A 144,179-nucleotide genomic window follows, 5' to 3' on the forward strand; every position below is an offset into this window, starting at 1 on the left:
ATGTTAGTGTCAGGTCTAGGTATCTTGGTTCATGGTGAAATAATCTGACATAGGACTGGAACTTGGAGGTGTTTCAGGCTGTCATCTGTGGTTGTATAGTTTGTGCACTGTGCAACCAAACATTGCACCCTGGGTTAGGGTGCTGGGTGGTTACCACACTTTCTCTAATAGCAATAACAGGGGAGGGATCTAACAGATGCTCCTCAGGACTCTATTGAGTCAAACCCTGAGCAGCATTTGATAGAGCTGATCACTCTCCACCTCTTAAGACACGTTCTTCCTTTCACTGTCCCCTTCCTAGATCCTCCTCATCTTTTAACCACTAAGCAGTGGAGGACGCCAAGGTTTGGTTTTGGGCTTCTCATCTCCATATGTACTCATTGCCTTGGTAACCTCACCAGACCCTAGGACTTTAAATAGTCTCTGAGCCAATGATTTTAAAATTTTCATCTCCAGCCCTATCATCTCTTCTGAACTACAAACTGTATCTCAATGCCTGCTTGCATCTCTGCATAGATTCCTTAGTAAGTTCAAAACTGCCTTCATGGGCCTTCATCCTGCTAACATGCTCTTTGTTCAGTCTTTTCTGTTTCAGGAAATGGCAGCTCTGTTGTTCTAGTTTCTCAGGCCACACTTGGCATCACCCTTGACCCCTTTCTTTCTCGCCATCCCACTTCCCCTCCTTAAACAAATCCTTTGGGCTCTATTTTCAAAGTATATGCAGAATCAGACAATTTTTCACTACTTCTACCACATCTTTATTTTGGTGTCTGTGTGCCCAGCTAAAACTTGGAGGCACTATTATCATGGAACAAAAAGAAAAAATAGATTGGGCAACAACCGGAAGTCTCCGATACAGTCTGCCTGTTTGACCGTGCAGTATCTGTACATATTTTTCTTCCCTTGTGCAGAGTATATCCCCAAGGTAGAGAGCCCCAAGTCCCATCCAGCCTCAAAGTTAGGATCTTTGGGTGATACAAACTCCCTTCCATGATCTCAGATGTGGCTCTTCATGGCCTAGCAATCCATAAATGAAAACACAAGCTCCCTGCCACCAAATAGCACAATATAAAACGGTGGAGTAGAAACAGGGTAACTGGAAGAGAGAAGAATGGGAAACACGTCATAGGCACTGGCCCATAGCAATTATATAGGGAGGAGTGGTGCCGATTATTTTCCACGGCAGTAGTATATAGGCTTCTAGACTAGATCATCCGGAGCGCCTGGTTCTGCTTTCTGGGAAGAACTCCCTTATCATTTGTCCTCTGTCACCCCTGACTCTGTCCTTGACTAGAATCTTCCAGGTTAAATCAGAGATCTTTAAAGAGAATGCATTTCTTGGGGGCTCCATAGTTTACAAAGATTGCTGTGCAAATTTGAGGGCCAGGGTAGCTCCAAGGGGTTAAACCATCAACAGGCTTTTACAGACTAGGCTTAGGGTTTCTTTGACTAGAAAATTCTCAGGCTAACAGTAAATTTCCAGGTAGTTTCATGTGCAAGTATGCATAGCCAAGTTCTTGGCTAGATGTAATTTTAAAGTTGAAGACACTAGTTTTTTTTAACCTCCTAGACCCTGTGCTGTACTCTTCTCTCTTTCAATTTAATGTTGCCTGTCTTGAGACTGAATGAAACAATGGCTTTGGGAGGGAAGGCAACGGTTAATCTGGTCTCTAACAATAGGACTTTAGGACCTTTATGTCACCTTTATATGCCAGAGCATCAGCGATCTCTTGTTAAGGCTACAGCTTTAAGCCTGTTTATTATTGTTTCAGTTTAGGATGTAAAAGCAGTTGGCTTTTCTGTCCGGCAAGGCTCCAAATTGCAGGCAGAAAGAACATCCATTATAGGGCTTCTAACTTTCCATCTCAGCTTGCAGACTGGTTAGCTCCAGGCTGAGCTTACCTCTTTCATAATCAAGAAGCACAGATTGCAACATTCTGATTTTGTTCTTGCCATTTCTCTGAATGCCGCAGCCTCAGTCAACACATGCTCTCCTAAAGTATAGTAGGGGAGAGTATAATCATATATTCTGCCACTTTAAACAAGGATACAGCTCTCCAGTAGCCTGCACGGAACCAGGGCCATGCAGCTCCCAACTGTCAGGCAGAAAATTGTGTATCAGTTAAGATTAGGTTCAGCTGAGAATAATAGAAATTCCTGTCCCCTTGCTCCTACCTCCCCCTCTCCCTCCATACCAGTGACTTAAATAAGATAGAAACCTATTTCTCTCTCCTGTGAAAGTTTGGAGATTCGCCGTTCAGAGTTGTGACAGCTCTGGCCACAAAGCCCTCGGAGACCCAGCCTCTTTCCTGCTCACTGATACACTGTCCCTAGGGACAGACCCTGACCTTGTGTGCTCGAGCCATCACACTGACATCCCAAGGAGCTAGATAGAGAGAGGAACAAGGGGGGAAGAGGCAAAGGGTGCATGCCAGCTGAAGTTCCTATGTGTTACATGACATTTCCATTTATATTTTGTAGCCAGAATTTAATCATATAGCCTTGCTAGCTCCAAGGGATGCTGAGCAAGGAGAGGAGAATGGATATTGAAAGACACTTGTACTGCAGAGGCCTATTCAATCAACACCAATTAGCTTATATTCTTTCTATAGCAGCTCATCTCTTATTGCAATATTAGGGTGACTTTCCCCTCCTCCCAGCTTTATTGAGGTATGATTGACAAATAAAAACAATATATTTAAGGTGTACAGCTTGGTGTTTTGATGTGTTACACCTTATATAATGATTCTAAGGTGACTTTTCAGATGCAAATCAATGACATTATAAGATACAGTGGAAGTTAAGATAGCTGGGAATCCAGATTCCAAAGCTCCATGGTCAGGGCTTTTAGTGTTCACATTACAAAATAGGAAAAAAAAAATTTCATGACTAGTTTTCTCATTTTTCAGCTACTTTCCTTGGTAGGAATTCCACCCCAAACAACCCCTCATGAAATGATTTGCTCCAAATGATGTTGTTAATATGAGAACTAGGGCTAGCACTTGTTTTTTTTGGTACCTAAACTAACTTTCTTCCCACTGTTTCATTATGTGAACACCACATTTATGTATGGAGAGACACAGACTTGAAGGACTGCCTTTTCAAACTGGTAGATGAATCATGGAACATTATTCTACAAGGAATTAATGGATATGCCAGGGAAAAGGAAGTACTGTGCTCAAATTTGGGGAAAATTAGTTGCACAAAGAAAACTGGGATTCTTCACTCCAGGACTTCTCGAGTCTTCAAAATGTGCATTGTGAATCTTTGACATATTGATATTTTGGGAAATGCTCAGATATTTAAGATGCAACTACTTCATAATGCTGAATGCTTTGGAGGTTGCAATGAATAAAACAGCCCCTTAGTCCGATAACACAAAATCTAATTGGAGAAAAAATCCATGAATATATGAAAAATGAAATTAAATTACATAAGTTCAAGTAACATTTAACAATTGCCTAGTTAATGCCTACTATATGACACTTACTAACTTACTATTCCAGGCCCTGGCGATAAAACTGAACAACACACATGAGATCCTTTTCCTTACAGAGTTTACTTTTCGATGAATAATATAGCAATTCAAGACAATCCTCATTTTTGGCCAACACTTGTGAAATGAATAGTGTCATTTTCAATCAGTGGACCATACATCCCAGGGACTGCAGAATTATATAAGATTTATGAGTGACTTTATATGCATACCAAACATTATCTGCAGACTGAATAAATAAACCGAAGTATAAGTGTTGTGTTGGAGTCTGTATCATGTTTTAATTTTAAAGAGATGTTACTTGGGTAGTTGAAGGGCACTGTTATAGATGGAAGGAGCTATAGATTCATTGAAGAGGGGATTGATATAATAATGGCATTTTGTTTGGAGGTTAGAACTCGTGGTTGGTTTATTTTTGCTATAGGGTTATGTAGGAAAAAATGAATAGACTTTCATTTCATGCTTCACTGGCACAGCAGGCCACAGTGGTCTCTTTTCCTCTCTGTTAAGGTCATAGGTCTAATAGTAGCTTTATTGCAGTTGGCCCCACAGCTCATTTCTTTATAAGCAGTTGTAGAATAATCTATGAAAGAAAATGATCAAAAGTCAGCCTTTCTTCACCCGAAAGTAGAGCATTGGGTGCTCTGCCCTGAACATCCACCATGATGCAGACTCCTGATAAAGGCTCATGAGCCAACCTGAGGGAATGCAAGGATGATGCAAGATGTTGGCATCATCAGGGGGAGATTGACAGCGATGACGTGGTATCCACTCTGATGCTGGCATCATGCAGATACTCATACCAGTACTAACTTGGGTGACAGCTGCAGACCAGGTCTTAAGCAGTGGGATGAGGGGCACAGTCTGCTGGTTACTGTCCAACTTCTATCCCATATCTACTCCATTTCAAGAAGAAATGCTTGACAATGGCTCTACCTGAGGGATTTTGGTTTTGTGGCATGTTAGCTTTTGTTTTGGGAAGGCTGATATACAAAGGTGAATCATATCCTTAGTGAATCATGAGTGCTTTACTATCAAACAATAGTATTTATTGAGCATGTGACATGTGCCTAGATAGAGGGGAGATGCTGGGAGGGACTCATGTGTATTAGGGAGCATGCATTCTCAAAAATAGACTGCAGAGTCAAGCCTAAGGCAGGGACCAATGGCAGAGTATATGGGTCAGTGTATAGCCATGTGATAACGTATGGCAGCAGGAGTTCAAAGAAGGAGGACATTAGTAGAGTGAGAGATTCAGGGTTAGTGAAAGAAGTAGAAATGAAAGATAGATCGGATTCAGCCATATCATCTATTTCCTTTTCTACTGTTTGATTCAGTGAATTTCTATTCCTTTGACTACACATTCCTTATAGCTAGAGAGGGCCATGAAAATACTCTTCACTGGTATTGACGGTAGTCAGCTCATTTTTGTGGTCAAGATTCTGCTCTACTATTCAGGATACTTGAAGTCAGAAAGGTCAGAACACAGATCAGTCACTTCTGATGGTTCCTTGTGGCGGTGAAAGGACATCTGCAGTCCGATGACTGGGCATGAGGGGACTTCATTCATAGTGCCCTGGATACTCCTTAGTTATCTTTATGAGGAGGTTGGAGAGTATGTATTGATGTTGCACACTACGTATCATAGTACAATGCAAATGTGGGATCCGTTTGCAGGGGCATTGCTAGCAGAAGGCCATGCTCCATTGCCCCTCTAATGTCACAGGGCTCAGATGTCTTTCAGAATTACCGTGAGGCTGCTATGCAGACACCAGGCTCCATGTGTGGAGGCAGAGAGGGGGAGCTCCATCATTTTGTGGCGCCCTGGGTTCAATAACGGAAGCCTACCAATGATCTGTGAGAGTAACAAGGATTCTGAAATAGGACCATTTAGGGAAAGAACAGGGATGGAGAGTCACTGATGACCACCACAACTGTCCCCTCAGCTGTTACAGTCAAAGTTTTTTACCAGTTGGTAAACCCTATACACTGCTACCTATAAATATTTTTGTAAGTTTCTTATGATTTTTTTACGGCAAATGTGCATTCAGTAATCCCGACAATTTCTTTTGTTTTCATCAAGTCTTGAAGCTAAAGATACTCCCTTCTGGCAATTTGATAGCTGGCAAGACTCTGATCCCCATTGAAGGCAAAACCAGATAGTCAGTACCCCCAAATATTTCTATTTGGATATATTACATATTTCACATCTCTAGCCAGGAAGATATAATTCCCAGCTTATGATAGAAATTCTTGCTCAGCTGATGATGTAAAAACTTTGAAACAAGAGGCAGCGCAAAATTTTAAAAGTTTATTCTATTATAGTGCTTTCAAAAGTTATCTCAGAAAGGAAATGAATGAAGGGAGATTTTATGATTCATTTAATAAAACAGAGTTGATGAAAATTGCTCTAAAATAATAGAGTCTTCAGAAAGCGTGGCTGCAAAGCTAGGAAGCTGCAGACCAAATGTTTAGTGGCAGTGAGTTACCAGTGAGTATCGGGAAAGGACTGCAGACTGATTTGAAATGCTGCCATCATTTTTAGAAATTCCATTGGTTTATGATGGAAACTGCTAATATGAGCTGGAACATTCTGAATAATGAATACTACATAAGGGATGGGGGAAATATTGCAAAGAAAGCTGTTAGAACAAAAGAAATTAAGCAATATTGAGTCCCTTGGCTGAGATTGTTGTGTCTGGGGAAAAAATATCATCCCAGACTAAAAAGAATGCCATCCTTGTAACAGACACTGACTTATTTTAATTTTTAAAAGTTAATTTTTTCCACACTGGGGTAGATTTTAATGAGGTTTACTTAGGCTGTAAAGTAAAACAAACAAACGAATAAAGACAACACATTCTCCCTTTGCCTATTCTCAACAGATACACTTTATATTATTTCATAATTGACAGTATTAATAACAACATGTCTTATTAAATGGAGCTAATATTTTGTCATAATGACTTCTTATACATGCAACTCTTGCTTTGGCCACACTCTTGATTTTTATTGTCTTGAGTTGGACATGGAAAATAGGTTTCATTTTTTGGATTGGCACCGATGGATTCAAGTGAGTTGACTATGCTGTGTGTTGAGAAGTGTTCTGAGGCTCCTTCAGGGCTAAGCAGGGAAGAAGAGCATGATTAATTTGTGATATCTGTTATGGATTTGGAGGGAATAGTGGTAAGGGTGGGTGCCATGTTTTTACTAGTCTTAGAATTTAATGTCCTCAGCCAGAAACTCAGAAATGATCTCTACTAGATTCTTCAGTACTCTGACAATGCAATATTTGTTGAATTAAGTAGATACTAACTTTCCCATGGAATCAGTGAAGATATTAGCCAGGTGTAGATTGTTCAGACTACTTAAAGAAACATATCTCTTTTCAATATCTTTGGAACTTAAAGCCTAAGCACTGACTCCTTAATAATGTAATACGAGAATTGAGGAAAGACTTTTAGTAAAATTGGCTCTGTGTGTTTAAGGCACTCCCTTTTTTCTCCAATGAAGGATAACATATTTAAAAGGAAAAATTAAAATTATCCATATGCTAAAGAACAGAGTAAATATCTCATGGACAAAATCTGAATCAGAAACACTAAATGGTAGCGAGGCTGAAACCCTGGGCTGACTGGAATCAGGACTGGATGCATGCTTGGTGGCTGGAAGTTTGGTCCCTCTGGGCTGGTGGTATTAAAATTTTCCCACAAAGTGGGAAAAGAGTCAGGCTAAACATTTGAAACCAGGGCCCTGGTAGTACTTTCACTTCTTGTTAAATCTGGAAGAAAAAACCCTGCTGCTGATCAGTGCCTTAGGCTGAAACCAATGCCTAGAAAGTGACTCAGATCCAGACTCTTCACCAAGAACTGAATCAAGGTGCTCTCCAGATGCATATCTGCCATCTTCTTAATACCACTCTAGGTTATAACTCTTATCTGTCAATACTCTTAATTCCGATCTGGGAGTAAGTAACCATGAAACCTCTGGACAGGAAGGGGTGGAGAAGAGGAAAAGGAAAAAAAAAAGCAACTTCTGTACAAAAATAAGCTGGCAAATAAAATCCCAAAGGAAGAGATGAGAAAGGCAGCCAATAATATAATCAATGATGAGAGATGAAAAAGAGGAACTCAACTCACTTGAAATGGAAATAATAAAGCAGCTTTAGAAGCCAGCTTTAACAAACACTTCAGTAGTTTAGTAGTATGTCAAGGACCCTCAAGGAGATGCATGGAGACATAATAACATTTACTTTAAAAAAGAGAGAGACAAATTCTTAAATAAAACATGGAGATATGAAATGATATCAGGTAGATATAAAAATAAAGCAATACAAATATTGGAAATAAAAGTAGCCACTGACCTAATGAAAGAGAGCATTATCAAACTGTAATATAGAAGAATTCACCCAGAAAGCACATTCTGAAGATATGAAAAGACAGTTAAGAGATATGGAAGATAGGTTGACAGGTTCCGGTCTGTATCTAACAAAGAGGGAAAGAGGACATAAAAGCAATATTTGAAAGCTAATGGCTGAGATTTTTCCAGAACTGAAGAAAAGACAAAGGTTCCCAGATCAAATAAATAAAAAAATCCACATCTACCCATATTATTGCTGAATAAAGAATTAAAAAAATCTTAAAAAACAAAATTTAATTACAAGAGAGCAAAGTCAGCTTTCTTACAACTGAATGACAATTAGACCAATGGCAAAGATCTGATCAGTAACAAGACACTGAATTAAACTGAAAAAACTATCTCTGGATGTCAGGGAAAAATAATTGTCAATTTAGAATTGTACACCCTAAGTTATTACACAAAATAAAACTTCATGGTATACAAGTACTAAGAGATGAATCTAAACTAAAGAAGTATTAAAAGAACCAAAAGTAAAAGTAAAAGTAAACCCAGAGGAAGGTGTAGAGGCAAGAAACTAAGAAACTGCAGTGAACAAAAAAAAAGATAAAATGTCAGTAAATTTTAAGTATGGACTGTAAGAATAATTAATTTTGGTCTGTACACATAAAGAACATAGAAAATAAAGTGTATATAGACATACTGAGATGGGATATATTTAAAGGAATAGTTCAAGAATCTTAAAATCTTTATCTTGTTGAGGAGGAAGATAGAGATGTTAAATAACCTTAATTTTTAATTTTTTTGTTTTTTTTTTGAGATGTTAAATAACCTTAGAATCTAGAAGATGAACCAAAACCATTTGGTATCTAGGAATAACTTTAACAAAACAGGTGCAAGAACTTTTTGCTTTTTAAGGACATCAAATAGTATTTAATTAAATGGAGAATTAAAAAATGTTCATGGAGGAGATGACTATATGTCAATATCAAGATATATCAATATCTTAATATCAATTCTCTCTCAATCTATGAATTAAATGTATTTCTAGTGAAATAAAAATTAGGATTTTGGGGGGACTTTGATAAATTAATTTTAAAATTCATATGAATGACTAAAATGTATGGAATAACCTGATAATTTTGAAGAAGAGCAGTACATTTCTCCTACCAGATATCTAAACTTATTATGAAGTTGTATGTACTTAGTGTGGTATTGACCTATGGAAAGGCAAATAGACCAATAAAGTAAGTAGAGAAACCCTAAATACCTAACATATTTTTTTTAAAGATTTTATTTATTTATTTGACAGAGAGACACAGCCAGAGAGGGAACACAAGCAGGGGGAGTGGGAGAGGGAGAAGCAGGCTTCCTGTGGAGCAGGGAGCCCGATGTGGGGCTCGACCCCAGGACCCTGGGATCATGACCTGAGCCAAAGGCAGACGCTTAATGACTGAGCCACCCAGGTGCCCCAATACCTAACATATTTTAAAAAGACAACTTGGTGTGTAATAGAGGTGGTGTTACGTGGCGCTGAGAAAAGGATAGGTTATTCAGTAAATGGTGCTGGTTATGCACATGGGAAAAAAGTTAAACTAATTTCTTATTTAATCACTTATAAAAAATAATCCAGATGGGTTAATGACTTGTATGTTAAAAATGGAATTTTAAAACTTTAGAAGAAAATAGAGGAGACTGTCTTATAACCTTAGGAATAGAAAAGCCTCTCAACATGCCAAAAGCCAAACTACAAGGGAAAACATTGCTAAATTTGGTTCCATCGAAAACACTTTTTTGTATAGAAAATGACAAATAAACTGAAAATACAAGTCACAGACTATGAAAAGACATACATACTGACAAAAGATTAGTTCTAGAATATGTAAATAACTTATAGAAATCAATGAGTGAAGAACAAAGATTTCAATATAAAAATAGACAAAGAATATGAATAGATGGTTCACAAAGAGTAAACCTGAATGGACCATAAACAAATGAAAAAGTGCTCAATCCCAGTAGTGAACAAAAATATACAAACCAAAGCAAAATGAAGCATCATTTCATAGGATTGGCAAACATTTTTTTAATAGATTTCATTTATTTATTTGAGAAAGAGAGAGGGAGAGAGTGAGCACAAATGGGGGAGGGGCAAAGGGAGAAGCCGACTCCCCACTAAGCATGGAGCCCCACGTGGGGCTCGATCTCAGGACCCTGGGATCCTGACCTGAGCTGCAGGTAGAAACTGACTGAGCCACCCAGGCACCACAGGAATGGCAAACATTTTAAAAGTCTGGCAATACCAAGTGTTGGAAAGGATATGGAATAGTGGTGACTCCCATACTAGTGGGAGTATAAATTGATACAACTACTTCCATGGTTAATCTGGCAATAGCTACTTAAGGTTAAGGCATGCCTACTCATATATGCAGTTTTATACCTATATCCTAGAGAAACTTTTGCAAATGTATTTAAAAAGCCATGTATGATCATTTAAATTAAAGCCCTGTTTGTAATCAGGGCATGTTGTAATAACCAAAATATTCATCAATGAGACATGGAAAAATAAAACATGGTATAAGAATACATGGGAATACTACAATATAGGTGGATGAACTGGGACCACATTTATCAATAAATGCTTAAAACTGTTCAGTGAAAAAGCAAGTTGCTGAATGTTTTATGCAGTATGATAGCATTTCTTTAAACTTGAAACACCCATGACTATACAATTGTGATTACTTCTGGGTAGGAAGAAAGGAAATGGGATGGGGGAGTTGTTAATAGAGGGCTTCAACAATTTCTGCAATTTTTTTTTTTTTAAGATTTTATTTATTTGACACACAGAGAGAGACGGCTAGAGAGGGAACACAAGCGGGGGAGTGGGAGAGGGAGAAGCAGGCTTCCCGGCTGAGCAGGGAGCCCGATGTGGGGCTCGATCCCAGAACCCTGGGATCATGACCTGAGCCGAAGGCAGACACTTAACGACTGAGTCACCCAGGCGCCCCTGCAATATTTTGTTTTTAAAAACAAAATAAAACGGAGACAAAGCAATATTTGAAGCACATTGGAAAAATGTCAACATGTGTTCATGTGGGTTCTTGTGTGTTCATTATTCTCTATACTTTTCCATATGTTTGAATTATTTCAGACTTAAAAATTATTGGTAGAGAATAAAAACCAAATCTCAGAATTCACATATTAGCTATGAAATTGAACTTGGTGGGCATCTGCTCTCCAGGATACAGGGACTGTCACGAATCTATTATCTTTTTTAAATGAAAAGAATTAGCCCAGGGCAGATATTGGCAAATTACCTGGGGCCATTGGGGACATATTATCCTTTACTCTACCACCTCTTCAATGCAGATAAAGGTAACTCTCAACTGTATTTGTAGCCCCAGAAAAATACATCACAAAACTTGCAGTTTGTGTGTGTGTGTGTGTGTGTGTGTGTGCTTTTATCCTTGACACTTCATGACTATTCATATATTTTTTTGCATCAGTATCCATCCCATCAAGTTATACACATTTTCCTTATATTTTTTGTCACTTTCTAAAAAAATATTTCATGTTCTTTGGTACTTGGAATCTGTGACTAAAGATAATTTTTGCCATTTGGGGGACAATATTTGCTAACATATTTTGCTTATGATTAGTATTAATATTAACTTTCCCACACACATTCCTAGATATATGTATATAAAGGGTATTTTAAACATTTTTGGAAGCATGCTTTTCTCATATTCTAAGAGTACAAGGTCTGTTAAAAGTATTTTTTAAAAATATTTTTGGAAGGAATAATACATCATTTTTTACATTTTTAATAAACATTAAGTGGATGAATAAAATCAACTTCCTTTCTTTAATATACCTCAACATGTAGAGTACACTTCAGAAGTTAGTATTAAGTTGTGTAAGTGTCTCAGAAACTTGGAGAAATCAGAATTACCACCCACACAGGTTGTAGAAGTTGCATGTGACTTGCTTCCCAACCCAGTAGGTGGCGCTGCTGAGAGCCAACTCTCAGTACCGCTCCTGCTGAACAGGGCTACATGTAATTTCAAGAAAATCTTGTCTTTGCTGAGTGAATCGTATTGGGATGTAAATGTTCAAAATAGAAACTACAGAGATACAAGAATTTCATCTTAATATTTCAGGGATGAAGCTGTGGGAAGCAAGTCACATGCAGCCTCTACAACCTGTGTGTGTAATGTAATAATTACTATGTGTGTATAGAGCTTTCATATACTTTGTCTCACACGATTCTTATCAGAAGCCTTGATGAAAGTAAGTGTGTGGAGGAACTGGATTCATGTCCAGGATTTCTGACTCCAAATGTGTGCTCTTTCTTTCACTGCGGCTACACTTCCTGGTTCCAGTGTAAACAAAACAAAACACAAAAATCTCCATTCTCTAGAAATTTATGTCCATAGAATTGAGACAAATATGTTTCAGAGTGTTATGCTCATGTCTATCTAAGGAAGAAAGCAACTGCTTTTTAATATGAGTATTGGTTTATTCAAGTCACAGGAATGAATTTAGTGATAGCTGTCTTATTATCCCAAAATACTACCCAAATATTATCCCAAAGTAACACTTTATCTTCTTTTGTACCGTCTTCCAACTTAAAAGGCATTTTGCATAGCATATAATTTATAATTCATCTTCACAACTTTTGAAGTATATGGGATATCATAAATGTATAAAGGAAGAAGCCAACTTCCAGGAAATTCAAACTTCAATTCAGAATATCTTATTTTAAGGTGACTGTGTTTACAAATGTCATGACTCTTCATTTAGAAATTGCCTCTACTTCCCTTTCAAGTATTTTTCATTGGCCAATGTTATTTTAATCCTTTACAGCATAATAGTAGTAGTGAGGGAAAAGGTGTATCATTGAAACCCTTGGAACAGTTGGGTGTGTAGTAGTTAGGAGGATTAGAGTTAATATGATCATATAATAATTATATATTTGAAAGTGAAATATGTAGTCATATTTGGAAAATGAAGTGAGTGCCCATTATTTTTGTAGCATAAGCCACGGAAAGGACGTTTGGCAGAGTTTTTAGGGTGGGATATGGCTAAAAAGGGCGGAGAAATACCCATGTAATGAGAGCCACAAGGGTTGTGAAATCAGAGATTTAGGTCTGAATCCCAGCTCCACAGCATAGTGGCTGTGTACCAGAAGCAAGTTGCTCAGTTTCTGAGCCTCAGTTTCCCCACTGGAAAATTGAGAGAGTAATAATTGTTTTATAGATTTGGTGTGAGGATTTATCAAGTAACATATACAATAGATTGTCTAGAACAGTGTTTGATCCATGGAAGCTATTAAAAAACAAATTTTCTTTCCTTTTTCCTTTTGAAGTTCACTCACTCAAATAACTGTTTAGTTGCTTTGACTTGTCGCATCGACTTTGTAGCCCATCAGACACAGTTAGGCAAACACAGACTGATTAAAATAAAGGTGATTTTGGAAGAAGGGAGTCATCATAACACTTTTTTTTTTTTCTTCCGAACTGGGAGAGGGAAGTGTTTCATCTTGCCTGGTTTGGATTGGGGTGGCTTCCCTCCCTGCCAAGTCCTTAGTGTGCAGATCGAAAATGCCAGGTGTTGGGCAGGAGCCAAGTGGTGAGAGGCCAGTAAATGAGAGCCCTCAGGAAGTGCTTGACCTCTTCCAGCCCGCTGAGGGGCATTTAGCACCCATCTGTCTTCTCTCAGCGATGGGAAAAATGCACTCCAAATTTGAGACTGGGTGTGGGTCGGCCGGTAATCCCCGGCTCTTGTGACAGCTTTAACGACAACAGTCTTTGAAGGTCATCCTTGTCGCAAGTGCAATATTTAGAAGTTCCCAGGGCAAAGCTGGTTTCGCCAATGGATAGAATCAGGTTCTTTCTTTTACAGGGCTACTTACCAGATGACTGAGAGGCTCCCTTAGTTGAATATCATACATTTTCAGAAATCCCTTTTTTAGAGATTCACTCCTTTCTGCTAAAAATGATGGGGTGGGAACTGTAGGTTAGGTCTCTCAACGTCTGTTTCGCTCTTTCTTGTGGGCCTTGTGTCCTGCAGAGGCTGGAAAACTATAAACTTTCTTTCCCAGGCTTCCTTGCAGTAGGGATTTGGATATGATTTGGGTTCCACCAACTGGGTGCTGTCAGAGGAGACTGAAAGTCGGACATCAGCTCGGAGGGGAGAGTGGTGGTGTTTCAGGAGGTGTCTGTTTTGCTCCCAGGAGTCCAGCAGGCATGGCATTTCTTCAGAGCCAACCATTCTAAAGGGGCCTCCTGATTCTCAGATGGCCACCTGCAGGTGTGACCTGGGAGCCAGCAGCTGGAACAGCATCTTCCTAATTGCAGGTTGCGGGCTGTGCTGGAGGTGGTCGTTACCCCGGTGGGCAGGTTGGCAGTGGTGTTTTGGGAGTCAGGCCCAGCCTCGTCCCTGCTCCTTCAGGCCTTCCGATAATTTTGTAAGCCCCCTATCACTTGTATAAAAATTCCTTCTCCCAAACATGACCTTTTACGTGACTTGTATTATTTACTACTGAATTCAGCAGTCGGATCCCAAAAAATTTTTAAATCTTTTTGCTCACTGGATTGTATCTTTCACCATTGCTGTGATCTGTGGCAGTAACTGTTATGGGGTGAGAAGAGGGAAACGGGTGACATCGTGAAGAGGTGGTGAGCTCTGGAACCAGAAAGCCTGGTTTTCACAAGTGTGCTGCCATTTTCTAGTTGTGGGTCTTTGAGTGAATTTCCTTCTCTCTGTGCTGAAGTCTCTTCTTATACAATGGGAACAATACTAAGTACCTTTTGGGGATGCTATGAGAATGAAATAATATAAAAATACATGAAAAGCATCTTCTATACAGCAGACACTCAATACATATTGGATATAATTATAAATAACTATCTGTAATGTATGTGGATACATAAGGTGACGGTATGAAAGACTGCCAGAATGAGAGTGTATGAGTGTGTGTGTGTGTGTGTGTGTGTATGTGAGGAGAGAGGCAGCAATGGTAAGGGGGGGCATGAGTACTTAGAAGAGGCATCAGGAAAGGAATAAAACATTTTGAAAGGGCTGTTGAGAGGCCATCACTGTCCGACTTTATTGCATCACAGACGTGCTCACAAACCATTTTCTTACTAAGATGACGTACTTCTCGTATCAGAAATGCTCCCTAATACATCAGATATAATTCACTGGTTTTCACAGAGCTGTGAGAGTAGGGACCCTATTCAGGTCAGGGCTCCAATCTCTATTTGCTCTGTGACCACAGGCCCAGGTTCAGTAACGAACCTTCCTTTGCTGCAGTTTGTTCATCAGTAAAATGGGGATTAAAAATAGGACCTATCTCATTGAATTTTTTTCGTTTTAAGTGGTTTGATACATGCAAATTATTTAGAAAAGTGCCTGGCACAGAGTGAGTGCTCAATAAAGTTACTGTTGTTCTTATTGATTAATTATAATTTACTCTCATGGAGTCGGCCTGTAAACACGTGCAGATGCATAACTTTATATGTTTGTACATATGTGCTTGTGATATGAACATGTGTATGTATATGCATGCTTATTGTGAACATAGATATTTCAACATATACACGTGCTCCTGTGTGGTGCATGTATACTCTTATGTATGGATGTGTATGTGTTAGGTATATATGTGCTGTATGAGATGTATGTGCTTGTATTTACATGTATGCATTAGGGTTTATATATGGGTGTATTTGTTGGAGGTACTTGCATGTATGTGTGCCTGGGTATGTGTGTATGTGTTGAGTGTATGTGTATGGATATGCGTATGTGTCTATGTTGGGTATGTGCATACATATATTCGCATGTGTATGTACAAGAGTTGCTGTGTCTGGTTGTCTAGGATGTTTGGTATATAACATAAATAATGCCTTTTACATCATAGCCCGTATCAGTGACCAACCCTACGAGGCGGCACCGTGTGTGACTTACAGAGGGAGGAGACACAGTAAAGGTTCCATGAGAGGGCGCCATTTCCCCCTTGTTGAAATGAGAGTCCTAGGTTTTCTCTCCCTTTCCCCACTCTGCTGGGAAGAAAGAAAAAAATGAGGTAACACTATCTATTCTGTGCAATATATATTGGCCTAAACTACTTTATGCCTGGTTGGTTTTAATGGGTTTTACATTTATTGTTTGTCATCGTTTGAATCCAGCACAGCTGGTTTGGCACTCTAGAGAACATTACCACTTTGGAAAGCACACACCAGCCCTAAAGTAATCTTGGGCTAAGCCATTCCAGAAATCTTGGCAAGAGCATTTCCTGGCAGTTCAGGAAAGTTATAGGCCTTTGGGATGTAGGACCAAATATTACCCAGAACTCTACTTCTCATTTGCTGAATTCGGTTTTCATAAAATCATAGAATTTTAGACCTGACTGCCACTTCGGGCAAAGATTTAGGGGTTTGAAATCCTTTATCTGCTTCCACAGTCATTGTGTGTGGTCCAGTCCTGTCAGCAACATCTTTCCTGGTTGAGAACCATTTATTTAGAGCAGTGACTTTTTAAATGAATGAGTGCCCCCAATGCTTAAGGTAAAGGAATTTTCCCAAAGTCAAACAGCCACATGGGAATAGAGGTAGACCTTGAGTCTAGAGATCTTAGTCCTGGTTGAAACTTCATATTTATCTTGGTTTTTATTTTTGGTTTGATTATCACTACATTTTCAGGCATAGAATCTGGTCTGGTGCTCATGGAAGCATTCTTTCAAGGGCAGGTGGGATAAATACTAAAAAGTTAAAGTCCTTATCCTTGTATTCTAGGTTCCCTACCCAATAGATGATGAGAGTGTACAGACCCAGGAGGAATGGAATGAATTTTTCCAGCCCTCATATTCCCTGTCCTGCTATCTCCTCAGCTTTGGAGATCATTCTTGCAGTTAAGTTCTGATGCTAAAGGGAAGAAGCCTCTATAAAAACCATGTGCTTGCTGAGTGGGGTCTAAATGGTCCCTACATAACCTTTCTCAGCTTCTGAATAAAGTATCCCGGAAGACATTGAAAAATAATGGGGACTATGACTGACAGTTAATCCATTGCCAGAACTTGAGAGAACTTTTCACAAACTACGTGGCTGAAGAACTGAGTTGAAAAACACAATCAGCAGCTGCCTGTGCTTAGAAATGAACTAAGGCTACCTTCCTAAAAGTAAGTACAAAATACCCTTTGTGACCACTTCATGTGGGCTACCCATGTGCGAAATATGAGATTGGTATCAACCAGAAAACTGTCCATCCATCTCCATTACTGCATGGCTGACGGGCTAGTAATTTAATGTTGTCACAATACAATCTCCTTTCTTGCTTTCAGTGTAATACTGCCACTCAGAGGCTGGGAGCTCTGTGGGCAGGGAGTGGTGGTGGTGGGGGACTTGTGGGGTTCATGATATCCTTGTTGGTACTGACCCCATGAGTAATGGGCTGAAGGCAGATGCAGAAAGGTTTTTATTTACTCCATTTGTTCAGTACGTCAGAGAAGTAGCCAGTCAGACTTGGGGACAATGTGAAGAAGCCTGGCAGAGCTCCTCTAGAAGAAAGGCCATTCAAGACTGGAAACTGGTTTGAATTATGCACAGCAACCTGTGGATTTGAGAAGTGATTTTATTTTATTTTATTTTTAAAGATTTTATTTATTTATTAGAGAGAGAGAGCACGCAAGAGAGAGAGGGAGCACCAACAGGGGGGAGGGGCAGAGGGAGAGGGAGAAGCAGTCTCCCTTGGGGCGCCTGGGTGGCTCAGTCGGTTAAGTGTCTTGCCTTCGGCTCAGGTCATGATCTCAGGGTCCTGGGATCGAGTTCCACATTGGACTCCCTGCTCAGTGGGAGTCTGCTTCTCCTTCTTCTTCCTCTTCTCCTGCTCCTGTGCTCTCTCTCTCTCTCTCTCTCTCTCTCTCAAATAAATAAATAAAAATCTTAAACAAAAAAAAGCAGCCTCCCCACTGAGCAGGGAGCCCAATATGGGGCTCGATCCCAGGACCCTGGGATCATGACCTAAGCCAAAGGCAGATGCTTAACCGACTGAGTCACCCAGGCGCCCTGAGAAGTCATTTTAAATAAGGTCTGAATGGAACAGAGAGTTGGGTCAAGGAGAACTCAAACTCCTATCTCTTGGCAAATGCAGGCCTGGATAGATAGGTCCTTATTTGAGTTTTAATATAAATTTAAAAAAACGTCACGAGAATGTTTCCTATGAGATAGAACTTTCTGCAAAATAAGTGAGAAGCTATATCATCTGAAAATTCAGAGGAAGAACAAACTTATTAAAATTATTTACTGTAAGGACCACAAAGGAAAATTTAATAACTATTTACCTCAATAAAAAGCTAGAAAACATGATAGCTATGAAGCAGAAGCAGAAAACTATAAAGAAAGAACAACCAGACATATAACCAGGACAACCGATGTAATAAGAAAAGATAAAAAAATTAAGAATGAAGTAGAATTTAAATTCTCATTAGAGGCAATAATGAGAAGAATGGACATTACTGAACATCAAATCAATGATGTGGAAGGCAGAATAGCTTTCTCAGAATTCAGAGGAAAAGGACAAAGAGATAATAAAGATGACAGATAAGATACCTATGCATATCAGATTACATATGTACTTCAACATCCATATATACGTGTATGTATGTGTATGTACAGATATATGTAGATGGACAGGTAAATATATATATTGATATAGTGGAGAAGAGAGAGCCAAATTAATCATTTTATATGTACCCGAGGATGTACTGGAACATTCCAAATTGAAGCAATAACTAACAATATATTTAAACTTAAAGAAAACTTTGAGTTGAAAAAAATTTGAATAGGCTGATTGAAAACCCTCTATATTGTCAGCAAAATCACTGAAAAGTGACCTCAGGGTGAAATTTTGAATTGCAAAGCTACAGGAATAAAGTTTGCCTATGTGCAAAAAGTAAAAGGAGAGATTGCATAAAACAGAAGGAGTCAGCATAGTCTCTGACTTCTCGGCTATAATAAGTGTCAGAAAACAATGGCACTCAAGTGTCCAAAATCTTGAGGGAAGACTGCAGCTCAGTCATTCTCTGATTATTTCCTTTCCCTTTACCAAGAGGCAGTCCTTACTCCCCACCTTGTTCTGGAGGTCTTTGTCCACATGGCTGCTATCCTAGAGCGGATTGAGTCTGGGACATCATTGTTTGCAGTTGTGCCCAGCACAGAACCCTACACGTGGGCTCTCTAGAGAGGTTTGGTTGGATGGAAATAGGAAGGGATAATGGCCATGGGTCAGGCGCAGAGCCCTCAGATTTGGATAGCTGTGGGAACTCTGCTTATTCGATTGTTCTGGGAAACAAATTAGGTAATGGAGATGAAGGTATTTTGTAGACCACCTCCCACTCTACAAGAATAAAGAGCTATTTTTGATTCCGTTGATTTATTATTACTCTAGAGTAGATGTTATCAGGACTAAAAAATGGGATAAAATCCACTGTTGGCCCCAAAGGGAGACTTTTTCTCCTTTTCTATTCTCCTCCTTAGGTGAGTCTCCAAGTATTGTTCTATCAAAGTCTGCATTAAGAAAAGAATTAGACATAGACCACTCATATCATAATGTTAATTTAAACACTGCATTTTACATATGATTTTGCATTTTACATATGATCTCTGATTGAAGAACAAAAAGCTTTGTCTACTTTAAAATAAATATTGGTGAGGCGCATTGGTGAGCATTGGTGAGGAGTGGGCCATGAAGCCCACCCCATCTGGACGGAGCTGTCATCTCCTGCCGGCCACTGAACACAGGCGTCATTTACATCAGTGGCCTCTCCACCACTAAGGGGCCTTTTTCCTGGTCAGTGATTCCCCATTCTTCTACAGTTCCACCATCTTCACTCATTTCATTTCAAAATTCCCTAGAAGATGGTGTTTTGTTGATGTTGAAAATTTTTGAGAATGGTTTTTTTTTTAAAGATTTTATTTATTTGAGAGAGAGAAAGAGAGAGAGAGAGCAAGAACGCAGGTGCACGCGCACAAACAGTGGGAGGGGCAGGCAGAGGGAGAAGCAGACTCCCTGCTGAGCAGGAAGCCTAATTCGGGGCTGATCTCAGGACCATGGGATTATGACCTGAGCTGAAGGTGGATGCTTAACTGACTGAGCCACCCAGGCGCCCCAAGAATAATTGTTTCTGAGGAAATTGAAGGCAATGTGGAATTTTGCCAAACAAGTTCTACCCTACCGGATATTTTTAGCAACAACCCCACCCCGTCCTCCCTAGTCCAGCAATCTCCAGAGTTTTGGGAGGACTAGAGAACAGAACAGCCTTTTCCAGAGAATTGGGTCCTAGAATATAATTAGGAAGCAGATGACAGTGATAAGTGAGGGAAGGACAGATTATCACTGCCCTTTCAGGCTCTATGGGGTGAAAAGAAACTTTTGGAGTGGTTATTGTTGTGGACATATTGGTTGCCACTAATCAATCTAGGTGCCTGTGATAATTTTCTTAGGATAAATTCCACGATGGGAGGCATTGTAGGGCACGTACAGGAGTATACTTCATAATCTCTGACTTTAAGGAGTTTATAATTTAGTGGTAGAGATGAGATGTGTATGCAAAAAATTAGATGATAACACAGCAAGTAAGCCCTTAAGGAGTGGGAGGGACAAGTGCTGGGAAGAGAGAACTCACTGCGGATGGGGTGGCCAGAAGTAGATGGTTGAAGTATATGAAGTTGAAGTTCAGCTACTTTCCAGTGTCTGGAATCCTTCAGTGACCCATCAGCTCACATGGCCTGGATGGCCAGAACTTGGTAGTGGGGGTGAGGGCTTGATATTTATTTGGAAGGATGATGAAGGGTAAATATTATTCAAACAGGAGGAGAAGGAGGGGGTGCTGGGAAGAGACCATTTCAACTGGGCAAAACAAGGCCCACGTGTTGCTAACTCCTGACATGATTAACTAACCCCGTGTTACCTCGGGGCTTGCCCTGGGAGACTGAAGGTGGTGTGGAGCACAGAAGTTTCTAAGTGGTAGGAATTGCTGGCCCAGCCTAGTAGCCCACGTGTGAGAGAGATGAGACCAGCTGCCACTCTTCCCAGCTTACACATGAGGACACTGAGCAATCGGTGGAGAAGGAGGAACCAAGGCCTTGGTGATTTCTACTTCCACGATGTTCTCGACCACCTTCGCCCGTGGACCGTGTTGCTTCCTTCTCTATATTAGGGTGTTTGTAATGCAGCAGACCAAGTGATAATCTGGAAGAAGGAGAAAACCCAATTCCCTCCAGCCGTGCAAGCTGGCTTATGGCCCCAGTTGGACATGCTGGAGATCAGGAACCAGGCTGCTCGTAGATGTGCGGCCCCCGGAGAGGTGAGCACATTCGGTGTTATTGTGTGATTCATTTCCTCCCCCCAGCTGGCGCGTTGGAGCAGGTTCTGCAGCTTTCAGCCAGACAACTGTGGTGCTCCACGAGGGGCCTGGCTCTCCTGTACTGATGTGCAGGTTTTCCCTGCCGGCCTCATGCAGGCCGGGAGCTTGCAATCACAGTGCTCCAGGGTTATAAAGTGCCTGTCATGCCTTCTGTTATGAGCCGGCTTCTTGGAGAGACCACAGTGTACCTCCCTCCATCAGCACTGAGAGCACAGGGACACCATTCGTTCCAGAGCAGCTTGCTTCTACATGATGCAAATTGATTAAAGGTCCATTTAGTCACAGGTGGAAGGGGGGAAAAAGGCCACTGAAGGATTCCAAATACTGGAAAGTAGCTGAACTTCAGTGACCAAAGAGTATCTGGAGTATGGGGGAAAAGTCTCCTTTGTGATTCAGCTGACAGGACTCAATCTGGCTAATTAGCCTCCTTCAAAGCTGGGGGGGGGCAGTGCTGTTCTTAGGAAGCATGTGGGTAATCACTGTTAATGGCCTTCTCAGTCTGGAACGAACGTCATCTGGGTGTTAGGATCTCCATTTCCCCCTTCTCTTTTTCTCCTTTGATTTGCATGGTTTTGATTACCAGTGAGGTTGAGAATTTGTATTCACTTCTATTTTTTATTGTAAGAATTCTTATTTATTACAAAAAATAATAAAAAAAATCGTATTATTTTAGTGAGGAAGGGGAGGGAGAGGCAAAAGGAGAGGGAGAGAGAATCTTAAGCAGGACACAACCCTGAGATCATGACCTGAGCTGAAATCAGGAGCCAGACACTTAACTGACTGAGCTGCCCAGGCGCCCCAATTGTAAGAATTCTTAACATGGCATCTACTCACCTAGCAAATTTTTATGTGCACAATACGGTATTGACTACAGGCACCATGTTGAACAGCAGATCTCTAGAACTTATTCATTTTGTGTAACTGAAACTTTATACCTACTGAGCAGCAGCTCCCCATTTCTCCCTTCCCCAGCCCCTGGCAACCAGCATTCTACTGCTTCTATGGGTTTAACTTTTTTAGATAACAGGTTTTTAAGTAAATAGAACATCCGCAGCCAGCAGGTTTATATTTAGACATGAAGCTGAGTGTACTTTTTTCTTTTTTCTTGTAAAAACACATAACCTAGAACTTTATCATTGTAACCATTTTTAAGTGTACAGCTCAGTAGTGGTAATTATGTTCACATTGTTGTGAAACAGATCTCCAGAACTTTTTCATCTTGAAAACCTGAAACTTACCCATTACACATCTCCCCTTGTCCTCCCTCCCACTGGCCCCTGGCAGTCACCATCCAGCTTTGTTTCTGTGAATTGGACTACTTGAGATACCTCCTAGGTGGAGTGCTGTATTTGTCTTTTTGGTGCCTGGCTTATTTCACTTAACATAATGTCCTCAAGGCTCCTCCTGTGACAGTTTTCTCTTTCCTTTTTAAAGCTGAATATTCCCTTCTATGTGTATACCATATTCTGTTTATCCATTCATCTGCTGATCGACATTTGGGTTGCTTCTACTTCTTGGCTGTTGGGAATAGTGCTGTCAACATGGGTGTGCAAATATCGCTTTGAGCCCCTGCTTTCAGTGCTTTTGGGTATACAGTCAGAAGTGGGATTGTTCAGTAACAAAGGCGGGTGAGGAAGTAGAGAAATTGTGACCCTTGTGCACTGTTGGTAGGAATAAAAAATGGTGCAGCCACTCTGGAAAACGATATGGAGTTTCTAAAACAACAAAACCCAGAACTATCCTAGGATCTGAATTTTAACATGGCAGCAGGTGAACAAATCCACGTGTTTTCTTACCAATTCTTTGCTGAGCTAGATGCTTTGGTGATTAATAAACATAAAGCCTAATATATTTGTGCAAGCATAAGTAAGTCAGAAAGGTCTCAAGATAATGGAGATTAATGCTTGCTACCAGGAGGAACAGAATTGCAACACTGCAAATAAAGAGCAAACCTTATTCTCTGCATAGACTATAAGGGGATAAGCCACAGGTATGCTCAAAGAAACCACTCTAAGTTTATTATAATACTTAAAAGGGTTCTAAATTGTAAATAACCAAGTTATCAAACCATGGAGGAGGTATTGGAAGATGTTCACAAAAATATGAACAGTGGTCAAGACTCCTGTGTTACATAATGTGCATTGCATTCTGCGTGAAACACAGCCCCAGAGTTGTGCAGTGCAGTGGCCCTAAGTGGTTATTTCTGGGTTGTGGGATCGCAGGTGTCCTCTCTTCTGTAGTGCTTTGGTTTGTTTTAAAACAAAACTTATGACTTCAATTTTTTTCTTTTAATAAAAAGCCTATAAAGTGGCAGATGAAGGGAGTTTGCACTGAACCCAGGACCACTTCAGGCCTTGGGAACAGCCTCCTAAAACTTGCACCATGCCGTGAGGTAAACAGAGGTGCTCAAATGAAGGGGAGCATTAGGATCACCAGGAGGGCAGACTGGCCCCGGCCCCAGCGTTTCTTATTTAGTGGGTCTCCAGTGGGGCCCGAGGCCGCAAGCTTCTAACAAGCTACTCCTGCCGCTGGCCCCAGGGCAGCATTTTGAGCACCACTAAAGAGAGTGTTTTGGTGGAGAAAGGCCCAGGTATGCTCTGAGCTGGTTTTGAATTTTTGTGGTGACAGTTGTGTTTGAAGTCTCGGTTTGGAGCTCCAGCCTTCCACAGGATCTTCTTACCCCTCCCAGCCGCCAGGAGCCCTTCACCATCCAAGGTAAAGTCACATAAGGTAGAGACTTCACTTGCAACTTCTTTTCCAGGCCCAGGACTAGAGAAATGAAATAGACCCTTAAAAGCTCCTTATGACTGACTTGCTTTGTGTCTCGGTCGTCTTCTTTACCACAGCGGTAATACAAGAATTCTTTGTTGCAGGTGCGTCACGAGAACAGTACTATATCTGAGACACTATAAGACTTGTTTGGAAAAACATAACACAGTTTCTGGTCTGTTAAAAAGGAGAAAAATCTGTGCCTTTATGTATATTGCCAGATTTATTGAGTTACATAAATTGCTTAATCCCCGAAAGAGTTCAAGTGAGGCTTTATGAGCACAAGTGGAGTGCTGTTTTACTAAACTCATGGCATATGATTTAAGACTTGTCTAGAAAGATTTGCATACGTCATGAACTTTGTTAATGTAACACGGCTGGCCAGCATAATCTACTTTTTGACAAAAACCTTCATGAAGACTTCGGAATGTGTTCCAAAGGGGAGAGTTGTTTGTTCTTTGGAGATCGTAAAATAAAGGACACCTAGCAATCGAGCTCCGGTGACTGGAAGACCATAATGATGACACTCCTATTTGTTTGCTTTTCTTTCCTAAAACACTTGACTGTTTCAAAATGCTTTCAAATTGCCTCCCTCTCCCTTACCCAACGAGATAGGCTAGGTTGTGTTATTCGTGCCTACTTTTATAGACCAAGGAATCAAATTGAAGTGGTGTGACTTGCCTTGGGTGGTGAGCTGTGATTTAAACCCATGTGTCTCCACTCCAGGGTTTTTTCTCCCAACATGTGCTGCTTATTAACCTCTTGGTCACTTTTTTTTTTTTTTTTTTAAAGTCTCCTAAGGGTGTAGGAAAGGTGTTACCCTCCTTAAAGCTCTACCACAGTTTCTTCAGAGCTGTGCTGGTAGCATTACAGACAGCATTTCTTGTGATATTCTTTTCTTAAATTTATGACTAAGAATTTGTTTTTTTTCTTGAAAGACAAAGTTGGCAACATCACAGAATTGTGTAATAGGGCATAATTGTATAATTATAGAAACAACCATCAAATGAACTCATTTTTAGCATTAGACGAGAAACAGCCTAACGCTTTCTAATTCTGATGGGAAGGGATTTTACATTTAGAAAACCGTTCTTTTAATTTCACTCTTTGGCACTCTCCTCTGCATCTTAAGAGCCTGGGTGATTTCCTGGCAAGAGTTCTGCTAAGCCACGGCCGATGTTGAGCTGGGAGATGGAGGGGTGGGGCGGCAGCCTAGGTCTGTTGAGATTCCGCTTAGTCATACTTTAGGAAAGCGTCTCAACCTTGAGGAGTCACAAAAACCAAAGGAAGCAGTTTGGTGGGGGGATTAGTTGCTTGTCAAGATCACTTTGATAGAAGGGGCCTTGACGTCTCTGCAAAATATGCATGCTGGGTGCGTCTCTGGAGAGAAACCTTTCACGGTGGAGACTTTTACCTTTCTGAGTTTTGAGGAAAAACTGGAGAAATAGAAAGGCTTTCACCTCAGGATCCCCATAGGTCTGATGTTCAAATGCCAGGAATTGCGTCCTGAAGCTAAGGTCAGAAAGGTCTGTGGTGAGCTGCAAACCCGTCAGCCTGTGATGGGGTCAGCCCCCCAGCCAGAGTCCTGCATGCACAAAAGAACCCAAAATAGTGTCCCCAAATTCTCTGAAGCTTGAGGCTCAGGCAGTGGCTGAGGCCTTTTTCAAATGAAAACAAACGTGGACTTAGGTAGGGAGAAACTTGATTCAAAGAGACCACTGTAGTAAGGGGCACACTCAGACCTTAGGATCTACAAGTGTCTCAAAAGCAAACAAGGGAAAAGGCTTTTCTTTCATAGGGAGGGGAAGCAGGACTAAGAGGAACTTCTGTGGGGAAATTGGGCAAACAGGGTGGAAAGCTGGCAGGATGGGGTGGTTTGACAGGAACATTGTCATTGTGGTTGGCCTATCCCCAGGGGTGAGCTGTTATGAGCTCCATGTTCTACATTTTAGTGCTCACTCAGGCTTGGGGCGACTCAAAGTTCAGGGGCTTGTGGGGAAGGAGGGAAGCCTGGTTGAAGTTTGGGCTAAGTCCGTAGGTAATTAGTAGGCAATCGTGAACACTTGGCCAACCTCGAGCTCTCTGGGCAGTGGTGGTCAACTTGGCACTCATTCCTGAATGTGGGCCCCAAGACTGGCCTGCACCTGGTGGCTTATCAGAAACCCATTCCATAAAACCACCCTTGGGCTTCTGTTTGCAAGCTTGGATATGCCTCAGAATCAGAAGCTTGTTAAAATACAATTTATGTCCTAAACAATGGGTGTAATCAGAAGACCTGGTTTAGAGCAGTAGGTCTGCTACTTGTCAGCTGGAGGAATCCATTATACTTAGCCTCAGTCTCCTCATCTGCAAAAGGGGACTCCTACCTACTTCAGGTAGTCATCATGAGGACTGTATGCTAATGTGAAGGTTCCCATAGGAAAACTTCAAGTACTAAGTTATTACCATAGATTTCATTGCTTGGGTTTTTGTTCCTATTTAGAGAAGTTTCCCATATCTCTCAGTAGGTCCAAGCCCATGTGTCAACTGTGAGCAACTCTTCACTTAACCCAACATGCTCTAGAGAGATTTCTTATGTGTACTGCAATAGGTGAGAAATTAGGAGTAGGGGGGCTTCTGCGTGGCTCATGTCAATTAAGTAGCAGACTCTTGATTTCGGTTCAGGTCATGATCTCAGGGTGGTGGGATCGAGCCCTGTATCAGGCTCTGTGCTCAGCAGGGAGTTTGCTTAAGATTCTCTGCCTCTGTGTCTTCCCCTGCTTGTGTGTGCTCTCTCTAAAATAAAATCTTAAAATGGGAGTAGGGCTTGGACAGATTTCTGAGACTTTGATTCTATAGTCGTTCCAGGATTGGAATCCATCTTGAATCTGTCCAGTGTCCTAGAAACTGTGCTCTTTGGTAGGATCATAAATCCAGAGCTCACCTGGATAGAATGGTGTACTGAGAACTATAATTTCTCCTGGGCATGGAGCATGGGTTGGGCAGTATAACCTTGACAGTAGGATGATAGAACTAATGCCCTTTAGGCAGTATTTTTGCTGTTTTTAGTTTTCATGTTTTAGACCATGAAATGGTTTCAAAACAGGGAAGAGAAAAAGGCTTGATATTGTGGCAGGAATTTTGCAGATTGAGGACCTGACCACAGCACTTTCTACCACTGTTTTTTTTTAATACTTATAGTCAGGACTTTCTTGGGACTCATGTTCCCATTGTGTGTGAAAGCACAACACTCAGGAAGTCACAGGTGCAAATACAGTATTTCTCCCCCTTACCTGGGGTTTCATTTTCTGCAGTTTCAGTTACCTGTGGTCTGGAAGCAGATGATACTCCTGAGATATTGTCAGAAAGTCCATAGTAGCCTAACGTTACATCACAATGCCTATGTCATTCACCTCCTCATGTAGACCTTCTATCATTGTACATCCTCACAAAGAGTGAGTACAGTGCAGTAAGATTTTGAGATCACATTCACAGGACTCTTATCCCAGATTATTCTTACAACTGTTCTCCTTTAGTTAATCTTACTGTGCCTAATTTATAAACTAAACTTTCATAGGTATATATGTATTATGTTAAAAACCAAGGCAGGAAGTTAGCAAAAGAAAAAGAATGGTTACATCTTCTAGTTTGGGGTCGAAAGGAGTAGTGGGGATTTTTATCAAGCAGATTCTCTCCCTAGTGCTGATCAGGAAACATCAGACTATTAAAAGGTCACATTTCTCCTGGTGATGGGTATTAAGGAGGGCATGTATTGCAATGAGCACTGGGTGTTATACGGAAATAATGAATCATGGAACGCTACATCAAAAACTAATGTACTGTATGGTGACTAACCTAACATAATAAAAGTTTAAAAAAATCACATTCCTGAGGTAAGTTGAAACTAAGTCTTGGTTTGCTGTTGGGCGGGGGCAGATGACTCCATTTTTGGGGTTTTAACAATAGAGAAAATCTAGAACATACAGGGTTTGGTACTCCCCGTGGTTTCAGGTATTCCCTGGGAGTCTGGGAATGTAGCCCCTGTGGATAAGGTATGAGAGATGCTACTGTACTTTCCTAACCTTGACAGTGTGTCTAATGTGTGTCCTTTCCTCCTCTTTTCCTTTCCCACCCTCCAAACCTTGTGTGTGTGTGTGTGTGTCAGCTCTGTGCTAGATAAATGCTATATTAGATGCTGGAGTATAAAGATGAATAAAACCTAATTCCTGCTTCCTTGGAGCTTAATATCTGGCCACTGTTCTCAGTGGGTTTGGAGTGGGAAATGATTAGTTTGGCCTCCCTGCTGAAGGAAAATTTGTCCCAGATGAAAATAGCTAAGGACTAGAAGTCCTGTGTGGGGTACAGAGCTCTTTACTAAGAATCCAGGTACCTGAGTCCTACCACTTAGTAAATGGGTGACTTGGAATTATACCTTTGAAATTTATATCTTGGTGTCTGAGGAAAATCTGAGATGAGTAGGGAACATCTATTACAGGCTCAGATGAGGCAATCTCTCTCTCTCTCTCTATATATATATAATTGCTGAGGATTATGAGGTGCTTTATAAGAATATTGAGATTCCTGGCAGCAGTATTCCTACTAGCCAAAAAGCCGAAACAACCCAAATGTCCATCAACCAGGTGGATAAACAAAATGTGATATCGGCATACAATGGAAATTATTCAGCCATGAAAAAGAATGCACTGATACATGCTATAATATGGATGCATCTCAAAAATCTTATGCTGAAGAAGCCAGAGACCAAAGGACACATGTTGAATGGCTTCTTTTATAGGAAACTGAGAGCTAAATGAAAAGATGGCAGACCTGGTGGTTGCAAGGGGTGGGGGAGGGGAGGGGCTACTCAGTGGGTATAGAGTTTCCTTTCAGAGTGATGATGGTGTCGAGGAACTAGAGGTGGTGATTGCATAACATTGTGAATGTTCCACAGGTCACTGAATTGTGTAGATTCATTTTATGAATTTTACCTCCATATAAAACAACAGAAACAATGAAGGCACTGGGACTGTTTGGGATCACGTGACAACATAACTTATCCTCTTCATGAGGAAAGCTCTGGGCAAAAGTTATGGAAGTTCCTTGTCTACTTAAGAATTCAGTTTCATCGGAGTGGCTTGTGTTCTAGTCGAAGGAAAAAGTGTTCCCCTTGCCCCAGACTCTTAGAACCAGTCTCCATTTCAGGGAATGGCTTCCCTTAAAGAGTCTCAAACTCTTTTGCTAGTAAGGTTAACCATCTTCTCAGGAGTTTGGGAGTTAACATGATCAAGGTTTTTTACTTCTGACATTTTAGCCTCCCCCACTACCCACCCCTGGTGGTTTGTCAGGTGAATTATTCCCTGCTAAGGTGAAAATAGCCTCTTTAATTTCTTCCCGTGATATGTGAGTATCCCTATTTCATTACTCTGCTTTGTTAATCAGGAAGTCCGTCTCTGAGGAGTAAATCTAATTTAATGGACTCTCAACCCAAGACTTAGCTAAGGTTAAAAAAAAAAAATTGGCATAAGGGTCCAGTAAATGATGACTAATTATCTCTGAATACATACACATGCTCCCAGAGTCCTCGAGAGTCTAAGGTTTCATCTGGAATCCAGATACTTATTAGGGAAACCCATGTCCCTGCTGGATCCTCATAACCAAACCTTATTTTTAACATTTTGGTTGGAATTCATCTAGTCATTGTATATATGGTTTATTTTCTGCTCTCTAGGTGGCTGGTTATATGTTGCTGGAATCTTCTCCTGAAGTGCTCCTTAAAAACTAATGTTTTATTTCTGTGGTTTTGTTTTGTCTTTTTAAAGTGTCTTACTTAAAAAAAAAAAAAAATCCAGTATCTATTGGAGTTCTGGTTAGTGATAGAATGCATGGGTTAGGACGAATCCTACCAGAGAGGCTTCTAGTTACTTCCAAAGCAACAGAAATGGGAGACATGCTGAATTGTTCCCTATGTAACTTCAATCCCGGAGTCTCCTATGGCCCGGGAGGTGTTGATGTTGCATTAAAGAAACAGCAGTCTAACTTCAGGAGATGTGAAGAACATCTTTTAACCATGTTTTGTTAGAAGGGCAGTGTAGGTATCTTGTGCAGCATTCCACTCAGAAGGCTTTCCAAAAAATTAAACTTCACATTCTTCCTTTCTTCATGGTTTTTACTTCATGGCAACTGCGGAAACTGCTCCTCTCTGGCACTGTCCCCAGTCCTTTCCTTGAGCTTCTCCTGTGCTGTGACCTCCCACTGCTGCCCTTCTTCTCCAAAGCCTCTGTTCTCTATGAAGACTCTCTCTCCCAGAGGGCAGTTCCCTGGCAAGTGGAAAGGGTGTGCCTTTTTCCTGTCCCTGTCCCCAGGCTGGCTTCCCCCAGAGTTTAGACCTGGTTAGGCTGCTGCCTCTTCCCCAAAGCACACATTTACGATGGGACCTGAAGCTGCTGGGGCAGTAGAGCTACTTGTTTCTATTTCTACCCTCTTACTTAAATAGCAGCTGAAAATTTGTTAGGGAGAATCATGAAGAGGCCAAAGCCCTGCACTGGAAGTTTGGAGTCATGGTAAGTGGGGCAGCCCACGTCAAGAGTAGAGGTTCGGGAGTCCAGTGGATTGGATTTGGTTCCTTCATTTATTAGCTGTGTCACCTTTGCAAAGTTCACCCCCCTTAAGCACCACAGTACCCATCAAAATGGGTCTAGTCCTAGGGTGTTTCTCGTAAGAGTGCTCCAGATCTCAGAGCAGAGGGCCCTGTCTTCTGAGCTGATCCGACTTGCTTACTCTGGAGTCTTCATAGAGTCTTAACCTCTGAGAAAATGCCTCAAGGGTTCCCCTCCTTAGGTGTTACAGGCTCAGTTTGGGCTGCAGAAAGCCTAGTCACCCAAGTAGTTTCTGCGCTCTCCTGCTTCGCTGTTTGGGCTTGGTGGGCTGGAGTTTTTCGTTCCATCCCTGGTAGTAAAACCTGCTGCAATGTAAGTGATCTGCCATTTACTTAGTAACTTTAGAACATCTCTTGATTAGTTTTCTCTTTAGTGTTTATAAGACCATCAAATGAAAAATGATATCATTGTCAGCTAGGAAGCAGATGAGCCAATGCATTAAGCATCATTCTGCAGCCAGTTTAGGAGGGTGGCAAGCCCAAGGAATAAAGAATGCAGTGGTGGCACTAAGGAGGAAAGGGAAACATGCTGAATCATTGGAGCCTGTTCCAGGGAAGGAGCTCTGGATGCCAGACTGGGCCTGAGTGGGAGAAGGGCTTGCATCTGACCTTGGATGACAAGTGTAGCCAAGACTAGCTGCAGAACTTGGAAGGCCCAGAGCAACATGAATGCAACATTCCCCCACCCCCAACCCTCCACTTCTTTTAAACAAAGAACTTTAAGACCACAACAACAGAGCATGAAACCAAGCTTGGGATCCTGCAGAGCATGGGGTCCTGTATAACTACACAAGTTGTACACCCACAAAGCTTGTCTTGAGGGTAGCTAAGGTGACTCCCCCATGTGCTCTCACTGTGGCACTTCCTGTACTGTGTTTTGATGATAGCCGTGCTTGTCTGTAAGGTCCAAGAGGATGGAGGGAGCAAGGGTGTGTTGGTAAGGAAGCTAGTACATAGAGTGGAGGGAGGCAGGAGGACTCTGATTTAGGTTACTTGGCTTTATCACCATCCTCTCCTCCCCTCCTGGAGATCTAACATATGAGCGAGGGGTAGGAGTGTAGGTTCTCTGATAGTGAATCTTGTTTAAGCTCCCAGAACTTCATTTCCTTCAAAGTCCAGGAAATCATTTAATCATAATAAGTTCTATAAAAGGATAGTGCTCTCAAGGCTGAAGAGATGATGAAATGAAATCCAAAGAAATAAAAAAAAATGCATCTTTGTCTATTGAAAGCAGAAAGGTAAAATAGTCAGTTCATAAATAGATTTGATTTTAAACAAAGCATTTCTTAATATCTTAAAAGCAGATGTCTTCCAGGGAAATAAGGTGTTGTTGAAGGATGACGTGGGTGTTGGTATGGTCAGATCGATTGGTTAGCAAGACTTAACCTGAGAAATCCTTTTCATGATCGCTGAAGAAAATGCTGTTCTGGCTTCATTAACTCAGTTTAGTCTGGAAGAGCATTTACTTGAATGAAGTTTTATCTATAGTGAAGAGAATATTTAGGAATCTATATCTTTACAATCCTTACAGATACTTTCACAGTGAATATCCTGTAAATCCTCTTTACTAGAAAAGAATGTGCTGAGTTTAGCTAGTTCATGACCACACATGATGAACATCCACTTGAGTTTGATGGTTTTGATTTTTGAGCTTCTGTCTGTGGGGCCCTGATTCATGCCGAACACAATGAAGAAGAGAATCCAGTGTGGTCAAGGAATCCTACAATTTGAAGTGTTCTTCTGAACTTCCATACTTTGGAAGACCTAATTCACCTTGCCCTCTAACATTTCCTAAAGTATATCTGAGAAAGAATGTAACTAATGTTAAGTGGTCTATTGCTGACAACCTACTTCTAGAGGAGGTCAGAAAACTGGGCTTTTAAAATGTCCCAAGGAATCAAGGTATTTTAAAAAAATCTTTCAGGACGCCTTTAGTAGTAAAACATGCACTAAGAATATGTCCGATTATGACCCAAATCATAAAACTGAGTTTTTCCTCTGATGTAAAGGATGCTCAGTGTGCCAAGAGTGACCATAATCAGCTATATTTATTCTCTAACATAGAATAAAATTGAATGAGGACAAGCTGAATTATGGACCATGCCATGAAGTCTTCTGAGGATTTGCTAGGGATAGTGAAAGGCAAAGGACATAGAGAAAGCGTTTGAAATACAGATGCATTAAAATGTGCTGAGAAATATTGCCTTCTATCTAATGGTCCTAGCAAGTCCTTCCCAGTGTCACTGAGAGCCTGAAGTTTAGGCAGCATGTTCTAAGGAAAAACCAAAATGAGGGCTTTCTATATTCAAGATGGAAGCTCCGTTTTCCCAGACTTTGGGAAGGTGATAGGAGAGAGGATTTCTCCATTTCTGTTGATGAACCAGCTTCATTATGCCCTACCAACAGGGGGCAATACACTGTGGATGTTTATTATTCAAGAAAAGGGATTTTGTAGAGAATGTCAAAATTGTTAGATGCAGAGAATGACAGAAGCAAAATGTGTTTATTTTAAGTTGGACTTTTCTGTGTTTGACCAGTGTTCTAAAGGGATTTGGCATTTGTTTTCTTTTTACAGTGATGAAGTATCTACTTTCTAGGGTAGAACTGAAATCTTTAATTTTGTGGGTGAGGAAATATTCTTTTTGCTTAATATAATATATACTAAAAGATACAGTAGGGTTGAAGCTAGTGGAATTAATCTTAGCCTCATATAAATGAGGTTATAATCAAAGAAAGGTAGAACACATAGATTAGGATGGCCACTGTACCTTCTTCAGGCTGACTATGCCTCATTAAGAGCATGCCAAGCATGGTGAAATAGAGAAATAGGTGAACAGAGTTCTACTGGCAGTGATGCAACTGAATATCCCCATCATTATCATCATCACAGCCATCTTTGGGGTTCACTAGTCAGTCAATGAGCTAAGCAATTTATGTACATTCTCGAAGTCCTAATAACTCTGAGGAAGGTGGTATTATCACTGTACTGTAAATGAGATATTAAGAATTAGTGAGGCTAAATAACTTTAGGCCGCATGGCAAATATAAGTAGGAGCCAGCTTTTAATTCATGTTCCCAAATTTTTACTACCTCTATTGTCTTGAGGGATTCTGAGAATTCAGGATCAAAGCATATTCTTGGCCAACTAGAATAAAAGCCATACTTAAGATTAGCTGTAAAATGGAGTACCTATTAGTGGTTTTTGCCTCGAGCATCTACTTCCCTGTATGAAAAATATATCCTGATAGTCCACTGGGGGAATCCTGTCTCCCCCCAGCTCTTAGTCTGTGTGTTTCAAAAGAAATTGATTTAGAAATGGAGCATAGGCCAGTCAAAACCTCCTATTCCCCTAGCCAGCGTGGTTGGATTAGAGACAGACATCTGAGCCAGGTCCAGCCAGTAGGAGTTAATGAGACTCAGTTTGGGGCATTGGTTTGCTATCATTGAAGCAGGTTCCCTCTTTTCTGCTGAACTTAAGATTAGAAGGATGTAGACTAGAAAGAGTGCTGTCTTTTGCAGTCCCAGGGTAAAAGCCTATTTGGAGATTGAACCAAATACAGAAAAAGGCAGAGAGATGGAAGGAGAGAAACTGAGTCCTGGTCGTATCTCTTGAATTCTGCTCAAAGCTGTACCTGAAACCAGTACGCTGGACTTTCTAGTTATCTTGGGTTAGGTCTTCACTTACAGAAAGAGTTCTAAGGTTCTCGAGGTAATTGGATAGGTGATAATCTGTCTCTCTGCCATCATCCTTTTTCTCTGGATGCAGGTACCCACACTCAGTCCCATCTGCTCTAGTAGCTTCACTTTGTCCTCTGTAGGAATCTCTGCCAAAGTACTAGTAGGCCTTTATCTACTATTCTTAATGTGGGTCTGTTATTTCCTTTCTCATTTTTCTTTTTGGTTAGGCAGGTTTCAGAGGAGACCCTATTTGTTCTTGGAAATGTATCCTATCTACATCTCTTTTTCAAGATTGTATTCAACTTCATGTAGTGGGTGAAGGTTCTCCTAAGCAAAATGAAGCAAAATGACTGCAGGAAAGTGGTTCTTATTCTAAAAGGATCCAGAATTCTTGGAGGGCCATAGACAGAGAGATGTGTTTATTGTTTCATTCAACAAATATTGACTGTGCATCTATGTTGTGCCAGGTGCTATTCTAGGTACTTCCATCATGGAGCTTATATTTTAATGGGGGAGATGATGAATAAATTTGTATTTGGTGACAAGATTGTCCCAGATGGAAGAAACAGCAGTTACAAATTTGTACTTGTTTATAATATTCATTTTCAAGGCCAAGTTCAACTTAATGTAGTCACTGAAAGCAGCTTGCTGTAGAAAGATGTGTAAGAAGCAGTAGACCACTGTTGATCAGGCTGTGAAGTAATTCTTGAGTCTACCAACTTATTAAAGTTGATCAAGGGAAGCAGCATGTTGTGTGGAAGAATAGTTTAAAGGAGTTGGGAAAGCCTGGATGCGGGCCCAGTTAGACCATTAACCATAAGAATAGTAGACTCCATTTAACTTCAAATCAGTTTTATAGTCTATGAAATGAAGATGGTGATCTGCTTTGCCAACCTTTATAGTTCTGAGGATCAAAATGAGACCCCCATATATTTGGGAAGTATTGCTGCTACCTGAATGTTTTGATATGTCAAAACTTTATATATATATCTTAATAAACACAATACCTATATAATAAAACATTGGGAGGGGAGGGAACAAGAGATGGAGAAACAGATTGGTTCCTGATCACCTTCTGTTTCAGTTTCCAGTCCCTCCTGTGGCCCAACTACTCTTCTTGCCCTTGTGGTTTTAGAAGACCACATCCTTGCAGTGAAACTTCCCCTTTAAGTTAGAGCAGATTTCATTTCCTTGTTTAAAGTCTCGGGAAGAGTGAATCCTATCCTGTGGATAGGAGTTGTATTAAATTCTAGATCTCCCACCATATTTAGGAATCACTCCATATTCTCCTTGACATATAGTGACTTGGCTTCTGATTGAAGACTTCCAGTGATGGAAAGCTCACCATTACCTGAGAAGGTCTATTGTCAAATGACTATCTTTAGTTGTCTGAACTTATTATATTCATCTAAAGCTATTTCCCTATATTTTATACCCTCTGCTTATGGTCTGACATGCAGAGTAGTACAAGCTAATGCCTTTGGGATGTTTCTTCAACTCTTAGTGAAAGTTACTGTGATTCTCCTTTCTCTTGGGAGAAAAACAAAAAAATACATATTTTACGTAAAATAGTCTGGAATGGGGCAACCAGGTTGATAAGGAATCCGGATTTTTCCTTTAATTGTTCTTGGATTGGCTTTATATCCTACCTGGTTGCCCCATTCTAGATAACTTTCATACATCAACCAATGTCCTTCTAAAATCTGGTCTCTAGAATTTAGCAGTGTTCCAGATGTGATGGAACCAGTAGAACTGTTGAATTTCATAATTCAAACAATATTCCTATCATTTAGCCACTATAAGACTACCTAATCTTATCACGTCTTTATAATAATCTATGATCCTTGGTTCTCCTTGAGCAACATTTTGACTGGAGTGGTAGAATCCACCAAAGAAGGATTCATTTTTAACAGTATTGATTGGTATGCAGAAAACATACTTAAATATAATTGGCAGCGATGTTTATATGAACTATCTTTCAGTAGGTGTCAAATCAGTATTCTGTCATTCTTACTAAAGTTTATATGTAACTTTGGATAGATAACTAAGGAAATTAACTTTGGAGGTATCCAGTAGTTCTTCCAGTCTTTGGCCTTGGTCCATCTAGCTCTTGGTTTTCCCTTTTCTGATGTACTATGTTTTATGACTGTCTTGTTAAAAATATTATCTTGATTTTTGTCATTGGTCTGGCAGGATTGGGGCATTGAGGGGTTTCTTGCATCCTCACTTTTAAAATTTTTTATTTTTTCAGCAAGGAAAAATCCAAATTAAAATTTACTTTCAAGGTCCTTTATAACGTGCTCTTTTTCAATTTTTCCTGCAGTGGCTCTCCTTCACCCTCAGGCCTGAATCATTCAATCCTGTGTCCCCTGGATTTTCTCACCTTTGCCTTTTGTTTGGCACAATGAAATGCCTTTCCCTTTTTTTATTCTGCCTGTCATAATCCTATTCATCTTTGAAAACATTCTAATCTCTCTCTGGTACCTTCCAAGGTCTTTCCTGCTCACAGTAATTCCTGACTTTATATTCTAATAACATTTAGTTTATCTTATGCAGAGAACAAGTAATCCTATTCATAAAATTTTTTTATGATAGTATATTGAACTTTTACTAAACTCTTATGTTCCATTTTCTTGCTCTAATAAAGATGAAAATTTTAAATGTTCCAGTTAAAATTAAAACTATTTTTTAAAATGAAGACCGAAATCTTGTGGGATTGGATGTTTTTGAGAGCCCTTAAAGTGCTTTACGCTTGGGTGCTTGGGAAGAAGTTGTCCATGGTTTATCATTTACAGCCCCTAATCCAGGCATCTTTTTTTTTTTATTCAAAATTTTTAAGTTTTATTATGTTATGTCACCATACAATACATCATTAGTTTTTGATGTGGTGATCCAGGATCCAGGCATCATTTAAGGAGAAAAATAAACACATTGAAAGTTTGGATTTAGTATGTTTTCAGGTACAGAATGTAGAGAGAATATTTTCATTCTCAGATCTCTTAATAAAGCTTTCTGAAAGGAAAACAAAACCTAGTAATAAGGGGCGCCTGGGTGGCTCAGTCGGTTAAGCGGCTGCCTTCGGCTCAGGTCTGGATCCCAGGGTCCTGGGATCGAGCCCTGCATCGGGCTCCCTGCTTGGCGGAGAGCCTGCTTCTCCCTCTACCTCTGTCTGCCGTTCTGCCTACCTGTGCTCTCTATCTCTGTTAAATAAATAAATAAATCTTTAAAAAAAAACAACAACCTAGTAATAAAAATAGTAACATACTACAATCGCCAACATTTCTTAATTTCTTGTGATCTGGAAAATATTATCCTCATGCCTTAATTCATGGCCATACATATTAGGAAAACTTGCCTCAACTCTGGATTCCCAACACAGATGACATTAAAGTGCCACATATCTATGATCTATTACTTTCCTCTGCTTGTTCCCATGTTCAGGTTTTAAATCCACAGATCTTAATTCCTCTTATTTTAATACCTATTTTACAAATCTAAAGACTTAGTCTTTATTATAGATCATGATGCAGGTTGACTGAACTAATTCTAATGCCAAAACTCAAAAATTTTAAAATTTTATGTTCAGGTTATTGGCCTTTGGGGCATGCTACTAAATGTCCTAAATATCAAGGATTTGCAAAAATTAAACTTTTTTGGGTGTACCTAAACACTTATTTATTTTTACTATTGAAGTGTAGTTGACACACAATGCTAGTTTCAGGTGTACAGCATAATGATTTGACAAATCTATACATAATGCTATGCTCACCACAAGTATAGTTACCATCTGTCTCCATACAACACTATTATAATGCTATTGACTATATTCCATATGCTGTGCCTTTTTATTCCCATGACTACTTCTATAACTGGAAGCCTGTGCTTTCCACCCTCCTTCACCCATTTTGCCCATTCCCCACCCCCCCATCTTTTCCTCTGGCAACTATCAGTTCTCTGTATTTATGGGTCTGTTTCTGTCTTTTTTTTTTCCTAAACACTTTTTTTCCATCAAGTAAGTCCATGATCTGTGAAGATCTTTCTAGAAAATTTCCTTTTCTCTCAGGATTGCAGAAGAAGGAAAAACTAGAGTTGATTTTCTACTAGAGTTCTCATTGGCTGGAGAAGAACTGACCTATGTTTTGATACAGACTGCTTTTCTGAACTCCTTTGCCCCTATTTCCATAGAAATTTGGGCTGGGCCTGGACTTATCACTACTAATTCCTAAATTCTAGGTACTCACATGTTAGGGTTTGAGGTCAACATGTTTTAGTAGAATGTCTTTGACAAACATTTATAGACTGAAAACAATTTCTGTATTTAAGGAACGGTCACTGGAATGGAAGGAAATTTGGCTTCACTAGTTGGCTGTAGTTGGAAGTCTGCCATTAGTAGGCTAATTGACCATTGCTTTGGTATCTGATGGAGGCCAACAGTGGAGTGAACAAGTTACCCTTCCCTAGTGGCTCTCCAGGCATCTCCTAGATGCTCAGGGACTACATTTGTTCTAGAATAGTCTTAGGTATTAAGTTCTTCTCTGACATGGGTCCTAGGATCCTAGGGAAAATGGGCTATCCTGCTAGATGGCTGTGTTTGAAGCTATGTCCTTGGCCTGGCCTCTTAGGGCTGCTTACTTTGAGGTGCACTGGCTGGCTAATGCTACCTATGACTCAGCAACTAGTTTTTATGTGTTCTTATGCTTTAAGAACATATTAATATAAGTACTTGTAGTTTATCAAATGCTTCCTTATTAACATTTTATGTCTTCACTTATAAGCTAGATAAGGAAAGAATTCCATGCCCCACATCATGATTAAGGAAAGTCACTTGGTCAAGGTCACATAAGTGGCAGAGCTGCTTGTAGAACTGGGTTTCTCAACCTCACTATTGGAATTTTGGGGTAGAGAAATCTTTGTGGTGGTGGACTATCTTGTCCATTGTAGGATATTTAACAGTATCCTTGGCCTCTACCTGCTAGGTACCAGTTAACTGCCCCCCGTCCCAAGTTGTGACCATCAAAAATGTCTCTAGATGTCTTCTGGGGACAAAATTGCCCCCAGTTGATCTAGAATAGGATTTCCCACTTTAGGTCACTTTTTTTTTTTATGCTGCAGGAGAAGTCCCATATTGCTTAGTTCTCACATAATGCAACATTCACAAAATTCGAGCCTTTTATGAGGAGGGACCTTTATGTGTAATGAGAGGTTTCCATATTCTAGTGAGAAAAAAGATACTTCCACACTTTAAGTGAATCCTTTCTTGCTCTCCAGAAGAATTAACCATAATTACTCATTTTCTATGAAAGCATAAAGTAGAACCCCAAGCTGCTTTCTACAGCCTACCAATTGGTCGTGGAATGTTCAATTTAATTCCCACTTAATTGCATGTGCAGGGAATGTTTCATTGTACAATGTGTTCTCCCATGTGAAGTGCCATGCTTGCCTTAAAGAGGTTAACAAACCACCAATTCAATAGAATATCCAAGGATCTAAGAAGTTTGGCCTAGATACCAGGGAATATTTTAGGGTGTATTTGATGTTCAAGAGATAAATAAGATGTGGCTCAATAGATTTTTAAATACTTCTTGAACATCCATTATATGCAAGACCCTGAGCCAGGAACCAAAATGAATTACAAGGCCTCTGCTCTTCAGGGACTAGAATCTTCCCCAGACATCCATGAGCTGCTATTACATTGTGTGAGGATGGGAGGATCTGCTAGAAGCAGGAGTGTGACATGGACTTGGTGAGTTGTGTTTAAAAAAAAAAAAATAGTGCTTAGGGATTTCCAAATAATTTAAAAATATGAAAGAAATTAAATCATAATCCCATAAAATTAGGAAATGATTTTGATGTTTTGGATAATGTAATTCAAGCATTTGACTGCAACTCTTGAGTCCCACCTATTTGTTTTCCTCAGCTTTATTAAGATATAACCCATAACCTAGTGTTAAGTTTAAGGTATATAATACATTGATTTGTTACACTTGCAAAGTGATTGCCAACAGCATTCCCAGCACCTGCACCAAATCCTACAATTAGCATTTCTTTGTCACAGGTGTTTTTCTTAAAGCTGCATCTTTATCAAGTGTGGCAAATCTTCTACCTAATGCCTTAGTGATAAGATTTACAACTGGCTTGAGGTTTTTTTTTCCATTATCTTCTTTAGAATATTTTTTTGGGGGGGGGTGGCAGAGGGACGCCTACAAACAGCCAGATCTTTTGGGACAGAAAGACTAGCCAGAACTAAACTCTTAATAAAGTCAGTGATTTTTATTTATTTATTTTTATGAGGTGTGAAGACTTTTTCTGGGAGCTGTGCCCATAAGGAAGATGGAAGGAAATCCTGTTTGAAAGCATATTATCAAGTACATTTGGTCTCCCACATATAAGTGAAGTTTATATAGAAAAGGGAATAACCTAAAGAAAAGATTGGCTAAGGGTAGGTTTTTATTCAAGACATTTTGTTCCCAGTGAGTTTTACAATTTCTCTTCAATTTTATAAGAGAAACGTGGGCTGTGACAGGGCGCCTGGGTGGCTCAGTTGGTTAAGCGACTGCCTTCGGCTCAGGTCATGATCCTGGAGTCCCTGGATCGAGTCCCGCATCGGGCTCCCTGCTCGGCGGGGAGTCTGCTTCTCCCTCTGACCCTCCCCCCTCTCATGTGCTCTCTCTCATTCTCTCTCTCAAATAAATAAATAAAAATCTTTAAAAAAAAAAAAAAAAAAAAGAGAAACGTGGGCTGTGACAAAGTTACACATTTGGTTGGAGTTAGCTTTATTATGTTGGGTTGTATGCTCATCTCTTATAAAACTGGGATATAGTAAAGGGGTGTCGTGGGACCTCCCCTATGAGAAGGGGTTGGGGGAATTAGCATTTCTTAAGCATTTCCTGTGTTTTAGATGAGTTAACATGTGTTAAGTAACTTATAGAGGCATGGCCACCTTCCGAGCCAGGTGGTGGTAGCATTATTTTATAGGAGAGCACTCAGAAGCCATGTAATATGTGACTGGATCAGAGCCTGGCTGTTTCATGATAAACCCTGCTCTATAACGGTTGAGTTCTCAACCTCCGTTTTATGTGCCCTGATGATCTTCTCTTGTAAATGTTAGAACATGTGTCTAGGAGATGCCTACTTATTTAGATCCATTCCTTCTATCCCCTTCTTTTCCTGCTTCCAGAATAGTCAGGGGTCTCCAATGGGCCACTCTCAAGATCACAGTATGTGGAGAGGGATAGCAAATTTGGAATCAGGTGGTGGTATTTTCAAATGTCAGGTCTGCCACTTAGTAGCTCTGTGACCTAGGACAAGTTTCCTTTCAGCTTCAGGCTTTTTTTTTTTTAACTGTGAAATCTAAGCAATAATGTGTATCTTCCAGGTTGTATGGATTAACTGGGGTGTGTAAAGCACATGGCTGCAGTGCTTGACCTCCAGTAAACACCGCATTGATGGGAACTGTCCATCTCTCTAGATGTTAGGGAGGGAGAAGGAAGGTGTTCTTCTGTCTCTCCATCCCTCTCCAGAATAATATCCCCACTTTCTCCACTCTCTGGAATAATCTACTTAACTATTTCTGACAAATTCTTACCTTTTGGCAAATCTAATTGCATCTGGTATCATTCGAAGTCTTCTATGACCCACAACTTGAAAGAGACTATGGGAAGAAAACTACTTGAGAACAAACTATAATCAATGAAAAATAGGTTAATCTGTCTAGTGGGCAGAAGAGGATAGGCCATTACCCTTGGTAGTTAACTTGGTTTATAGTGAGCTATTCTGAAAAGTCACTGCTGTGGGTGACCAATGGGTCCCCACTGGGTCATGAGTGTCAGCCAATATCAAAGAGCTCCTGATTTGTTTTCCTTAAAGGTTTCAGTGCCTCCCTGAGAAAAACATAAACATTAATAAACTTGGGCCTTGGTCAATGTGTGAGGAATATATAGTAAATGTCACCATTTCCACTCTGGGAGGAAAAACTCAAGATGAGGTCTCTCAAGGTCACTCAATGTTAGTGCCATCTGTCATTCTTCCTACCCCCCCCCCCCCCCCCGAGAGGATTGGCCCTCTCCTAAACAGCAGCTCTACAAACATCTGGAGTGAAAGCAGTGCCAAGATGAAAGCAGGCCAGCAGGTCTCTCATCCTCCAAATGCAGTGTGCTTTTTAATTTAACCCCATGGGCCTTCCCAGCATTGGGGTTGTGATGGAGGCCTAGGTCTCAGTGAATAAAGAAAGAACAGCTAGAGGCTTATAGCCATGGGAAGGAGGATGTTAACTGGGCCAGGAAGTTTTTTCTAGTTTAGTCTAATATTATTTTTAAAGATTTTATTAGAGGGAGAGAGCACAAGTGGGGGCAGGGACAGAGGAAGAGGGTGAGGGAGAAGCAGACTCCCCACTGAGTGTGGGGGCAGGATGTGAGGGCTCAATCCCAGGACCCTGAGATCATGTGAGCTGAAGTCTGATGCTTAACCAACTGAGACACCCAGGTGCCCCTGAAGTATTTAATATTTAAAATGTATTCTCTAAGTACTGTTCCACAAGAGGAGAGATGAAAGATTGCTGGAGGAATCTGGGTGAAACCATAGGAGAACATAGGCTCTGCTCCAAGTGGCCAGGATGCAGGCCTGGGTCCCACCCCTTACTAATTGAGGGTTCTGAGACAAGTGACTTTAGCTTTCTAGACTCCATTTATTCATCTGTAAGATACGGCTATACTCGGTCCCCTATTTCTATCCCTCAAAGTCTTGCGCATTCTTAAAGTTTGGTTCAGATGCCATCCCTCCATGAGGCCTTGTCCTGAGTCTCCTTCCTTGGCACTCTGCCTATGATTTATCCGTGCTGTCCTCTCTTCTAGCACTTCCCCCACATCATAATGATAAATGTCTTAATTCTGTAAGAGGGAATAAGACTTCTGAGAATAAGAGACTCTTTGCCCAATGCCTTAAGTAGAATGACTTCAAAAGCTGATAATTGAATGTATGAAAGCTAAAACAAAAACTGAGAAGTTAGTATGGACCAGGCACTAGGTGAAATGCTTTACATGGGTTATCTCATTTAAACCTCACCAAACTCTGAAGGAGACACATGGTTTTTCCTATTTTAGTGAGTGAACTTCATTTTATGGAGGTTTGGTCATGTGTTTAAGTACAAAGATTCAGACCGAACCAGTCTTAACCAATCTGGCGAATATTAGGAAATAAGGGTTAACATGTATACAGCCATTTTCTGGATTAAGCACTGCTCTAGTGCTTAATCAGATCAACTCATTTAACCCTCATAATAATCCCATGAGGCAATAGTATTGTACCCATTTCATGGAAGAGAAGATGAAGGTACTAAGAGTTTAAATCTTTTTAGGACCTCATAGTGAGAAAGTAGTATAGTTGGGATTCAAATTTAGGCAAATTATTTTTGATTTTCAGTTAAATTATTTACATCTGGATAAGTGCTGCTTTGGGTGGCTTCTCAGGGGAAAAAAAGATACTGAGGCTTATTGAGGTTATATGGGACAGCCTCCTTATTTACTGTGGTGTTTGAAAAATTAGTTGCCCTCTAGTTTTTAATTTCCTAATTCAGGAAATCCAAAACAGTATGAAAATAGCCTAATGCATAAGTCTTAAGCAGTGTTAAAGCTTTTGTGAAAGATGGGAAGAATATGAAAAAACCCAAAATCTTCTAAGTAAGAGCCTGTCTGGATTTGTGTCCACAAATCTGAGAAATTCTTGGTTCTACTCTCCTTCTTCCAGGGCAATTGTCAAATGGTTAAGAGAAACTCTGATGAAATAGCAAATCAGCAATTGCTGCTTAATATCCTACTTTAACCTTCTCTGGGTTTCAGTCTCCCTGATAGAAATCAAAATAACTCTCAAATACGTAGGTGACTCCATTCCCATGCTTAATTTGGGGGCTGTGGATTGGGCAGAGTAGAGTTACCAATCTTGATGACTGACCCTCCACAACCCTTCAGTTCAGGTTTCCTTGTCTGTGATAGGATTAAGAAGGTGGCTTCCCTCTTTTCCCTTCTGGTAAGACAGAGTACTGGGTTCAGGTCAGATATTTACATTTATCCTATGGTAATTGTCACTGAAATGAAGGCTATGAAGAGCTTGTGGTTTTAGGAGAGTAGAAGAGATGGCCATTTGACCTGGTAAGGGAAGTCCAGAGAGATTTCCAGCCGCCTTATCCACTCTCTTCCTTGGACTCCATCCACTTTTCTTGATCTGCCCTCCCTCTTCAAATGGGCATTCTTTTTGGATTCTTTTTTCAGGACAGTGACCCCAAACCATCTGCATTATTTCAATCATTAAAGCTTATAGTCCCCATCTCTATTCCCATTTCAGACTCCCAAACACCACAGGAAGAAAATTCCAGTTCCTGCTTGGGGAAAGGGACACTGGTCCCCTCCATCCTCACTATGCTTTCTATCACAATATTTGGCAGGGGTCCCCAATAGGGATGCTATTATTTTCATATACTGGATTAGCTACACAGATACCTTCACGTGCTTATCTATGGAAATTTTAGTTAATTCAATGCAAAACACTAACGAGCTATTTGGTTTACATCAATTCAGTAAGATTTTATTGAATAGACTGAACCAGCAGGATTTTTAAGTTACTTAAATTCCAGTTAACATACAGTGTAATATTTCAGGTGTACAATATAGTGCAAATCAGATTTGAGAACGTTGGAACCCAGCAAGTAATATTTAGGTATGAGGCTGAATACACTTTATATTGTGTTGTAAAACACAAAAATTTACTATCTTAACTATTTTAAAGTGTACAGTTCAGTAGGGTTAAGTATATTAATGTTTTTAGGAAACAGATCTCCAGAACTTTTTTAATCTTGCAAAACTGAAATTCTGTACTCACTAAACAACTCTTCCCCCTTCCTCCAGCCCCTGACAACCACCATTCTACTTTGTTTCTATGAATTTGATGACTTTTGATACCTCCTAAGTGGAATCATGCAGTCTTCTTGTGATTGGCTTCACTTAGCACAATGTCCTGAAGGTTCATCCATGTGGTAGCATCTGACAGGATTTTCCTTCCTTTTTAAGGCTGAATAATACTCTTTTCTATGTGTATATCATATTTAGTTAATCCATTCATCTGTTGGATGTTGGGGTTGCTTCCACCTCTTGGCTGTTGTGTATATTGCTATGAACAGGGGTGTACAAGGATCTCTTTGAGACTTTGCTTTCAATTCTTTGGGATACAGACTCAGAAGTGGGATTGCTAGACCATATGGTAGTTCTATTTTTTTTTTTTAAATTTTATTCTGTTAGTCAACATACCCATTTTTTAATTCCTCTAGAACTTTTCATACCGTTCTCCATAGTGGTTGTGCCATTTTACATTCCCATTAACTGTGCAAGAGTTCCCTTTTCTCCCTATCATGAACACTTTTTTTTTTTTTTTTTTGGATGGTAATTATCCTAATAGGCATGAAGTGACCTTTCTTCTTTTTTTTTTTTTATGCCTTGAAGAATGGAAGCAGACTTGTGGGGAATTTCAACTTCATTATTAAAAGCATTATTACTGCTATTCTGGGAGATACGTAGCAGAGGCAAGATCTTTTCTTCCCTCCAGAAGCCGATGAAAAAATGATCTAGAAATCCTCACTACCTCCATAAACTGCATTTACCCTTTTGCTTGCATAGGATATAAAAATTCTGTGAATAAATAGAAGTTTCTAGAACTGGTATGTTTAAGCAGAGTGAGTCCTAAGAGTGTCCTTTTCTAATAAGTCAGGGTTAGGAAATGTGGATAGTGAAAGCTTTTGGGAAAATACGTGAAAAGCCTATGAATTGGTGGGGGGTGAGGTAGAAGTGGCTGGCTAGAATAGGAGCCAGGATGAGGAAGAAATTCTGTGAGGTATGCCCTGTGAGAAACCTTTCAGGTGAGAGTGAAAATATCAAATCATCACAGAAAAGCAAATTTGTCGGGAGGGGAAGGTGTAGAGAAACTAGTTTGAGGAGCTGAATAAAAAAAGGAAATAGATTGAAGTCATGAGGTGAAGGGCTTTGGGAACCCACTGCCTTGTCCATGTCTCCAGTTCCGCAGGATCTGGCTATAGGCCTTAAGGAGTTTGTGGAGGGGGAAAAAATACCCTTTGGCCTAACGTTGAGGTTTGATGAAGGAAGTCGTAGGTGGTTCATTGAATATGTGCTTTATTTGTGAGAGATGGTCAGGGCCTTGTCTATGCACCTTACTATAGGAGAGGAAGGGACAGGATGTGTAGGGTGATGTGTCTTCATGTTCTTTTACTTTCTACTTTTGATCTTCACAGTGCCCTTTACTTTGGCTCTCTCATATTTTGTCCTTTGTTATTTGTAGGGTTTCTGTCACAGGAGATAGTTTTAGAACATCAGCATTTGTTCTGCCATTTTTTGGTAGGAGTTCAAGGTGAAACATTTTATTTCTGATGTTAACATTGTAAATTTCCATGGCATGCCTTGTAACTTTTTATTCTATATAATTTTTAGATGGTTATATATACCTGTTCTCTTTCACAAATGACATCTTCCATTCTCTTAGACTTGGCCTCTGGGAAGAACAGAAATCTGATTTTGGTTTAATGACACAGTTTCTTCAGTTTTAGTTCTGCAGCCAAGAGTTTTCTTCCACTGCTCATCTCTTAAGTCCTTTCCATTTGACTGGCTGTATGACAGTACAGTTTGATTTCTATTTCTCATGGAAGGCTGACAATGATCCTTAGCCAGATTCAATGGCCCATTTTATCCCTATCATTGTTTAAGATGTTAGAATTTAATCAAAGCTGCACTTAAGGAGAATTGTTAATATTCTGTACTCAATCTCCTGCTATTGGGTTTGTGGAGGAATTGCTAAATCCTGTTTTCTATTTATAACCAGTTGGAAAAAAAATAAGTTTAAAAATGAAAAGTGGTCCATTTCTGATAGTTGATTCTAGAACATGGCCCATAGCTAGTTGGATTTCTTAATTTATTCCCTACTGTGCCAGTTGACATATATCTGACTGCTCACAGGCTATCTTTCTCTCTCTCTCAGGTACTTCGCTCACACCAAGAACTTGTTTCCCTTCCTTGATTAACAGGAACTGCCTCTACATTTTCTTCTGCCCCAGGTGGTACCTGCCTTCCTCTTCTCCAGGGCAAAAATTGAAGGGCTGCAAGGAAACAGTTACCAAGGACAAATATGCTAGGAGATATTTAAACCTATTCCTGTTGTACATACAGGCAAATGACATTTGGTCAAAATTCTGTCTCTTTCTTGCCTGCCACTTCTAACTCTATGCTTGCTTTCACGGAACAGCTAGTACCCACTTTTCACAAATGACTTCCTTTACCCTCTTAGGGTTGGCTTTTGCGTGGAAGAAGGGAAGCCATCAGCCCATGAGATCTTCAGAGGGTCCATGGCAGTGTCACACCCTGAGTCACAGGCTAAGCTTCCAAGGTGGTCAGATGCTTGTCATAAACAGGATGAATTCCTACAGTCAGTGAGGCTAGAAGTGTAGGTTTTTGAGAACCAATTGCAAGATCTTGGTAAGTTCTATTCCATACATGGAGGCAGAAAACGAAACAAACTTAGAAAAAAAGTCCATTTTTATCTCAAGCATAGCTTGTTCACACCCTCCTAATAACACTCCTCAGGTTTGATGATATTTATTTTCTCTCAGAAAATCAAAACTATGACTATTAAGCAAGTATCACTAAGATCTGTTAGCTCCTTTTTCCAGAAAAAGGAAATTTATGTATAACAACACTTGGAACAAGTCCCTTTAGGCATTTATGTGAGAATCTCTCTAGAAACTGTGCTAACTGCTGTCCAGGGCTGAAGTCAAGAGCCCAGTCTGCCTTAGGGCAGGAGGTAGAGTCAGGATTAGTGGAGTCCTGACTATCCTTCTGAAACCATTATACGCCCTAGTTGGTAAAACCCATCTGACTATGCATGCACTGCATTTTCTCTCTGGCATTCCTGTGTGTACACAGACATAGTGTTGAGCATGGGGTGGCAATCCTGAATACAGCCTGGTGATGAGGGCACAGCAGGGAAGGGGGGTGGGAAGGGAACTCTAGAAGAGGGATTATAGACTCCGATGCCCGTGGTGCCAGGCAGGAAACCTAAGTAATCAGCTGTTTAAAAATAAAACCCAACAATAGCCCAAGATGGTGATAAAAGGCAAGCTCCGTGGTGGGGACTGTGATGAACTGGAGAGTACAATTCCTGTCTGGGGAGGCATCCTCTGTTCAGCTCAGGCAGGATGTTGGCTCTAGGGCTGCTGGGCTTTCTGAAATCTCCCAGTTTTTAAAGGAGAGAAAATAATTCAAAGATTTAAAAACACTGGACAAGCAAAAAGAAACATGTCTGCAGGCAAATTTGACTGATTTGGATTATTATAAAAAGACCCAATGTCCTAAAGTGGGGAAAGGACTTCAGCACATGTAGGATGAATACATGAGAAGCCTGGGGCTTTCTCTTTGTATTTATCTTCCCTTCACCACCACCTCCTCCCACCCACCCATCCACAGTTTTCTCCAACTCAGGTTATCCTCAAAGATGAGAAGATATGAAAGGGATGAGTGTATTAGGCTCATGTTTTATGGAGAAAGATTTGAAACCTGTGGTATTTGTATCTTAATTGGCTGTCTGCCTTATTTTCACTCCTTCAAAGGAGATAGACTTGTTCTTTGTCTCTGTCCATATGTGCATATGCATTTGGACACACAGAGATCTAATTCACACACCATAAACTTGTTTTATGAAATGGCAACCAATTCCATTTCTTTAGAAGATCCGTGAGTTGTTTGTATATGCTGGAGGTGGTAAGTGGTGCCCTGCTGACGAAAGGGATGCAGCAGTTGTCTTGTCACCCAGGGCTAGATAAAATGTAGATTTTTATATTTATGGGAAGGCATGCTTCTGTTTTCACATCCCACAAACCCTGTGCTCCCCTCCCCGCCCCCCCCCCCGCCCCACATAGTGGTCCTGCCTGCAAGAACCCTGGGTCCACATGGATTTGTGACCCCTGACTTAAACATACTTTAGGTTCAATGGTGGTAGAAACCAGTTCCCCACTATATCCTATTACCCCCACCATAAATAGACAAAATAAGGTTTACTCTAAAGATTCATTCTTATTTAACATGAAATGAAATGTAGCAAGTTACTAGGTGTATTTGAGATGCTTTTTTGTTTTATTACCTTCTCAATGCTGCCAACCCCCTATTCACTTGGAGAACACTAATCATTTAGGATCATTTTAATCTTGGGTAAATCCCAAAGATGGGAAACTCTGATTACAGGCTATATCTATCCTTAATAAATGCTCAGGGTTGGGGTGCTTTAAGAAGCTTTAAGAAACTTCTCTAGTTCCCTAGAAGCCCTGTCCACTCTGATATCCTATTATAGCCAACTGCTTCAGACACATGCTCTCAGCCTGCTGCCTGTAAACACCTGGGCAGGTGCTCTCTGCCGTCTACAAACATGGAGATTCTGGCTAGCTCTAGTCCGATGCTTCCCCATTATCATCATCATGAGTAGTTAGGATCTTGACCATGGATTATTAGGATTGACCACTCAGGGTGCCTGGGTGGCTCAGTCAGTTAAGCGGCTGCCTTTGGCTCAGGTCCTGATCCCAGGGTCCTGGGATTGAGCCCTGTATCCGGCTCCCTACTCAGCGGGAATCTGCCTCATCCTCTCCCTCTGCTGTTCTCTCTCTCTCAAATAAAATCTTAAAAAAAAAAAAATTGACCACTCAGACTTGGAACCTCTCTAGGCTACATCTTCCAGGTTCCCTGAATACCAGGGAGTCCTTTGTACTAAAATCTAAAGAAGCCTGAGCGGCTTCCAAAGGAGGTCTGTGCCTACATTCTATTCCTCATCCTTCCAAAAAAGTGTTATATCTCACCACAGTGTGTTTACCTGTCTGTTGCAGGGGTAATACTTTCAAACTTACTAGTTTGCTTTCCTCTTTTCCCTTCCTGAAATATAAGCACTCTTGCTACACCTCCTTTGTCAGTTGTTTTGTGGGGGGAGCATTGGGAGGGGGAAGTTCGGGGGAACAGAATACATTACAAAGGGCATGCTAAGGGAAAGAGCAAGGACCCTCTGATTTTGATAACCAAAATCCGATTAGTCAGCAAGATAATAGGTGCATAAGCTATGATAAGGGTCTTTGAGGAAGGATGTTCCAGTTCCCTTAAGAATATCAACAAATGAGGCTGATGGATCAACAAATAAGCCAATAAGCCAAATCTTCCTAGGTGTGAGGAAGACGCCTTGTCTGTGAATACCAGCCCAGTCCCTCTGAGGGAGAGAGGGAGGGTGTAGGCGAACAAAGAAATCACTGCCTCTGCTGTGAGCAGAGAATAGAGATGAGGAAGGGAGATGGCAGGACCGATGTTGCCCATTTGTCCTTCAGGTTTAGGCTTGAGAAATCAGTGTGTTGGGGAAATGAGGCTGGTGCCGGACAGAGAAGGGGGTGACCTGCTCCTTGTTTCTCCGGATCAGCACTGCAGGAAAGCGTACTGAGTGGTCAGCCTAGGGGAGGCAGCGGTGGATCTTCCCTGAGTTGTACCAGTTTCTGTCAGGAAGTCACTGAATTGAGAGCCCGAGGGCCTGTTCAGGGGGCCGATAGAGCCGTGTGCAGTGTGATCCTCGACCGATGGATGACGTAACTTGTGGGCCTGCAGCCTGTTGAAGGCCAACTACAGCGGGTCAGCACCGGAGCACATCTGAGTCAGAAGAATGAGCTGAATTCAGCCATCTTCAGGGAAGGCCAGCAGAGCCTTGGGGCACCCAGGCCAACTAGGGCTATTGTTCCAGAGGCCCAGTACAAGATAGGGGGACTCCCGGTGTCACCAAGGATTCTCACACCTGACTCCTCCATACATCTGCATGCCAGGACAGAGAAAGAGGCAGGGCAGATAGAAGGGAACCTGGAACTCTGAGCAACCTTTCTTAGAGACATGAAATACTATTTTAAAGGACTGTTTAAATTATTGAGTCAGATTATATCTAAAGTGGATTGAGAAGTTAAGGACTTGAAAGAAAGAGTACATTAATCAGACTAATGATTTATCCATCCTGCACATCTGAGTTGTGAGTTAAATTTTTTTGACCCTGTTACATGTATCCACAGATGGAAAAGTCTGGTGCTTCCTCTAAGAAGTGAGCAAAACTTTTAGTTAGGAGAAATTATATGAATGTTTCAAGCCAGGAGACTTGTCATTTAGAAAATTCTACTTAGTACACAAAATGGTACAAGCTGGCCACAAAATATTGCAGCCCTTCTTAAGGCCAGCCAGCAAGTCTTTGCTCACTTCCTACCTTCTAATTCTTCAGTTTATAAAACCCCTTCAAATGGGAAATCTCACTTTATCCCCTCTTTGGTAGGGGTCCTGTGAGCTAGATGGGAATGCTTTAGCAAGGGAGAAGGTAAGGCAGTACTAAAGTCACTATCCCAATGTACCAAATTTTGCAGCTGGGCCTTAGCCTCATTTCTGATTTCAGGTCTGCCTTTAGCCCAGCGGCCTCTTACCAGTTGCCTCTCCCCAACTTCCCATCTAAGTGACACACAGAGATGGAAAGGTGTCAGAACAATGTGTTCAGGATTTTGTTAGTGGTAAACAGGGTTGTGAAATGTGGTGGTCGGCTTCCGTGAAGAGGTTGAGCCAAGGAAGGACAGTTGACCAGAGAATGCCCTGAGGCTTCTTTCTCTCAGCCTGAATGGTATATCCTGGTAAGTTGATGGTCCTGCAAAAGATGGTTCCTGTTAATCCAAAAATACCACTCTTTTTCATATATTAATCTTTTAAAATTCCCGTCTTAGCATCCTTAGGTTGCTGAGGCCTGAGGAGTGCTCCTGCATCGAGGTCATGTGTGGCTCAGTAGAACAGAGATGTGGCAGGGACCATGTGTTCCATGCTTTTGGGTCCTGACCTACAGGAACTGTGAGAACGTGTCCAGCATGGAACTGGGAGATGTGCAAATGGAAAAAGTAGTGTTTGTGGGAGTTGACTCAATCCAATGGGCAGGACCTGTGTAGGCCCCTTAGAGGATGTATTAAGGAAGTGTTCAGGAGAAGAATTAAATGCACAGGCTGAGATGCAAAATGCCAAATTTATCCTTGCCAATAAGTATAGGTAGGTGGATGAGTGGTGATTCCAGGAAGAAGACCTAACCTGTGCAAAAGACAAGTGAAGTGAGCAGGGATAGGGGCTGGGGGGCGGAGGTAAGTTTCATATGACTACAAATAAGCTAGTTTGGACCACAGATTGTAAGAAGTTGAGGATGATGTTTCTGGAGATAATGATGGGCCAGATGAAAAGATCCTTGATGACTGGTTAACCATTAAAGACTTTATAATGGCAAGAATCCACCCTTGCATAAAATGTGCTAGGTCCAAAGTGTTGTATAGGTTCTTCAAAGCACAAATAGTAAAGGTATCTAAGTTTTTCTGTAACTTAGGTTAAAAAAAAACAAACAAAACTGCTTGAATCATTATACAGGGGTTGATTAATTTTGTTATAAATACCACACAAACCACGAAAATTATAGGGGCATTAATTTATGAACATAGATGCAAAAATCTTAATATATTGCATAGACAAATTTGATAGCTTTTTTTATGCATCCTGAGTAAGTATAGTTTATATCAAGGAGTGATTCAATGTCAGAAAATGTAGTTTACTATGCTTACGGAAAAAAGGATTTTTGAGAATGTTTATTTGCTTTTTCTTTTTTTTTTCCTGGATAGGCTTGAAAGTTGAGCTTTAATTTCTGTCCTGCTAGTTACTCCTGAGTTGAAAGCCATATTTGTACCTATTTCCTTTACCCCTTTATAAAGTGCATCTGTCCTTCTCAAGTAAGGAGAGGGCAGGAGCACACTCTGACCTTCCTGCTGTCTCTTCCTGCCTCACCTCCATTTCTGAATTCTTTTCTTAGTATCTTAAGGTTTTGTTCCCCCCTTCCAGAGGGAGGGTGTATTTTCTTGTTTTTCTGTTGTCCTTTTCTGTCCTCCCCGACTCTACCTCCCTCCTTGTGTTCCTTCCTCCACCTTCTGTTCTTCTTTATTTAAACCACATTTATAAATTTATTTCTGCTTACTTCCCATATCGCCTCCTGTATTCATTTCTCCTCTTCCTGTAGAATATCTTTCAAACAGCTTCAGTGTTGGTATATTTTCTCACCTCTCATAAATCTGAAAAAGCTTTTCTTTTAGCTAGCATAGTAGGATATAATATTCTAGGGTTAATGATCTCTTCAGCAATTTGAAGATGTTAACACATTGTATTCGTGTATCCAATGCAGCTAAGAAATCGGGTATCAATTTCAGGTTTTCCTGAAGACTGCTTTCCCCTTCCCTTTCAGAAGTCTTTGTGTTAAAAATTTTCTTGGTCTCAGAATGACTTTTTGTCAAGCCCGTTTACATTCTAAATTCTGTGATCCCAGGTCTGTCTGTGGTTCTGGGAAAGTCTTCATCTATCATTTCTTCAAATAATTTCTCCCCTTTCTCTTTGGATGATTCTACTTCTTTATATCTTTATATTTTTTTACGTGTACTTTTTTTTGTACCTATATCCTTCTTCGTGTTTTCTGGACAATCTCCTCAACCCAGTCTTTCAGCTCACTAATTTGCTATTTAACTTTGTCCACTCTGATGTTAATTCCTTCAACTGAGTTTTCATTTCAACTCAGTATCTTCCTTATATAGTTTTTCAAAACTTTAAAATCCTTTATCTTGTCCCAGCTTTCAGGTCTTTATTGTGCTTATTTTATCTTCTTACAGTCCTGTATACTTTTATACTTGTTTTAAATTTCTGTTCCATTGGTTTTCCTCATATATAGGTTATTCTATCAGTTGTGCTTGTGCTTCATAGATAGTCCGGTTTGACCAGATCGCCTTGCCTTAGCTGCTCAGGGCTTTGGCACCCCAGGCTCAGCACAGCATCTTCTCACTCTGCTTGGGCTCATTAGCCCTTCCATTAGCACTAAAAGAAAGGTCAGGACTGAATGTTTGTGTCCTCTCCAAATTCATGTTGGAGGCTTAATCCCAAATGTGGTGATACTTGGAGGTGTGGGGCCTTTGGGAGGTAATTAGGTTTAGAGGATGTCATGAAGGTAGACCACCTCCCTTGATGAGATGAGTGTCCTTATAAGAATAGAGGAAAAAGCTGGAATGATCTCCCTCCTGCTAACTCCCCCTCCCTCCCCCTGCCATGTGAGGTTACAGCAAGCAGGCAGCCATTGTGACCTAGGAAGAGGGTTCTTAACAGATCTCGACCATGCTGGGAATTCGACCTTCCATTCTCTAGAACTGTGAGAATAGTCTGTTGTTTAAGCCACCCAGTCTAGAAAGTCAAATGGAGTCTTTGTGTTCTTGGTAGGTAATTCCCTTGAGAAGATATTTACCTGCTGGACACATGGTCTGGCAGGAATGATTGGAACATGACTAATTTAGTATGAAGTTTTTTTTTTTTTACTTCAGAGAATATTTTTAAAAACATTGCTTTAATTCCCATAAGAGTCATTTGTAGGGTGGAACATACAGCACTTGGGACCATTAAGGAAAATATGTAAAACCATCAAGTAAGCCAAAGCTAATATTTTTGAAAAGATGAAAAAGACTAATCTGTCTGAAGCAGAAAGAAATTTATGGATATTAAAATGTAAATTCATGAAAAATCTCTATCTACTGCTCCAGCTCTTGATCAAATAGCTTGAAGAAAAACACATCATTTTTCATTCTGTCGCTGTTTTCACTTCATAGCCTGTCAGTCTCCTCAACCAAACTGAGACAAATTCTCCTGAAAACCATTAGGAACCCAAAGTCAACATTCAGTGCCATCATTATCCACTTTGTCATTCTCTGATAATTAAGTTAGATACATTTTCAAATAAGCCATGGATTATCATTTTAGTGTGAACTCTCCTCAATTGCTGCAAAAAGGTGGGGGGAGGAGTCAGCACGTGGGTTTGCTACGGCAACCAGTCAATACTCTATCAGCTCTTTACTGCTCATTTTAATGTCACCCTTGCCTTTTTTCCTCCTAAAAATTTCCTTCCAATTTATACTTCTAAATCTCCCATTGTTCTTTCCCTGTAGATTTTTCTAATACCCCATCAGCTGTATATTTACTTCGTTAATTTTAGGAAACATTATTTAAAATACTGTGCTTAGGTTGAGCAAAGAGAAGTGAATAATGGTTTTTATACTAAGTAACGTTGTGTGTAAAATAGGGTTCATTTCTGTGCTGCTAAAAAAAAAAAAAGACTAATGAAAGTAGGAATTAGATGCTCAGTGGTATCTACATTAAAATCTGGAAAGGTCAGAACTGCATACTCAATCATGAAAATAAATATCTACAATTTGAATTTGAGTGGTAACTTAAAAATGTTGACTTGTTTGCATGTTTTGCTTCCCTAATAGAAGGTGAATGAGATCAGAAACCTTGTCTTCGTATCTTGGAATGTAGGGGAGTTCCTGATACCTAGCAGTAATTTTCAGTAATTTTTAAATGAACAGAAGGATAAGAACATGGACATAGCCATCATACTGTAGCTTAGTTATGATCTGCATAGACTGCTTGTGATATCATTGGGTAAGGTAAGAGAATAGACCTTAAAGTCAGATACCCTTAAATCTTGAGATTTTAATGTACTAGGTATATTATCAATTGTTGCATAACATTATCTCAAATCTTAGTGGCTTAAAACACTATTATCCCAGTTTCTGTAGGTCTGCCATCTTGGTGAAACTTAGCTGGATCTGTAGAGTCTCCCACAAACTGTAGCCAAGGTGTTGGGCTGGGCTGTGGTTATCTCAAGATCCTACTGAGGGTAGATTAGCTTCTAAACTCAATCATGTGGTGGTTGGTAGGCGTCATTCCCTTGTGCGCTGTTGGATTGAAGGCTTCAGCTTGTTGCTGACTCTTCGCCAGAAGCTCCTCCATTCCGTGGGGCAGCTCACGTCATGGCATCTGACTTCACTGCCGTGAGCAAGCTAGAACTAGAGTGCCAGCAAGTCAGAAGTCTGTCTTTTGTAAACCCAGTCTCAGAAGTGACTTCCCATCACTTTTGCTGTATTCTATGTTAAAAATCAGTCACTAGTAAATGTGAATACTAGAAGGCAGAGATTGCTGGGGGCCATTTTAAGAGACTGCCTACTCCAGCAACCATGTGGCCTTGGTGAGTTGCTGACACTCTTGCTTAGTGTCCTTACTTTAAAAAACAGGAATACTAATAGAACCTACCTTTTAAGGCTGTTGTGATAAGGAGAATGCACATCAGTGGCTTGGCTGAGTGCTTAACCCAGAGCAAAATCAGTGTGTGCTATTATTACTGTTATTTTTTATGTCCTCCTCTGTGGATTTCTTACTTATAAAGTGAATAGATGATCTGACTCTTTGTAGGCCCTAGATGCTTGATTTTTCTAGCCCCTGGAATCTATAGACTTTCAACAGTCTAACATTGTTTGGACTCAACATCAGTAGTTTTTTTTTTTTTCTTCCTTACCCTTATAATATCTCACTGTGATCACATTTTGAAAATTGTTACAGCTGTAGGAGCTATCCTGTTGATGTTTGGAGCAAATCAGACATTGTTGTGGCACCCTCCTTAGAGTCAGAAAGTAAGTTTTATGAATTCGTTATGCCTGTTGAGAAACTAGACAAGTCCTTTAACATCTTCGTTTGCAGTTTAACTCCTGAGAGGGTGGTGGGTGGTCTCCTATCCCTTCTAGTTTTAACAGCCTTTGCATCTAACTTACATTTGCTGCCTAAACTGGCTTTTAATTTTTCTTGTCCTATATTTTATATGTGTTAGGACTAAGTTTCTGAGATTAGTTTTCAGGCATTTTTAAAAGAATAGTCTCAATTTCATAAAGACTATAGGATTGATAGGAGTATAATTATGTAACTTCAGGAACAATTAAAATATAAAGAAATTGAGAATCCATAAACTTCTAGGATACCTTCTAAGATACAGAGATCATTTCTATAACATGAAAAAAGATGAAATCAGATGACTTCACCCGTATGTATCAGAGGAAAAATTACTCCCAATTGATGAAAAAGATTTGGGGGCCTTTGGATTGGCTGGAATTGAAGGTAAATATTTTTTCTGTAATGATACAAGTTATTGGACATTTCCTGAAGTCTCACTTGTGCCTTCTTAGAGATCTATATATATACAAGCTGCCTCAATAAAATAAGGAAATGAACTAAAAGCAAAGCAGATCTTTTATATCCTCTGATTTTTTGATAAGCTATTATAGTTTCATTTTGAAATTCCTTTTCTGAAACTACTTGAAGAATCTTTTGAACATGTTCATTCTCTAGTGTTCATTTTTTGAAATCAAGGCCATGCTCAAATATAATTTAAAAGTAAGCACCATGGATCGAGTGATTAAACAGGATAATACTTTCTAGTATATAAGACAAAGAACAGCAGGAGGAGAGTGGTGTTTTTTTATCTGTGCTTAAAAACTGGCTCCAAAAGTAGTTCAAAAGATAACTCCTCAAATTTTCTAGAGTAAGGAGTCTATATTAAAGAAAAACTTGTATTTTTTCAAAACGCAGCAAAAATTCTCATTGTATCAAGTGTTACTTGTTTTGAACCTGAGCCATCCTGAGCCGTTAGATAGTCCGTTCAAATGTCATTTCGGAATGGGTGCCAGTAGGAAAGATAGTTGGTGTCCCTGAACTTCATTTTCACTTTTAATATGGGGTATGTCACAGAGATGTGAGGAGTGTTAAATGAGATATGTGAATATATCTCACAAACTGGGTATTCCCAGGGTAGCTATCAACATGAATGATATTTTATGCATGATTTCTTATCTAGATTAAATGAAATCACTAGACTTCTATGTATTTCAAAGATGATAGGAATAATGACATTTCTGGAGTACTTTACTGTCTGTCAGGCACTATGCTAAGTTGTTTTTTTTTTTAAATTTTTTTAAAAGATTTTATTTATTCATTTGAGACACAGAGATAGAGCATGAGCAGTGGGAGAGGCAGAGGGAGAAGCAGACTCCTGGCTGAGCCAGGAGCCCGATGTGGGGCTCGATCCCAGGACCCTGGGATCATGACCTGAGCTGAAGGCAGACGCTTGCTTAACCATCTGAGCCACCCAGGCGCCCCACTATGCTAAGTTCTTATATAATCCTATTCAACTTAATCATCATGAACACTGAGTTTTCCATTTTACAAGTGAGAAAACAAAGGTGTAGAGAGGTTAATTTTGCCCAGATAATAAAACTATGAAGTGACAAAGCTGAGATGGAGATCCAGATCCAAATGATCCCTGAAATGACTGTTTTAAGCCCTATGCTTAACTCCCATTTCTGGCACCCACTATGAAAAGGAATACACAAGCCCTCCTGGTCCTGTTTCATCAGTGGTTTGCAAATGTAGCTGCATAGGAGAATTAACCGAGAAGCTTTAGGAAAAAAAAAAAAAAAAAACCCAAGCCCGGGACACACTTGAAACCTATTAAATCAAATTCCCTGAGGTTGGGATCCAGATAGTAGCATTAAATAATAAAGCTCTTCAGGTGACTCCAACAGGCAGCCAACTTTGAGACTCCACGTGTTAAATGCTTAGCCCCTGAGATATCCTAGCAGAGTGCTTAATGCCCTGGGCTTAGGACTAAGAGGATTCTGATTTCCGTTTGGTGGCTTTCAAGTTGTGTGATCATGGGCTGGTTTCCTCCCTTCTCTAAAGTTTGAAAATGACACTAACAGTGTCCTATTTGTGGTGAAAAATTAAATACCCCTTGAAACATTTCCAGCACACGGCCTGCCACATAGGTCCGGCCCAGCGGGGGTAGAACTTTAATATCTCTCGTTCATGCTCTGCAGAATTTTGGTTGCTTCATGAAACCTGTAAGCATACATTCTTCTGTCCCTGGGTGGAAATAGGCTATTGGACCCTAAAGTCCCTTTCAAATAATTAAATTTATGCCGTTTCTAAAGGGAGGCATGGGACTTGTATTTCCATAAGAAATCGACAATATTTAGCAACAGAAGCAATACGTTGCTTATCCTGGGAGTAACCCAGACCACTTAGTAATGAGAACAGTTATTTGATGCCTTGATTAGTTAATGTTGGGGTTCTGGAAATGACCATATACATGCTGTTAGAGACAGGTTTTTTCACTGTTGCCCTTTCCCCTTATAACTTGTTTACTTGCCTCTCACGGTGTAGGGCGCAGGGTTTGAATTAGTCTTTTAAGTGAGTGTATAATGGAGATGAGTAATTGCTTGCAGCTGCACATATCTGTAGGGATTTGTTTTTCTTTTAGTAGGGGACAAGATAATTTGCCAGACAACTTTGCAAAGTGTAGTCTTGGTTGTCCCCATATGCTTTGGGGTGACCTTGCCTCTTGAATTGAAAAGCCACTGAAGCTTCCACCCTCCCATGAGAGATCACGGTAGCTGGGGGACAGGCAGCCAATTTTATCTTTACAGGTTTTTTCCCCCTTCGATAAAAAAAAAAAAAATCAGTATGGTTCCATTTTGAGTGAAAATTATAAACATGAAAATTGATAGGTTATCCAGGGTAGAGGAGAGTGATTTCAAGGGACTGGGCCCTTCCAGCTTAACTTCTAAAAGATCTTTTTGAAAATGAGGTTTTAGGATGTGATAGATCCAGCTTGAAAGGAGAGCTCAAATACCAGTATACAAACCCAATTCCATTGTCTGACTGTAAGGCAAAATATGGTGTGTGTCCTCCAAATGCAGTAATGCAGTTACTGACCCAGGAAGTTGGCAGATGAGGATTTGTTTCTGTTAGTACTGATGGATTCACAGATGGATGTGAGGATTCCCATCTACCTCGATCGCTCCTGTCCTAATCTCTTTTAAGGCTTGGCAGACCATAGCTGACCTGGGAAGAGAAAAAGGCAACAATGGCCTCTTGAGAATGTGGTACCTCTAGCCTGAACCTTAAACTTACTTCCATTTTTCCCCCTAATGAAGACTGGATTTTGAACTACTGGCACTCACTGTTGAAAGTAGGCTTTTGAGATCTTCCATTTAGAAACCGGGTTTTCTGCTGATCTTATCCACAGAGACCTTGTAAGGATTGGCAGCAAAGAATGGGGTTTAAGGGTCGTAGCTGTGCCATTTCCGAGCTGTGGAATCTTGGATGATCCACTTAACTGTCTTAGCCTCAGATGTATAAAATAGGAAATATTTTCCTGGGTCAGCATTATTGAGAGGATGAAAATAGTCTTCAGTAGTTTGAAGAAACCACATACTGTAAAGTGCTGAACAATTGTAAACATTTTGCATGTTTTCTGGTTTTATGCATGGCCAACAAATAAAATGTGAGTGGGTAGGAAGAGTTTTTAATTAGAAACATTTTGACTTTCGGGTAGAAGCTCACTTCTCTATCCTCCAAAGCCTGGTCAGCCTGATCTTAAGTCTTAAGAATAAGCCACCAGTAACAAAAATCCCTAATCGGTGTTCTCTACCTGCCTGGATTTGCTTTAGGGAGATGGGATAGAAGAGTAGGAGGGTGCAGCCAGAGGTTAGGTATCTGGGTTCAGGTACCCATCTGGCCACATACAAGCTATGTGACCTTATTTTCTTGTAGGGTACTTGTAGGATTGAGATATTTCATGTGAAGTATCATGAGCAGCAGTTAGTATACAGTAAATGTATTTCAAAGAATTTCTAAAAGATACAGCTTTTAAAGATTTTATTTATTAAAAGATACAGCTTTTAGAGATAAGGTCTTACGGTCCTATCTCAGTAATTGCAAAGGAAAGGCTAACATCTGTCTCATTTTTTATAATTCTCCCAAATGACATTTCACTTAAAATTTATTTTTTGGGCATGTGTGAGCTGGTCCAAACTTATACCTAGTAATGTACTTTATTGAGTACCTATTACATGCCAGGAATTATACATTTTCCTTTTTTTTTTTTTTTAGACTTATATTTTATTTTTGAGAAAGCCGGGGGGAGTGGGAGGGGGAGAGGGAGAGAAAGAGAATCTGAAGCCGACTTTCCCCTGAGTGCTGAGCACAGAGCCTGAGGTAGGGCTGGATTTCACAACCCTGAGCTGAAATCAAGAGTCAGAGGCTTAACTGACCGAGCCACCCAGGTGCCCCCACACCCCCTTTTTTTGAAGAGGCAATCACGGCATCACAATATTGAGTGACTTGACCAGGACCCTTGACCAGTGGCAGGACTGGATCTAAATTTGCATCTGAGATCCTCCGAAATGTCTTTAACCTCCCACAACTTCTTAAACATCCTTGCCCTCTGAGGAGGCAGAAACCATCCTTTTACCCTTAAATGGCAATGAAAACCTATGTACTCACACCATAGGTATACTCCGAGAATTGTGGGTAAAGAAATTGCTTTTGTAAATCAAATTACATTCCGAATTTACAAGGAATATTGATATTTAAATAGAATCCTATGAAATCTTAACTTTTTGGTGAATTTAGATAGTACTGAGGGGCTTAAGTAGAAGAGCTAACCTACCAGCTACTACTGTTCTAGCATGCTAATCCATGGTACTATAGAATGGATTAGTTGTTAGTCAAAAGAAACCATTTAGTGAAGTTGCTTTTGATGAGAGTGCTATCACTAGGACAAGAAAAACAGGCAAGCTCAGCTCTGTCAGAAGAGGCACCTGTTCTGGCCACTAGAGGGTGGTATTGACATTGAAATGACACGTAGACATTTACAGTCCTCAGATTGAGAGGGCGTCGTGTGTGAAATGTGGACTATTGCTAAATTTATATAAAATGATGTGATGAAACAATTTGATATGACAGGAGACACCACGTGATTGTAACTGGATTCTGCTGTTAATGGCAGCATACATCCTGAAGGGAATTCTTAAGGTCCAGTGCCTGTGGGTCATGGGGGTGATTTACCTCAGGCCACAAATCAATCATGTGCCATTTGGGACGAAACCCTTCTCCCTTTTCTACCTCAATTCTGCTTCACTTTTCCATTTGCAAATTGGGGGCATGAGTTACCTTCTGTTTTTCAAGCTGCAACCAAGTTAAGTTGATTCCTCACGTAAGTATCTGAAGGAATTAAATTCTTGTTCTAGATGTCATCCTGCCGATCCTCGTTAGAGCTCTGTGGTGGGTGCCCTTTTACAGAGACCAAAGGATAAAGTCCTTGAGCTTCCATGTCTCCCCCCTGTTTGGCTGTAGGGCAGGGGCTGGATTAAGGAATGCATTTTGTTTAACTCCATTGATTGATTTCCAGTGTTCAGGTGTATGACCTTCTTAGCTCTTTGTCCACCCTGCTTCCCCTCATAGTCCCTGGAACCATCAGGTTGAAGGTAGTAGGTGATATCCAGGGCAAGATTTTTAAGACTTTTTTCTTCAAGAAATATTTTTGTTTACTCAAAATTTTATTCATGTTATCTCATGAAGTATGCCACCTGTTTTTTAAAAAAATTATTTTAAGATGGTAGATCTCAAGATTGTAGCTTTTCATGCAGTTGTAGGAAATAATGCAGAGGGATCCCAGGTACTCCTTACCCAGTTTGCCCTGTTGGTAACATCTTGTAAAACTATGGCACAATATCTCAGCCAAGATATTAACATGGATATAGTCAAGATACAGAACATATCCATCACCACAAGGATCTTTCGTGTTGCCCTTTTATAGCCATACCCACTTCCCTCCCCTGTTACAACCACTGCCCTGTTTGACATTTCTAGGATTTTGTAATTTCAAGAGTGGTATCTAGATAGAATTATACAGTATATAACCTTTTGGGATTGTCTCTTTATACTCATCAGATTCCTCTGGATATTTATCTAAGTCATTGAGTATATCAATTTATTCTTTTTCATTGCTGAGTAGTAACCCATGGTATAGATATACCATGGTTTAACCATTTACTTGAAAGACATCTGGGTCATTTCCACTTGGGCTATTGTGAATAAAGCTGCTATGAACATTCATGTCTAGGTTTTTGTGGTGTAAGTTTGCACTTCTATGAGACAAATGTCCAGAAGGGCAATTGCTGGGTTATATGGTAACTTTATTTTAAAGAAACTGCCAACCTGTTTTCTAGAGTGACTGCATCATTACCTTCCCCACAGCAATGTGTGAGTGATCCAGCTCTCTGCAATCTCACCAGCCTTTGGCATTTTGTTTATTCTAATAATTCTTTTTAGATCTCTTTGAGGTCTTTCACCAGCATGGTGTAGTTTTCAGCCTACAAGTCCTATCAGGTTTTGTTAGATTTACACCTTGTTTTTGTTGTTGTTGTCCAACAGTAGTAAATGGTATCGTATTTTTTAATTATGAGTGTTCAAGTGTTCATTGCTTAGTATATAAGAATACAGTTGATTTCTGTATGTTTATCTTGTATTTTGTGACTTTGTAGACTCAGTTCTAGGAGATCTATATATATTTGGGGGGGTAGGTGTCTTGGGATTTTATATGGACCATGCCATCTACAGTCACGGACAGTTTCTTTTTTCAATCTGTGTGGCTTTTTTCTTGCACTGGCTAGAATTTCCAGTACAATCATGGATAAGAGTGGTGTGAGCAAGCATCCTTGCTCCTAAATTGAGAAAGCATTCAGTCATTTATCATTAAGTATGATTTTAGCTGTGGGGTTTTTAATAGATTTTCTTGATGAAGTTTGGGAAGTTCCCTCCTTATTGAGAGTTTTGTTTTTGTTTTTAAACCAAGAATGGGTGTCGAATTTTGTTGAATGCATTTTCCACTTTAATGGCATTACAGGATTTTTCTTTTCAGCTTGTTAATACAGCAGATGATATTGACTTATCAAATATTGAACCAGGCTTATATTCTTAGAATAAACTCCACTTGGTTATGGTGTATAATTAACTTTTTTAAAAAAATTGAAGTATAATTGGCCCAGAATTCAGCAATTTATAAAAAGAATTATACTTGCTATTACTTTTAGGACTTTATGCATCCATATTGATGAGAATATTGCTCTGTAGGTTTTCTTTTTAAAATATTGTCTGGTTTTGGTATCCAGGCAGTACTTCATAAAACGAATTGGGAAGTGTTCTTGCCCATTTTCTGGAAGAAATTACGTAGAATGGATGTTAATTTAAATATTTGGCAGAATTGCCAGTGAAGCCATGTTGGCCTCATGAATTCTTCTTTGGAAGTTCTAAAATTATAATTCAATTTCTTTAATAGTTATAGGGTATTGAAGTTTTGTGTCTCATGTTGGTTGAGTTGTAGTTTGTTTTTGAGGAATTGGTCCATTTCATCTAAGTTGTTAAATTTATGCATACAGAGATAATCCTAGTATTCTCTCGTTATCCTTTTGATGTCTGTGGTATCTGGAATGATATTACCTGTTTCCTTCCTGATATTGGTAATTTGTAGCATCTTTGTCAGTCTTAAGGCTTGACAATTTTATCAATCTTTTTAAACAACCAACTTTTTGTTTCATCGATTTCATAATTTTTTCTATTTTCAGTTTCATTGAATCTTTTATCTTTTTATTCTGCTTGCTTTTTTTACTTTGCTCTTTTGGTTGGTGAGACATGAGCTTATTTAATTTGAGATCTTTTTTTAAAGATTTTATTTTAGAGTGCACGTGTGTGTGTGCACGCAGGCGCAAGTGGGGTGAGGGGCAAAGGGGGAGGCAAGAGAATCTTAAGCAGACTCCACGCTGAGTGTGGAGCCCCACGCAGGACTCAATCTCATAACCCTGAGATCATGACCTGAGGCAAAACCAAAAGTTGGTGGCTTAACTGACTGAGCTACCCAGGGGCCCCTCAGTTCAGTGTATTTTTAAATTTCCTTAGAGGGGCAACTGTTACGTTACTGATTTTCAGTTTGATTTCATTGTGGTTAGTGACTCTATTGACTTCAGTTATTTTAAATTTGTTGAGGTTTATTTTATGGCTCAGGATATGGTCTATTTTGATGTATGTTCTGAGGGTGTTTGAGGGTGTATTCTGTTTTTGGGTGGAGTGTTCTGTGCTTATTAGGTCTTGTTGATTGATGATATTGAGTTCTTTGATATCCTTGCTGATTTTCTGAGTACTTCTATTGGTATTGAGAGAGAAATATTGAAGCCTCAAAGTATAATGGTAGATTTGTATATTTTTCTTAGTCTATCAGTGTTTGCTTTGCATATTTTGCAGTTCTCTTGTTAGATGTATACATATATAGTATTGCTGTCTTTGTGGATTATCTTTTATCATTATATAACTTTGTCACTGGTAATTTTCCTTGCTCTGAAGTCTACTTATCCAATATTAATATAGCTATTACTGCTTTCCTTTGTTTAAAAATTGCATTATATATCCTTAACTTTTTACCTAATACCTGCCTATATGTTTGTATTTAAAGGGAACTTTTTGTAGATAGCATTGTAGTTGGATCACTTCTTAAAATCCTGTCTGCCAGTCTTTAATATTTAGACCACTTATATTTAATTTTTTTATATATTAGGGCTTAAATCTGCCATTTTAATTTTTTTCACCTGCCTTTCTATGGAATAGTTGAACAACTTTTCAGCATCTTGAAAGATCTGTAGTTTTTTGAATTTTCTGTCTCTCTTTTTTTTTTTTTTAAGGGGGAAGGGGGAAAGAGCTGAGGGAGAAGTAGAAAGAGAATCTTAATCAGGCTTACGCCCAGTTCAGAGGTCGATCTCAGGGTCATGAGATCATGACCTGAGTAGAAATGAAGAGTCAGATGCTTAACAGACTGAGTTACCCAGACACCCTTGAGTCTTCTCTCTACCTATCAAAGTCTTATGTTTGTTTTATATACAATGTCCACGGATTTTTCAGTTAAACTTGGCAGAAGGGGGGAATAGGGAAAAGTAGGTCTCCATCTTCCCAAAAATGGAAGTCTGGCATTATTTTTATTAACAGTTTTATTGAGAAATATTCACATGTTATACAGTTCACCTATTTGAACTGTACAATTCAGTGGCTTTTAGTATAGTCACAGAATTGTGCTATCACCAAATCAATTTTAGAATCTTTATCCAAAAGGAAACTCCATACCCCTTAGCTATCACACCTTAACTCACCTCCCCCACCTCCTGCCTTCTCCCAGCCCTAGGCAAACAGTAATTTACCATTCTATAGGTTGCCTATTCTGGATATTTCATATAAACAGAATCACATGTAGTCCTTTGCAACTGGCTTCTTTCACTTAACAATGTTTTCAAAATTCATCCATGTTGTAGCATGGATCAGTATTTCACTTTTTATTGTCAAATATTCAATTGTATGGATATACTACTGCCCTACTTAAAGTAGGATTACACACGAAAAACTTTTAACTATAGCTTGACAAAACAAAATATAAATGTTGAAAAATTGTACTTGAGTGTAAGTTTTTTAGTAAAACCAAATGTTTCAGTTAAGTTATACTTACCTATAACTTGCTTAGTCTGTTGCCTTTTCCCTAGTGGTGCCTATTTTTCTACTATATGAATAACTTTATGATTTAGTGAGGGCATATATCATATGAACTTCTGGGTATTTCTCTACCAGGGGCCCTGCTATAGTTGGGAAATAGAAGTGGCTAAAGACAGGGTGCCTTTTTGCAAGTGGCTCAGAGTCCATTTGGAAGGATTGACATTCACTGTGATTTGTTTTTTTGGGGTAAGTATATATGGTGCTATGGGAATATGGAGTAGGGACACCAAACTAGGATGGCTTCCCAAAGAGTTGTCAGCTGCAAGGCATGTTGTTTGAAAGTGTATGCATTACCCATATCCAGAGGAGGAGGAGGAAGGATGTAGGGAGAAGAATTTCAGGTAGCATGTTCATAGACATAAAGGAAAAGAGAACATGGGGAGTTTGGGGAAAGCTTTGCTGAAGCTAATAATCTTGGTTGCTCTTTCTGTCCTCTGTTTAAGACCTTTCTGTCTTCTATTCATATTGTCTATCTTCTAGTCAATAAACAGTTAAAGGAACTTACTTCTACTTCACAAGTATTTATTGGGTACTCCATATGTCTGACACTACACTAGATTCTATGGATCATAATGAAAACACAGGTTTAGACATTACGAATAGATGCCATGTCCCTTCAGTAAGAGAGAAAGGTGAAGTAATAAAGAGAACATTGGGTTGTCAACAGGAGACCATGGATCTACTACTCTTGGCTCTTCTACCTGTGTGACACTGGGAAGTAGCTAAACCTCTCAATGTGATCTATAAAATAGTTGAATTATGTGCTTTTAATTCATCTTTAACTGAGTTCAGAGGAAGAAAAGTTTGGTTTGGTCTGAGAAGGCTTTATGAGAGTCAGCCTGGTGTAGCTTTCATAATGTAGTAGGATGAGTACTCATCTGATGCTCTCTTCTTCCCCTGCAGGAAATCTTTAGGAAAACAAACTTGGGAAAAGACTCTCCAGAGGGGAGAATTACTGGGTCCAGACCACGCTGTCACTGCCCACAGCCAGTATTCAGCTGCATGTATTGCTGGACCTCCTGCACCTCACGCCGGTGCTCTGCTAGGTCTCTCCACGAGTGCCCTCCTCCATCTCTCCTGCTATTGTGCATTCTAAAAATTCTGAGACTTCTATCAGAGTCTTTCTCCTCCAGGGATGAGCTTCTGAACCTTATATTCTTAGGACTCTTGTTATTTAATATACTTAACCTAGCTCCTGTACCACCTTACATTGCCCTTAACTTTGTATTTCAAGTTCCTGGAGGGCATAGCCATCTTGTCTATCTACCAAAGCTCTGGAAGAGACTTAAAAGCTCACTTGGAGAAGTGGTTCCTTAGTTGATCAGTATCTCTTGGGAGCTTTTAAAAGCTATGGATTCTCAAGCCCCATCTTACATATAATGAATTAAATTTTGTGTGTAAGTGTTTGAGGGCATGGTGGGTTAGAGGGATGTGAAAAGAAGCTTTTTTTGTTGTAAAACACTTACAGTCTACAAAAACGGCCTATAAAATATAGTGCTTCCTGATCTATATGCATGGCACCGAGTGTATATATATATAGCTTACTTCCTGGTTCTGTGTTCAACACAGGATCCTGAGGTTTCTGTAACTTTTCTAGGACTGTGACTCAAATTCATAAGAGGGATAATTCTGTATTCTTAGAATGGACAGCAAGCCCAGCTCAGTGCCGTGCCGTTCTCCTATAGAGCTCTCCTGCTTGGGTTCTTGGAATTGTGTTCTGATGGGTCTCTAGTAGCCTGCTGTGTACATCATAGACTGGACAATGGGGGATCCTCCATTTTACTCTGTCTTTCTATACAAGAGTTTAGAAGGCCTACAATAGGCCTGATGACTCAGTGTATTTTTTAAAATGATTTTATCCATTTATTTGACAGAGAGCGCTCGAGCACAAGCCGGGGGAGCAGCAAGCAGAGGCAGAGAGAGAAACAGGCTCCCTGCTGAGCAGAGAGCCCGATGTAGGGCTCGATCCCAGAATCTGAGCAGAAGGCAGACGCATAACTGACTGAACCACCCAGGTGCCCCTGACTCAGTGTATTTTAATGCATATTCAGTATGTGCTTTGCTAAATGTGATATAGCAAATTGACTATTTACTATTTCTACTGTATAGTAGAAAAGATAATGTCCAACTAAATGTTCAGCTGAAGAAAATAACTTTTTATCCTGATGAACCCCCTAAGGCATAATTTCAGCATTTGGTGTCAGGAGTTACTCAGAAAATTCAAGTCAAACTTTTATAAAGAAGGAATTTTATTCCTTTGTAAATCTAGTGGAAAATCAATCACACAGAATATGATGGTGCCAAGAAAGCATTTGCAAGATTGCAGATGCATGAGTATGAAACATTACATTTTCCAGGCAGTGCGTTTCCTTATCAGAGCAGACTCCTTCATGACTACAGTGATCATTACTTAACAGTGATGGGTGACAAAAGCTCATATTTTCCCATGTTTTAATCATGTCTTTAGAACTGACTATGGATGGGGGAAATGCCCTCTTGTTGTGCAGCGCACATTGCACAGTACATGGGACGTTTGCGGGTCTCTCCTCCCTGCTTGAGGGCAGTGCCTATATGGACTGAACCCGGTATTGAGAGAGTTGGCATCCTGCATTCCAGCTATCTGTCTAATGAAGTAAATGACCACATTGATTAGAATGTTTTGGTGCTTCGTGATGAGAGGAAGGAACAAAAGCTCAAAAGGCTTTGCTTCAGACTGTTTAAGATAGACTAAATTTATAGAGTGCCCTCGAAGCTCTGTTCTGGAGCAGGGCCAGACGTGGCCCAGCACCAGCGGCAGCCGTGACTGTGACAGTCACTCACGTTACAGCTTTTCAGTGGCTTACACCCTGAAACCACCACTGCTGCTTGTCTCCCTAGGAGATTTGTTCCACTGTTATCTTCTAAGATGTACTGAATTTTAATATGTATGGTATTTTTAATGATCACAAATCGTCTCTTGTTCCATAGTGTTCCTTTTTGTTTTTAAATTTAAATTCAGTTAGCCAACATAGAGTACATCATTAGTTTTTGATGTATTCAGTGATTCATTAGTTGCGTATAACACCCAGTGCTCATCACATCACGTGCCCCCTTAATGCCCATTACCCGGTTACCCCATTCCCCCCACCCACCTCCCTTTCCTCAACCCTCAGTTTGTTTCCCAGAGTCAAGAGTCTCTTATGGTTTGTCTCCCTCTCTGATTTCTTCCCATTCAGTTTCCCCTCCCTTCCCCTATGATCCTCTGCACTATTTCTTACATTCCACATGTGAGTGAAACCATTTGATAATTATCTCTCTCTGATTGACTTATTTAGCCTAATACCCTCCAGTTCCATCCATGTCAATGTAAGTGGTAGGTATTCATCCTTTCTGATGGCTGAGTAATATTCCATTGTATATATGAACCACATCTTTATCCATTAATCTATTGAAAGACATCTTGGCTCCTTCCACAGTTTGGCTATTGTGGACATTGCTGCTATGAATATTGGGGTGCAGGTGCCCCTTTCCACTACATCTGTATCTTTGGGGTAAATACCTTTTTATTCTTTAAAGCACCATTTTTTTAAATTTCAAAAATACTTTTCTGAAATATTCCACTGGGACCAATTCACAATTTGGTTCACCATACATTTTTTAGATGCATATCAAATTATATTGATCATAGTTTTTGCCATTGTGTTTTTTTTAGCTTCGAGATATAATTGATGCATAAGCTGAAGATGTATTACATGTTGATTTGATACACTTATATATTGTATGATTACCCCCATAGCAATAGCTAACTGCTCCATCACATATATTTACCATCTCTTTTTTGTGCTGAGAACATTTAAGATCTAATCTCTTGGCAATTTTCAAATATGTAATATGGTACAATATATACAGTGTAAATAATCACACTGTGCACTAGATCTCCAGAACTTATTCACCTTGTATCTGGAAGTTTGTACCCTTTGACCAAAATATCCCGATTTCCCCTAGCCCATGGTAACCACCATTCTACTGTTTCTGCGAGTTTGGCTTTTGTAGATTCCACATGTAAGGCCATACAGTATTTGTCTTTCTGACCTTTTTCGCCAACATAATGCCCTCAAGATCCATGTTGTAAACACCAGCATTTTCTTTCTCGGGGCTGAAGGATACTCCATTATATAGATCTAATACCTCTCCTCCAACCATTCATCTATTGATGGACACTTACGTTATTTCCATATCTTGGCTATTGTGAATAATGCTGCTATGAACATGGAGTGCAGATATCTTAAGATCCCATTTTCATTTACTTTGGATACACACACACACACACAGGAGTGGGATTGCTGATCATATGGTAGTTTCAAGTTTTTGAGGAACGGACATACTGTTTTCCATAATGGCTGTACCAATTTACATTCCTACCAACAGTGTATAAAGGATCTCTTTTCTCCACATCCTTGCAAACATGTTCTCTCTTGTCTTTCAGATGATAGCCATCCTAATAGATGTGCGGTGATCCCTCATTGTGGTTCTGATTTGCATTTCCTTCATGATTAATGATTTTGAGTACCTTTTTATATACTTGTTGGCCATTTGTATGTCTTTTTTGGAAAAATGTTCAGTTCCTCTGCCCATTTTAGAATTGGATTGTTTGTAATTTTGCTATTCTGTTTACATATTTTGGATATTAACCCTTTATTAGATATATGACCAGTATATATTTTTCTCTCACTATGCAGGTTGCCTTTCATTTTGTCTGTTCTTTTGCTGTTGAAAAGCTTTTTAGTTTGATGTAGTCCCACTTATTAATTTTTGCTTTTGTTGCTTGTGATGTTGGTGTCTTATCCAAAAAACAATTGCCAACATCAAGGAGTGGTTTCCCTATGTTTTCTTCTAGGAGTTTTATGGGCTTCATGTCTTATGTTTAAGTCTTGAATCCCTTTCAAATTAATTTTTTTTTTAAAGGGAGAGGATGAGAGAATCTTTTTTTTAAGATTTTATTTATTTGACAGAGAGAGAGAGAGACAGGAGAGGGGGAACACAAGCAGGGGGAGTGAGAGAGGGAGAAGCAGGCTTCCTGCTGAGCAGGGAGCCCAATGCGGGGCTCGATCCCAGGACCCTGGGATCATGGCCTTAGCCGAAGGCAGACGTTTAATGACTGAGCCACCCAGGTGCCCCTCAAATTAATTTTTGAGAGTAGTATGAGGTAGAGGTCCAATTTCAGTCTTTTTGTGGTTATCCAGTTTCCCTAGCACCATTTATTGAAGAGACCATCCTTTTGCCATTGAGTGTTTTTGGATCACTTGTCAAATATTAGTTGCCTATATATGTGAGGGTTCCATTGGACTGTGTGGGGTTTTTTTTTGTTTTTGTTTTGTTTTTTCCTGGTACTATACGTTTTACCATAGCTTTGTAGTATAGTTTGAAATCAGGACATGTGATCCCTCCAGCTTTGATCTTTCTCAGAATTGCTTTGGCTATTCAGGGTTTTTTGTTTCCATTCAAATTTTAGGATTTTTTTCTACTTCTATGAAAAATTCCATTGGAATTTGTAGGAATTGCGTTAAATCTATAGGTGGTTTTGGGTAGTATGAACATTTTCACAATACTCTCAAGACCCATGGACACAGGACAGCTTTCTGTTTGTTTCCTCTTCAATTTCTTTTCACCAAAATCTTGTAGTTTTCAGGGTACAAGTCTTTTGCCTCCTTGATTTAAATTTACTCCTATGTTTGTTTGCTTTTGACATTGTGAATGGGATTGTTTCTTTTTTAGATACTTTGTTAGAGTATAGAAATGCTACTGATTTCAACACGTTGATTTTTGTATTCTGCAACTTTACTAAATTTGTTTATTGGTTCTAACAGGTTTTTTTTTTTTTTTGTGATGGAGTCTTTGGCATTTTAAATATAAAAGATTATATGGGGATTAAGGCGTGCACTTATTGTGATGAGCACTGGGTGCTATATGGAAGTTTTGAGTCACTAAATTGTGCACCTGAAACTAATACTACATTGTATGTTAACTGGAATTTTATTTATTTATTTTTAAAATTTTATTTATTTATTTGACAGAGATATAGCGAGAGCAGGAACACAAGCAGGGGAAGTGGGAGAGGGAGAAGCAGGGCTCCCACTGAGCAAGGAGCCCAATGTGGGGCTCGATCCCAGGACCCTGGGATCATGACCTGAGCCAAAGGCAGATGCTTAATGACTGAGCCACCCAGGTGCCCCTAACTGGAATTTAATAAAAATTTAAAAAGATTATACCATCTGCAAGCAAAGACAATTTTACTACCATTCTTATTTGGATGCTTTTTGTTTCTCTTGCCTGCTCTGGCTAGGACCTCCAATCTTATCTGAATAAAAGTAGCTAAAATGGGCGCCCTGGTCTTGGTCCTGATCTTGGAGGTAGCCTTTTACCATTGAGTGTGATGTTAGCTGTGGGCTTCTCATATATGGCCTTTAGTATACTGAGATATATCCCTTCTATACTGAATTTGTTGAGCTCTTATGAAAGGTTGTATTTTGTCAAATGCTTTTTCTGCATCTACTGAGATCATGTGTTTTAATCTTTTATTAATATTGGGTATCACATTTACTGATAAGCATATATTGAATTGTCCTTGCATCCCAGGGGTAAATCCCTCTTGGTCTTTATGTATGATTTTTTTTTTCCAGTGCGTTGTTGATTTTGGTTTGCTAATATTTTGTTGGGAATTTTTGCATCTATATTCATCAGGAATACTGGCCTATAGTTTTCTTGTAGTGTTCTCATGGGGCCTTGGTACCAGGGCAATGGTGGCCTCCCTAAAAGGAATTTGGGCATTATTTTCTCCAGTTGTTTTTGAAGAGTTTCAGAAGGATTGGTGCGAATTCTTTGAATGTTTGGTAGAATTCACCAGTGAAGCCATCTGTTCTTGGACCTTCTTTGGAAAGTTTTTAACTACTGATTCACTCTCCTTACTCATTATTGGTCTGTTCAGATTTTTTTATGTCTTTAAGTTTTGTTAGGCTATATGTTTCTAGGAATTGATCCATTTCTTCTAGGTTACACAATTTGTTGGCAATATAATGTTCATGGTAGTCTCTTATCCTTTGTATTGTGTGGTATCAGTTGAAATGTCTTTCATTTGATTTTTATCATCTTAGTCCTGCTAAACATTGGTTAATTTTGTTTATCTTTTCAAGAAAGCGGTTCTTAGTTTCATTGATCTTTGCTATTTTTCTGGTCTCATTTACTTCCTCATCTTTTTTTCCCTTCTGTTAACTTTGGGCTTAGTTTTCTTGTTCCTTGAGGTGTGAATATAGGTTGTTTATTTGAAATATTTCTTTTTAATTTGCAAACTTTTTTCCCACCTGAAGATTTTATTTTATTTAAATTCAATTAGTCAACATATAGTACATCATTAGTTTAAGATGTAGTTCTCAATTCATCGGTTGCTCATCACATCACATGCCTTCTTTAATGCCCATCACCCAGTTGCCCCATTTCCCCCCCCGCCACCTCCCCTTCCTCAACCCTCAGTTTGTTTCCCAGAGTCCAGAGTCTCTCATGGTTTGTCTCCCTCTGATTTCTTCCCCTTCAGTATTCCCTCCCTTCCCCTATGGTGCTCTGCACTATTTCTTAAATTCCACATTATGAGTGAAACCATATGATAATTATCTTTCCCCGATTCACTTGTTTCACTTAGCATAATACCCTCCAGTACCATCCATGTTGAAATGTTTCTTTTCTTAATGTGGAATTTCATTGTAAGCTTTCCTCTTAGAACTGCTTTTGCATTATCTCATAGCTTTTGATATGTTGTGTTTCAATTTCCATTTTTTTTTTTTTTTCAAGATGTTCGGTACCCATTTTTGATTGCTGCTTTAACCCATTGTTTCAGGAGCATGTTGTTTAATTTCCATGTGTTTGTGAATTTTCCAGCTTTCCTCCTGTTATTGATATCTAGTTTTATGTTTTTATGGTAGGAAAATATTTGTGGTGATATGATTTCAATTGTAAAGTTGTTAAGACTTGCTTTGTGACCTGTCATATGAACTATCCTAGAAAATGTTTTATATGCACTTGAATATATATTCTGCGGTCATTGGATGGAATGTTCTGTACATGTCTTTTAGGTCCATTTGGTCTAAGGTATGGTTCAAGTCCAATATTTTTTTGTTGGATCAGTCATTGAAACAGAAAACCATTGTTGAAAGTTGATATTCAAGTCCCCATACTATTATTGTATTGTTTATTTCTTCCTTCAGATTTTAATATTAATGTATTTTGGTGCTCTGATATTGGGTGAATATATATTTATGATCCATCTTCTCAAAGAATTGGCCCCTATATCCTTATATAATGACTTTGTCTTATCATTTTTGGCTTAAAGTCTATTTTGTCATATATAACTATCCCTTCTCTCTTTTGTGTGTCCTTAAAGCTAAAATAGTGTCTTGTAAGCAACATATATAGTTCAGTCCTTTTTGTTCTTATTTTTAATCCATTCAGCCACTCTGGGTTTTTTTTTTTTTTTTTGTAGGGGGGTAGAATTCAATCCATTTATATTCAGAGTATTGATGGGTATGGACTTACTAATACCATTTTCTAGCTGTTTTGTAATTGCCTTGTTCATTTTTCTTGCTGCCTTACTTTGTAAATTGATTATTTTTGTAATGGTATGTTTTGATGTCCTCTTTACTTTTTGCGAATCTACTGCAGGTTTTTGCTTTGTAGTTACTATGAAGCTTACATAAAACATAAGTCTATATACTTTTACCAGTATGCTGTGTATTTTCATGTTACTAAATACTGTTCTCTTACCCACTCCAATGCATCCAAATTCCTTTTTTTTTTTTTTTTCCCCCTCCAACAGGGTGCTGGAACTTCTCTGGAAACCTCCTCTGGACTTCCACAAGAGCTCTTTCATCCATGGGTGAGTGTCTAAGACCATGTTTTCTAAGGGCTCCTGGACTGCAGTGGAGATTGCTAGAACTGGTTTATGGGCTACTGCTAGGTCTATGCCTTAGGCTGAGGTCTGTCTGCCCATTACCTGATTTGTGAGTGGGTGAGAGGACTCCTGGGTCCCTTGGCATTTGGTACCAGATCCCACAAGGGGGTTCAGAGGTTCTTTTGTCCGTGGATGGATGCTGAATTTGTGTGGGTCTGGGGCGGGGGGAGGGGGTTACGCGTGTGCATGTGGGCAAAAATGAGAAACAGCTTATGCCACCATGATGCTGGTATCCCCTCCAAGCACCTCATTCTTGTAATGTTTTCAAAACTCTTATTTCCTAGAGCAATAATGACTAATATAGTTCTTTTCAAATATTCTCTCCTTCCTTGTGTGTCTGTGTTCCTGTGTTGGTCTGTCTTCATTTCAGAAGTATTTCCTACACATCTGGTGATCTTGGGCTGTGCATTTTAAGAGTGGGGTATTGAAATGCTCTTTGGAAAGTCTCATGTGAGCATGGGACTTGCTGCCTTTTGGGATTGAATTTCACTGGAGAGTGCTGGATGCAAAATTCAGTGTATGTGGGTCTTTCTATTGAGTTAGTTTTTCCTAGGAAGAATTCTCCAGTCTCCTGGCTGAGGAGCATATGCCTGGCTGCTTTGAGTTTGGGAACTTAAACTGGGAAAAGAACTAGAAATTTCACATTCAGCATGTGGGTTTTTACTGAATTCCCATGACTTCAGAGGCACTTGGTACCTCCAGGGAATGTGTCTTAAGGAATTTGGCCTGTCTTTTGAAATGAGTTCATTGCAATTTTAGTGAGGTTGGGAAGAAGTAAAGATAAATGTGTGTTTAAGTTATGTTTAGTTGGAACCCCAAGGTCGATAGAGATTTATGGAAAATTCATCTATATTCAATACAATTTCTGTAAGAGGACTTGAGATACAAGGAGCATATGCAGTTTGAATAGCAACTGATCAACTAGTGACTCTCTGGCACTGAAGAACTTTAAAATGGTTAAGGATTAGGGCTCAGCGAGCTGAATGGCTTCTAAGACCTCTGGCCAGGGATATGTGGCAATGGGTTTTCAAAATATACTAAGGATATAATTTGGGATATAAAAGAATTTGAGGACTGCCCCTCTCTTTGTGATATGCAAGGTCTTGGGCTTATTTTAATCTGCATTGTCTCTAAATTAGTTTGTCTTCAGCTTTCCAAAATTGTTAAGGCAATACTTTATACTTGCTAAAACTCTTTCACATACATTTGCCCTTCCACATTTTTTTAGTTGTGAAAGATAAATGTGTAATATACATATTTACTGTCACAATAGTAAAAAAGTTCACAAATATTAAATTGGTTATATATCAAAGCCCTTATATGACAGTCCCTAACAGTGTGGTGGGTAGAAGTTGAAAAAAATCTTAGTTTCATGAAGAGCAGCTACTTAACCAGAGGTTCATTATCATTCTGTATTCTGGGATCATCATCCCCCATCCCAGGGAACTTTAGGTAAACTCAGAGCAAAGTTTCCTTTCTGGACTGCAAAGGGGTTGAGACTTCTTGGTCCCAAAGACTAAACTGTTTGACTTTATAATTTAAAAGTATGTCTTTACAGCAGACAGAATTGCATCTCAGAGGATTATTTTCTTAAGAACAGGAGTCTTTCCTATGTATAGATTTGGATATCCCTACAGCAATGTAGTCTTGCCTTTGCTCTGGATAAGTTCATGTGCATTTGCTTAAGCCACCACTGATAGGAGAATAGAATATAAGATCTGGCTGGAAAACATGGGTAGATATGATCTTAACCTTATGTGGCCTGAGTCTGATGCAGCTCAACACAAGATAGACTGTTGAGGCCCCAAATCTTACATTGAAGAGTGAATATCCAGACCTGGGAATTAATCTACATGAACTATTGTGTATTTTTGGGTTCACTCTTGGTTTGCAAACTGGCCACCTTTATGTGGAGGGCAGGGAGGGACCAAAGAAAAGGGCAAACTACTCCAGATTGGCAAGTGGCAATTTTATTTTATTTTATTTTATTTTTAAAGATTTTATTTATTTGACAGAGAGAGACACAGTGAGAGAGGGAACACAAGCAGGGGGAGTGGGAGAGGGAGAAGCAGGCTTCCCGCGGAGCAGGGAGCCTGATGTGGGGCTCGATCCCAGGACCCTGGGATCATGACCTGAGCCGAAGGCAGACGCTTAACGACTGAGCCACCCAGGCGCCCCGGCAAGTGGGAATTTTAATAAGCAAGGAAACTTACTTACAAGGCTTGTCTTGGGTGACCACAAGACAAGCAGATCTCCAATACCTGGCTGCCAAATCTTAAAAGTTTATATATAGGCCCTAACTGGGTTCTTTAGTCACATATTACTTGTCCAGATGATCTCAACACATTATTTCAAGGGTATGTCCTTGAGGAAGCTTCTAATGATAAGGCAAGCTGAATGCATGTTCCAAGGACAGGGAAAGGGGTGAGGAACCTCTGATTGCCTGGATCCAGTTGTATGTCAACTGGCGGGCACATCTTGTTGATGACTTCTCCCAACACTCATTCTAAAGGCCATTGAGCAAAACCTTATCATGGGAGTTTTACCTTGAAGGGGAGAGGCAGCTCTCAGATCATGGAATGAGCCCTGGGAAGTAAGGGATAAACTCCTTTATTTTTCTGGGCCTTGAGATTAAGAACTTATTTCACTGAAAACCGGGATGTGTTCAAGGAACTTGTGCTAGGAAATATGTGTGGTGTTCATAAGCTGGCTCCTAAAACCTGGTGTAGATGGGAGAGCTACAGGTATGGATCTCTTGAAGTTAGTCTTGGGTCTTGGTTTGTAGGTTATGAGAGCACCATATATTAAAAAAATGCTTTCAATTTTACTGCCTTATTTCCTTTGCTTTGATCTATTATCCCCCAAGCAGCAATAAAATCTGGTTGACTTGATCTCTGCTGTATCTGAACTTGAGGAGGCATTATACCCAGGCTTTAGACAAAGCAGTCTAAGGGGAGGAGTCGTTAAAACAACAATGAAAAACATAAACTCTGAGGAGGTGGCAGGAAGTCATATATGCAAGCATTGGTCCACATAAGAGGCCTGGAGCCAAGTGGCTGGCTCAGGTATCAGGTGACAAGATAGATTTGAAGGGCATGCAAGCATTTCCCAAGGAGCCCGGAGTACTTGGGATGTAAATTTGATAAAGACTAAACTTATTCAGTCAGATGGGATAAGGATCTCAGATATTGTAATTTGGGGACTTAGGGATTCATGAGAGAGATGGACCCACACTGGTTACGTTGATAAATTACTTTGTAGTTTCCGCTTTTATAGGAAAATATGCTCTATTCTTTTGATGTCCTCCTGGACCCTTATTGAGCAACAGATGTGAATTATAATTCTTAGTGACTTCCTTTCCCTTCTTCTTTTAATGAGATCCAGACAAGTGTGTTGGTTTTCTTCTCCTTTTGTGTTTAGTCTGCTTCCACTTGTATACCCGCTCACCAATCCCAAATCCTCCACACATGGTTCTAAGTTCTCTTTTGAAGAAGCTGCTGCAGTTCCTCCTTTCCCACCCCCACCCCCATCTCTTGAGCAGGTACTCTACCACCTTTCCTTGAACTTTGTTGTTGGCCTAAACAAAAAAGGTATTAAAATGTTCCATGTGCTATCTCTACTTTTCCCTAATTCTTAAATTTTAAAGACTCTTCAGGAAGTCCCCACAAACTCTGCCAACACTGTGACTTTAATCAGTACACCAGGACCTGCTGGTGGTGCCCACATGTATCTGCTACATCTCCAGTCACTGGTCATTACCATTGTGTGTGTGTGTGTTGGTGTGTTTATTTGGCTCAGGGCTTTTAATGCCCATGCTTCATCTCTGGGCTTAGGGAAGTAAAAAGAAGCCCATCTTTCACACACAATGTCTAAGAACCCCAGCCAAATCGCTCCATTTCCTTTTTGTGGGTATAAACCTTCTTTGAAATGATTTTTCATGTAATTCTCCTGGCTTTTTCTTTTTGATCTTTTTTTTTTTTTTTTTTAATTGTCAACTATCTAGTTCCTAGAATAGTGCCTAGTATACAGTAGGTGCTTAACAAATGCTTGGGGGAATGAATAAACCTAAAATGAGCCAAAACTTGGTTTCAATTCTAAATTCTCAAAGGAGGTGGGCCTGCCTATCTTTAAGATTTCAGAATAGATCAGGATTCTCTGGCACCCTCTTTCTTTCTAAATTGTATTCTATGGCCTCCAACCCTCAAAAGTACCATGCTGTCTCTAAAATGTCCACAGTGTTCTTCAAAGCCTACCTCTTTGACCTGTGGGAGTGTATAGTGTATAGTCCTTGAGTCATCACTCTATGCCAGGCATGGTATAGTTGTTTCATAGGTAACTCTGTAAGTCAGTTGCTCTAATAAACTTGAGATAGTTGATAACCTTCTTATAAATGAGGAAACTAAGGTACAGAGGCCAAGGTTCCACCTCTGAGAATCTTGTTAGGATCTAGGATTTGAATATAAGTAAAGTCAGAGTCCATGTTCTTCACAGCTATGCTCTCCTCTCTCTCTGCCCCAGGTTCCAGAACACTCTTGCTTTCTTCCCTCTTCTTCAAAAAGCAACCTTAGTGTTTGCATTAGGAAAACTATGATTTATGCAATGAGGAAATGCTCATGAATAATTTGTGGTTTTGTTTTTAATATTTAGGATGCAGTGTTGTCCTCCTAAACATTTTGGTGCTTTTTGTGACCATGATCTAATCAGTTTACTGTTTTATACTATACATTTACAAACCTTACGATGTTTATAATGATTTCTTATTTAAAAGGTTGTTTTTATAAAGACTGTTTCATTGGTGTGTCCTCTCTTCTATACCTGCCACACCCCATCACCCCTGCATTTATTTAGCACCTGTTAAGAGTCTGGCACTCTTTTAGACACTGGGATTACAAAGATTCTCAAATACATACGTTCATTTCTCTTGCCAGTTTAAGTCTCCTCAGTGTCTTCTCATTTTCTTGGGATAAATTGTGAAAACCAAAGCATGACTTTAAAAACCCTTCATGATTTGGCTTCTGTGTCCCTCCCTTATCATTTCTCTCCTCTTCGCCCCGTTTCCCATTTTCATCTCTCTCTACTTCCAACCCCCCAGTAAATGAACTCTCTTGAACTACTTTCAGTGATTCTATCCTCTCTAGGTTTAACATGTTATTCTTCTGCCTGGAATACTATCCTCCCCATTTGCCTAAAACTTGATTTTTCATTTTTGACTAAACTCTCTGAAGGAAGGTTATTTAACCCCCAGAGTCTGGGTAAGGGGCTCCTTCTCACCACTTCTGCATACTCTGTGCTTCCCTGCTTGTAAACAGGCAGGGGTTTGCTTTCTTTTTCCTCACCATTTTGTGCCCTCAGTACAATGCCATACCTGATGGAGAGATGACAGTGTAATGGCCAGAGGCATGGAAGGGAGATGGGCTGTTTGGGAAAGGGCAAGTATGTTTTTTGTTTGTTTTTTGTTTTTTAATTTTGGCTGCCTTTAAAAACATGAAAGCATCACATTTTCTTCCAAGTAACTATTAGTGTTTGCTTCATCTGTCTTGCTATAGGGTTTTTGTTTTTGTTTTTGTTTTTTTTCTGGAAGGATTGCCATTCACCCCTTATTGGTCTCTTCTTTGCACTCAAAGTATACTAAAATCCTTTAGAAAGCAGATAGCATTGGTAACAGGAAAACATCTTATTTTTGGCAAAACTCAGTAGTTTATTGCACATTTTGGAAACTTCTTGCCAACTTCAAAATCCTCTTGTTGAAAGTTTTGTGTTCCCTGAAAGAAACAGGGAGCTTCCCTGGAATCCCTTGGATTAGTTATGGGGCAAGTTGAAGATACTCCTGAGGTTTCTCTGTAGGTGAATGGAGGTTCCAGATGTTCTAGAAACCACCAGCTGAACATAGTCTTGGCCTTGATCGTTAGGGGCAAGATGGGGATGGGGTTCTTGCAGCAATGATTATCTCCTCCAAGCATTGCTTCTTTGGCAGGAGAGAGGGAACCATTTTTCTTTCCCCTCTTTACAACTGACGGAAACACATTTGATTTGACTTTATGAAAAATGCAACAATAGTCCTTTCCTTGGGCCACTCATCTTACATGTTCAATTCCTGGCCATCACAAGAATGCTGTCTATGTACACCATGGAGGGTAAGACATGAACTCTGTTGGGAGATTTGTTTAAAACTAAATTTCCTATATGCTCAGGCTTTACAGTTAGGTGCTTATATTCAACTAAAAAAATTTTTAAGTCTGTCACTTCTCATGACTCAGCTTTTAGAATTCTGGGCAGGAGTGAGAATTCCAAATGGTGTAGCAAGGAAATGGTACAGTGATGAGAAGAGGAAATGCTGCATTGGGACTGTCAAATGTCATCCGCTTAATGTTTGATCTGGTTTATGCTTATATCAAGATACAGGTGGAGCTATAGAAGAAGAAAGTGCCAATCAGAAGTATAATTTCTCTCCCTCGCTTTTTCCACTGTGATCCCAAGAACTCCGACTTTGATTTCTGCCTGCCTTTTCCCCCACCAAATACAGGAATGGGGTGGTGCATCTGTTCTCCCTGCTGCCCTTGTCAACTATTGCTCACCCTTAACTTGGGGATGGACCTGCTGCTACCCCTTCAGAGCTGCTCCCTCTCCTCCTTCCTGCCTACTGCAGGGACCAGTTACTGCAGTTACTGTAGTCACACTGAAACTAAAGGATATGGCTGCTCTCCATATGGCATGTGCTTAATAATGAAGCCAAAAGAGAAAAAGCAGAGCTCAGAGCTGAAGAGATAGTCATGATTATATTGTTTGGACCCCCAGATTCAGCCCTGTCTGAAGCCAGCACTACCTTTTGGACTATTCTGTTTACACTAGCTTTAATGGCATTTTGACAGCCTTCAAATCTTGGCTAATAAAGGTCCCAACACATTGTTTTAGTGCTGTGGTCATTAAAAACCCTGACTCTTTTCCTAGAAGCTAATGTATGCTTATCTCTTGATCATCCCAGCTGGGCCCACAGCCGTGGTGGCAGCAACAAAAGTCTCCATTTTCACCTCTAAGCTCTGCTTTTTTTCTGCTGGCTTCATTATTGGGCAGATTCCATGTGGCATCCATGAAGACCACTAGACTCCTACCCCCAGCAGAGAGAAAGCATTTGTAGAACTAGTAGGAAGATCCTGACTGTCTTGGCTCCAATCAGAGACTAATCCCTGAGGCAATCATGATACTTAGGGGAAAGGAAGCTTTTGACAGGCCAGGCCTAATTTCATGACCATCATTTGGGGTGAAGATGGGGCCAGCACCATCAGAATAGGAAAGATGTGCTCTATGGCTGATAAAGAAAGGGATTATGGGACTATCCATTTGGATAAGCAAGGGCTACTCTTTGCCTTAATCTTGGCAAAGGACCAGGTCCCTTGAGGAAATTCATGAAGACTACCTTGTGTCTGGGAAGTGTGGGTTGTGTCTTCCTATCTCTTGGATGGAAAGCCTTGATGCTTATCCCAAAAATCTCTCCCCCCGGTATGAATACCACAGCTGTGCCTGCCAGTTGTTTTCGGTCTTATCCTGGTTTTGCCAGGAATCAGAGCCTGAGGCAGAGACTTATGTGCTACTTCTTTATTGGGGAGTGCAGTCCCAGGGAACAGGAGGAAAGGAAAACTGAAATGAGGAAAGGAGGGAAAGCCAATACAAAGGTACATTATTAAACCAGCTACCACTTGGTGTTAAGAGCACCTGAGAGCTCAGTCTTGCAGCATTACTTTCTGAGATTGTTTGAATGACCAGTTTGCAAGAGGTCTGTCCAAGGGAGAAAGGAGCCAATGGATAAATTCTTCTTCCTATCTGCCCTTGGTCAAAAGTTAACTTCCTGGGTGTTAATTTCTCTGAACTTGAATATGCATATGCGGGCTCTGCAATGTGTCCCATCTCAGTATCAACAAGAAACCCTGGGCAGGAGGCAAGAAGTACTTGGTGCAGGTATGAGAAGAGGTGTTACATTTTGCTGCTGTCTTGGGGTAGCCTCTTGGGGAGGGAGGTGCAGTCAGAGTGGCTCCATCACTGTAATGACTAGCTGCAAACTCTGAAAAGACTTGGACAAGGTTTTTTTTTTGTTTTTTTTTTAAGCGTCTTTAAAAATAAGTATTTCTTGATTTAAGTAAACTCTACACCCAACATGGGGCTTGAACTCATGACCCCAAGATAAAGAATTGCATGTTCTACCAACTGAGCCACCCAGGTGCCCTAACAAAGGGGTTAATGAAACAAACTATAGTTGCTGCTCTTATAGCTAGTCACAAGGCCCTAATTGATATTTATCATCTTCCTCCATTTCTTTGATTTTTTTCCCCCACCTGTGGCCTATACTTCAGTGGTTATGGAATTCTACATACTATTAATGTCAGGTTGTGATTGCTTCAATTGTCTGTTTATTGTTCTTGATGAGCAGAGAAGCACCAAGGGATGTTCCAGGGAATCTTCTGCTTCTAGACTTGCTCTTCCCTTCATCCATTGTGTAATAGCATCCCTAGATCCTCATGGCAGTCAGGATCAAACCACTCCTACCAATAGAATGACGCTTTTGTCTAGTAGCATGAGGAAGAAATGACCTTTGGTATTACAGGGAGCAGTTCACTGGAACCCTTATGTGCACCATCCCCCCAGGGAAAAATCTGTTGCTCACTCTGCTCACCCCATTTCCACCCCCACCCAGAATTGGAAAATATGATAAGAAACCCAAATTCCCTAGTGAGTCATCAGGAATGATAAGGGCCAGTCTTTCATTCCTTGGTTCCTGAACCTCTGTATCCTAAGTATTGAGGACATAGCACATATTCCTTAAATACACATACTATATTCTACAGAAGAGAGTCCCAACCTCATAATGGGGGTCCTCAACCTCATACCTTAGCTGAGCCTTTAACAGGCTAATCACTGTTTTGTTAGGTTGGCTGCTTTGGGAGGGTAATGAACAATTGACCACGTGGTCATGTACCCATTGTTGAATGCTGTTGATGAGAAATGGGTCCATTGGTCTAAAGTGATATTGTATGAGCTATCATGTCAGTAAGGCAGGCATTCTGTAAGTCCGTAGATGGCCATGCTGGCAATAGCACTGTGGCAGGGAAGTCAAGCCTGTATCCAGAGTAGGTAGGGATTCTAGTTGGGATTAATTGCTATCTCTTCCAGGATAAAATGGATCTGATATAATTAGCCCATCATCAAATGGTTGCTGGGGTTTCCTGCAGAATGGTGCCATATGAGGGATCAGCATTAGTCTTTACTGCTGGAATTTTATACATTCAGCAGTAGAACTAGATGAGTCTTGCTGAGAGGGAGTCCATGCTGCAGGTTCTTGCACAGCCTCCATTCCTACCACCATGGTCACTGTTCATGGTCCTATTATACCATCTGGAAGTGGTCAAAAAGACATCCTGGCTGATGTCCACAGGATGAATCATCTTAATCCATTTCATTTTTAATGGTCTTCTCTGTGGTGAATGCTCTCTGGAGGACAATGTAAGACAAAGTTTTTCCCATGCTCGTATGTCCATTATATTTTTCAGACTTTTCTCTCCATTCTTCTAATCTGTTCCCACCAAGCCCCTGACCAGCCAGCCAGTTCATTCACTGCTGCTCAGGATTACTTGTATATCTGCATTGCAGGGCATTTCTGTCTCCTACAAAGTGAACAATAAAATATATTGTTGACCGCTCTGACCATTAGGATTTCTTGAACTGTTGCTCTTTAAAGCCCTCCCTGAGGGAGCCTGAAATCCCAGGAAGTAGGAGTGTAGGAAAAGGGAAGTGAAGCAAGAAAGGTGGAAAATCTACCATAATGGCATATTACCAAACTGATATCAGGGACAGTGACCCCATGAATGACCATTTCTCAGGACAGTCTGATTGGAGAGGAAGGGAGAAGACTTCCACTGGTCAGGGTTTTACCCCGAGTATTCTTAGGTACTTTCAGGTCACATATATGAAACCTGGGGCAGGAGGCAAGAGGGGATGTGATAGGGGTATGTGGTGAAATGCTGTTGGGCTGTGCCCCTGTGAAGTTGGTCAAACTTCCCACAGAGTTGGTAGCTACTGCAGCCACTGAGGTTGGAACAGGTGGCTAAATGGCCTGGGGATAGGTGAATATGAAAGGATATGACTTGGTATGTAAGAAACGTCCAGTTCATCTTCCCTCCTTATAGAAACCTTGTGGAGTGATGGTACACTGATATGTTTCATACAGTCTCCATGGTTCCCCCCAAATACCTCTATGAATTAGGCAGGTACACTATTTGAGCACATATAATGTATCCACAGTTGAGGTTGAGGACACAAAGTTGAATTGGGCCTGGTCAGTTTTTTTCTGAAGGAGTTTGAAGTCTGTTAAATCTTCATTTGACAGATGGGGAAAATGAAGAGATGGTGACTTTCTCCAAGTCATCTGACCAGAACGTGGCAAAGCTGGACCTAGTAACATTTTTATGTCTCCTATTTCAAATAAATTGTACTGCCTATACCAGTTATTGGAGCATTAAAACAGCAAATGACTGGCCAGCACAGGGTCATGACTCATTGCAGAGCTTCAAGTTTTAAACAATGCCTCATAGTACATGAGATTTGTAAGTTCTTTGGTGATAATACCGTACTGGTGAAGGTAGATCAGGAATGTTTTTTTATGCTCCATTTGTAGCAAGTGAGAGGATGGACAAGTTTATTGTCGAAGGGCATTTATCCTTCTGATTGCAGAACTAAAACTAATTGTATTATCTTTAGAAAAGTTATACCAAAAAAATACAAGTAGAGCAAATAATACCGATACAATTTTTTTGACCTTAGTGTCATGACTGTCTTCCTGTATCATTTAATAGCTTACTACAGCTTCACTTTAATGACATAGCATTCCATTATATGATTATGTCATAATGTGTTTAACCAATTGGTTTTTTGTTGGACATTTTTCTAGTTTTTCCAATATTAAAAATGCTTCATTATATAGCCATAGGAGTATATCTTTGTGAAGAACCCATGATCATTTTTTTTAAATAATAACTTCATCATGGAATTCCTGATTCAAAAGTATGTACTTTGATGCATATCTGTATATGAAAGTACCCATTTCCTCACTCCCTTATCAACTCTAGGTATTATAATTTTTCAGTATTCATGTGATAGAAAAATATAAATCCTCACCTTGAGTGCTGGGAAAGCTTTTTTTTTTTTTTTTTTTTACTAAAAGATAACAGGAATTCTAATCCAAACAAGGATAGAGTTAGCATGTTTATCTAACACTTATTTATATTATGGTAAACACTTCCAAATATGGCCATAATTTTTCCTTCCCCATATCTTTTTCAATGTGACTTTTTTTTTTTCCAATGTGTCTTTTGCAAAGATGAGTAGATATCTACACCTGCCCACCGACATCCTAAAAGTTTATATAGAGGCCTTAAAAGGGTTTAGTCCTGTGTTCAGTCTAGGTGGTGTCTCAACAGCCTCTTATTCTCAGGACTAAATCCTTGAAATGGTTGCTAGTATAGGAATAATAGGTGTGGCATACATTCCAAGAACAGAAGGGGGTGAAGAGCTTCCTGATTCCCCAGGATCAAACAGCAGTCACAACCTCTCCATGATCTCCAACGTTAGTGACTTGCTTTGACTAATAGAATGTAGCAAAAATGGTTTGCTGTTTCTGAACCTAGGCTCCTCATGCAGAAGCTTTGCACACTTCCATTTGCTCTCAGACCATGGGACCACCACGTGAGTAAGCCCAGGCTGCCCTCTGGATGATACGCACATGGCCTAGGTACTCCATCATCCCAGGAGCTATCCAGTGAACCCCAGGAGCAGAGCTGTGTAGCTGATTTGTAGTTGAACACAAATGTGAGTGAGTCCTATTAAGATTAGAAGAACCATTCAGGTAAGCATAGCCTAAATTGCTGACCCTTATTTTCCTGAGAAAAATCAATGATGATTTTATGTCCCCACATTTTAGGATAGTATGCTACCCAATGAAAGTTAACTGTGAAACACTCATTTTAGTGAAGATGTAATCATTATCTTAAATGAAAAATAGAAATATTTCAACAACCACTTATTAATCCATTTCTCCTGTAAATATCCTCTAAAACTATTTGGGTGTATAACTCAGTACCAGTTATATGCTCAACAGGAAATGTGTACATTATGCTCACCAAAGACATGCACGGGATGTTTATAGCAATACTGTTTATAATAGAACAAAACTGGAAATAAAAATGTCCATCAAAAATAGGTAAATACTTGTATATTCATACAATGGAATGCTATAGAGTTATAAATTGCATGCAACAATGTGGATGAATTTCATAAACGTCAAGTTGAGTAAAAGAAGGCAAGCACAAAAGTGTTACATGCTACATGATTCCATATATAAAGTTCAAAGGCAAGCAAAACTGAAATCTGGTGCTAAAAAGTCAAGGGAATGGCTGTTTTTGGGGAGGTGGGTAACGACTGGGAGAAGTATTTATCTTAGGGATTTTAATGACTGAGGTCATGGATGGGCTTCCAAGATGCTGGTAGTGTTCTGTTTCTTGATCTGAATGGGCATTATACAGGTCTGTTCACTCTGAATATTTATTGAGCCATTTATGACGTGTACTTTTCTGTATGTGTATTATACTTCAGTAAGTAAGTTTACTTTTTAAAAAATGAGTATAACCTGGGAGCTGTTAAAGAGTTTCCCATAGAACAGCCATGGGGTTGTAAATAACGGTGGCACCTAAATGTAGCAAAAAGAGTGCTGTTTCGTTAGGAGGACCAACATGTTGGTGCTCAGTACTAGGTCTTGAGTGGTCTTGGGATCAAGAGACCCAGAGGGGGCCAGGTCCAAGTACTTTGATTCTAACTGATGATGCAGCATATAGGCAAAGATCACAACTGGAGGGTTTGGGGGGGATAGTGGAACTGACTGGGTAAATCCTATGAATTCAGAGAGCAATGCTGAAGTCAGAGGAGCTTGTGAAAAGCAAAACAGAGCAGGTGAGCTGAGATTGACAACCAAATATCCTCAGGAAATAAAAGGGTTTTGATAGTAATACAAATTTACACATGGGCAGGAGATCACGTACCAGGAAACAGGTGGTAGACAGGGCTCAAGGGCTCAGTACAGGAGATCAGGGACAGCATGTCCCTACATATAGACAACATGCAACTCTGAAACTGTAGCTTGCCTGTTGATCCAAGGGTGACAACTGTCTCCTCTGGTAGGGGAGAAATTTCCTTCTTGGTAAGTACAGGGCTATTTTGGTCCTCAAAGTGCGGTAAGAGTCACTAGGGACCTAGTAGTGGGCACACAGGAAAATAATGAAATTCTCTGTGAAGAGTTCAGTTCTAATGGTTGTAGTGATACAGGAAGGAATGATAATTTTTGTAATTCTGCTAGTGGCAAGGGAAAACTTACTGCTGTGTGGGTGCAAGATAATTAGAACCCAAACCATTTAATTGGAAGATGTCCTACCTTAGCTGCTGTGGCTTCTAGTATAAGAACAAACAACAGTTGGTCTTCAAATGCCAATCGTGATATGGCGTGAATCCATCTCACTAAGCATGAACCAAGCATGTGTTAGGAAATGGCAAGCAAAATACTAATGCTTAAATAATACCTCATTTTATGCAAGACTATTTTCAGAGAACTTTGACAAATATCCCATCTGAAACTCAAAACGTACTCGAGGGAGGGAGAGCCTGTATTCCTACCCACCTAAACAGATGAGTCAGCTGGACCCCAAGGAGGAAAATGTGATTTATCTAAGACCCTACAACTCAAGAGCTCAGGCATCACTTTCCTCATACGTTGTTTTCCTCGCTAAGCCGTGATGTGTGCTGGCAGTGGGACATGAACTAAAGGTGGCGTGGGATATTAAGGATTGTGGGTTTTTTTTTTGTTTTTTTGTTTTTTTGTTTTTTAACTTTTAGAGATTTCACATCGCTGTCGTAGGACTTAGAAATGGAAGGCTGACACTTGCATTCCACTGCTTGTTAAAGCTTGTTTTTTTTTGTTTTTTTTTTTCTTTTTTTTTTAGGAAACAAGCAACATCTGAGTTTCCTGAAGACTGGCTTGTGCTTCCCTTGATAAGCCCTCAGAGCCCTTTGCCAGAAATTCATAAGATAATGCTGCTCAGACTTTGTGCCTAAAAACCACCTTATTGTGTGTATGTATGTGTTAAAATGTACGTTATGACTCCTAAGTTCTGGGATGAGAACCAAAATCTGCATTTCTAGCAAACTTGTAGCTGGTGCTCCATGTCTCTAGACGGCATGTGCAGTAGTCGGGATGGAATATGTTCTTGTGGTCACTGTGGACTGAGTGCTTTAGTGTGGAGTCTTAGGCACTAAGGCCTCTAGAAATTGGCATCGCTGCCAAGAAATAGTGTACCTAAAGCAACATTTAGGACAATCTTTGGGTTTTGGATCCACTGCGTAAAAAAAAAAAAAATTTAAATTTGAGTTTAATTTCTTCCTGTTGTCCAGGAAACAGAATTATGGGTCACCAGAGTGCCTACTCTATGGCAGCCACAATTTTAGACACTGAGCATAGGGCAGAGCACAAAATGGAAAATGTCCCCACCATCGTGAAGTTTACATTTTAGTGGAGGTGAAGAGAAGGGGCGAGTCCCACTAAAAGTAAATATGTAATTTCTAGAATGGCTATAAGTGATACAGAGAAAAACACTTTTTTAGAAAGAAGGCAGTATAGTAAGAGGGTATGGAGTGTCCATTTTAAATCAAAAGGCCTCTTGGAGAAGAGGACATGGGGAGTAAAGACGAGGTGACAAAGTGAGCTGTGGGGATATCTGAGGGGAGAATATTCTAGCCCGAGGGAATTACAACTACAAAAGCCTAGAGATGGAGCAAGCCTGGCATGCTGACAAAATAACAAGAAGGCTGGTGTAGTTAAGTAGAGGGCAGGGGAGCATAGGGAGGTGAAGATGGGAAAGGGGGCCTCTTAGGGCCCTGTAAGCCCCTGTACAAACTTTGGCTTTTCCTGAGTAATGTGGGATGTCATTGAATGGTTTTAGAATCATTCTAGCACCTGTGCTAAAATCTGTACAGGCTAAAGGTAGAAGCCATGTGACTATGTAGGGGGATATTAGTCATTCCGGTGAGAGACAAGGGTGGTGGTTGCTGGTGTGGTGATGAGAAGTGGTCAGGTGTATTTAGACAGATGTGATTTTTCCCTATGTGTTTTCCTGGATTTGAGGAAACAAGGATTTATTAGTCTGGGAGCTTGACTCATGAAACTCATGGCAGTTGGTTGATAGGATACTTTTTCTTTCTTTCCTTTTTTTTTTTTTTTTTTCTTTTAAGCATACTATTTCATTTTGTCTCTGCTGCTGGATTATCACTTTTTTATTTAAAATTATGGAATGTTGTGAGCAATGGTATTTGAGGTTAACCTTCACCCATACAGACTTTGGAACAATTTAGCAGCTTGTATTCCATTTTTAGGTTTTACATCACAGATGGGTGTCTTTCCATTAAGAAAAAAATTAGAAGTGGCAGCAATTGTCAATGTTCCTTTCCTAGTAATTTTAACTCGAGTGTTAAAGATAGAAACTGTCCAAAAAAACTCACTATTCCAGAGATGGCAAATATGTAGCAAATATTGTCACTCTACCACTTTCTCACTAATGGCAGACCTTGCTAAATGATCACAGCGTTCTTTGTCACTGAGCCCTGATGGAGCATTAGAATATTTATCAAAATAACCACAAATAGATCAGAGTTGGCATGAGTTAAAACCCACTTGCCATTTTTGCGTGTAATCATTCTTCCTGAGAGCTCAATAGGATTGGACAGGAGACTATTACGCAGGGGTGCAGCTGGAGCCAGACTTCATCTTTGTCTTATCAAATCCTGTCCCCATCACTTGCTAGCCCTTTGATCCTACATGAACATCTTAACATTTCCAAGCCTCTGTCTTCTCCATAAAATGGGGAAAATATTAATACCTGTCTTATAAGTAACTAGGTGAATAAAATAAATGTAAAGTGCTTAATACTTAATACAGGGCCTTACCAGGTTCATTTAAACACTTAAATGTTATTACTTGAGTTAGAGCTTAATACCCTGATTTCTTCATTACACAAAATTTATAGAAGCATCCTGCCTTTGTCACCTTGTCTTTATCTTTTTTCTTTTTTTTCAACTTCTTAGCCTACAAGCATGCCTATATTTTCTCCAAGAGAGGAAATCTTCCTTGCAAACAACTCCCAAGTCCACACAGGCATTATTGGAGCCCCTCATCCCTGCTTCAACCTCCTCTGGGTTTGGGGTTGAGAGGGGTTCAGTGTCCAGAGGCGGGAGGGCTGGTAGATGGTGTAGTGGAAAAGCCATGGCTGGAGGAAAGGACTTTGGTCTTCTGGTCCTGGATCTGACATTTTACATTGGATCTGTATGTGGACATTTCCTTAGGGGCAAGATACCTTAGTGAAGTGGTACTGAGTAATACACATTCTGTTTCAGGTTCATTATAAGCAATGCGGATTTTTGTCAAGTTGGTTTGAGACACAATCATTTTGTTACACTGTTGATATGAGAAAATAGTTCCCAGCTTCCAAAACCTTTATGTACTTTATGGTATTGATTTTTTTTTTATTTAATTAAAAAAATTCCATTATAGTTAACATACAGTGTTAGTTTCAGGTGTACAATATGGTGATTGAACATGTATTTCATAGTATTTTAGTCCAAACATCCATTTTCCTTAATTTGGAGTCTGCCTTTACAAAACCAATTATGATGACGCTGACCTCTGTGCTCATAAATGCCAAGCCATTGTCAAGGAAAATGCAGTTAATCAGGGCTAGCTGGTATTAGCGCCCTTGAGTTTCATCTTCAGTCTCCATGCCACAGGGATCCACTTCCACCGAGTTGAAGAGGCCACGTCTGGGTGCCAAGTGCTGGGCTCAGAGGCTGTTGCTAAAGACTTTTCAGCAGTGTCCTCACTAGTGCCATTCCACTTAGTGAATGCACATCTTTCTAGAGACGTGTTATATATATTAGCTTGATTCTTGAAATCTCCTTAGATAAACTTAAGAGCCATTATTGTGAGATTTTGGCCATAGAAGAAAAGAGGTTTTCTTTTGTGGGGTCATAATTTCACTGATCCTCACCATGGCCTATATCTTAGATGGATCTCACCCTCACTCTGGAGTTTTATTGCCTTTCTTCTGATACTGACAGACAGCAATAATTAAGGGATTTTTTTTTTTTTCCTGTTAGGACTGAGTGAACTTTAAAATCCTTCTAGGGAGATGTAACTAGATAATGGAAGAGGGCATACAAAATCGATTTGTCCTCTCTGGCCTAAGTCAAACTCATTTTTTAATTCATTCCATGAAGATTTTCTAGTTTCTGTTCTTGAACAGAGATCTGTTAGTCTAATCATTCCTTTTTCCTTGGTTATTCATGATTTTCCTTTTGTATGTGTTTTCTATAATTTCAGTGGTTTTTATTCTTCTTGGGACTCGTTACGATTCTTGAATCTTAGGATTCTTGTCTTTGTCATCCTAGGCCATGTCAGCCATTGTTTTCTTGAAATTGCCTCTCCATTTACTCCTTTTAGATGTAAATTTCTCTTCTATTTCTCTTAACTTTTTATATTTTCTGTTTCATTCTGGATTTCCACAGATCTATTTTCCAGTTTAAGTCTCTAAAACTGTTTAATCTACTATTCAATTTCAGTGCCCATATCTTATTCTGAGACATATTGGTTTAATTTTTTTTCCATAGTATATTTCTTTTTCTTTTATAACATTTTATATTTTCTTTGAGATTCTGTAACATTAGGTGAAGTTTTCCTGAATTGTATGTTTTTTTGTAGTGTCATCTTAGGACTTTGATTCTTCCATTGGTATATGTAATAATTTTAAAAATCCTTATTTGATATTTTCTTGTATATTCTTTTGGGATACTTACACTGTCTCTAGTTCAAAATGGGTTGTCCCTTTGTGTATTTTATTTTATTAAAGATTTATTTTTAGAGAGTGGGGGGAGGGGCAGAGAGGGACAAGCAGACTCTACAATGTGGGTCTCAATCCCACGACCCTGAGATCATGACCTGAGTTGAAACCAAGAGTCAGACGCTCCAGCAACTGAGCCACCCAGGTGCCCCTCTTTGTGTATTTTAGGTCACAGTCGGGATTTACAGATGGAAGCTATAACTGTTCTTACTTGACATTTGGGTATTCCCCTTCCTTGTAAGCCTAGCAATGTATCTTAAGATTTCTTAGGTTTCAGTAGTATTTGTAGGTGTTTGTAGTGGGAAAATTTTCAAGTTCCCTTATTTTGCTATCACTTCAAAATCAGAAGCCCTTCCATATCATGCATTTATTGAGCCCTAGTTAATACCATAAGATGCTGAAAAAGAGAAGAGATTTATTTATTGGGGGTGATGACTAAGTAGACAAAGGGGAGAGGGAACAGGAGAAGGCAGAGAGAGACCAGTCTGTAATGCAAGGATCACACTTCTGAAAGGAGAGGAGGAAAAAAGGAAGACTAGGTAGGAAGAGCCGTAGACTGTGCTGCAATTCTCAGAAAATGTTTGCCAAACTAAGGGGAGCTCTAGTGATTCCCTAAAGAAGGAAGATCTGTGTTGGGCAGAAATGGCCAGGCCCACGGAAAGGAAAAGTCTGTGTTGAGCAGTATCCCTGCTCAGTGCTGTGCTCAGTAATTGGCAGGGGCTGCCAGGTAAAGCATAGCCTCTGCTCAGACACTGCAGCAGATCCCCAGGATCTAACCACACTCATGCTGGCAGGTTCTCTCTTGAATCTCCACGACCACCACACCCCCGCTGGAAATTTCACAAACTGGCCTTCTGGTTTATTTACAAGTCTCATTTGAATTTAATTTTGTACCTATCAGTAATAATCTGGTCATTTCTGAGTCTCCAGTACCAAGGACTATAAGGTTGAGAATAAGAACAATGTCATGATAGATTTATCTAGGTATAATGTCCAATTGGCCTCAGGCCTCTTGGCATCTTTTCAATCTGCCTGTTTTGGGCAAAAACCTCTGTCTCGTGCATCATATACCTGCCCTTTCTGTCCTAAATTCGCACTTTTCCACTATATTATCCTCCTTGTCTTGGTAATACATCATTTTCATTCTAGGTACACTTATTGTCCTATCTACATCTAGACTGGAGAAGGCTAAAAATTACACTATTAGAAAACTTTTGAGAATAATTATAAAGGGATTTGAGATATTTTAGAAAAATATACATCAGTATAAAGATACTGGCAGATAACCATCATACCCTTCCTCCCAGGAAATTTTTAATTGCTGTGAGGAATTTAACACATGTCATGGAAAAATCAGTCACATAATTTGAACCTTTGAAATTACATGGTGTTTTCTAAAATTTGAGAGAGTGAATCACTGAGAATGAGTCATTTATGTTCCCTTTGTACACTAACCACCTCATCAAGACTTAAATTCACATGCACCTGTCCTTGAAAGTCTTAGGGCATCAAGACTTAAATTCACATGCACCTGTCCTTGAAATTCTTGGGGCATAAAGGCCTTTAAGGTTTTCGTTTTCTTATTTTAGGGTACATAGAATGAATGGGATTAACAGTGAACCTACTCTGGTTATACACTTCTGAATATTTGTTGTCTGTGCACAGAACATCATGTTCTGATATGTTCTGTCCTTGAGACTTATTCATTCTCTTAACATTGCAGAACTACATACTATAATGGCAAGTTTTTTTTCCCAAAGAGAATTTTAGCTTTACAAACTGTGTTATATGTCTTTAGCCTTCATTTAGACTCAAGAGGTGTATTTTTGAGAAATGTATTGTTAAAGCAAGTGATTTAGACACATGAATCCAAACCACATCTTCCTTGGGAACTGAGTCAAGCTGCCAAGTACCTAAGCAAGTAGGTTCAAGGAATATATATTTATAGTTTCTGTGCAAGAGGATGGTAAGGAAGAAAAGGATATGAAAGGATACTGAGAAAATAAGATCAGAAAAATTGCTCCTTTTAAAAGTTTCAGGTTAAAGAAATGGACCTGGAATTGCAAAAAGGTCTTCTAAAATTGACATTTTCATTTACAGTTAAATGCTAGAGGTTTTTCCTGGTGAGCTAATGTACATGTGGTTGAAGGCCCAGGCCCATTTAGGATTTTATTTCACTTTTTTTTTTTTTTTTAAAGATTTTATTTGACACACAGTGAGAGAAGGAATACAAGCAGGGGGCAGCTGGAGAAGGAGAAGCAGGATCCCCGCAGAGCAGAGAGCCGGATGCGGGGCTCGATCCCAGGACACCTGGATCATGACCCGAGCTGAAGGCAGATGCTTAATGACTGAGCCACCCAGGCACCCCTCATTTAGGATTTTAATCTAAGACCTTGTGCCTTCCATGGGCACAGAAGGTCTAATTCCAGACAAACTCCCTCATTTCTCCCCTGTTGTCATCCCAAAGTGTCCTATAATTACACCCCACTTATGTTTCCAAGGCTCCTGGGCAGTATCTCTGAATTGAAATGAATATACAGGTATAAGAGTGACACCTAAGTAAGGAAAACACCCTATAGCATCTCATTAAAAGAAACTAATAAACATGCAGAAATCAAAGAAGCACATAATAAAACAGATAGCAAAGGCCACCAGAGCCTGAACCTCAGGAGATAGGCAAATGCAAATTAACTCTCCCACCCGGCTAAATTTTAACTGCTCTTGCTTCATAATTCTTCTGTTTATGTAATTACTCCATTCTTAGGATGTTTTGGTTAGGTAATTCAACTAAATGTTAAGGTATCAAATGAATAAATAGAACTGCAATTGACTGGGGATGATGCCAGCATTGAGTATCATTATTAAGGTTATAGGTTTTAGCAAAGATTGGACTAAATGCTGATTATACTGAAATACTTCAGTGGGTATGTTAGTACAAGGTCTTTGGAAATACTTTTTTTTTTTGATGTGGTATGCATTTCTTTGACAACTGCTAAAAATATATCCCATAGATCCTGATCTATAGAGATCTCTCAATTTTTAATTCTGTAATTTCATTTTGTATTTCCCCTTTCATTCAAGGGTTGTTTAATAAAAGGTTTTCAGATTTCATGATAGACTTTCTATTGGTTAGAAATTTCTAGTTTTGTTGCTTTGATCATAAAGTAGAAATATTACAAATGCTACTCTATGAAACTGAGTGGTGTGCTAGAGTGGACTTATACACAGTTGGCTTTCATAAGCTGGTACCTCTCTTCCCAACTTCTTGATCAGTGATATTATGTGGGTAGCTTCAAATTGACTATAGGAGGATTTACATATGTGGGTTTTAATGACATTAAATGACATTAACCCAAATGGGTTACTCCATGTGAAACACATATTACCATGGACTTAAAATTTTTCTGCTGGGTGGCACAGTCGGTTAAGCGTCCAACTCTTGGTTTTGGCTCAGGTCCTGATCTCAGGGTCGTGAGATAGAGCCCCGTGTGAGGCTCTGTGCTCAGCACAGAGTCTGCTTGGGATTCTCTCCCCCCTGCCTCTCCCACTCATGCTCATTCTCTTTCTCTCTCTCTAAAATAAATTTTTTTTTTAAAGATTTTATTTATTTGACAGAGACCCAGCGAGAGAGGGAACACAAGCAGGGGGAGTGGGAGAGGGAGAAGCAGGCTTCCCGCCGAGCAGGGAGCCCGATGCGGGGCTGGATCCCAGGACCCTGAGATCATGACCTGAGCCGAAGGCAGACGCTTAACAACTGAGCAACCCAGGCGCCCCTAAATAAATTAAATCTTAAAAAAATTCTTCCTGTGGGAGGTGGATGGGAAGGGGAAAGAGTTGATATTTTGCCACTAATTTAGTTTATGGAAAATGGCAACATAGTTATAGAATAACAATGAATTGAAGAGGTTTGATTGATTTTTGCTAGTTACAGAGGATAAGCTTCAGCTAACCAAGAGATAACTGGGAAAATTTCAGACGAAGGATTTTGCTGAAAATCCTAAAACTCAGGTGAATATTTCAGTATGTAAATGTAGGTATAATAAAAACTTGGTGGGGAGGCAGGTGGAAATCTAAAGTACAAATGTATGTTGTGACAAAGTAGATAATGCAGCTGGAAAGTGAGAGAGAAGGGAAATAGAATAAGCTTTTTGATTGTTGTATAAGCAGTAGGTGGGAGTTAAAATAGGGTAACAGGTTGGTAAACCAGATCTTCAAAGGCAAAATCCAACCAAAAAATACCAAGAAATTAGAGGCACTAATAAGTACAATGATAATCTTCAGAACAAAAATACAAACACTTCTAAATATCAAAAAATTTAAAGGGCAAAGAATACATATATTATAGAAAAGGAAACATACTTACAACAAAATACATATAAATATTTTGCCACAGATAAGACCAACATCAATCATATCAATAAATGAGAATAGGTTTATCTCATGTACTAAGAGAAAAACATTCAGTTTGGCTCATAAAATATATACCATGTATATACTGTATACAAGAGAGAGACCTGAAACCAAGTAATTTTGAAAGGCTGAAAATAAATGGGTGAACAAAGGCCTACCAGGCAAATGAAGAAATAAGGAAGTTAGTAAGCCAGACATCAGACAAAATAGAATTGAGAAAAAGGGGGTATTTTCCCCCTTTTATTGTAGGATACATGTAACATAAAATCTAAACCATTTTACAATGTACAGATCAGTGGTGTTAAGTACATGTGTTATTTTGTGTTCAGCCATTTTACCACCTTCCATCTCTAGAACTTCTTAATCTGGTAAAACTGAAACTCTGTACCCATTAAACCATAACACCCCCCCCCCCCTTTCAGCCCCTGATAACCACCATTCTACTTTGTTTCTATAAATTTGACTATTCCAGGTACCTCTTAAAAGTGGAATCATACAGTATGTCTTTTTGTGAGTGGCTTATTTAGCTGAGCACGATGTCCTCAAGGTTCATATTGTAGCATATGTCAGAATTTCCTTCCTTTTGAAGGCTGAATAAAATTTCATTTTATGTATATACCACACTTTGCATATCCATTCATCCTTTAGAAACTGGGATAATTTCCACCTTTTAGCTATTGTGAATAATGCTGCTGGGAACATGAGACATGTTGATTGTTGTAGAAGCAGTGGGTGGGAGTTAAAGAATGGTAACAAAAACTGGCAAACCAGACTGTCAAAGACAAAATCCAACCAACCAAAAACCCCCCAGAAAATTAGAGGCACTTTCTTTTTTTTTTTTAATTTTTTTATTGTTATGTTAATCCCCATACATTACATCATTAGTTTTAGATATAGTGTTCCATGATTCATTGTTTGTGCATAACACCCAGTGCTCCATGCAGAACGTGCCCTCCTCAATACCCATCACCAGGCTAACCCATCCTCCCACCCTCCTCCCCTCTAGAACCCTCAGTTTGTTTTTCAGAGTCCATCGTCTCTCATGGTTCTTCTCCCCCTCCGATTTCCCCCCCTTCATTCTTCCCCTCCTGCTACATTCTTTTTTTTTTTTCTTTCTTAACATATATTACATTATTTGTTTCAGAGGTACAGATCTAAGATTCAACAGTCTTGCACAATTCACAGCGCTTACCAGAGCACATACCCTCCCCAGTGTCCATCACCCAGTCACCCCATCCCTCCCACCCCACCCCCCACTCCAGCAACCCTCAGTTTGTTTCCTGAGATTAAGAATTCCTCATATCAGTGAGGTCGTATGATACACGTCTTTCTCTGTTTGACTTATTTCACTCAGCATAATACCCTCCAGTTCCATCCACGTCGTTGCAAATGGCAAGATTAGAGGCACTTTCTGATGGGAAAGTCACAATTCACAATGTAGATATAGCCTTATGGATATTTTTACATCAAATAACATAGGAATCATCTTTATAAAAAAATGCAAGAGATACAAGGAAACATAGAATCACAGTAATAATAGGACATATTCATACAGCACTCTTAATACAGGAAAGACAAGGTGGACAAAAAATGAGAGGAAGACCTAAACATGATCAATGGAGAAGATGTTATGAATAAATATCAAACTCTCTACCTCACAATAGAAAATACATCTTCTCAAGCTCATGTAACAGTCTCATAAGTTGTACATTGACACATACAAAGTAAGTTCACTGGTAGGATGGTAAATAACAAGCAGCTCTTTGGCCGGGGGGGAAGCCCTGATTTATAGCATTTGTTGATTTTTCTGATGTAAATCCTCCTACGGTCAATTTGAAGCTACCCATGTGATGTCACTGATCAAGAAGCTGGGAAGAGAGCTACACAATGACTTTCATAAGCCAGTACAAGTCTGCTCTAGCACACCACTCAGTTTCATGGAGTATCATTTGTAATATTTCTATCTTATGATCAAAGCAACAAAACTAGAAATTACTAACCAATAGAAAGTCTATCATGAAATCTAAAAACCTTTTATTAAACAACCCTTGAGTGAAAGGGGAAATACAAGATGAAATTACAGAACTAGAAATTAAGACAAGGAGAGGATCTCTATAGATCAGGATCTATGGGATACATTTTAAGCAGTTGTCAAAGAAATGCATGTCAAAGAAATGCATACCACCAAATATTTTTACCAGCAAAAATGTTAATATACTTACCTCAAAAAACTAAAGGGACAACCAAGTAAATAAAACATAAGGGAATCATAAGGATAAAAGCAGAAGTTAATGAGGTAAAGAATAACAAAATAGTAGACTCCAAAATCCAGTTTTTTAAAAAAATCAAAACTAGCTAATTTGATCAAGAACAAGGGGAAGAAGCATTTATGTACAAAATAAGAATTGACAAGGCACAAATAACCATTGAAACAGAAGAAATCTTAAAATCTTAATTATGAATGGACTGTAGACCTTTACATAAATATTAAAATCTAGGTGAGATGGATAATTTTTAGGAGACTAGAGATTACCAAAATTGACCCAACTGGTGTTGGAAAGTTCCATTTTCTTAGTAGAAATAGAGAAAGTTATTAAAGAACTGTCCCACAACAAAAAGACCAGGCTCAGATAGTTTCACAGTGAAATTCTATTAAATCTTCAAAGACTGAGTAGTCTTAATGCTCTATAAATTGTTCAGGACTTTGAGAATGAGGGAAAACTTCCTAACTTTTATGAAGCAAAATTGAATATTGATCCTGATAAACATGGTACAAAAAAGGAAATCAAAGACCAATATTTATGAATATTGATGCAAAAACAGTAAATATAATTCAGTACTACATTAAGAATCTGATATACTAGATCAAGTGGGATTTATTCCATGTTTGGTTAACTATTAGGAAATTCATTAATATCACACATGATATTAATAGTTCTAAAGGAAAAAAGTCCTGTAATTCTCTCCATAGATGCTCATAAAGCCATTGGTGGAATTCAATTTATGAAATGAATATTCTTTTTTTAATTTAAATTCAATTTAGTTAACATATAGTGTATTATTAGTTTCAGGGGTAGAACTTAGTGATTCATCAGTTGCATATAACACCCAGTGCTCATTCCAACAAGTACTCTCCTTAATGCCCATCACCCAATTACCCCATCCCCCCCACCTCCCCTTCAGCAACCCTGTTTGTTCCCTATAGTAAGAGTCTCTTATAGTGTGCCTTCCTCTGTTTTTATCTTCTTTTTCTTTATCTGTTTTATTTCTTAAATTTCACATATGAGTCAAGTCATATGGTATTTGTCTTTCTGACTTATTTTGCTTAGAATAATACCCTCTAGTTCCACCCATGTCATTGCAAATGGCAAGATTTCATTCTTTTTGATGGTTGAGTAGTATTCCATTGTATATATGTATATGACATCTTCTTTATCCATTCGTTGATGGACATCTAGGCTCTTTCCATAGTTTGGCTATTGTGGGCATTGCTGCTATAAACATTGGGGTGCACGTGCCCCTTCAGATCATTATTTTTGTATCCTTTGGATAAATACCTAGTAGTGCAATTGCTGGGTCATAGGGTAGTTCTATTTTTAACTTTTTGAGAAACCGCCATACTGTTTTCCAGAGTGGCTGTACCAGCTTGCATTCCCACCAACAGTGTAGAAGGGTTCCCCTTTTCATCCTCACCAACATCTGTTGTTTCCTGAGTTGTTAATTTTAGCCATTCTGACCAGTGTGAGGTGGTATCTCATTGTGGTTTTGATTTGTATTTCCCTGATGCCGAGTGATGTTGAGGATTTTTCATGTGTCTGTTAGCCATTTGTATGTCTTCTTTGGAGAAATGTCTGCTCATGTCTTCTGCCCATTTCTTGACTGGATTTTTTTTTTTTGGGGGTGGGTGTTGAGTTTGGTAAGTTCTTTATAGATTTTGGATACTAGCTCTTTGTCTGATATGTCCTTTGTGAATATCTTTTCCCATTCCATAGGTTGTCTTTTAGTTTTGTCGATTGTTTCCTTTGCTGTGCAAAAGATTTTTATCTTGATGAAGTCCCAAAAGTCCATTTTTGCTCTTGTTTCCCTTGTCTCTGGAGATGTGTCTAGCAAGAAGTTGCTGTGGCCAAGTTCAAAGAAGTTGCTGCCTGTGTTCTCCTCTAAGATTTTGATGGATTCCTGTCTCATATTTAGGTCTTTCATCCATTTGAGTCTGTTTTTGTGTATTGTGTAAGAAAATGATCCAGTTTCATTCTTCTGCATGTGGCTGTCCAATTTTCTCAACACCATTTGTTGAAGAGACTGTCTTTTTTCCATTGGGTATTCTTTCCTGCTTTGTTGAAGATTAGTTGACCATAGAGTTGAGGGTCCATTTCTGGGTTCTCTATTCTGTTCCATTAATCTCTGTGTCTGTTTTTGTGCCAGTACCATACTGTCTTGAAGATTATAGCTCTGTAATACAGCTTGAAGTCCAGAATTGTGATGCCTCCAGCTTTAGTTTTCTTTTTCAACATTACTTTGGCTATTTGGGGTCTTTTCTTGTTCCATGCAAATTTTAGAATTGTTTGTTCCAGCTCTGTGAAAAATGCTGGTGGTATTTTGATAGGAATTGCCTTGAATGTGTAGACTGCTTTGGGTAGCATAGACATTTTAACAATATTTGTTCTTCCAATCCATGAGCATGGAAAGTTGGAATGTTTTTCAATTTCTTTGTATCTTCCTCAGATTACAGATTTTTTACCTCTTTGGTTAGCTTTATTCCTAGGTATCTTATGGTTTTGGGTGCAATTGTAAATGGGATCAAATCCTTGATTTCTCTTTCTGCTGCTTCATTCATAGTGTATAGAAGTGCAACAGACTTCTGTGCATTGATTTTATATCCTGTGATTTTGCTGAATTCCTGTATCAGTTCTAGCAGTTTTTTGGTGGTCTTTCCGGTTTTAAATTTGGGTGTGATACAAATCCCTTCTTCTTTCCCCTTACACAACTGCCTGTCTAAGATAGTTTTTCTTTCCTATTTCAATTGATAGGAAATATAAATGCAGATACAGGTATAATGCTTTCGAATTTCCACCTCTCACCTCTTATTTCTGCCTTTGTCTTACTATTTCCCCAGGTAGCATATGCCCCAACTTGCAGTTTGCAGTTTATGGCAACACAGAGCAGAAAGCCAGCACCTAGCTGTTCTGTCAGCTTCCACGCTCCTATGCCTGGGAACAGTGCACCACTTAAGTGCCACCCGTTCTTGTGACCCAGGGGAGGCTCAGATCATGGTGTCACACCTGGGATTCCATCCTGCTTCACCACCTGAGCACCTTTAAGCTAGGCATGCCCCCACTGTAGCAGGCTTCTAAAAGTTCCAATTTTGCACTCTGCTGCTCTGCTTTGCCTCCTTAAGCAGGCTCCCTCCCCGCTGCCATATACTCAGCTATATCACAGGAGATTCAAGTCTTCACACCTCCTACCTTCCAAAAGGTCATCGCTTTTCTACTTGTAGACGTGGAGTATTTGTTTTCTCAGACTGCCGATTGATTTCTCAGGTGTTCAGAATGTTTTTGATAACTATCTAGTTGTATTCTAGGGATGAGACAAACTTAGGGCCTCCCTACTCCTCCGCCATCTTTACTCCTCTGAGGGGTAGTTTCTTAATATGATGAAAGATCTATTAGTTTCAAAGCCAGTATTTTACTAATGGGAAAATATAGAGGAATTTCTACTGAGATCATGATTGGGTAGCATGGATGCTAACATAGTCACTAAATCTTGACATTTTGTTTAGAGGTATTAGCCAATGTATTCGAGGAGAGAAATCAAAGTATATAAGAATGGATCAAATAGTAAAATTATCTCTATTTGCATATATCACATTTGACAAACCCAAGAAACCAAAGATACAAGTAACTCAAATGCTTCATTATCAATTGTCTGTTCTTTTTTGATGTTACCATAATACTGATAAAATATACATAAGCTGTCTAGGGAATTTTACAAATTGACACTGAAATTATTCTAGAAAAACAAATGTAGAAGGAGATCCAGGAAAACACTGAAAAAGAAATTGAGGGTGCATGAATCCCATCAGACATTAAAACTTGTTGTATAGCCTGTTATGATTAAGTACTGGAGCATATAGATCAGTGGAATAGAAAAACTCAAAAGACCAAAGTTCATATGGAAATTTGGCATATGCTAAAAGGCAAAGATGGACTTTCTAATAAAGGAAGCTTTGGACAACCTGGTGTAGCCACTTGGAAAAAGAAAAAATTAGATTCCGTATTTCATACTACACAAAATTAGTTCAACGTGCCTCAAAGATCTAAACCATTCAGTACTATAAGAAAACATGAGCAAATTCGTCTTTAATCCTACTGTAGGCAAAGCCTCCAAATCTATAGGCAGTAAAAGAAGACTGATAACTTTGACTACATAAAATATTTTTGCAGTCAATACACCAGAACTGAAAAACTAGGAGATGGTATTTGGGACATATACACAAAGGCCAACTATTCCTTACAGGTAAAGAAGAAACCTTAAACAGTGAGAAACAAAAGACCAAAAACACAGCAGAAAAGTGGGAAAGGAGACCTTATCAGATAAATCACAAATTAACATGTAAAAATGGCCCTTGAACACAGTAAAATTTTACATTCTTAAAGAAATGCAAAGTATACTAAGTGAAATAAGTCAAGCAGAGAAAGTCAATTTTCATATGGTTTCACTTATTTGTGGAACTTAAGGAATAACATGGAGGACATTAAGAGAAGGAAGGGGAAAATGAAGGGGAGGAAATCGGAGGGGGAGACGAACCATGAGAGACTATGGACTCCGAGAAACAAACTGAGGGTTTTAGAGGGGAGGGGGGGTGAGGAGGATGGGTTAGCCCGGTGATGGGTATTAAGGAGGGCACGTACTGCATGGAGCACTGGGTGTTATACGCAAACAATGAATCATGGAACAGTACATCAAAAACTAATGATGTACTGTATGGTGACTAACATAAAAAAAATGCAAAGTAATACACCCCACTGTGATGCCATTTTTCACCTATAAGATTAGTGAAAATTGGTCTTTACAACACGTTCTGTTGGTGAGGCTGTGGGGAAACCTGCCACTTGTGATGCAAACTGGTGCAGCCCTTCCTAAGTGTTACTTGGCGGTACCTCACAAAACAACATTGAGGGTTTACCCTTTGACCCAGCAATCTCACTTCTAGGGATCTACCCTGAAGAGACAGCTCCAACGGGATGAAAATACAAATGCACAAAGCTTATCGTTTGTAACTGGAAAATACTGGAAAAATAAATTCCCATCCATAGTAGGGGTGTTGCATTGACTGTGGTACCTCCATACAGGACTTCCGTATGGTATGAAAAGAATGAAGTTCTCTGTGAACTGATATTGGAGTGCTTTGCCAGGATGTATTTGTTAAGTGAAAAAAACCAAGTCCAAATAATGTCTATAATATAGTACTCTTTGTGTAAGTAAGAACGAAATGTAGGAAAAAATATATCTGCTCATTTGTGCAAAATAAATACAGGAAGTTTAAATGAGAAGCTGATGACAGGCTCAGTATAAAACTGGTATCCTGAGGGGCGCCTGGGTGGCTCAGCCGTTAAGCGTCTGCCTTCGGCTCAGGTCATGGTCTCAGGGTCCTGGGATCGAGCCCCGCATCGGGCTCCCTGCTCCGCGGGAAGCCTGCTTCTCCCTCTCCCACTCCCCCTGCTTGTGTTCCCTCTCTCGCTGTGTCTCTGTCAAATAAATAAATAAAATCTTTAAAAAAAAAAAAAAAACACAAAAAAAACTGGTATCCTGAACTCTCAGATCCCCCTCTCCATTGTATAAGTCCTTCTTCTGGAAGCAAGAACACTTAACATGACATCTATCCTCTTAACAAAGTTTTAAGTACGCCACACAGTATTTATCTATAGGTACTACGTTGTATGGATCTCAGAACTCCTTCATCTTGCACAGCTGGGACTTTAGACATATTGAACAACAACTCTACATCCCACTCCCACCCTACCCCCCAGGCCCTGGAAACCACTGTTCTAGTCTCTGCTTCAGTGAGTTTGACTATTGCTGCATCTGGCCAGGGATAGGCTTAGCTTTTAATCAGATACTAAGGTCTCAGGACTGGGGTTAGAAAAATTCATGCAACTGCATTTTGGGAGGCTAGTGTTATTTGCTACTCTGTTAAGTATTTGTTCTTCCAACTCTTACAATCAGTGCAAATGAGGAAAGAAATTGTAGATTGATGCAAAACCCTGATGATTCCAGCACCCACACTGCCCCCCACCCCCAACCTGCCCCAAACTAATGGATTATGTAGCTTGAGTTACCTGTAAACAAGGCTTCCTATCCCTTTTGGGGCCCTCACTCTTGCTGTTTCCATATTAAGCCCTGAGGAGACTTGTCCTGAGACCTATGATTACAAGTTAGCAGGTCTGATAGTTCCTTGATAGAAGTATCTTCAGTGTCCAGTGGATTATGGCCAAGGGTCTATGGGAAAGCAAATAAAGCCAGTTCCATTATTACAAGTTGGGGCATATGTTACCTGGGGAAATAGTAAGACAAAGGCAGAAATTAGAACTGAGAGGTGGAAATTCGAACACATTATACCGTATCTGTGTTTATATTTCCTTTTAATTGAAATAGGAAAGACTATTTGAGGCAGTTGTGTAAGGGGAAAGACCCAAATTTAAATCCTGATTCAAGCACTTAAACTAGTGCAATTTTTGCAAAGTACTTAGCTTCTCTCAGAGCTTTAGTTTCCTTATGTGGAAGGCTATGTCAGCCCCTTTGTTGCACTAGTGAGAACTGGGTAAATCACTGTGTGTATTTGCTGTATACTAAGTTTTTAGTGAGTGCTAGGCCATTCCCTCCAATTCTTATCTCATAGTTTTACATCTTTACATTGATTTCTGTGTTAAATTTTTTTCTAAGTTCCCATTCACCTTCTAAGCTGTTTAATTGCTGGAATTCTCCATGATTGACTATGTCTTTCTTGCTTTCTTTGCCTGCTATAGAAGTTTTCTCTCTATCCATGATTTTAATTATGATTTTCTTTCTCCAAGAGGTAATATCAGTATAAGAACTGTTTATATTAATGCCAGAGAACATTGTGAAACTGCATTGATTTTCAACATATGGATGATTGAATCTCACTGTTGTAGGCTTCCTATGTATAAGGTATTATGTCCTGAGACTAAAAATTATGAATGAAATCTAGACGTTTGAAGGAATCTGGTTGTCAATAAAAAATAAAAACAGAATAATAAATATATAACCTATAAGTAATTTTATTATAAAATTTAAATGCTTTTAAGATAAAAAAAATTTAAATAATGAAAATAGAATGATACAGGTAAAACAGAGATGCATAGAGCATGTTATGTGACATTAGAAGGAGTCATTACTTATGGACAGGGAAATCTTTGTAAAAAAAGATGCATTTACTCTGGATCTTGAAGGAGGAGAATTTCAAGAAGAAAATCATGTGCAAAATTGGTTATTTAGTGATCTAGCTTAATTTTAACCAAAGCAGGTAAAAGGGGTAGACCAGCAATCTAAAGGGAACAAAACAAACCAGCTTATGTTCCCCATGTTTCTCTCTTTTAGGTGGAAAATTTTTGTAGGGCAAAGAGTTGTGAGAAAAGGCATTCTTTTCTCCATTTCAGTTACTCAATTTAATTAAGAAATTACCTCTTATTGAGACTAGCCAAGGAGTTGGTTTAATGGAAACCACTCAGAGGTTAAGGGTGAATAATAATTATGATCGTCTCTCATCTTGTGACGTGGAAACAGCGGAGCCTTGAAGCCTAGCTGCAGACAGGAGACAGATGCCTAGAACCTTGACTTTGGAGACCTTGTTAGAGGGAGACACAAGTCTAGGTTGTACTATGTTTTGTTTGGAATTTGTAAAATGATTGCCTATTGAGCAGTAGTCAGAATTGATTTGAGTAAGAATACTTCATCTGTAATTTATTGATTTGTATGGTGCTTTGAACAAAATAGTAATGCAAGTTGTATTTGTGAAGGGCAAGATCTCTAGATTCAGGAAATCTGCACTCACAGCTGTGTGACTGGGGATCTCGATTTGTGAATAAAATGAAAGAATGTTAATTCTCACTAGAGTTGAGGAGATCAAAGGTTCAAGTACAGATGAACCCAGTTTAAAACTGTTAAGCGTTTCCATTTATGTCAGTTATTCAAGGGCATAACATTAAACCACCCAACAAATTAGCAAACACATGGTATAGTGTCACAAGAAAGCAAGGATTGTTCTCATTCTGTGGAGAAAGCTAGGAGGTCATTACTGAGTTCATAACTTAGGTGGTTTAGATAATAGTTTATAAATGATGACTCTATTTCCTCCAAAACAGTGTTTTTCAAACTATATTTCAGCTCCTTATTGGGAATGTGCAATCAATTTAGAGTTGTCACCAAGATTTTTTTTTCCTAAATGAAACAGAAAAAGTAGAATAGACTAGAATACAATAGAAAAATACATAGCTGTAGCTCATGTAGTGAGGAAACAAACTTTTAAAAAAAATTTGAGAGAGCATGAGCAGGGGGAGGGGCAGAGAGAGAGGGAAGAGCAGACTCCCCACTGAGCAGGGACCCAGATGAAGACATGGGGCTCGATCCCGGGACCTTGGGATCACGACCCAAGCCGAAGGCAGACCCTCAACTGACTGAGCCACCCAGGCACCCGGAAACAAACTTAACGTTAAGTTTACTGTCCTTTGTCTGTATACACATGTGTGCGCACACACATATACTTTAACAAGTACTAGCTAGAAATATCAAATGTATTTCTTCAGGTGGCTTGCAGTCAGTATTTGAAAAACTTTGCTCTAGAGAATTGTTACTGATGAATTACACTCTCAAATCTTTCCTCTTATAAGCCTTACGTTCTATGTTCTTATCTGCCTACTAGACATTTTCTCTGGGTTGTTTAGCTTTTATCTTAAATTGATATTCCTAAAACTGAACTCTCTGTACCTCAAACTATTTTATTCTAAATTTATATTTCTATTTACTTTCTATAGTCCTAGTTACTCTTGGTCAAGCCCTTAGTAATTTTCAACTCTTGCCTCTCTTCATCTTTAATCAGTGAGGAGGTATAGAGGGTGTGGAACTAACATTAATTAGGTACCTGATATTTATTAGGCAACTTGCCAAATATTTTATATATTTTGCTTTATGTAATTCTCAAAATACCCTTATATTCAAATGAAGCTCAAAGAGGTTGAGTAACCAGCTCAAGGTCACATGGATTATTTATGTAGAGCAGCTCTTTTAGCTTTGTCAGCTTAGGTCTCTGACTCCAAATCCAAATGCCTTGTTATGTCCTGCCACCTTCCCAAATGCAGTCTTTAAAATTGTTTCCACAGGAGGTCAGAAGTGATGTTAGAGCAGTAACAGTACAGAATAATAATCACTACATGATCTTCAATTGCTATCAGGGCCCATATTGCTGGGAAGGACTCTAGAGCTCTAAACTGTTATTTTACAGAAGACATAATTAAGACACAGAAATGTTAAGTGACTTGACTGAAGCCATAGGCTAATTTGTGGCAGATCCTTGGCCAGAATTCAGGTCTTGATTTTATAACAATATTCTTTTTTATCTCTTACTAGCCTCAGGAGCAAGAACAAAGGGTGAAAAGGCAAAAACAGAATCTATATGGCAAAGAGTTCTTGAACACCCCAAGGTATCAGAGTCTTTAGATGAAATTGACTTATCAAATCCTTAGGATCAGAAATCTTTTGAGATTTTCTTCTGAATCACTAGGGGTCAATATACTTTTAAAAGCCCTTTAATAGCCAATGCTTTGTGTGTGGTTTGAATGGAAGTCTTTCAAAGGAGGAGAATAAAGTTGTTATGAGAGAGGCAGAAATTTTATCACTGGGTCTCCTGGTGAGTTAATGATTTCAAGTATAAGAGAAACAGATTCAGTGAGGCTTGTTTTTGTCTTCCTGTCAGGGCTTTGGCTGACCAAGCTAGGGTGGGGTTTAAGAGAGTCAAGCTCAAGATTGTAGAAACAGCAAGTTGGTTTTATATGCCTGCTCTTCATCCATTTTTGTCTCCCGATAAACTCAGTTATCCCAACATTGATCCCCTGACTCACTCATTTATCTCAGCTTTGGGTAGATCCGTTATGGTCTTTATTATGTTTTTAGTTTGGCCCAGTTCAAGATAAGGTTTCCTTCACTTCCATTTTTCTTTTCCCATTCCCAATAAAACCATGTTTACATTCCTAGAAATGTGCTTTTTGTTTGTTCTTCATTGAGCATTAGATTTTTATTTCAGATTTCTGGCAGTTTGGCAGGTAATGGCAAGGATGGTACAGTGGTTTAACAGTGTCTAAAGATTTTATGTATTTATTTTAGAGAGAGAGTGGGTGCATACGCCCAAGTGCAGAGGGAGAGAGGATCTCAAGCAGACTCCCTGCTGAGCATGGAGCCCCACATGTGGCTTGATCTCAGGACCCTGAGATCATGACCTGAACCGAAATCAAGAGTCACATGCTCAACCGATTGAGCCACCTAGTGCCCTTAAACAATGTCTTTAATATTGGGCTTCTATTCTTCTTGAAATAGAAGTGTATCAAAAGTAGAATCTTTATTTGAACACATTGTTTTTATGATAGAAATGACTTAGAAATGCAAAAGGATTTTGGATTATTGATGGATTTGCCTGAGTTTTCAGATTAAAGACATACACTGTAAAAAGGTAGAAGTATAGTTTGTGGTTTAAAATCATTGATCGTTCCAGAAAAATAGACCTCTAGATATGTAAGACCATGAATAATTTTATCGGGTAAGAGGTCCCATTAATATTCTGAATCAGTATTTGTTTTTATTTAGAAGGAAAACAACATTCCAAAATAAACGGGGAAATGAAATTCTGCTCTATATTATGTATGTCAGGGTTTTTCTTACCTTTGTGCTTTATACTTGGCACCAATCCCTTCTCCCTTCCATCTGCAATTCCCACTTAACCGGCTCCTCTTTAAATCCTACCTGGTTAAACAATGTTAAGTTACCAGAGAGTCCTTGTCAAATCCTGAGGACCAGAAGTTCTAGGAGATGTTCTTCTGGATCATTCTGAATTAACATACCTCTAAAAGCCCATCTTTATTGATCAAATGCTATGTGAACTTACTTGAATTTAATTCCATCCAGAAAAGAGAATAGTTAAGATTCCCAGCTGCACCATGAAAATTCTGCACTATGCCACACATATAGCCCAGCATTCTCAGAACTCCTAAACTTAAGTCTGCGCAGCTTAGTATTTAATTTTTCTCTAATTGTTTTGAAGTTATTTCTTATATCCACATTTAGGCAAAAATCTATATATACTTAAGTGTTCATGTAAGTCACTGCTGGGCACTGGGGGAGGATTTTTTTTTTTAATGGAGAAATCATTACTGATCTGAAATCATTGACTCATCCATTCACCAGACAATCACTTAGCATTTTCTGTGGGATAGGCTCTGTGTTAGGTACTGGGGATATTAAGTTAATCAAGGTCACTTGGCTGTAATCAACAGGAAACTTGACCAACAGGTGCTTAAACCAGGGTCGGTTAACTTTTTCTATAAAGGGTCAGTTAGTAAATATTTAAGGCTTTTCCATATGGTCTTTATTGCAACTACTCAGCCATTGTAAGAGCAGCCCGAGACAATGTGTAAGTGAAGTGGCATGACTGTATTCCAATAAACCTTTATTTACAAAAAACAAGACATGGGCCCCATTTGGCCCAAGGCCATAGTTTGCTTGTTTAAACAAATGGGACTTTATTATTCTTATGGGATACCCCCAGATAGCAATTATTGTATTAGAGGCTCAATTCAGGTTAGCTACACTGTCCCTGAAATTTTTTGGCTTTTTCCCTATGGTTGCAAGATGATTGCTCTTCTCCAGCTATTAGGAGGACACTTCAGGCAGAAATTTTTTAACAGGGAAAGGAAAAGGGCTAGGTCACTAAAGAATATTAATAGAAGTCCTCATGGCAGACTTGCATGTCTCATGGGCCATAACTCCTGGATAAAAGGAAAGCTAGCAACACAAGCATTAAACTTTCCAGTCTGTATTGGGAGATGTGGCAAAGGAGAAGATTTTGCAGATGGCTTTGGGGGAAGCTAGCATCTACCACGAATACGGTGGACAGGATAATTCCTGTCCTTAAGGAGCTAATAATTTGCTAGGGAAGATGAACAATAAACAGGTAATTCTACAGATACGTACAATGAGAAGGGTCGGTATAGATTCTTATAGGAGCAGACAGAAAGGGCATAGCATAGCCGTGTGTGGGGATTAGGTTTTGGGGGATGTCAGGGAAGCCACGTCTAATTTAAGTTATCAAGGAGAGAAATGGCATATAGATAAAAGTACTAAATGCCATAATTGTGAAAATGAGCTTATAAACATTTAGAGGGAAAAGAGATAAGGTGGAATCTCCTGGATAATATCATTTTACTTGAATATTGCTCAGACTATCAATGGGGTGAAGATTGATATAGTTAGAATGTTTTTGGGTGGTGGAGTGGAGTGAGCTGAGGTATGGAAAGAGAAAGGGAAATGGGGTAGACAGATAGGCCCAGTTCCTTCTGGTACACCAAGGGTCAGTCCTGCATTTGGACGGCATGGCCAATAATTGCTAAGGGAGGAGGAGCAGTGCACAGCTATTACTGGACATGTCATTCCAACCAACCGTAGCCAAGTTGGTGCATATTTGAGACACTGAGGTCAGTAAAGTCAGAGAGTACATTACACTAGTGTGGAAGGCAGAAGTCCAAGCAAGTTTAAAGCTAAGTTACGGTGCTACCGATTACAGGAAGGGATAAGGGCATATTTTAAGCTCCTCTAGTCCAGGGCCCAGGACTGGCTGATGAACCATGTTAAAACTGATACTTTAGTCTGTGGGCTTCTCCCCAATGCATTAAATCAAATATTTATCTTTTATAACAGAAGACTTAAAGGATGTTAGGGAAATGCTAAAAAAAAAAAAGCAAAAAATAAAAACTAGTGATTTGTAGACATACAAGACTACTGTCCTTTTTACACAATCCTATGCTGGTTTTGTCCATAATTTTTTATATAACAGCATTTTCCTTGATATTTGAAACTCTTTATAAACATAATTTTTAATGATCTACTATTCCATTTCTTAGATGTACCATAACTACTTCCCTAATACTGAATATTCAGTTTTTGTGTTTTTACTGATTGACATATATAATTCTTCAATAAATGTCTTATACTGTACATTTTTATTAATGTTTCTGTGGCAGTTTACAAACATGGCCCTTATATTCTTTGATAATTCTCCTGTCTAGAGGTAGGTTCTAGGTCCCTCCCTTTAAATCTTGGATGGAAGGGACCTAGGCCAGTTTTAGGGTGTAAGCCTTAAGAAACCAGCTCCACTTCCTGTCTCTTGGGACTCTTACTCTTGGCCCCCAGACTCTATGCTGTGAGGATGCCCCAGCAGCCTGTGGAGTGGTCCATACGCAGAAGCCCACATTGGTGTTGGGAGGAATTGAGGACCTCAGAACTCAGCCCATCCCAGCTCCCAGCTGGCCCCAGCTTACCAGCCTTGGAAGTAGCTCTTCCTGCCCCAGCTGCCCCAGCTTATGCTGCACGAAGCAGAGATGAGCCTTGCCTGCAGAATCACACATTTGTGAGCTAAATATGGGTTGCTTTTGCTGTTTTTTTTTTTTTAAGACCTTTATTAACGGGTGCTTGCCGTTTGTTGATTTTTTTGAAAAAATCAAGTTGTAAACTTTTTATTACAAATTAAAAATGAGGTTCTTAAAAATCTCAACTTGACCAGACATGAAACAATTTAAAAACCTTTAAAGGTGTATTGAGAAAAACCAGTTTTTTTTTTTTAAAACACGTTTGTCATTACCAAAAAGAGAGGTCTTTAGGTAGAAATAATAAAAACCCCATGCTGCATAGATAATGCAGATAGTTCTATTTATCTGGTCAATGGGCAAAAAGCAAGCACTTAAGGTCTTCAGCTCCAATCTTTTGTTCATTTCTTATTGCTGGAATTTCATCTTCATTTCTTCGTGTTGGATGAATAAACCGGATGATGGTAGAGATGGTAAGCCGGCATTTACTCAGCCCTGCCCTGCTCAGCCTCGGGAGCGGACGAATTCTCAGCTGGTGGATCGGCTGCTTTTGTCTCTTTGCCATCTTGTGGTTTAGGGTTTTCAGGGCGTCTGTGTCGGTAGTTGAAGTCGCAGGGGTACCGACGTTGAGGTGGCTGCTGACCTTGCGTCTCATCTCCTTGATTTTCCTTATCTTCCTCATTGCCATCCTCTCTAGGCTGTCTTTGGCGAGGAGGACCCCTGCGGAATCGTGGTCTATAACCCCAGTACATATTCTCTCTCACTGGTCTAGCTTGTTCTCCTGCACCCGGTTGTCAGCACCCTCCATCACTTCTCCCTGCACAGGAGGGTTGGAATGCTGTGGTCGCCGCCCACAGGGTCTCCTCCAGGTAGTAAGGTGGGAAGCGTCTCCTGCGGGAGGGCCGGCGCTGCTGGGCCTGGCCTTCGGGAGCACTTTCCGATCCCTCGTTCTTTTCCCCACTCTCACTATTCTGGTCATTCTGCTGGGAATTGCGTGGAGGACCCCTGCGACGTGGATAGCGTCTATACTGGTTACGGCCTGCTGCATGTTTTCTGCCTTGCACAGGAACTCCACCCGGGCCTGGCACATCTGCTGCCTCCGCATTCTCCTTCAGCCACATCAAACTCCACCGTGTCTCCATCTCCTGCACTGCGAAGGTACTTCCTGGGCCTATTCTTTATGGCGGGCTGGTGTACAAATACATCTTCCTTGGTGTCATTCCTGTTGATGAAACCAGATCCGTTTCTTACATTGAACCATTTTACTGTTCCTAAAACCTTCGTTGCGATGAGCTTCTTGTCCCCGCCGGCAGGCGCCGCCGATGTGAGGCCGCCCGGGCCGCCGCTCGCTGCGCCGCTGCCCGTGGTGCCGGGCTTGGTGTCCGCAGCACTGAAGGCCCGGCGGCGGGCGGCTGCTGGGTCTCGGCCTCGCTGCTCATGGTTGCGGTGATTCACGGTGCCTGGGGCCGGCGGCGGCAGCTGCGGCTCCTCCCGGGGTGTGATGGTAGCTAGGCCGGCGGCGGCGGTGGGGCTGCTCAGGGCTCTCTGGGGTCCGCTCCAGGTTGCTGTTGTTTTAAGCAGTTAAGTTTTTTTTTTTTTTTATTTAGTGTTTTATTTTTTATTTTTTATTTTTTTTAAATTTTTTTATTGTTATGTTAATCCCCATACATTACATCATTAGTTTTAGATGTAGTGTTCCATGATTCATTGTTTGTGCATAACACCCAGTGCTCCATGCAGAACGTGCCCTCCTCAATACCCATCACCAGGCTAACCCATCCTCCCACCCCCCTCCCCTCTAGAACCCTCAGTTTGTTTTTCAGAGTCCATCGTCTCTCATGGTTCTTCTCCCCCTCCGATTTCCCCCCCTTCATTCTTCCCCTCCTGCTACATTCTTCTTCTTCTTTTTTTCTTTCTTAACATATATTGCATTATTTGTTTCAGAGGTACAGATCTGAGATTCAACAGTCTTGCACAATTCACAGCGCTTACCAGAGCACATACCCTCCCCAGTGTCCATCACCCAGTCACCCCATCCCTCCCACCCCACCCCCCACTCCAGCAACCCTCAGTTTGTTTCCTGAGATTAAGAATTCCTCATATCAGTGAGGTCATATGATACATGTCTTTCTCTGATTGACTTATTTCTAAGCAGTTAAGTTTTGAAAGATTTATTACACAGCAATAAATAACCAGAACACTTTCTATTTGTCTTCTTAGACTAGATTCTTAAGAAAGACTATAAGCATATACGTATTTTAAAAGCTGTTGATCCATATTGCCTTGCAGACCTCAAGAAGGGCTATATCAATATCCACCCCCATCATTAGTGTATGAGCGTGTCTGTTTCGCTGTGCACTTGCCAGCATTGAATGTATCAAAAATCACTTCTAATTTTTGAATGTTAACTTGTTTACTTAATATATTTCTAATAGCTATTTTATGTGAACTATTTTTCTTCTTGATTTGTAGAAATCTTTTAGGGTAGTGTTCTTTTTATCTCTTCCTAGCCTCAGGAACTAGAACAAAGGGTGAAAAGACAAAAAACAGGTTCTGTACAGCAGATCTTTCTGTACACAAAAAAAATCATTTTGGTTAGTCCTTTAATAAAAGGATACTGCCCTTTTATATTTGTGGCACATTTCCCCAGCTTATTTGCTTTTAAAACTTTTATCCTTTTAATTTTGTTCATAATTTTTATGTAAATGAACTTGTCATCCAGTCTATTGTTACTTCTCTCCATGAAAGAATAAGCAGAGAAGATTAATCCTTACAGAATGGCCAGAAATAATACCTGAGGATCCTGTAGAGACAAACAGATCAGAAAACAAAGCAATCTGTAGATATCACATGTGTGGGGCAGCCAGCGGTAAGCTGCTTTCCAGAAGCACGTGCTTTTGACTGTGACTGTATCACCAGGGAAGGGCTAGTTCCCTTGGGGATTATCAACAAATAAAATTCTGCAGAAAACCCAGAAGAAAAAACATTTCCCAAGTCTATGGATTGCCTATACCTATTAACAGATGATCACGTCTATAATCTCTCTCTATGAACAGGCTAGCTCTATGAAGCAAATACTGTCTTCCTATCTAGGAATCTGCATTTTAATGTAGATAATGTAAAGAATGAGACTTAGAAGCTCAAGCGTTTATTAACATTTTATATATGTCTTTAAAATTGTAAACTTAGTGTGTAAAAGTTAAAATTCTCAAAGAAGAAATTCTACATTTCCAGACACATAGCTATGAACATTTTGGTGAATTGGTCTTATTTCCTAAGCATTTTTAATGTTTGGATTTTTTTTTTTTTTTTGCGTAAACAATGTATCCTGCACTTCTCAGTTAAAGGGAAGTGCTTTCATTGAATATTATCTAAAACTATCTGTAAACATTTTAACAACTACATAATATAATATTGTATATTCATTTTGTAGCCTATTTAGCTTTTTTCTGTTTTTGTCACTGTTACAGGTAATCTTGTGATGAACATCTTTGTGCTTTTCCTGCATTTTTTATTATTTCTTAGGTGAATTCCGGCAGTCAAAGCATGTGAACTTTAAGTCTCATGTGTATGACAAATATTTACTTTCTCAGAAATGCTGTTTTCCATAAGTCTAATTTTGCCTGGCTCGTTCAATTTCTGGTTTAGGTTTAAAGGGCTATAGGTTGACTATACTCAGACTTTATCAGAAGGAAGGCTGGAAGAGAAGGGTAAGCATGGCAGTGGCCCAGAGGATGGGTTTCAGATGAAACTGCCTTCCGAATATTCTGGTGCTTGGAGGGTTGTGGAACCTGAGGGTTTATTCAATGACCTCCCAAAGCTTCCTTATACCAGGTAGTAATTTAGCTGGCTTATACTATTAACATATGGGCTCTTCAGAAGCAACAGGTTTCTACTGAAGACAGGCGTAAAAGAGCCTGTGGACCTTGTTGGCACGATGAATCAGCCTTTGCAGCTCCATGCCTGCCAGGCTCATGCTGATATATTGGAAGCCCTGTGTCCCTGTAGGTGTCTGTGGGAAGACATACGGGATGGATGGCCAGCTACAGATAATGCGTCCATGCTCACAGAGGAAAATCTGCTTTACAGGAGCTGCTGAGGGGAAAATTTATTTTAGGCAAAAATTTACTTTGTAAATTACATTGAACATTGTGGAATTAGCCAAATTTGGAAATTCTCTTTTTCAAGTTCCTACTTGGTTTGGCAGCAAGTTTCTTTTTTCTCATTGTATAGCTATTCTTAATCTTCACTGTGGACCAAAATCACCCACGGAGCTTATGAAAATGTGTACTCCGGCCTTAGCCCTAGAGACTGATTCATTAGGTTAGGAGTTGGGGCCCAGAAATCTGCCCCTTTTGGGTGATGCTGATGCAGGTGGTGGTTTGGCTGCAGGTAGGGAAACAATAATCTGGGGCTGCAAGTGATAGCCAGTTTTGTTACCCAAATCACCCTTCTAAAAAGGATTGTTGCCCTAGCCGTTAGGAGTGCCATCAGCAAATAGCCTTCAGCTCTGCAACCCTTCAGAGATTGCCTCAGCTGCAGAAAACTGCCTCTCCCATGTGCCTCTTCTCACATCTGGTGGCTCCAGCCAGGAGTACAAAGGCCAATTCATCTGGTCATAGGCCAATCTGATGGGCCATTTAGCTCCAGAGCACCTTATGGCAGCAGCTGAGGTGTTGGGCCTCACTTCACAGCTCAACATCCATCAGAATTAATCCAGAGGGCACGTTCTAATAAATTTCTTACACATTAGGGGCACCTGGGTGGCTCAGGTGGTGATCCCAGGGTCCTGGGATCCAGCCCCGCATCGGGCTTCCTGCTCACCGGGAGAATCTGCTCCCTCTCCCTCTGCTTGTGTGTACTCTCTCTTGCTCATTCTCTCTCTCAAATAAAATTAAAAAAATCTTACACGTTAGACACTTAGAGTTGGCTTAATAGAGACCTTGATTGTAAACAGGTGTTCATCCAGGCTCTGTCCTCCAGACAGAAGAGAAGAGGGCTCATTGAGATACCCTCCACTCTGTTTGTAGCCTCATCTTCGCACCTCCCCCCCACCCCAACCTCTGCCACTTTGCCCTCTGCCATATGCTACATCTTGTCCTTCACCTTCTGCAGACTTCTCTTTTCACTACCCAAGGTTTATCCTTGGTTCATTCACTTCTAATTCAACAAAACTTTGTTAAATAAATTTTAATTTTAATCAGAATTTTCCTGCTTGAAAATATTATAGTCTGGAAGAAATATAGAGTACACAGTGAGATTTGTTCCAAGATTCCCTCCTCTCTAAAGAGACCATGGTTTATAACTCACTCTCCGAATTTATGATATGCATCACAAAGTGAACTGTTACAAGTCTTGAGTCTACTTGTTCTTTCCTTAGCTCCATCTTTTACCCATCTGTCCATCCTCACCCACCCCACCTACCATCCATCATCCAGGATGCAAGTTGGAACAATGATTAAGAACAGAGACTTCAGTGTCAAACCAACCTGAGATAGATAATAAGACCTCAATAACAATTGAGCTAATATTTATAGAGCATTTATTCTCTACCATGCACTGTTGATTTAATCCTCACACGGTTCTATGGGATGAATACTATTCACACTACAGATGAAAAACTGAGGCACAGAGAGATTAAATAACTTATAGGTCACATCGCTAGTAAGTTGCAGAGTTGAGATTCAAACCCAGTTGTCAATAACTGTTAAGCTATCAAATATCATTGATAGTATTTTTTATTAATAATTATGGAATCACCATCATTATTGTTAGTATGTGGAAAGAAACTACCCTTTTATCAAACATCTCCCAGTACTCTCATGAAACATTCTTAATTTGGAAAGTCAATGACTGAGGTCCAGTCTAACAATATGCATTTGTTGCTTAGCAGTACATTTGGCCTGATTCCAAGAATGTTGGACATGGGGTGATGCTTCAGCAGGCTTCATTCACATCGCCCAAATTATTAAGGTTGTTATTCTGAGAAACATACAGGTTTTTACAGAACTGTCTGTTTCTCTGAAGCTCTGTCCATTTTGACACCGATTGCTCTCTGCAGATTATCTGTAATTGGTCTTCCATCCAACACCTAAACATTACTGGGACATTGGTGATGGACTGGAGTTTCAGCAATGCTTATAATAAAAACATACTTTAGAACTCCTTCAATGGCTCCTCCTGATTTATGTTTTCATTCTCTTAGCCCATGTCCTTATTTACACCAGGCCTGGAAAAAGGGGAAAAAGCCAAACTCTGAAGGAAAACTTTGGAAATGGGATAAATTCCATCTGCTTCAGCAAAAGGAAGCAGCTGTATTCAAGCAAAGTAAATGATAAAAACTGGATTGCCCTTCCTTGCTAAAGACCAAAAGAGCTTCAAGATGTTTAGGACAAAAATGGAATTATTTTTTTTATTTTAATTTCAGTGTAGCTTAAGGCATTCTCTGAAATGCAGATATTTTAACTTTAATTATCCTCCCACAGAACCAGGATAAAATGGTCTTTTAAAAAAGTAAACTTTAGGGGCACCTGGGTGGTTAAGTGTCTGCCTTCTGCTCAGACCATGATCCCAGGGTCTTGGGATCGAGCCCCGCATCGGGCTCCCTGCTCTGTGGGAAGCCTGCTTGTCCCTCTCCCACTCCCCCTGCTTGTGTTCCCTCTCTCTCTGTGTCTCTCTCTGTCAAATAAATAAAATCTTAAAAAAAAAAAAGTAACCCTTAAAAGTATGTAGAGAGGAGAGAAGATAAAAATGATTGGACGATTTTTATCTTTTTATTAGAAGTGAAAAAAGTACCTCATCAATAAGTGCTAGAATCATCATCATTATAATGAACAATTGCCAATTACTGAAGGTTTACTGTGTGCCAGTCACTGGGGTACACAGATTATCTCTTACTACCTCATGGCCATATCTCAACACCACTAACATCTGATTTGGCTTTGCACAATATGATTCTTTGCTCTCCTTCTATTGAAAATGTCATTGTTACCAGTTAGTTTCCAATTAAGCAGTTCACATATTAATCTATTCATTTATTAAAGAATTGTTGAGCATCTAGTATGCACTAGCACTGTATGAAGTGCTTGTAGCTCCCTAGGGGAGATGGATGTACTCATAAAGAATCACAATGCAGTGAGATCCATGCTTTAATGTGGGCACTCTCCAAAAGGAGGGAGTGGTCATTGCTGCTTAGGAAAAGATTTCATGTGGGTAAAGGACGCCTCATGGAAGAGGAGGAGGAGGAGGAGGAGGAAATGCTGAGTTAGTCTTCAATGAGCAGAAGTTTTCTAGCTTTTGCTCAGAGCTGCATTTTCTTACTGTGCTTCATGGGCCTTGAACACTCCTCAGACATGTTTCTGGGTATGTGTCCAGTCCATGCTCACAGTGGTAGGTCATGTTTGTATGGCATGGTTCCATCTCATTACCACAGTTGATTGGGCCAAGGATGAATGTCTAACCTTGGCTGCACCAATAAGATGCTCTCTTTTTTAGGCTTTTAATAGACAGAGGCCATTGTTGGGGGTAGAGAACACTGGAGTCAAAAGATAAAGACTAAAATAATTTTAGATTTAATTTTCCTGTCTGCTTTCACAAACTATTAAGATGGGCTCTGGGATATTTTAGCTTGACCCAAATAAATCAACAAACGAATTGATCATAGGTGCTAAGATAAAGAGTATGGGATTTGGCAAGGGAAGTGAAGATAATTGGAAGCCACTTTGGATGGTGTAGTTAGGGGATGGAAGCCACTTTAGTTGGTATGGTTAGGGAAGACCTCTCTGAGGAGGTGGTATTTCAGTTGGGGTCCGAAAGATGAGCATAAACAGGCTATCGGGGTGCCTGGGTGGCTCAGTCGTTAAGCGTCTGCCTTCGGCTCAGGTCATGATCCCAGGGTCCTGGGATCGAGCCCCGCATCGGGCTCCCTGCTCAGTGGGAAGCCTGCTTCTCCCTCTCCCACTCCCCCTGCTTATGTTTCCTCTCTCACTGTGTCTCTCTCTGTCAAATAAAGTCTTTAAAAAAAATAGACAGGCTATCAAAGAATGAGGGCAAGTGTCAGCCAGGCGGGGGCAACAGCAGGAGCATAGTCCTGAAGTCAGAGCAACGTGGCTGGAGCAGTGAGTGAGGAGGACGGAGAATCTGGGCCAGATGATACCAGGATCTATTGGCATTTGGTATTTTATTCTCAATGCAACCAGCAGCCAATAATGAGTTATAAGCAGAGCACTGACACTAGGTAGTATTTTAATTTATTTCAAGTTCTCCGTGACCTGACAGTAGAGTGTCCTAATCCATGGTGTAGGCTGGTATGATCAAGCTATTATGCTACATGTGTCTGGACTTTACTTGGCCCAATCTGGCCCCCCCCCTTTTTTTTGGCTCCACCCATTATCTAGATTCCCAGCACTCAGTGGCATAGGAAATTAATGATAATCATAATAGGAATATTTATAGATCCCTTTTTATGTGTCAGGCTGTAAATATTTTAATTTTATTTAATCCACATGTATTAGGTCAACTAAATATTAATGGACACTTGGGGGTAACTATTATCCGCAAGTAAAGAGCAGTTCCATAATTGGTCCAAGCATGCAGACAGTAAGTGGTGGAAGTGGTGGGATTGAAGTTAAGGTTGGTCTGACTCTAAAGCCAGAATATTTAACCACTCCTTCATCTTGTTTCCTGTTCTGTTGGAGCTGACTGGGACTTCTGAGCTGAATCAAGTCTTGTACTCTCATTTCAGAAGTAAGGCAGTCATGGCCAAATGTTAAGTGGTCTGGGCAAGGTTACACAGCAGCTAGTTGGTGGCTTGGCCTTGTTCAAGAATCTGTACTTATTCTCACAGGCAGTACTGAACTGCATGTGTCCTGGTATTCCATGTACTGGTACTAGTTGTATTTTACCATAAGAGTCTCTGGTTTTGTGACACTTAGACCACTTTTGCATTAATGACAAAACCATATCATTGAAGAATTAAGAAGGAAAAATGACTGGGAAGGAGGTCAGGTAATATGTCAAACAAGGGTAGCTCAGTATCACGTGGTCCTTTACATGTCCAGAGCAATAAAGACTTCCATCCTATGGTAATAAACATCTCAATGATTTTGGCCAATCTGCATCTTATTCCAGCAAGAAAACACTGACAAAATTATAACCCCCTTCTCCCACCACTTGCTTTTCATTTGTGAACACCAGCTGGGGGTAATTTTATTTTTAATGCTCTATTGCTCCCAGGCTCTGTCATCTCCCTGTGATGGAGAGGTTAATTATGAACATCAGAATGATGTTGGGTCAGTCCTTCCCCAAGTGTAGGCATTTCCCCATAAGAGGCATTATGGGGAAAACGTTCTCTGGCCCAATGGGTTTGGGCAAGGCTGAGCTTTATTGAATTAGGTAATTTTTACTGATAGAAACCTCAGGGTCTTTAATATGTATTGTGGATATCAAAGGCAGGGTTATAGAATTTAGCATTTCCCAAATATATTTGACCATGGAAACCTTCTCTTTTACAGAACTGTAAGTGCCATCCAATCTCTGACCTAATTCTCAGGCACATAATCTGCTACAGCCAGGCTTGCTTTATATATTAAAGCCTGCTCCAAGTATAATGGTTCCGCATCCCTAGTACTCTTGATCAGTTTCTTAGTCTTTATCTCCCAGGCTTTCCCCCCTCATTTTCTTCCCTTTGTGGTATCAGCACATGGCAATTTTTTTTTTTTAATTTAAAAATGCAACTTGACATACAGGTGGAGAAATATCTAGTCTGTGTAGTATAATTTCAGAAACACAGAAGAGAGACCTTTGCTCAAAACTATTTTTCTTTAGCCCATTACATGACCTGAATGATACACTTAATTATTCCTACATATAGCTTTAGTAGTAGTGCCTTAGAAAGAATACATTGTAGCCAATGATAGCATCTGGCAAATAGATTCTCTAGTTCTGTTTTCCTCCCAAAGCCTTTAGAGATGGGGCTTTGAGAGGGTGGGAATTTTGATGAGAGCTGTGACAGGTTTTACACTCTCCCTCAAGAACCTTCTAACCCAATCCATCATTTACCATCTCTAGTCTTCCTTGGTCAGGGTTCTCCTTATTCCTCAATCCACCTGACTTTGATTCTGGAAACTCCCATAGTGGGTAGTAGAGATCTGCAACTCTGTAACTTGATGAATGTTGAATAGGCAGATCTGCATTTTGCCCTTTTAGGTCAAACAGTGATACTAGTTACTAAATCATAAAAGCAGTTTATTTTAATATCACCTGATTTTATATGATACTTAAAATGGCTGGAATCATGGTTAAAAAGATGCATTTGAACATTGTGCTGCCTCCTGGGGGATGGGAGGACCTGTTTGGTAGCTAATAGCAACCTAGATAGTAGAAGGATACTTCATCCAGCATGAGCTTCCTTCCCTGGTTTCTGGCTCCAGTATGCCCAGATCAAGAAGAGGAGGTGGGAAGGTAGGTAGCAACTAGGTGCAGTAGGGTAGGAGATTAAAGAATTCAGTATCCTACCTCATGGAGACAATGTATCTCGTAACTAGAAGGGACCTTTACATTGAGGTTAATTGCTCTCTTTTAGAGATTTATCAGACCAGAGAGAGTAAATGATCTACCTACAGACACTCATCAGAATTTGGACCAGAGCTTAAGCCTTGCATTCTGTTTCATTAGACTACCCTGCCAGTGACCTACAGGCTGGTGACATCGGAAGGGTGGTGGAGCCAGGAGAAAATGTTGGCAGAATGGCCCCTTCTCTGCCATCTCCAGTCTCCCACTGCCCCCTCAGTGTTCTTCTCTTCACAATTTTCCTTTCTCCCTGTTTGTCATAAAACCTGTCCCCACTTCCCCTTTTAGCTACTTTGCTTCTTTCTTTTTCACCTGTTTCTTCACTCTTTTACATTACTTTCTCTGCCAATAATTTTAGCTGTTCACCCATTTCTGTCCTATGTCTTGAATGTTTCTCCCCCAGGTGTCAATTTCTACAACTTCAATCAATTTGTTCCATTCAAAGTGGCTGTAAATGGCCATATACCTGAGCACTGCACAACTCCAAGGGCTGCAATCCATAAAAACCTCGATATGACCAGTGTAGTCCTCTGGTCCCATCCCCAACCAGGAACTTGATTCCTATGTAACAAAATGGGTGAGTGGGGAGGAAGGCTTCCATTAGCTATGAAAACTCTAAGGAGGGTGGAGCTTACACGGTCCTGCTGAAGAGTTTGTTGGGTTTGGATTTGGTGAATAAAGGTAAGCTGAAATAGTCTTGTTATCTTGGGAGAATTGAATGGCTTGGCATAACTGAAGGAGAGGAGTCTGGAGTTCCATGAATAAGAGGGTAAGACAAGATAGGTTGGACAAGAAAACTAGAAAAATTGGGTGAAGCTGGTCTCATCAAAGCAGCTAGCAAAAATTTCCCAAGGTGAGGTGACCAAAAGACTTCTTAAGAACTGGAATGCATAAAAGTTGTGATAGATCTTAGGTTCCTTGAATTATAATCATATGTGCTTTGGGGATGTGTTTGATTGAATAGAAATTGCTTATAAGGCTAAGTTTGACATTTGGGGAAATTCAGTGCTGAAAAAAGAGGAAGCATGTGAAGAGTAGCCTTGAGCAGAGGTGACAAGGAGAATGAGACTGCCCAGGAAGTCAGAAGGAAAACTGGGAGGGAGGGCAGAGGTTTTGGATGTTCACTGGGCACGGAACAGGGATTGAAGCTGATTGACTACATTTCAAGGGGCCAGGATTCCTTGGCCAACATCTGGTTTACACATATATGATTAGAACACTGATGGGTTTCCCTGGGCCCAAATTATAACCACATAGCATCTGCTTCTCATAAGCTGCTAAGAGAGAAGGTCAAAGAGGCTCTTATCCAAGGACAATGGCATGTTTACTTTTCATTTAGAGAGAAAGCCTTGGAAAAAATCAAATGGATGAACTTGTTAATACAGCAAATGTGAAAAACCTGAGAAGCAGTCTCTTAACTCAAGAGCCCGTTGCCAGCTGGTACATGGCAGTTGCCTGAAGACTTGGAGAGGGGCTGGGAGGAAGATGAGAAACCATTTTCACTCATAACTGAGCAGAGATGCCAAAGAGGAAAAGTGTTGACTTCCACAATGGGAAGACACTTTTCCTAATGAAATAGGAGTTATTTTTTCTTCTGGGATTGACCCAGATGGCTCTGTATTCAACATAACCATCACCTCTTCTTTGATTAAAACAAGTGCTGGGGAGTTGACTTGGGCTAGGGTATTGGTAAGGAGGACACAGTGGTCCTCAGTTTCTTTCATTTCAGAGCAATGAGAGAGGTTTCAGCAAAGAGGGCATCTTTAAGAATGCTTAACCAGTAGGAAGTATTTATGTACCAGGCTTTGTGCTAACTAAATTCATCACATGTATCAGTTAAATTTAATTCTCAGCACAGGTATTATTTGTGGCTGGTGGAGGAGGTCCTGTGGTCATCCCACCTGAGCAAATGTTGACTTTTTAGGTCTTTGGAAATGACTGAAGCAGTCTGTCACCATCCCTGTTGATTAAGTACCAATTAATTCTTTTTTTTTTTAAGATTTTTTAATTTATTCATTTGACAGAGAGAGAGATAGTGAGAGCAGGGAGCCCGATGCGGGGCTCGATCCCAGGACCATGAGACCATGACCTGAGCCGAAGGCAGACACTTAACGACTGAGCCACCCAGGTGCCCAAGTACCAATTAATTCTTACTGCAGTGTCCCTGCTCGAAGAATGATTCAAATACAGCACCTTTTTTTTTTTTTTTTTAATAGCTGGTGAGCTGCAAAGGTTTGTTTTAAAAATATGGACTACTTTATCGATTACTGCTGAAGTCCTTGAGACAGATCTTTGGAAGTAGGAAAAAGAAAACTCAATCCTGGGGCAAAGCCAGGAAACTTGGGCTGTGTAACCTTGGATAAATTAATAATATTTCTTAGTCTCTGATTTCTTATCTGTAAAATAAAGGATTTGAAATCTGAAATCTTGCTCCTCCAGCTGAAAAATGTGTTTGTGTTTTAAAGCCCTGAGAGCAATTACTGTCTGTTTTATGCTCATTTGCCTGATTCCTGACACTGGCCCTTATAAATAAGGGATAAAGTATGGATTAATCATTCAACTGAGGAACTGAGGATCAGGACACCCGATGTCCCAGAAACCAGCTCAGTAGTTGTTTCTTTCTGTTCCTCTCTCTTCTCAATTGAAAATGGAAGCTGTCCTCACTTTTAAGTAACAATAAATAGGCTACGTTCAATCTCAAGTTCCACAGAAGAGAGTCTATGTAAACAGGACATCACAGCTAACATGGATAGAAGTTCTAAACATATTGTTGCAGAAAAGCAAGTCACAGAATATGTACAGTGTGACATGTATAACAATTTTATGTGTGCGTGTGTACGCCTATACATAATGCATAAAAAATGATTCGGGTAGTAGTCAAAGAGAATTTAAGGCTTATCTATGATTTTAACAAGAAAGGGTTTTTTTGTTTTTTTTTGTTTTGTTTAAGATTTATTTACTTGAGAAAGCGAGGGGGGGCGGGGGAGATGGGGGGCAGAGGTAAAGAATCATGCAGACTCCCTGCTGAGCACAGGCCCAGCACGGGGCTTAATCCCACGACCCATGAGATCATGATCTGAGCTGAAACCAAGAGCTGGACACTCAAACAACTGAGCCACCCAGGCACCTGAGAGGAGGGTATTCTTTATTTTAAATAATTAAAAACAATAGAACTAAATACACTAATTTTTGTTGGTGATAAAATGATTTGCCATCTTTAGATGGAAACTACATTGGGTCACTAAGAATGGACCAGAAGAAGTTGGTCAGCTATGTGAACAGATGCATTTGGTGTTTGTAAGGTGGGACGGGGAGAGGGTGTTGGAAGTCTGTTGTAAGATGGACAGTGTGATATAGAGAGATGGTACAAGTGTGTATTGCTCTATTCTGGACGCTTACTCAAGCCTTACTCAAGCTTACTCACCAGCCTCATGTTTTGCTCTGTTTCTTTGTCTTCTTCAGGATTTGGTTTAGGTCATTTTGGAATGTGGGCTTTGGCTGGACTCCCTAGCCACTCATTTGGGATTATTGAAGTCCTCTCAGCTTTGTCACATCAGCTGGGGTTCTCCACTTCCTTCCCCCATGAGCTGTGGCTATCTCCTAGGTGTGCCCAGCAAAATTCCAAATGTAAGCCGATGGTGTAGAAACAGTAAACTAAATAGCACTAAAGTGAATCCTCCAGTGTCTCCAGATACTTGAACTTTAAGAGAACGATGTTGCTTTAAGAGGCCGAGAATATGCCTTTCTTTTGAGAGAAAGGGAAGATGACATGGTGCCTATGAAATGGAGGACAGGGGTGTGTGTGTGTGTGTGTGTGTGAGAGAGAGAGAGATGTTGGAGGAATACCATACCTCATTACTATTCATCCAGGTTTTATAGCAACTAATAGTTAAAAATTTTTCAAAAACTTTCTACATCCATTTTATCCTTACAAAAATTGTATGGATTAACATACCCAATTTTAAGGAGAGGAACCTGGAATTAGAGAAGTTAAGTGATTTGCCTAAAGATACTCAGCATGTAAGTGACAGAACTAGATTTCTACAATTCCCGCTATCCATCACCAGCCTCCTGGTAGCCCAGCTCTGCTGTGGACTCAGAGGGCTTGGCCTGATGACACAGCTGCCTACATGGGGTTACTGTTAAAGGAAATAGGAAACAAATAGCACCAAGCATCCTGCTGGGCATATGATTGATCCAGAAGAAATGGCAGTTAATATTCTTGTTGCTATGTATTGCTCTAAATATTTGAATTTCAGAAAACAGCAAACAATCCTCCTGACTTTGATAAGATTCCCTGACATGGTTCTGTAGTCTCCTACTCCTCCCAACCACCCCCAGACTTCCTTCTCTTTGCTTTTTAGATACCTTGATGAGCACAATTTACTTTTAAAGCACTGCTTGCTACCACCAGAGACCTGTTGTTGAGTTTCCCAAATAGTTTGGAGTCCCTGACAAAGATTGAGGGTTCTGGCCTTAGCTGTTTCAGGAGGCAGTGGTGTGCATCTGAATAAACTTGGCTTAATCATGGCAAGTCATGGTTGGCGCGGTTTATCAGTGACATAACATCAAATAAATAAATGGCTCCTGGAAAACAGCTCATTCTAAAGCCAGCTGCTTTTATTGCTGAACTCTGATTTCACTGTGATTAATGAGAATGTGTTCTCTCATCCTTGGAGATCAGAAGAACAGCTTCTCAACCACCCCTGACCCCAGCACTATCTTGCCATTAATCTATAGAACTCAAGATGGTTGCATTTCATGAATACTCCTTGGGCTAGGAAACTGTCCTGCATGAGTAAATAGGATGGTAATAATCTTTGTATCATTGTAAGACTAAGTCTCCTTCTGCTAAGAGAAGTGTAGCTTTAGGATAACACTGGTACTCATCACCTCCTACCCCGCCCCAACCCCATGCCTCATATATTTTAGCACTCTGCAGCGCCCTTAAAGGAATTTGCTGGTACTGAAGAGGGGAGAACTTTCTCTCAAGCAGCGTTCTAGTTTTGCTACATAACTGGGGCCTGACCTCTATGTTCTTTGAATTTTGCCTTTGACTTTCCTCTGGGCTTGATCCTATTGTGTTTTCTCTTTATTATGACTTCTATTATGACCTAACTAATATATTCTCAAATAAGATAGAAACAATACAGAAGCATAGAGAGCAAAACTTGGAAGTCCCTTTCCTTTCTTCCTCCTCATTTTTTTTTTTTAAAGATTTTATTTATTTATTTGAGAGAGAGAATGAGATGCAGAGAGCATGAGAGGGGGGAGGGTCAGAGGGAGAAGCAGACTCCCCGCTGAGCAGGGAGCCCCATGTGGGACTCGATCCCGGGACTCCGGGATCATGACCTGAGCCAAAGGCAGTCGCTTAACCAACTGAGCCACCCAGGCGCCCCTTCCTCATTCTTATTTCTTAGTCCAGAGATAGCCACTGTCAGTGGTCAATATGCATCTTCCAAGCCTTCACTGATACATTGACATACATGCATCTATCCTTGCTCCTCCTATTTTATTTATTTTGCAGGAATGTGATCATTCTAAATGTGGCATTCAGAAATATACTGAATAATATCAGATTTTTAAAAAATGATAACGTATTTCAAGCACATATAAAACATAATAATATCCTCACACCCACAACCTAAGCTTTATGAAATGGTTACATTTTATTTTATTTGGTTTGCATATCTGGGAAGTTATACATTAGAGATATTGATGCTTCATTTATACCTTTGCTTTATCCTTTTGTCCCTTCAAAAGTAATCTGTTTTGAATTTAGTGCTTATTCAACCCCAATGCGTGTTTTTATACTTTCACTAAATATGTTTTTGTATGTAAAAATGTTAGCATTATTTTGAGTGTAGTTGAAATTCTGTCAATGGTGAACTGTAGATATCCATCTACAACTTTTTTTCACTCTATTATGTTTGTTCACATGGCTAAATAGAATTTCAGTTCATTTATATACTTACCGCATGGTGTTCTATTGTGCGAACATACTGCAGGTTTAGTCATTCTCCCATCTGGGGATGTCTGTAGGATTTCTAATACTTGCTCTAACAAACAAAATTGTAACAGTTGCTATTGGTGGTTTTCCTGTACAAGACTTGAGAGAGTTTCTGGAGAGCACTGACCCATGAGGAGTTGTCAGGTTGTAGCTTATGCGCTATTCAGCTTTAACAAATACTGCCAGATTTTTGGGAGGAGTGAGGGCAGATTTTGTAATTTTAAGAATTATTTTCCCTATCTCTTCCTCAATACTTTGTATTGTCAGACACTTTTAATTTTTGCCTATGACTTTTTTGCTTTAACTTGCATTTCCCTAGTTGCTAGTGAGGTTAGGAATATTTTTTATGTTTATTGGACATTCAGATTTCTACTTCAGTGAATTGTCTATTTATATCTTTGCTAGTTTCTCATATTCTTAGTAACACCTAACACAAAGCACTTACTACAAGTCAGGCAAAATCTATAGGGCTTTATATATGAAGCCCTTTAACCTAAAAGGGAGTCTTATGAAAAACCTCAGCCAAGCTCACATGGGCAGTGAGTGGGAGAACAAGGATTCAAACCCATAAAATCTAGTTTGAGAGTTTGTGTGCTTAACCTCTATGCTATGGTGTCTGGGTAGATAGCCTTGTTCTTATTCATCTTCTTTATATTTTTCATGGCTATTCTTGGCCCTTGAGTTTTAGGATTACATGCTTGTCAGATTTTTCCAAATCCTGTTGGAATTTTTAATTATGTGGAAATTACACTTTGGGAAAACTTAATACTTTCACACCATTGTTTCTTCCCATGAGTGAGTGAGTTCTATCTCTCCTCTTTATTGACTTTGTCTCCTTAAATGATTTTTAAAATAATCTTCTTCATGAAGGCATGGCATGTCTCCATTCTTTCTTTAAATTTTTTCTTTTTTAAAAAAACATTTATTATTTGAGAGGAGAGAGTGCAAGAGGGGGTGGGCAGAAGGAGAGGAAGAGAGAGAGAATCCCAAGCAGACTCCATGCGGAGTGTGGAGCCTGACACAGGGCTCGATGGCATGACCCCGAGATATTTGACCTGAGCCGAAATCAAGAGTCGGACACTTAACCGACTGAGCCACCCAGGCACCCCTCTTTAAATTTATTCTTGAAAAGTGTATTGTTTTTGATGCTGCTGTAAATAGTAACTTTTTTTACAAATTTATTTCTACTTTTAAAATTTCTATATAAAAGCACAATTGCATATTATATATTTAGTTTTTATGTAGGAAATTCCCTATTTTTCTCATTAGTTTTACTAGTTTGAATACAAATCTTTTGGATTTTCTAAAATCTACAATTATAATTTCACTGAAGGAAAGTTTTTTCTTCTTTTCCAAATCTCAAACCTTTACAGTCTCTTATAATCCATGTCTGATATTGCAATCCAGGCTTTACCTGTCCCTCTTAAAAAGAGGGAAAATTTCCTTTTTTTTTTCTTCATATTGTCAGGAATACTTTGCATAATACTGGTATTACCTATTCCTTGAATATTTGGTAGAACTTGTCTGTAAAATCACCTGGGGCTTTTTTTTTTTCCTCCCCAGGTAGGTAGATTTTAAATTACTGTTTTATTTCTTAAGCAGTTTTAGGTTTAGTCTTGTTTTATTTCTATTTTATTTTGATAAGTTACATGTTCCTTAGAAAATCGTCCATTTGTTCGGTGTTCATATTAACACAAAATTTCTCGTAAATTTTACCTTCAAATTCTTAACACTTGAAAACTATTGAAAAATATATGGAAAATGATATAACCGTCATAAAATCCCATCAAATTAAATAGGTTCTAACTATTTGCATACTCAGATCTCTCAAAGAGAAAGGAAGCGGGGGGAAGAAGGAAGGAAATAAGAAATGGAGAAAATATTACAGATAGAGCTAAAGATAATCCTTTACATTCCATTTCAGTCTTCTCTCCTGAGAGAACCATTAATCTGAAGCAATCGCACATCACATTTATGATCATTTTTATACCTTCACTCTGTATATGCATCGTTAAATGATATATACTGTTGTTTTGTGTGGTAAGCCAGACTTACATATGTGAGAGCTAGAGGAAGAAGAGTGTTCAGGGATTCCCTGGGAACCAAATTCATCCCTTAAAAAAAAAAAAAGTTTATTATTATTATTACATATGAATGTATCCTTAACAATATGCCGTTCCGTTTTCCTTCATAGGGCTTTGGTATTCTGTGTGTAATCTTCTGCAACTTGCTTTATTCACTCAATTTGTATTTCTAAGAGCCATGTGTGTTTTCCACATGGTTGCATTGATTTTTCATTACTAAATATTTTTTTGTGTGTATATACCACAATGTATCCGCTCAGCTGTTAACAAATATTTTTTTCCAGCTTTTTGCTACTATGGACAATGCTGCCCTTCCTTCCTTTTCTTTATTAAAAGAAAGAAGTATTGAATACTAATATGCCAGGTACTATTTTAAAAACTGGAGATGTAACAGTGGAAAACCAGACAAAGATCTCTGTCTTTGTAGGTCAGATTCTAGAGGGCAAACAGCTAAAAATAAGACAAGTAAAATGTGTAGTCTGTTATATGGTAATAAATACTAAGGCTAAAAAAATACATGGCGGAGAAAGGAGAAAGCAAGTCCTGGAGGCAGAGGAATTATAATTTTGGAAAAAATGCTGAGGAAGTCCATACAGAGGAGATAATCCTTGAACACCCAAAGGAGTGTGAGAATGAGCCATGCATGTATCCAGGGAAGGGAGAATTCAAGGCAAGTTCAAAGGTCCTAATGCAGGAGCATGTCAGGGCACTCAAGAACCTGCAGGGAAGCCAGTGTGGCTGTTACAGGGTACGGGGGGTGGTGACCAGAAGTAAGGTCAAAGAAAGGGGGTGAAGGAGTGGGGAGATGGTTCAAGTTCAGCCAAGAACATTTGGCTTTTTCTTGTACGTGAAAGAGGTAGCAAGTCCTTTCCCTTACATTTCGATCAGGATCCCTTTCACTACTGTGTTGAGGAAATCTGTAGGGGCTGGAGTAGAGGCAGAGAGGCCAGTGAGGAGGCTGTTCCAGGAATCCAAGTATGATATAATGGTGGCCTAGCCAAGGTGTATACTCGATCTTACTTATTTCTCACAGCCACTTCTTAAGGTAAATATATTATGCCCGTTGACCAGTGAGAAGTTGAGGTTCAGAGGAAGTCAGTCAGCTCTTTAAATCTGTCACACACACAGTTCATGGCAGAACAGGACTTGAACCTGGGTCTGACTTTAACTACTTTGCTAAATTGACAGCAGTAGTTCACAATTACAGCAAAACTATGTTGCCTAGTTTAAAAAACTCAAAATACATTTTAACAAGGCATCTTGCAATGGACTCGATTACGTGAACCTGGAATTTTGCAGAAAGTGTCAGCTGTCGTGTTTCAGCTTTCAGATACTCTTACTACATAAGGAAGAGGCATCATTGAAAGGAAAAGGTAGCCCAAAGCGTTTGGGAGACACTATTAGAACTGTGGCTGCGGACATCGTCTGCAGGCCCCGCCTCCAAAGATGACTCAACAAAGGCGGGGCTACAATTAGATTCATTGAGGAACGTCTGCTCTTTCTGCTGCTGACTCAAACTTTCAGGAACAACAGTGACAATTTGTTGCCCTCCAGGCCCAATATTTGTAATTGCCTATTGAAAGTAATTGCCAGCATAATGTTTAATCAATAGATTATAAACACGATTTTGTGTTTTAGAATTTCAAAAGCTTCTGTGGTCCTGGGGAGCCATTGCTACAGGATATATTACACAGTGTGGTCTTTAGCAGTGGAATTCACTTGGGGTCCTAACGTTTAAAGCAGGAAGGAAGCTCATAATTACTTAGTGTTTTGACTTTATTTTACAGAGGAAAAAACTGAGGCAAAGAGCCTATTTGTTTAAAGGTATTCACTGATCCAGAACTGAGCAAAGATGTTCGGAGAGGTGCTCCAGTGTATTTCAAGGAAAACACTTTCAGACATCAGGTAGATCTGTCTCTCTTACCATCTGGCTGTGTGACCTTGGGAAAGTCAGTTAACCTTCCTAAGCCTTGGTTTCTCTATTACTAAAAACTGGATAATAATTATCTTGCAGAATAGTTGGCAGAATTATAAACATGTCAAAAGCTCCCAGGCACTGTTTGGCACTAGGTACGGTCTAGCTATAATAATAAGAAAAGGAAGAAGAAGAGGAAGAGGAAGTAGTACTAGTAGTAGAACTGTCTTTTCAAGCCTACTTTTTTTTTTTTTTTAAGATTTTATTAGAGACAGAGAGAGAGAGCGCGCACACACACAGGGAGAGGGAGAAGCAGACTCCCCAGTGAGCAGGGAGCCCGATGTGGGGCTCCATCCCAGGACCCCAGGATCGTGACCTGAACAGAAGGCAGTCACTTAACTGACTGACCCACCCAGGCGCCCCTTAAGCCAACTTTCTAAATTACTTTCAAGTCTAAGTTCAAGCCAAATTTTAAGCCTCATCTACACTGACAAATCAGCTTTGACACATCCAGATACTTCTTCAGATATATATTTTACATACATAACAGTGAATGAAGTATTTTATGAAGGGCCTAGGGCTCCAAGGAAAAGGGAAAAATGACTAGTATTGATTACACTTTTTAAAATTGAGGTATAATTGACCTATGATATTTTATTTTTAGGTGTGTAACATAGTGATTTGATATTTATATACACTGAAATGATCACAATGAGTCTAGTTATCTGTCACCCTACAAAGTTAATACAATATTATTGATCGTATTCTGCATGCTGTACATTACATCCTCCTGACTTATTTTTTAGCTAGAAGTTTGTAACTTCTTAATCCCCTTCACCTATTTTGAACCCCGCAACTCCCCTCTCCTCTGGTAATCACCAATCTGCTCTGTATCTGAGTCTGGGTTTTGTTTTTTCTTTAGGTGAGTGAAATCTTAGGGTATTTATCTTTCTTGGATTTATTTCACTTAGCACAGTACTCTCAAGGTCCATCCAGTCACAAATAGCAAGATTTCCCGCCTTTTTTTTTTATTGCTAAATTATATTCTATGGTGTATGTGTGTGTGTGTGTGTGTGTGAGAGAGAGAGAGTGTGTGTGTGTGCACGCACGTATCTTGGCTATTGTAAATAACAGTAATGAACATAGGGGTGCATATATCTTTTCAAATTACTGTTTTTGTTTTTCTGGATATATACCCAATAGTGGAATTACTGGATCATATGATAATTCTATTTTTTCCATAGTGGCTGTACCAATTTATATTCCCACTAACAGTGCACAAGGATTCCCTTTTCTCTATTTTAGAGCATCCCAGTGAAGGAAATAATGATTTTTTTTTGTAAAGAAACTATGTAATTTCCCATTTTCAAGGGCCTGAGATCTCACATGTGCAACTGGCAAGGATCGTCTGACTTGGTGCCACAAGTGTTTGGAGTGTCTTGTTCTTTCTAAATAGGTTTTCAGTGTGCTGTAGAGCATTTGATTGCAATGAGGTAGATGAGACACATTTCCTTTGGGTGCTAGAATGAGAAGTTATCGAATTTACAAGTTTGAAGTATACTTATCAAGGCTTCACAATAAAAATGAGTCTTTGTTGTTCTAACATCTGCCTTCGGAGCTACTATTCACCAGAAACACAAAACATAAGCATGATAGTGGGGGATGCATTTGATCTGTTGAGAGCACACAGTGCTGTTGGAGTAAGACTGAAGAGTAGTTAGAACGTTTTGTCTTTTCTGCTTTTAAAAAAAATGCTTCTGAGTGAAGTCAGGTATAGCTCAGTTAAGGTTTAGTAGATATTTCTTGGTGGGGATGCTATGGATTAAGGGCAAGAGACAGCTTTCTGGATTCAATTTTCCCAGAGTTCCCAGGGCTTTTAGGTATTGACACACTAAACCCCCAAGAAATACATGATAAGCTAAGAGGTTGATCTATTGATTTACAATGGGGTAAATGCCTTTCTCATGACTGGACTAATAATGTGTTTGGTATCCAGAATATCTTCTTGATATGGTATTTGGCCCACCAAATTAATGATCATAAAGTTGTTTTCAAATCAAGGAGTCAGAACAAAAGCAAGAAAATTGTCCTGAAAAATATGCTACCTATATTTTAAAGTAGTATGATGAATTATGAGCCATGCCTGTTCTACAATAGATATGGCATTGCTCTTAACTAGAAAGTATTTCCCAGCAGATACTTGGGAAACCTCTGTGCAGACCACTCAACTTCTTTAACCCAGTCTTTCCTCAGATAGGTTTTGGGACAAAGGATTCCTTTATAACTTTCATTAATTGCTGGCAAGCTATACTGATCTGGAGTGTTTCCCAATTCTTCATCAGCAGTGTGTTTTCAAACCACTTCTGAGTCATGTGTTGAATCTTAGTAGTTTCATTCTCCAGGGATCACTTTACCTTTAAATTTTAGGAACCAGTATTTACTGTAGACTCCTACACTGTCTGTTTGACCCTAAATATGCAAGTCCTATATTTGGATATAATCATGCTATTCATGGGGCTCATGCTATACACTTGGAGATCTAAACACCAAAAATGGTAGAAAGGACGGGGGAGGGAGGACACATGGCTTTAAGTGAACAAACTAAAGTAAATATTTTATTGATCACCACCCATGTGTAAAACCAATAAATATTCTGCCCATCTTCCCTTTGAGGACCACTGTCCCATGCAGGCTTTAAAAGTTGATGAAGAGCCCTCAGGTGAGTTATAGAAAGTAAAGCAAAATGTATCCCTGACTTGTTTTTTTTTAAATTTATTTTAAATTCTAGTAGAGTTAACATACAGTGTTACATTGGTTTCAGGTATATAATATAGTGATTCAACAATTCCGTATATCACCCAGTGCTCATCACGTTAAATGAATTCAGTAAAGTCTCAGGATACAAAATCAGTGTGTAGAAATCTGTTGCATTTCTGTGCACTCATAATGAAGCAGCAGAAAGAGAAATTAAAACAATTTACAATTGCACCAAAAATAACAAGATACCTAGGAATAAACCTAACCAAAGAGGTTGAAAGACCTCTTCTCTGAAAGCTATAAAACCTTGATGAAAGAAATTGAAGATGACACAAACAAATGGGAAGATATTCCATGTTCATGGATTGGAAGAACAAATATTGTCAAAAAGTCCATACTGCCCAAAGTAATCTGCAGATGTAATGCAATCCCTATTAGAATACCAACAGCATTTTTCACAGAACTGGAATAAACAATCCTAAAATTTGTGTGGAACTACGAAAGACCCAAAATAGCCAAAGCAATTTTGAAAAAGCAAAGCAAAGCTGGAGGTACCACAATTCCAGACTTCAAGTTACATTACGAAGCTGTAGTAATCAAGCAGTATAGTACCAGTACAAAAATAGACACAAATCAGTGGAACAAAATAGAAAAGCCAGAAATAAACCCATGATTATAGATCAATTAATCTTTGACAAAGCAGGAAAGAGTCTCTGAATCTTTTTAACTTATGAAACCCAGTTGCAATGGGTATTTACCACTGTTTCATCTAAAATAAGGTTATGACCATGTTAGTAGAGAAACTATTTTGTTGGTATGCCATGTTTTATTTTATAACAACATTTTGTATTTTAAAACATCTTGCAAAGAATCAGACATCAGGAATATTTATTTAGTAGCTGCTTCACTGACCCTACCTAAACATCATTCCAGGATGGTCTGTCATAGGTTGTATCACCCAGTATCATACATTGTGAGTCATCTTTTCACAATAATGACTAGAAATGCCAATAAGATGTGGTGGAGGCAGGTTTCTGGTCCATATGTGAGAACTTCTCCTTTACCTCTCCAGGTGATTATGCGGTAATTGGCTGATTTCAGCAACACCTGGCAATGGGTGGGGTATTCAGGTGTTTAAGTAGGACTCTACCACTTGATGAACCTCTCCTTTCTTTTCCCAGGATTAATCCTGTTGTCATTCTATTCCTTCCCTTTCCTTATTTGTTTCCCTTCTTGGGTTGTGGGTTAAGAAGGGGGAGGGGTGAGGAGGAGAGAAACGGATCCTAAACTCTTTGGCACCTATTTGCCCCTATTCCTCACTCTTAGTACTGGGGTTCTTGCTGCTGGTTTATCAGAATCAGTAACAGACAAGTTGGGTACTTTTAGGGCAGTATGGACACAGCCATAGTATTGGAGGAATATCACTTTAATCCCTCTCTCTCTCCAGGTCAAATGCTAAATTATATAGCGTTGTAAACATTTGTTGCTTTTAGTTTTTGATGGTAAATGCATTTTCTTGGGTCTGGGTAAATCTGCCTGAGAATTATTTTATTAAAGAATGGTAATTCAGTAAAAGATTTGTGGCTGCTCAGTTCTGCAAAAGGGCCAGTGATGAGTATTTAAAGGTAGTAACTAAGCAGCTCAGAGACCAGAATAACAGGACTTTGGAGTTCACTTCCATCTTTTTATTCTTTTTTTTTTTTTTTAAGATTTTATTTACTTATTTGACAGAGAGAGACACAGTGAGAGAGGGAACACAAGCAGGGGGAATGGGAGAGGGAGAAGCAGGCTTCCCGTGGAGCAAAGAGCCCGATGCGGGGCTCGATCCCAGGACCCTGGGATCATGACCCGAGCCGAAGGCAGATGCTTAATGACTGAGCCACCCAGGCGCCCCTCCATCTTTTTATTCTTGTGAGCATTTTCCTTTCATGAAGATTAAAAGGGATTTGTTCTTCGATTTTAATATTTTGAGACCTGACTGAAAATAAGTAAGCATTGTTTGCTCATTGAACCCTGTCCTGTGTAGGCATTTGAGGAATGTGTCTTGATGAAGATCACTGGAAAGCCGATAGGTAAGAATAAACGCTATATCTTTTACCCTTTGCCTGATGGAAGCCCCTCACAACCTAGCAATGTATGTTCTCACCGTGCACCGATGTTTTCACCTCAGAAATCATGGCTTTCTGTAAAATATGGCAAAGTAGGAGGTCTTTGTAACAGTCTGCACTAAGAAGACCAAGCAGCTTTATTGTGGCTCATCACAGAAGCAGCCGTAAGTAAGTTATAAGCTGGGACTGCAGAAAAAAGTTTTATCGTCTCGCTTCCACCCACTCTTCTCTGCGGCTAACTCCATGCCCACTCCCATGTGAGTGTGCCCACCCTTAACCTCCTACCTTGAGCTCCTTGGGTAGGTACGGCATTGCTAGGCCTCTGGTTCCACTCAGTGTTTCTGTCACATTCAAGCTGCGTCTCTGTGTGTTGCCTGCCCATGTTGGGGTTTGTTCTGCTTGTCTTGTTTGGGGCTGAAGTATCTTTGCTAGGAAGGCATGCCCTGTATTAGTATAGCCTGGTAGATTTTTCATTGCTTCAAGAAACCCATCTGTTTCTTCCCTTGACGGAGAGGTTAGGAGAGGTAGGAGGCCCGGTTAATATCAGGTGTTCTGATTCCTCAGAAGCTGAGGTTATTAGGTTTACCTCCATTTTATTGTGAGTATGCTTCAGCTTCCTGGTTGATGAAGAGTTCTGTAACCCAACAGCAGGATGCCTTGGGTAAGGGAGGAGATGAGGTGAAGAATCTACATTTCTTTTTTAAAGATTTTATTTATTAGAGAGAGAGAGAGAGAGAATGAGCAAGGGGAGGGGCAAAGGGGAAGGGAGAGGGACAAGCAGACTCCCTGTTTAGTGCAGAGCCTGAGGAGAGGCTGGATCCCAGGACCCTGGGATCATGACCTGAGCTGAAGTCAGAGCTTAACGCACTGAGCTACCCAAGTGCCCTGAAGCATCTATATTAATGAAGATAAGATAGAGCTTGTGAGAGGCACCTTCAGTCCACAATACAGAACTAGGGAAACCTTCCACTGTGTGGCTAAAAAGTAGGATCCTGGTGTGGTATTTACGAAGAAACATTGATTTCTTTAAGTAAACTGGTTGGTTGTGGTTTGGCAAACTTGATTTGTTTACCAGTGAATTCCTTCTAAAAAAATTTCCCCTCAAACATGTGTGGTGTCTGTGGACTAGGAGGACCTAATGTTTTGGTACTTAAAGTCCTGAAGGCTGATGGAAACTTAGTGTCCCTGCTCCATAGTATTTCTGCTATTCAGTACTATGTACGAATTGACTGGAATTGATGTGCTGTTTTCCCCGTTACCCTCTTTCCTTTCCTTTAAACTGGGAGGCAGCAGGAGCGTGAATTTGTGTATATTTGTTATATTTCGTAGTGTAATCAAAGCCATTCTTCTCGGATGCCTGCATACCAGCATCAATCACACCTTTCCCAGAGCTTCCAACTGGCTGTAGTGATGGCATGCTTTTTCCAAGGAATCTGCAAATCCTATTTATCATAGTGCTACCTGTGGTCCTGTTAACCAGGAGAGCATTTTCTTCTTAGGCGTTTGTTTGATGGTTTTGCTAGAACAACTCCAGCACTGCCATCCCCTTGATCTCTGTTTCTCCTTCCCTCAACCTATTTTCACTTGGTTATTGGGTTTCTCTCAGAAGGGACTTCTTAGCCTGGCTTTCTAAAGATTTTACTCCTAATTTTCTTGACCTATTTCTCCTCCACCAATGCCACTCTTTCCCTTTCTTTCTGTCAGGGTAGCTCCACTTCTCATCTCCTTTCCTCCTTTGCCTTATTATTCAGTCCATCCCACAGCCCCATATCAATCAACCAGCATAAGGATGATATTATTTAAAATAACAGCAACAATGACTTCTCCCTTACTACCTCCTATGTTCCAGTCCCTGCCTTTGCCAAACTCATTTCAAAGAAGTCTCTTAAAAAGCAAGGTAGATGTCCTTGTCCCCATTTTACAGATGAGGAAAATAAAACCTAGACATGTTCACTATTGTTCCTGAGTTAATGTAATACTGGTTGGTCGATGTGAGATACAGACCCTTAACATTCTGTGCTCCTTCTGCACAAGGCCATCTCACAAGAAAGACCATGCACTGTCCCATGAAATGACAATAGCTCATCTTTTCTTGAGATCTTAGCCATAGTCCTGCAAGAAGAAACTGACTCAGAGAGGTTGATGAACTTGTTCGTAGCCAAAAGACTTGTAAGTGGTAGAAAATCCAGGATAGACCTGGAGCTGTGTTTTGGATCTTATCCCACACTGCTTGGGAAATGCTTTGGTGCTCTTTAGTATAGCTGCTGAATGCTGGGTGAGATGAACTCCATTGCTGGCTAATAATTAGAGACAACTTGGATAAAGATTATTAGATTACTAAAAGTTTGTTCCAAATGTCATAATGTGTAGGATTTGTTTTCTCCTGGCTCGAGGATATGGACATCCATTTAGCTGCTCTATCCCTTCTTTTATACTCACTGGCCAATGCAGGGTCAATGTTTGGAGCTATTTTGATCTTCTCTGCCTCTGACTCTTGTAATGGCTTGGTTTTCAGCATTCAGCATGAGGATAGCAACTGGACTCCCATCCTCTGAAGTCAATGCACAAGCTTATATTCTGGCTTTGACGTTAGAAAGGGGAGCGATTTTCAAATTAGAAAGTGATGCATTTTTTTTTTTTAAGATTTTATTTATTGGACAGAGAGATAAAGCCAGAGAGCACAAGGGAGGGGAGGTAGCAGAGGGAGAAGGAGAAGCAGGCTGCCAGCTGAGCAGGGAACCGGATGTGGGGCTCGATCCCAGGACCCTGGAATCATGATCTGAGCCGAAGGCCAACACTTAACCGACTGAGCCACCCAGGTTCTCCAACATGATGCAATTCTTTTTTTTTTTTTTTTTAGAACACAAACCTATCTAATTTTACTAGATGGAAACTGAGCACCTTATCTTAAGCTTTTGGATATTATGCCAAAGAATTTTGCTTTATATCATCAGCTCAGGTTTTATTAAATTCACAAGGGAATTATTGAAAGATTGGCTTTTTTTTTTACTTTTTATTGTTATGTTAATCACCATACATTACATCATTAGTTTTAGATGTAGTGTTCTATGATTCATTGTTTGTGCATAACACCCAGTGCTCCATGCAGAACGTGCCCTCTTTAATACCCATCACCAGGCTAACCCATCCTCCCAACCCCTCCCCTCTAGAACCCTCAGTTTGTTTTTTTCAGAGTCCATCGTCTCTCATGGTTCGTCTCCCCCTCTGATTTCCCCCCCTTCATTCTTCCCCTCCTACTATCTTCTTCTTCTTCTTTTTTTCTTAACATATATTGCATTATTTGTTTCAGAGGTACAGATCTGAGATTCAACCGTCTTGCACAATTCACAGCGCTTACCAGAGCACATACCCTCCCCAGTGTCTATCACCCAGTCATCCCATCCCTCCCACCCCACCCCCCACTCCAGCAACCCTTAGTTTGTTTCCTGAGATTAAGAATTCCTCATATCAGTGAGGTCATATGATACATGTCTTTCTCTGTTTGACTTATTTCGCTCAGCATAATACCCTCCAGTTCCATCCATGTCGTTGCAAATGGGAAGATCTCATCCCTTTTGATGGCTGCATAATATTCCAGTGTATATATAAAGCACATCTTCTTTATCCATTCATCTGTCGATGGACATCTTGGCTCTGAAAGATTGGCTTTTAACATCAGCTAGAACTTATAATTGCTTTAACTCCTTTTCTAAGAATTTCTTTGGGGTTTTTCCAATTGTTTAAGTGGCTTTAAAATCAGTATATGATGGGCCTTCTAACAATCTGACTGGATCCCAGTTCTCTTGTATGGGTTTTAAGAGTAAGTAAAATCCATAAGTATTTAATTACTGGGCATTATGCAGAATCTTATGCTGGTTTAGATTTGTGGGGTCAGTTTAAGTTGGAGCATACATGACCTTCATATGATGGATTCAGTGTTTTTGCTTTTAATATAAATTTTGATCATATCAGTGGTTAGTTTTTAAATAATTCATTGTTCAGGTATTTTTCATTCATTGTTTGATTCAAATGTTGTAATATCCTGACAATGTATTCAGTGATAGCTTGGCTTATTTTGGCCATACAAAGCCAATTCAAACATTACTATGAGATTTGTCCTAAAAATCTATTAATTTTTTTTAAACCACACAAAAATATTAGTAACAATGTCATAAAGGATTCATTTGCCTTTTCTTATTTTTCAGCATGGGTAATATTCTTCTTTTTCTTTGTCTATATCTTCACCAATTCAGCTTGAGTTAATATGATTTTCAGAATTGAGAGCTTTGCTGACAAACTACTATATGTCTTTGAAGAGATGTGTGTCTTTCATGAGATAGTAATATTTAAGTTAATCTTTACATGCCTATAAATACAGATTGGATCCAGTAGATCTAGTCCAAACTATTTAGATATAGAAAGAGCCTCCTTGGGTTTTTATGGTCCTAAGCTCAACCCTTACATGCACATTGCTCAGTATCTTTATGAGGTTTGCTTTTGGGATCCAGGCTTAATCAGCTAAGTTTTTAAGAATAAAGACTAATAGGGACGCCTGGGTGGCTCAGTCGGTTAAGCGGCTGCCTTCAGCTCGGGTCATGATCCCAGGGTCCTGGGATCGAGTCCCACATCGGGCTCCCTGCTCAGCAGGGAGTCTGCTTCTCCCTCTGCCTCTGCCCCTCCCCCTGCTTGTACTCTCTCTCTCTCTAGCAAATAAATAAATTAAAAAAAAAAAAAAAAAGACTAATAGAAGGAAAAACTAGGACTCAAAAGGGGATTGAAAGCAGGGATTCACACTTCTACTTAGAAGCCCACAGAATGTAAAATAGATCTTTGAGAATAGTCAGCTTAGTTTAAGGTCAAACAGGATACTCCCTCTGAGAATGATACAACCTTTGCAAATCTGCAAAGAGGTGCACACACACAGGTGACCTTCTGGAAAACAAATGCCATCAGCACATCTCTAGCACTTTGTGAGAAA

General features: G+C 39.7%; 1 pseudogene; it reads right to left on the reverse strand.

Annotated features, from left to right (window-relative positions):
- Positions 1–114,114: 114,114 nt before the first annotated feature.
- LOC116636458 lies at positions 114,115–115,197 on the reverse strand (annotated as a pseudogene).
- Positions 115,198–144,179: the final 28,982 nt, after the last annotated feature.

The sequence above is a fragment of the Phoca vitulina genome, unplaced genomic scaffold (genome assembly GCF_004348235.1).
Source record: "Phoca vitulina isolate PV1807 unplaced genomic scaffold, GSC_HSeal_1.0 scaffold12, whole genome shotgun sequence".
Taxonomy (NCBI): domain Eukaryota; kingdom Metazoa; phylum Chordata; class Mammalia; order Carnivora; family Phocidae; genus Phoca; species Phoca vitulina.